At 38.1% G+C, this 144179-nt stretch overlaps 9 protein-coding genes, 1 long non-coding RNA gene and 1 pseudogene across 13 annotated transcripts in view; 4 read left to right on the top strand and 7 right to left on the bottom strand.

Moving 5' to 3' along the window:
* The window catches only part of LOC122658007 (BTB/POZ domain-containing protein At3g50780-like), a 4786-nt gene extending 291 nt beyond the window's left edge, over window positions 1–4495 (top strand). Inside the window, exons 1-2 of the mRNA XM_043852842.1 lie at window positions 1–447; window positions 3541–4495. The exon at window positions 1–447 is cut by the window's left edge and continues 291 nt beyond it. Coding sequence (XP_043708777.1) covers window positions 1–447; window positions 3541–4473 — 1380 coding nt within the window. The 3' untranslated portion in view covers window positions 4474–4495. The remainder of the gene's footprint in view (window positions 448–3540) is intronic.
* Window positions 4496–23080: 18585 nt separating this feature from the next.
* Window positions 23081–29357, top strand: LOC122659976 (BEL1-like homeodomain protein 4). Its single transcript, XM_043855142.1, has 4 exons — window positions 23081–24508; window positions 25541–25926; window positions 26773–26833; window positions 28582–29357. Exons 1-4 carry the CDS (start codon window positions 23105–23107, stop codon window positions 29323–29325), a joined length of 2595 nt encoding a protein of 864 aa, XP_043711077.1. The 5' UTR covers window positions 23081–23104; the 3' UTR covers window positions 29326–29357.
* A 15703-nt stretch (window positions 29358–45060) lies between these two features.
* On the top strand, window positions 45061–61809 carry LOC122659840 (protein DA1-related 1-like). Of its 3 annotated transcripts, XM_043854981.1 has the most exons (13): window positions 45061–45242; window positions 45520–45676; window positions 46684–46835; window positions 47171–47261; window positions 50217–50352; window positions 57863–57983; window positions 58133–58216; window positions 59152–59271; window positions 59369–59581; window positions 59743–59805; window positions 59914–60032; window positions 61180–61238; window positions 61352–61809. In XM_043854981.1, the coding sequence occupies exons 3-13, from the start codon at window positions 46725–46727 to the stop codon at window positions 61681–61683; spliced, it is 1449 nt and encodes a 482-aa protein (XP_043710916.1). In that variant the 5' UTR covers window positions 45061–45242; window positions 45520–45676; window positions 46684–46724; the 3' UTR covers window positions 61684–61809. The 3 variants fall into 3 exon arrangements, with proteins under 3 accessions (XP_043710916.1, XP_043710917.1, XP_043710918.1); XM_043854982.1 differs by lacking the exon at window positions 45520–45676; XM_043854983.1 differs by lacking the exon at window positions 45061–45242 and having other exon boundaries at window positions 45410–45705; window positions 46701–46835.
* On the bottom strand, window positions 50760–71473 carry LOC122659841. Its single transcript, XR_006332563.1, has 3 exons — window positions 71460–71473; window positions 64568–64578; window positions 50760–50918 (listed from the first exon to the last, which is right to left on the bottom strand). It is a non-coding gene; the product is annotated as an uncharacterized LOC122659841 (long non-coding RNA).
* A 4462-nt stretch (window positions 71474–75935) lies between these two features.
* On the bottom strand, window positions 75936–76566 carry LOC122659727 (probable calcium-binding protein CML41). The gene has a single exon (XM_043854839.1). The coding sequence runs from the start codon at window positions 76564–76566 to the stop codon at window positions 75943–75945; it is 624 nt and encodes a 207-aa protein (XP_043710774.1). The 3' UTR covers window positions 75936–75942.
* Window positions 76567–87448: 10882 nt separating this feature from the next.
* Window positions 87449–101126, top strand: LOC122659726 (4-hydroxy-3-methylbut-2-enyl diphosphate reductase, chloroplastic-like). Its single transcript, XM_043854838.1, has 10 exons — window positions 87449–87749; window positions 88159–88355; window positions 98043–98222; window positions 98336–98467; window positions 98581–98655; window positions 98742–98847; window positions 98931–99025; window positions 99958–100143; window positions 100261–100347; window positions 100986–101126. The coding sequence occupies exons 1-10, from the start codon at window positions 87482–87484 to the stop codon at window positions 101049–101051; spliced, it is 1392 nt and encodes a 463-aa protein (XP_043710773.1). The 5' UTR covers window positions 87449–87481; the 3' UTR covers window positions 101052–101126.
* A 743-nt stretch (window positions 101127–101869) lies between these two features.
* Window positions 101870–103794, bottom strand: LOC122660562 (annotated as a pseudogene).
* A 3126-nt stretch (window positions 103795–106920) lies between these two features.
* Window positions 106921–111623, bottom strand: LOC122658614 (protein DETOXIFICATION 33-like). The gene is made up of 8 exons (XM_043853638.1): window positions 111327–111623; window positions 108982–109523; window positions 108829–108915; window positions 108631–108687; window positions 108268–108506; window positions 108015–108133; window positions 107840–107926; window positions 106921–107044 (listed from the first exon to the last, which is right to left on the bottom strand). Exons 1-8 carry the CDS (start codon window positions 111582–111584, stop codon window positions 106982–106984), a joined length of 1452 nt encoding a protein of 483 aa, XP_043709573.1. The 5' UTR covers window positions 111585–111623; the 3' UTR covers window positions 106921–106981.
* A 3444-nt stretch (window positions 111624–115067) lies between these two features.
* Window positions 115068–120270, bottom strand: LOC122658613 (cytochrome c biogenesis protein CCS1, chloroplastic). Its single transcript, XM_043853637.1, has 8 exons — window positions 119812–120270; window positions 118256–118475; window positions 118054–118165; window positions 116383–116655; window positions 115983–116248; window positions 115700–115856; window positions 115354–115437; window positions 115068–115236 (listed from the first exon to the last, which is right to left on the bottom strand). The coding sequence occupies exons 1-8, from the start codon at window positions 120230–120232 to the stop codon at window positions 115081–115083; spliced, it is 1689 nt and encodes a 562-aa protein (XP_043709572.1). The 5' UTR covers window positions 120233–120270; the 3' UTR covers window positions 115068–115080.
* Window positions 120271–124787: 4517 nt separating this feature from the next.
* On the bottom strand, window positions 124788–129787 carry LOC122658510 (2-alkenal reductase (NADP(+)-dependent)). The gene is made up of 5 exons (XM_043853505.1): window positions 129529–129787; window positions 128228–128405; window positions 126795–126961; window positions 126523–126605; window positions 124788–125334 (listed from the first exon to the last, which is right to left on the bottom strand). The coding sequence occupies exons 1-5, from the start codon at window positions 129748–129750 to the stop codon at window positions 124956–124958; spliced, it is 1029 nt and encodes a 342-aa protein (XP_043709440.1). The 5' UTR covers window positions 129751–129787; the 3' UTR covers window positions 124788–124955.
* Window positions 129788–130145: 358 nt separating this feature from the next.
* LOC122658509 (probable galacturonosyltransferase-like 1) lies at window positions 130146–135722 on the bottom strand. 2 transcript variants are annotated; one of them, XM_043853504.1, is made up of 3 exons: window positions 134579–135722; window positions 130699–130702; window positions 130146–130157 (listed from the first exon to the last, which is right to left on the bottom strand). In XM_043853504.1, the coding sequence occupies exon 1, from the start codon at window positions 135688–135690 to the stop codon at window positions 134632–134634; it is 1059 nt and encodes a 352-aa protein (XP_043709439.1). In that variant the 5' UTR covers window positions 135691–135722; the 3' UTR covers window positions 130146–130157; window positions 130699–130702; window positions 134579–134631. The 2 variants fall into 2 exon arrangements, with proteins under 2 accessions (XP_043709439.1, XP_043709438.1); XM_043853503.1 differs by lacking the exons at window positions 130146–130157; window positions 130699–130702 and adding an exon at window positions 131014–131024 and having other exon boundaries at window positions 134566–135722.
* Between the last annotated feature and the right edge of the window lie 8457 nt (window positions 135723–144179).

The raw sequence follows: 144179 nt of genomic DNA, 5'->3' as shown, positions 1-144179 counted from the left end.
AACCAAACATCCATGACTGAGAGAAACCTGGCTTCCAACCCATCAAGAATGAGATTTGTTTCTGATGATCAAAGATCTTTAATCCTTGATAATTCTGGTCTTAATCCATCTGTGGTTACTGAGAGAACACCAAAACCCAATGTTGAGAATTTGCAGCGGAAGCTGGCTATTGAGTTTGGAGAACCTGGAACCAGTGATCTGAAGGTGGTTTTATCTGGTAAACCGGGTTTTTCCGTGAAGATGAGTGTTCATAAGTATGTGTTAATTGAAAATAGCAGCTTCTTTGCTGAAAAGCTCTCTGAACAACAGTCTCCTTTGTGCCGTCTTGAAATTGATGATTGTGAAGATGTGGAGAGTTATGTGGAAGTCGTGGGATTGATGTATTGCAAAGAAATGAAGCAAAGGTTGATCAAACAAAGTGTTTCACGGGTGCTCCGTATTCTCAAGGTATTCTAAGAAAGTGATTGCAGTAAATCTCTTTCATTTATCTTTGAATATTATGTGTTTGATTGCCACTAATGACCTGTAATTTTTTTTGGACTATAATTAAGTTTATTTTTGTGTATTAATTTGGTAGGAGTACTTTCCTCTTCTGAAAAAAAGAGAGTCAGTTTTCTTCTTTACTGTTGTTTCATTGATCTGAATTATTTTTCTTTTTCTCTTTCCCAGAAATTCTTGTTACTTCAATTTCATGAAATTCCTTTGAAATAAATGGTAGAAATACTGGAAGTTGAAATATACTATAACCTCTGTGAATCTATAACAGAAATCTCTTACCTAGTACTCATGTGGCAATAATTTATGATATTTTTTCCATTGACTCTGCATCCCAACTCCTTTTAAGATGGTACAGTACCATATGTTAATACCAAGTACTGAGGATTCCACCCTTTTTTCTTTTTCCTTGTTAACATGGTTGCCTTGAGTCTTAATGCTGAATGGTCAAAGGGGCCATATTGTCAGAGCACAATCCTTGTATGCTAATAAGAGAGATACTGAGTATTTTTTTTTTAAAATTATGGCGGTATTAGGGAAAAGTGTTTTTTTTTTTTTTAAATTAACATGGCTGCCCTGCATTCCTAATGCAGAATGGTAAAAGGAGTCCTCCATGAATGGGTACAGTTCTCTTAGAATTTCTGTATGCTAGTTGTATGGCAATAGTTTATCACTGTACAATTTTCATTTACTCTACACCTAAGAAGTTGGAAATATTTTTATGCCTTTTGGGCTGTCCTAATTTATAATCGAAACGTTTTCATAAAAGATAACATTTGTTGGTGGTTTCAAGACATTTCTTAAGTAGTCCAAAGCTAATACAGGACTTAGAAAGGGGAAGAATATTAATTTGTTCTAGATCATCAAAACACTGTATCTCAATTTCAGTACTTAATCATGAAATATTCTTATTTGAAACTCCATGTTGACCCTATCTTTTAGGCAGAAGCATGCCCAAAAGTTGTGGTTGAATAAATTGTCGAATCATTTACTTTGAGATAGAGTGATTTTAACAGGGATGGTTGATAATACTGGATTGTGGGTTCTTAATTTCTTGTTTATTTTGTGGAATGATGAAAATGGTAAGAAAGGACCCTAAATGTTATGTCCATAAGTATTACATTCTCGGATGGCTAAGAAGTGAAAACTCCACAGAGGAAACATCAATGGAAAACTCACTGGAAACAACCACCTTAGAAAGCTCTACAAGTCTCAACAATTTGCTCTTTTTTTTTTCCCCAAGAAATCATGCATATCAATCAGGTGATCATGAATTGGATATTGAATGTTATAAAATCCCATATAAGTAGAAGATCATTGATTATGAAATGCATTAAGGTTGCATTTGTTTTTCTGTAAATATTTTACTAGATTTGTTGAAAACGATTATAAAATTGTATGAGTAGTAGAAAAGGGGAAAACATATTACTAAAATGCAGCACTCAAGGTTGGAAAACAACTTCCATTTCAAAATTCAGGATGTTGTTTTCCCAAAACAATATGCTATCTTGATTATTGTTACTCTTGGCACTCATGGAAGACCCTAGTGCCCATCATATGGCTGGATTCTTTCCCTCACTCAATTATGTCCAAATATGCTCCTTGGTCATGTCCAACAAAAAATGCCAAATGGCAGAAAAATATAATATAAAATTTTTATGAATAATAATTTTTTTAGAAAAATATTTTACGGTGAAGCAAACAGAGCTGAAGTTAGTGAAATGGAAAAAGAAGCAATATGTAAATAAGCTACTATCATAAATGGTGGGTTAAGCGGTACATACGAATTAACTGAGCCAGCATTTTGTTATATATAGCATAGAAGAGCTGAATACTATTCTAAGAAAATATTATATCTATGGATGCGTTGCACCTCACAGATTTCTAGGATACCGTGAGTGAAACCTTGAGGTACCAACTTATGTAAACTATTTCTAAAACATAGAAGGTGAGGCATTCATTTGAATTTTGGTTTTATTAAAAATATATCCCCAACTTCACATTGTTCCTCTTCTGCTTGATGTGAGCTGAGAAACTGTTGTTTCAATACATAGAAGTGGGTATAGAATTATAGATTAAAGGAGCTTGTGATGATACATTGATACCAAACTAGTGGATTATTCATTTTGAGGCTACATTGTTTCATTTGTCATTATAAGTGCAGACATATTTTAACTATTGCAAGATTATATTTATCTATAGAGTTTTTGAAGTCAATCAATTTGTCTGAAGATGACACTTACGTCATATGGAATGGAACTTCATGCACTGAAATTAGGATGAATGCTGCAATTGTGAAATATTGCGTTCAACAATAAAAATGAACAATTGGATTTTGCATGAGCACTCCTTGGATTGATTTCCTGGATCCAAAATCTGCCTATAATTTCTTAATATACTGATTATTAGGAAATTGATATTGACAACTCATATTGTAAAACTACTGTCGATGTTTTTGTCTAATCCTAAACCTGCTTGCAGTGGCTGGTAGGACTGCATATCTGACAATGACGTCCATGCAACACCTTTCAATGTGATCCTTAAGCCGGTTCTGTATAACAAACTAGCAGCAGGGTTTTCTTTGTCTTCATTTCTTAAATCGACTGATCGATTCTAGTTGATTTATCCCATCCAGTGGTTGATGGTTTCCCATTTATTCCTGAATTAGGGTGCTTGATCTTCAACCAATTTATATCTGATACAGGTCACTATTTGGGAGTTGATTGTCACACTTGGCATCATTTTCAAATTATTATGTTTATGCCATTGAAAAAGGTTTGCCTGTGCAAGATCTTATGGGGTTATCATTGTTTAGGTTTATATCTTAAGAACTCACTTAGAAAGCCAAATGTGATGCCAGCATTGCTTCCGAGGCCCTCTCTTTTTTCCGCTGAATCCTGCTGAAGGATTATTCTGTTTGAGGGCTTCTCTGTACTATCACACAATATTTCTTCTGTGTAATGTTCGAGTTGGGCACCTGAAATACATGAAATATATCTGTAGATATACTTGACATAATATTATTTTAATGAAAATGTTTTGCAGGTTTCTGAATTGATTGGGTACAACTCATGCATGCAGTCATGTTTGGAATACCTAGAAGCAGTCCCTTGGGTTGGGGAAGAAGAAGAGAAGGTGGTCTCATCGGTCCTACGCCTCCAGGGTGAAAGTGTAGGAGTTGCACCAGTATTGAAGCGGGTGACTTCTGATGTCCCTAACCCTCCCACTGACACACTTCTCCATATAATGGAACTAGTCCTCAAGAGCAATGAGGAGAGAGGCCGCCGTGAGATGAAAACCTTGGTACTTGGGCTCCTGAGGGAGAATAACAAACTTTCTGTCAATGGCTCACATGATATCTGCAATGAAAATGCATACAACTTGTGCAGAAACTGTTTCGATGCACTGTTGCTTTTGTTCAGGCAAGCTGCAGAACCAGGATTTAATGATAATTCTATGGATAGCAAAGGTCCATTGGCAAAGCAGATAACTCTAGAAGCTGATAACCTCCTATGGTTGCTTGAGATTCTATCTGAGAGACGAGCAGCAGATGAGCTTGTGCTGATGTGGGCAAGCCAGCAAGAGTTGGCGACACTTCACTCAAGGCTGCCAACAGTGTCTCGCCACCTTGTTAGCTGCATAACAGCAAGGTTATTCGTTGGAATAGGAAAAGGGGAGATACTTCCATCAAAGGATACACGACTACTATTATTACAAACATGGTTACAGCCATTGATTGATGACTACAGGTGGTTGCAGTATGGTTGCAAATCATTTGATCGAAAGGTGGTGGAGGAAGGAATCAGTCGGACTATACTGACACTGCCACTGGAAGATCAGCAGAGCATTTTACTTGCATGGTTGGGTAATTTCTTGAAGGTAGGTGATAATTGCCCAAATCTCCATAAAGCCTTTGAAATCTGGTGGAGGAGAACTTTTACTAGGCCTTATGTGGAACTGCAGGGAAATCAACTCTAGTCAGAAAGCTTCATGACTTCCATGAAGAGTGTGATTTCTATAAAGTAAAACCCAAAAAATTAATTCAAGATGGTTCCTATTGTGGAATCCATGACAGGAATGGAGCATGGGGTTGCTTGTTTCATGTAAACTGGCTTTGTGTTGGAGCAGAGTAAGATCCATGGCATCAATGTTTTTATGTAAGTGTCTAAAACTTTCATTAATATGAATTTCAAGGAGAATGGCATTCATTCTTGCATTGTGTATCTCATTTTGCACTAAATGAAGAGGATTTTGTACAAATTATCAACTAAATTCTTATTTTATATACACGCTTCCCTTTTTTTTATTTGACTATAGAAACTAAAAACAAAAAATAAAAATAAAAATGCATAACCAGAAGAATTGTGTGAAGTAAGTGAATTTATCTAGTTGAGGCATTCTTGATTGAGAAAAAATTATTTCCTTTAGATAGAAAGAGACTTCTTCCTATACAAGTAGTGAAGAATCATAAAGAACTATGATTGGTTGGTAACCCCAACGGAAAGCATGGGAGAAAGATAGATAAGAAGAGAAGCTTAGGGCCCGCATGATTACACTTCTGCTTCTCTATTTTTTTGGTTCTTGGGAACAAAACAAGAATAGAAATGTATTTGTTACCACCAGTTCATTTTTTTTGTTTCTCGCAATGAACCAAGACCAAAAAGTCGTTGAGAAATAGATAAAAAAGAAGTTCCAATTTGAAGCTTCTCTGTCCCAGAAATAACAGGGAAGCGGGAGGGGGGTACTCTTTAATGAGTACCTGGTTAATTTGATGGGCAAAGCAATAATTTCAAGTTCAAAATAAAATACCACATCCAATGCAACTCCAACCACCACTTCTGTTGCCACCACCAACACCTCCACTACCACCACCGCCACCACCTCTATCGCCGGTTTGCCACCACCTCCACCCCACAACCACCGTCACCACTACCTCCACCAAATTTTTGGGTATTCAGTGGCAATTTAAAAAATTTATAGAAGTTACAGAAACATCGTGCATAACAAACGAGTTTTTGTTTCTTTTTTGGCCCCAAAAATAAAAATTATTATATGTTCTCAAACATATTTTTTTGTCAAGAAATTTGACTCAGCAACAGAAATACGAAAAGTCATTTCTGGAATAGAAACATGGCCCAGAAACAAGTGTTATGATACATGCCTTAGATACCTATGTTTTAAGTGGGATTCCCCCGAATTGTTATCCCCTCCAATTCGCTGCATCCTCCAATTCCTCACATGGGGGCAGAAATGACCACCTTACCCCCTGCCAGAAAACATTGCCCAAGGTGGGGTCCACTCCCCCCTATTAGAGGAATTGGAGGTGATAATTATTCGATTCTTCCACCTGTTTTGAGCCTATTTACATTTTGGGAAATTATCTCCTCTAGTTCCTTGCCCAGCCCAATTCCCCTAATGCCTAATAAAGAGGGGGGGGAGGGGGTGGATCCCATCCGGGCAGAGTATTCAGGCAGGGATAGGGTGGTCATTGCACCCTCCCTTTATTAGAGGTACTGGGGGGAACTGAGCCGGACAGGAAACTAGAGGGGACAAAGATCCTTATATTTCTTCTGTGCATATTGACACTCGAGAAATAAAGCTTTGAAAAATAAGGTCAATAATATTTAGAACAATTACACAATTGGAAATACAAAAGGAAAAACAGATTCAATATATGATGGAGCCGCATGAGGTGAAACAAGAAAACGATACATGGCCCATCCATGAATTGAATTCAAGGTATTGGGTTTTTCAATTGTTTCAACACATTTCAGTCGGAATTCCCAAAATGGGTTGACCAAAAAGCAAGTTTCACGCTAAGGGTGCAAGTTTGGCTCGGCGAGCCCAAGCCCAAGCCCAGTCTGAACCCCACAAGGATTGGGCTGGGCTTTTCAACCCCTGGGTGGTCCGGGTTAGGGCCAGGTCAGGCCTAAGTTGAGACCACGAATTGAGCTTGATCCGGCCTGATTCTCTATATATAAATTTTTAATGTACCATCATGGGAATAATTATAGATAATACTATTATTATACATTTGCTTAAAAAACAGAACTAGCCCGACCATTGTCAATAAGGGTTTCCATTGAAATGACATAAATAAGGGTTGCCATTGTCAATTAGGTCCAACCTGGTCCAGCTCGGTTCAATCATCATGGCCAGGCTGGGTTTGGGCTGGGCTTTTAGAAAGCCCAGCCCAGCCTGACTCGATTGCACCCCTAATTTAAGCCATGATAGAAATTTTGGTTGTAATTTTCCAAAACTCAAACGATTTCATGCACAGCTCTGCATGTGCACAACCTGGATTAAATACAGTTAGATTGACATAAATGGCAATACAAAATGACATAAAAGCCCTTGTACTTTTTACTCAATGGAGTTGATGGGAGAATCTCCTGTGTACCAATACCTTCCCCTTTCCTAAATGAGAGGTTTCTCTGAGCGCACAATTGAAAAGCGATTACATGGTTTCATACATACGGATAGGGAAGTTATTTTTAAGAGATAAAGTTCTCTACACCGAGGGTGCATGCAGGGTGTGTCCAGACATATGGGGGTGGGCGAAATGACCGGCCCACCCCCTTGAATGATCCAAACCACTCTCCTGTCTCACCCCATGTGTCTGAACGCAGCCTGCATCCAAATGCGCTCCCAGACAGAGAACACACGGATTTCACACCCCCTATTTTTAATGAGAGAGGGAGGGTAAATGAAGCCAAAAATGTGAGACAGTAGTAGAAACAAGTTGGGAGGACATGGATGATGGATCCAGTTTCCGAAAATGAAAGCCCCATCCACAGTTCTGAACTGTCTGCCGCTTGCATTCAAAAACCCTCTTCGGTCCCAATAACAATGCCAATGCCAAGGCTGCAAAACAAGAGAGAGAGAGAGAGAGAGAGAGAGAGAGAGAGAGAGAGGGGGGTCTTGATCGAATCCTGATTAAAAAAAGGACTCAAAGGCCAGACCCTACCACAGGCTGGCACCTCCCACTCTGGTTTCTCAGGGATTCTTGGTCCGATTGGGGATGGACCACAACTACTCTCACATGGCCATGTCCACCCTTTGCCGGCCAGGCTAGCTACTTGTACATTGATGATGATGATGATGATGATCACCAAAATTAAAGACGCAAAGAGAAACAGTACTCGATCTACTACTGGACCACGTCTCCCTCTCTCTTCTTTCTCCATATAGATATCCTCTTCTCCTCTCTTCTCCCCTGCAATTGCACAAAAGTGATTTGCTTTAATAATTTCATATTTCATGTCGTTTTCCAATCCATCCACAGCCACAGGTGAACTTCTCTCAAAAGGGATATATATTATCTCTCCTTCCCTCCTCACTCTTCAGTCATCAACTGATCTTTCACCATCTTCACTCGGCCCCACTACTCCATAATTCTTCCCTTCTTCTTCTTCTTCTTCATCTTTTTTTTTTTTTTTGGGGTTAGGAAATTTCTAAAAATCTTGACAGAGGTATGGAAGAAAGAAAGGGTGAAAAGGAGTGAAACATGAGAGAACTTGTCAGAAATTGAAAGAAAAAAGGGGAAAGTTTAATAACCGAGGAGGAAACCATACCATAAGAATGTTGGTCCTTTTGAAGGGTACCTTCTGCGGAGGGAAATAGGAAAGCGACCTATTACCTATTTTGACCCTCATCCCTTGGAAGTAGTAATTGGGACTTCGACATATATACTTTGAGAGGGATGTGGGGTTCGAATGTTTGCTTCTCAAATATTCTCAATTTACTCTCTCTCTCTCTCTCTCATAGGGCAATGTACCCCAACCCCAACAGTGAAAGCCTTCTATGGATCCCTACGTAGTAAGCCCTTTCAACTTTTCAGTTCTCTTATAGCTAAGGTAACCTCCTTATACCTTTAAGGGAGAATATATAATTAAACAGATGGAATATGTATGTTATGGAAATTGTTAATGCAAACACCAAGAAACACAAAGAAACATTACAGAGCAAGGATGATAAAAAGATTTAACGTGGTTCACACATCATTATGATGTGCTACATCCACAGATGAAGCTGAAGATAATTGATTCACTATGTAAAGGAAATAAAATACAACGCAAATCTCTCAAAAACATCCAAATGGCACAACAAAAACTCTCACCAGAAAATCCTAACTAAAAAAACCCTCATATCTCACTTGTTTCACTTGCTTACACAAGACGACAAAACATATAAATTCTCCTCTAATTCGGTTTAATCCATTAGGTCGGACTCCGGGCTTGTTGGGTCTATCGGCCCAAGCCCTCTGCTACCATCAAAGACCTAAAAAAAAAACATCATTCTGATCACCACAAAAAATGTCGAAGCGGATCAATCTTTGAAATGGATACAATAATTCAAGAGACACACACATAATAAAAATTATCATTTGCTTTATGCTCAAACGGTTGTACAATTTTTTATGTATTTGATTAGTTTTTTTTGTGAATATTTATTTAACCCAAAGGAGGGGGGGGGGGGGGGAAGAATTACAGATAGTCACAACATCAAACCAGCACCTAGGGCGCAAAAGAGGGGGTGGCTCAAGACAAACCAATCCTAACAAAAATATGAAAATACATGGAGAGCATCCACTCCCACTCTCTATTGAAATACCAAATTTGCCTAGCAGAAGGTGGCTAAAATATGTTCATAGATAGATTTTGAGAAGGGGCAGCTAAAGAATAGATGATTATTATCATCGTCAGCACTTCAACAAAGACAATAGTTTGGAATTGAGATTGATTGGTGCGCCTAAGAAAAAATTGGATTGGAAGAGTAGAATTAATAGCCCTCCAAACATACCCTTCCCTTGTATAAGATTAAAACACAGAACCATGGGATGCCGGGTTCTAATCAAATCCCAAGCGGAGGCCGAACTGAATCTACTTAAAGAACATGCAATTCACCTAGTGAGATTTCCACTACCATGAGACCTCCTAGGAACAAGGGGAAGGTCCACCCATATCTCAACAAGGGCTGAAGAGGTAGGGGGTCCAGGATCCCATATCGTTTCCCTAAGAAAAGACGAAACTTTGGCTAACCTATCAAACCCAATGTCCTAACGAATACGGTCTCCATAATCGGAGATAAGAACACCCATATGGTGCCAGGAATCAAGCCAAAGCAACATGTCTTACCAATCCTTTTTCTGTTTTTCTTCTTCTAAACAATTTTTAGCCATCTTGTTCTTACTGATTATCATCTAAAAATGGGTATTTTTTTAGTTGCCTTCATTTTAATGTGTTTAATGCACCTAACTAGCTAGTACATCAATTTGATACTAATGTTGGCAAGTCCTTGAGGGTAGGAGGGTTGAGGTCAGAGGGGGGCTTCTTCTTACGCTACCTAATATTTGTTATTGATAAAGAAAGTGATGAAGTCATCTAAAACAAAGACCTCCTTTTCTTAAGGGCTCAACCACACGTAACTCTCATCCAAAAAGGAAAAAAAAAATATTTAAAAACATATTAAGAGAGAGAGAGAGAGAATTTGATTGGACTTTGAAGGTTGCAATGGTCCAAACAGATTTGATAGAGAAGTGGAACAAGATAGATTATAATTAAGGGTTGCTTTCTAGTTTATATTTGTTTATATTTTAAACCAATTTATAAAATACAATCATATAAATTATCTCTAACACGCGCCTTAGCCTCCCTCTCAAAATTAAAATAAAGAAATAGAAATCCATCTATTTAATATAAGTAGAATTACTTGGTCATTGAAAAAAAATTTTGTTTACTCATATTACATGGTCCCATAAATAAGAATAATTAAGTTTTAATTAGACACATTTGTTTAGTTAGACACGCAATTGGTTTTCTCCTTTCAAAATAGACTCAAAAATACACTCAATCTTGAGTCTATTCTTGTGACTTGTTTGTATACCTTTGAAATTGACAAAATAGACCATTTAGTCTATTTAGTTTTCTTCATATAATATATATATAAACCCTAAACATGGATGACTCTTTCAATTTTGATGACCAAGGAAAGATGAAATTGGTTGGTAGTGAGGAGGGTGGTCACCAAGTTAAGAAGCAACTAAAATATCAGTCTTAGTTAATTGGTTAGTCTCAATTTAAGTGGATAGCTAGCTAGATACCTTGGCTTGCTTGTAGAAAAGGAAAAAGTATATAGATAGATAACTTATATTAATTATTCAAAACTTATTTAAGGAAGAAAATAAAATGGTTGGTTAGGATTTACCATCATTAGGTGAGAGGTACATTTTTTTTTATGTTTTTTAAATTCATTTACATTCAAACAAGCAATTGAGATATGATTACAAATTTGATTATCCATTTCCATAGATAGATTAGTGTCACCCTCCTTATATTAATTCAATGGCCACGTATCTAAATTTTTATTTTTATTTTTTTAAAAATTGTATGTTTACAAAACCCACAAGAAAAGTAGTGTTTAAATAGCTAGTTAAGTGTCATTTGACTTGGGTTGGAAGCTCTCCAATGCTTACTTAAGACCTAATGTGAGTGATCATACCAACCGTGATTATTAGTTAGAGTAAAATTAAACCAACCCTGTTAATGTGAAAGTGAACAACCCTAATTAAAATGGTCCTAGTTCAGTTATTCTAGACCAATTGAGATTAGGTGACTCTCTAAACTTAAGCCTTCAAAAATTAAAATGAATTAGAGATAACGCAAAAGTGATTGAGTGACATAATAATTGATTAACTTCACCATGCATTGACTAACTTCTTTGTATTAATCCCATCTTTGTTTTGTAGCTTCTCATCATAAAATTAAGGAAAAGGGAAAGATTTGTAGTTTGGTTTTGACACGCATCTTATCACTCACTATTCCTTTGTTTGTATTTGAGGAAAGCTACAAGATCCCAACAAATAATAATTGTAGTGGATTGGAACTACGTCAGGAGCTAGGGAAGATATCCACATTTTGTTTGAGGAATGACTATCTATCAATCTAAGGCCTCAATCAAGACTCAATATGTGAGAAAGTCTGGGAAGGAATTCCCATTTCAATGTCGTGGGATCTTTTTTCCTTGTAAATAGAGAATCTTTTAAAATAAAAAACTAAATTTTTTTTTTTTAGGGAGAATGTTTCCTACTCGGGGTGTACGTAGCCTTTGCTAGCACTCCCCTCTTTCTTTTTCTCTCCTCCTCCAATGAAATGACTTCTCTACCTCCTTATTGATTGAATTAAAAGAGGGGGGGGGGGGGGGCGGGATCGTTAGGTATTGCCTGCCTGTGTTCCGCTATCGGTAGGAAAAACCTTCCCGCTTTTCTAATGAAAAAAAATTGATTGATAGAAGAAGCTAGGGTAATGGTAAATTTAAGTGGGGTCAAGCTTTCTTTCTTTAACTTTGCAGGACGGCGAAACACAATGTTCAGTCCTAGAGTCGAGGCTAGTCATGCCGTTATTAGGTATTGCTGTCCGCATCAACCCTTTTTATCACCACACATCCATCATATATATAGTATTGGATTTTCTTATTGACACCCCCTAGAGTATCAAATAATTTGTAACTTTTTTATATTAATATACAAAACTTAAATACTATCATTTCACATATGTATTTGAAAAATGTGCAAGATAATGATAACTTTTGATAATGACATAATCATAAGTCACTTTTAAATTGTTTTTGAAAACCCTTTAATACTCCTAACTTGAAGAACTATTGGGGATAAGAAAAAGGGGGCAATATCAGTTGACCGCTAGAAGAAAAAAAAATTGTGAAGCCCAAGTCTTGGGCATAGTTAGTTAAAATAGAAATGAAAAATTGTTAAATATGACATGTTAACAGTTCAGAATTTTAAGGTAATGGTAAAAAATAGGATCAAATATTTTTGAGAATGACAAAAAATTGTAAACGAATGGTATGAATTTTAAATGTTTAGATTTGAAAAAAAAATATATGGGAGTAAAAAAGTGATAATGTACACACTTCAATTGTGAGACTAATTCTTGTCATATTAGTTAAATATTAATATTTGATGAGTAAATCATAAGCTTTTATGATATTAAATTATTTTTTCCAGAATTAAAATTTATTTATTTTTTAAAATTTTAAATGTTGTCAAAACATTATTTTTTAAAATTTTTTTAGTATGTCTTTGGGATCGGTCAAAAAAATTAGACGATAAATTGTTTTTTGTTTAAAACTCATTTTAAATATAGTTCAAAAATCAAGTTTTGACTTAACTGGAGTCGAGTAAAAAAAACATAAAACTTAATCAGAAGTTATGAAGACTCGCCTAGATTTAAGAAATGACTAAACCAAGTTCGAATCAGTGAGTTTTTAATGACTCAATGTTGTTGCCATAGTCATGTGAAACTTTGAGTGTTTTTGTTTTTTTTACTGGGCCATATACTATTCACCATAAGTTTGGTCTATATGAACGAAACCTAGAATTTTTATTTGTTATCTTCAATACTACCATGTTTTTCCTCGAGAGGGGTGAATGTTCACGTGCATGAACAACTCACAGTCGTTCAGATGGAACATTTCCACAGAATAGATTCCATCTGAACGGCTGTGAGTTGTTCACGTACGTGAACATTCCCTGCACTTGTTTTTCCTCTCACCTGTGAAGCAACCATATCCTCAGTTTCTTCTTCACTCAAAGAAAGAGAAGAAGGAAGCTATTTAAAAAAAAAGTACTCATCTTGACCAAGTTTAACTAGGAAAATTATCTCCTCCAGTTCCTTGCCTAGCCCAGTTCCCCAATTCCTCTAATAGGGGGTGGTGGACCTCACCTGGGCAAAGTGTTTGGGCAGGGGTAGGATGGTCATTCTAGTCCCCCTTGTTAGAGGAACTGGGGAACTGGGCCAGGCAGAAAGCTGGAGGAGATAAAGATCCCGTTTAACTAACCCAACTCATCCAATTCTTAAAAAAGTAAGTCAAGTAATAAAACTTAGTATTTCAATTATGGTTTCAACAACTAATTTTGGGTGATTATATGGCTTTATCGAGATTTCTTCTTCATTATTATGGAGAAAGAATATCACCCGGTCGCGTCAGACACGTCACCCTGTGCCCTAAGATAAAGATACACAAAATGACCGCCACACCCCTGATCATTTCCGGTGTTCCAAAGAGTTGTCGTGATCATTTCCTTGTGTCAGAGCGCAGGGGCTTGTTCTCTTTTCCTTGTTATTATTATTATTATTATTTTGGAGGATAAATAATTTCTTCTTTCATCATTAATATTATTAGAATCACCACTCACTTATACAGAAAGCCGGCTCTTTGGCTTTTACCCGGCCTTATAGCTGGAAAGTGTGGTCCATAAATACTTCTCCAACTATGAATGATTGGTCCATAAAAATTAAAATATATATATATATATGAATGATATGGGTTTGTGAGTTTGTCTCTGCAACTGTTATTATGTGTTTGGAGAATTTAGATTAGGAGTGAAAAGTTTGAGAGTTTCACAAAGGAAGTAATAATAATATACTAAACAACAAATATGTTTTGCAGTAAGAATTATTGAAGAAGAAGAAGAACATCATCACTTTTTCTTTTCATTCCATATCCCATCCTTCCCCATACATGCCCAGTGTTTCCCACCATTTGCACCAAGTTTAAGGAACTGTCAAACTCATCTATATATGTTTCCTTCCTTCTTTATATAATAACTTTTTATTGTTTCTATTTCTTCTTCTTCTTCTTCTTCTCTCTGTCTCTCTCTCTCTCTCTCTCTCTCTCAAAACGTACCATTACCACTCCCTTTCAATTAAAACCCATGTAGCTAGCTAGTGTGAGAATGTGAGACTGCATGTGAAGTGTGAAGGCGACACACCCACCCACCCAGCTACCCATATATCCCTCCCTCCCTCCCTCCCTCCCACACTCGCAGTCCCTCCCCAACTTTAAGACTTTAACTGTTCAGATATCAAGAATTAATTATGGTGGTGACTGGTGAGTCCAAAACCCAAAAGCCCTTTTCAAATATAGGACCAAAGGATGGTGTCACGTCATGGTCCCCCCCAACCATCATAACACTTGACGCCAACCATAGCTTGGATTGATTCTTTCTCTGCTCTGCTCTCCTCTTCTTTCCTTGTAAATTGTCAAAAACTAACTAGCTACCATTTGGTATTGCTGTATGATTGATTCTCTTACCCGTCTCTCTCTCTCTCTCTCATATTTACAAAATATTGAAAACAGAGTAATCATTGGAAGCCAAGGGTGGTGGTACTGTTCTTACCAGCTTTTGGTATTTATTTGTTGGTTTTTTTGGTCCCCTTATATATGTAAGGCGCTCGAGCAGGGGTAAGACGAACATTGCAAGTGGTGCTCTGTCTAGAAAGCACAGACCACTATAAGCAGCGCACCATATATTGAAGATCACGATCCTTATAAATGGAGGCTTTCCCTTCTAATCCCTGACAATATAAACTTAGCTCAACAAATCAATTCTATTATTAATACTTAATTTTGCCATGGAAAGCTGTAACAAATGAATTTTTCTGATGATAAGTCCCGAGCCATGACTTGTAACTCGTACGGAGAAAGGACATCGATAGGATATTGTCTTATTTGAAAGCTAAAGGTTAATTAAGAAGGTAGTGCTGCTTGGTGCATATGCTTAATTAGTTGTGGATAATAGAATATTAGCTAGAAGAAGACTTTGGGGATTTAATGAGGTTTTTGGGAGAATAAATTTATTTTTTTTTTGGGATGTGCTTCCTGAAACCATGCTCTAATTAAGAACTTTCTTTTAAATTTTTTTTCATAAGATTTCTCTTTTTAATATTCCTAAAGAGAAAAAATAAAATAAAAATAGAAAGGAAAAGAAGAGCTCAACTAACTCCGTTAGGATCAAAATGATGTTTCGTTTTCAGTTTTGGACAGAATGGGAGCAGTGGGCGAATGGTCCCCGTAGACAATAGATAGTGGTCACCTCTCCACAACTCCTTCATTAAATCATCCAAAAGCCAAACTCCAATTCTCCAAATGGAAAATAAAAGAATATTCTTTGTATAACCACACCAAGTTTTTTTCCAAAAAATATCCAAAAAAAAAAAAAAACAAGTATTGAAAATGTTCTCTGCACACCTGGGATGCACCCAAACACATGGGGGTGAACAAAATGACCGTCCCACCCTGCTCCATGTGTCTGGGCACATCTTGTGCCCCCGTATGCTGCGGTATATATGGAGTTTATATAAAACAATGGTTTTCACCAAAAATATATATACAACAATGAATAATTATGATTGAAAGATATATGAATTTTTGTATTAATATTTTGGCAAAGTTTCCTTCATTAGTGCGTAAAGAAGAATCCCAGCCCTCTCACCATTGTTGATGTGACCATGAGATGAGACTATTGGATCATCAATACAATCTAACCATCAATTGACGAAATCGAAACTATCTATCCATGTGGTCATTTGATGGTACCAATGCTGAAGGAATTCAGTGAAAGGAAATTTGAAGAAAAAAAAGTTCATATTAACACCATTTGTTTGTTGCTGACATCGACCTAGGATGAGAATGACACTTCTTTTCAACTCTGAAACCTCCACTCCATTAGCATTATAATTTAGCGTAATATTTCCTCTGTCAGTCGGTCAAAGGGTCCAACGCTGACCACTTCCAATTAATCTCACACCGTTCATGGGATATGGGGACCATCCCATAATGGTTCCGATCATCCCAAGTGGTGTGATCCTAAACGGTAGTATTTAAATTATTCTTAATTATACAAAAGGACAATGCCATAAAAACATAACCTGAAAAACCTTAATGGTGAAAACTTTCATTATATTTCTCTCCTCCCAACACCCACAATGGACCTTGTTATTAACATGGAACTAAATCATTGTCATAAACTATAATCAAATGCATACTAATGTTAGAGTATCATGACCTGTGATTTTTTCCAAAAGGTTTAAAAATACTTTTCAAATAATAATTAATTTATATAATAATAAAATTTTTTTTTTTGTAAACTCTTTACAAAACAAATATCGGGTCCCGGATTTGAAGCAACCACAATCAAACAACTCATTTACTTAAATGTTCTCCTTAAATGGGCAGTAGAAACCCTATTGAGTGTCACCTCCATTCACATTTATTCATTGCACGCCAAACACCGATATATATATCCAGTCCTGTTGATGACATCAAGTGGAAGACAATATTCTTAATTTAATTTGGAAACTTTTTCACATGTATAATTGTGAAGGGCGGTTCCTATTTAATTAGGGCCAACACGCCTACCATATAGCAAATTAGTTGGTTCTAATATTTTGTCCACATTATCATTTATCATTTTTTTTTCTATTAAAAACTCATTTATTAGTTTGAAAAGTTTTAATCGAATCTAATTTGTCCACATGGATATAAGAAATTCTTAAAATTACTTGAGAAAAAAAGGAGAAAGAATCTTGTTCGGAAGTGTGGCCTACACCAGCACTCCCATGAGTACTCTATCTCTCTCTTCCTCATGTGAAAAGACATTCATGTCCTTGTTTGGTGGATGAGAGAGATAGACATAGAAAATAGTAGCGTAGATCGCGCTCCCAGAAAGAGAACCCATTCCCCTAAAAAAAATCATTTTTGACAATTTTGGGGAACCTTCAATTTAATTATTAATATTCAAAACCTCAACCTTATAGATGGTATACCATATAGTTTCAGATGCAACCCCAAATTGAACTCGATCAAGAGAAAATGAACTTGAAGGCAAGTCTCCCTTGACAACTAGGAAATGATCCCCCTTCCCCCTCCTCCACTAATAGTGGGATCTGGCTCTGCTCCAGCCGTGGCGGGAGCTGGAGGGTCTAGCCCAGCCAAACAAGGGTGACCAAACCCCCCCCCTGTTTTTGGGTGTTTTTGCTGGACTGGATCCTCCAGCTTCCGCCACGAGGAGAGCCAAACTACTAATTGTGTTAAAGTAATTAAGAACTCCCCCCCTCCCTACCCCGGCGTACTAGTGTTCAAGTAAGATTTAAATGAAGGAAGGAGAAGGTAGAGTCATATAAAAGAAAACAAAAAAAATTCTGACTGGTATGGTTAGGACCCAATCAAAATCATGAATATCATCAAAATGAACCCATGTTAGTTCTAAGGGGAAAAGAAAGAGAGCAAAGACATAACAATGAAGGACTTTAATTTTAGGAGAAAAGTTTTCTCTGGAGAAGTGTACTGTCCATGGTCAGACATAGAGGAGGGCAAAATGACTACCCTACCCCCATGACTGAGGTTGGGTGAGTAGTAGGTGAGTAAAGAGTCTCTTTGCACGCCTCGTTCATGTACGAGGGTTGTTCAAATGGAAGTTGATCAGTATTTATATGAGACATAAGTATTATAAATGCTATGGCAAATTGAGAATGATATATTTTACTTACTTAATTTTGTAACAAACCGTGGTTGGTTTGTCATGTGGGAGTAACATCAATCATCATGTACCGTTCCTTTTAGTGAAGAGAGCATTCTCTAAATTTGTATCTGGCAAAACCAATCTCCCCCTACAATTCACTAAATTGGGAAAGGAAGGAGAAAAGTGAAAACATGATAGGTTTTCAAGAGTACTTTGGCTAGCTATAACTAGCCAAGTCCCTTGCTAGGTTGGCATTTTCCACCTTCAAACTTTTGTTAATAGAGATGTGAATGGATGATCGAAAATTCGAAAAAAAGAAGAAGATTATAATTCATTCTATAATCAAATATTAAATACAAATTTATTTGATATTGATATACCTACTCCAAAAAATAAACTCTAATTATAACTTAAGATTAAATTAATAGGGCAAACTATATTTGATTGATCGACCACTGCTCATATGCCAGGATTTAGTTTGAACAAAGTTTGCCAAGTGACAAATTCTTTGAAAGCTGCCCAATGCACCTGACTGAGCATCTGACGGAGCACCACACCATCTGAGAGTGGATTTTTATCCTCTCAAGTGTTGTGCAACGTCCGATGCACAGTCAGGGGCAGGTGCACTGGAATTGATAAGATAAATATCTGAATTTGACAATTGACCTATTCAAACCATCAAATAAAAAAAAATAAAAGCCATGTAAAAAGAGAGCTTGTGTATATATATCCAATGGTCTAAACTACCAAATAATTTTTGTCATATGGTTGTATTAGGTTGGCCACTAAGGTAAGTTTATCTACATTGGAAATGGAAAATTTTCCGATTTAATAATTGGAAAAGAGAACGCTACTTGGACGCGTGTGATACGCTGCCCCAGCCTCAAGACACAGTGGCATGTAAAATGACCATTGCATTCCCGGAAAATTTTGCCTTTCCATGGGACGCATCGGTCATTTTGCATGCTACTGTGTCTGTGCATAGGGATAGCGCACCACACACGCCCAGGTAGTATTCTTTCTCCCTTAATAATTATAATTAAGATGTTCTATATCCTTTATTTTTATTTGGGGAAAATAATGTCTCCAGACTATGTAGCATACGCTAGCTGCTCTTTGTGTCTATCTCTTTCATCCCTCCTATGAAATGAGATATTTGCCCCTACTATGGGAGTAGAGAGATAGACATAGGGATAGGTGCTAGTGTATGCTATGCAACCGGACAGGGAAGTCATCAATCCATTTTTATTTATATTTCTATAAGATAACAATAATTATACATAGTCTTATGTATGAAATCTATTAGAGATTGTTAAATAATTATTCAAATGTATCGCACAAATGAAATATCGAATATTAATGTACTTTCTCCAAACCATCTCCATGTCCTTCCTATTTATCATAAAATAAGTTATTATTTTATAATGCAAAGATTGGGCACGCCGTCTACTCCAGGTACACAGGAGGTCTTAACCAATGAGCGGGGTGAGATGGGATGGGGCGGATGGTCTTTCCAATAGGGGAAGGGGGGGGGGGGGGAAGAGAGACACAGGGCAGGCACCCCGATGGTGTGTCCACCCTTTTCCCATTTTATATTTTTATTTTCAATTCAAATATTAATTATTCTTGTCGTCACTCTCCTCAATAGACATATACCAATCAAAATAATAATAAATAAATAAATAACAAAATTATTATATCAAATTACCGTGATCATCACTTAATAGAAGACAATAATTGAGAGTTTTAGTTCAACCTTGTAGATCATTTGTCTCTCAAGTTGCAGCATAATCTATAAGAATGAAGTTGAATAGGAGACAAAAATTAACTTGATCAATTAAATATTTTACAATTTGATGCTTTCATTAGGTAACCAGGTTGAATGACTTGTTCTTCCAAACTTAAATTTAATCATTCTTATAATACTTCAAGCATTAGAAAGTCATCCTTTCAGCATTTCAAATAATCGTCCTTACTTATATTCTACCCAAAAAAAAAAAACCTACTAAAATTACTAGTAAAAGAATATAAATTAAAAGAAATTCCTAAAAGACCCTAAGATCACTCATATAGAGGACCAACACATTGGATTAGGAAATCAAGGCAATGAAAAAGGGGGGGGGGGGGGGGCAGGAGATTCGAGAATGGATCATCTGTTACCTCTCACAAATATATGCACCTGCATGTACGTGTAGAGGAACTGGACTCAAGGGATACCATGTTACAAGGGGGGTGTTAGCCTTTATAGTCTATTAACTATACCGAAATTTGGCAAAATGCATAATTACAAATCAATCTCTATAGCTATTTAATGTGTCCCCTCCCAATTTAGAAAAATGCATAACCACAAATCTCTCTTTGTAGCTATTTAATGTGTCCCCCCCCCCCCCACCTCCCCCCATGTGGTTCCACTCTAAGATCATCGAGGATAGTTGATGCACACCAAACATTGTATTAGTTTAGAAAAAATTATATGATCAATCCATCAATCAGTGTAATAAGTTAGCCAAATTAAAGAAGATGAAACTTTGGATATTCATTTTTTTTAATAGAACACAATATTTGATTATTTTTAATAATAGAAATTAGTTTAACGAATGAATATCATACTAGAAGTTAACTAAAATATATAATTTTGATCAAAATCATCGACATTAGATAAATCTTCTATAACAAAGCTTTATAATAAAGGGAAATTTGTCCACCTCTTATTTATGAGTGGTTGATAATACCCTCATTGTTCCTTGTAAATCTATAATCACCATTTAAGGATAATTCAATCCCTTAATAAATATCAAATTATTTTGATTCCATTAAAAAACCATAATTACCACATAGTTCAATATTATTTCTACTTATTCGGTTGTGTGTGAGTGTGACTGTGACTGGGGCAATAAAAGTAAAGAAGCAGCTTGATACGTGCGTAGCCGATTTTGGCACGTGAAGGGCAGATGAGATATTAGAGAGAGAAATGATGAGATGGGTTGTGTTTTTGTGGTCCTAAGCTCAATGGAGGCGTGTGAGGTTCACGAATCACGTGACATCTTCCAAAAGCCCCCCCCCCCCCCCCCGATGTCCTCCTTCTTTAAGAAGGTTGGCCTGTCATTTATCAAAATCTTGTTTGCAGTTGGGGAATTTTTATTTTTCACCTTCCTCCCTCTCTCCCACAATGTGACAACCCAACTATTTTATATAAACACTAGAGAGAGAGAGACGTACAAAAAAGGACATATATTTTTTTTATTCAACATTAATACAATATTTTTTTTTTTAAAAACATTTTTATTTTTTAATAATTTAAAAAATATATTGAGAAGATAGATGTAGCAATATTTGATATTAGATTGACAGAGGATTTCATTTTTATAGAAATGAAACCTTATTAGTGATGAAGAAAATAAAAACGAAATATTAAAAAAAAAAAAAAAGCCACACTCAGAAGGTAAGATATACGGTAAAGTGTCTACATCTATAATGAGAAGATAGCAGCTTTTACTAACTATAGAGAAAAGGATTAGAAGCTCTTCGTCATGCTTTCTCTATATTTACAAAGAATTCTCTGTAACCCTAATACCTCACATTCGTAATGATTTAAAGAGAAATCAAAGAGAAAAATTTTCTTAAGGGTTGGCACCTCCGAACCCTCGCATGGACCCCTACAGACTTTTAACGACACTTCGAATGCAGGTCACAACACAAACTAAAGAGTATATGACATCTACCCTCAACACTCATGTCATTTAGTGGATTGAATTTCAAAAAATAATCACACAAAAAAAAAATTTTAATTAGGAAGAAAAAAAAAAGAAATTTGAAAACTTTTGTAGGGAAATTAGGGTCATAGGGTCATGGGGGTACAAACATGGCTATCTTGCCAAATACTAAAGTGGTTTTATGTGCCTTTCATAACTCACACGTGCTTAACTTTTGTAGACATCACCTTCTGGCACGTACCAATTTTCTTTTATAGGTAGGCCTCTCATGTTTTCTTTCTTTATTAATTGGTTTGTTTCATCTCCTTCGCTTTCGATCATAAAATTAATATCTTTGCCTAACTAGCTCTAGCCAAACGGTTAAGATTAAGAAAGCAAATTAATACATCTCTCTCTATAAACGACAGAAAGAATATAAAAAACCTTCTTAGTTTGAGAATGGTAAATTAGCTTAGTTTGTCATGAATACATCTTCTAGGGCATTATGGTCACACAAAAGTTTAAAGTGTGATGGTGGTTTGAATGACATTGCATTGATCTTATCTTTTACCCTATATATGATAAAACTTACTTTAATAGATCTCTAGAAGGGTATATATACAAATTAATGGATTCTATTTAATTTTGGTCAATTAATCATAATTGACTTAATTTTAAATAGTATTCCATTGTTTAGTTTATAGAGTAAACTTTCTTTTGGAATTTGATTCTCCTCTAACCGTGGTGGGAACCGAAAGAGGATCCAGCCCAGCCAAAACAGAGATGTTTGGATCATTTCACAGGCAGCCTCATCTCACACTATGAAATGACCAACAGCCCTCCATTTGGCTGGGCTGGATTCTCCAGCTCCTTCATTTTCTTTTCTTTTTCCAAAAACGAAGATGGTTCATTTGAATCGGAATGGAACCTACCTACAAGGTTATTTTGGTCATTTGAATCACATCCATTTTATTTTTTTTTTGAAAAAAAAAAGCTCTTTATTAAAAACTCTCTCTTTTTAATAATCCTTTATATATTTTCCCTCAAACTCGAGACGCTCTGTGTCTCTAATTTGTAATATACAATCTACCCTCCAAATAATTTACAAAGCAGCAAGGAGAGAAAAGGAGAGAAAGAGAAAGGAGAGAGAGAGAGAGAAAACCAGAGAAGGATTAGAAGAATTGAAGAAGCTTTCAATCAGACAGAAGGAAAACGATGTCTGAGAACTTGGCAACCTTTCGGTCCCTGCAACTCTAACAGGTAAACACCAAAACAAATCTCACTTACACAAAAAAATTTTAAAAAAAAAGGAATTCCTATCAGTCAGTTTGAAAGACCCATTTCAATTCTCTAATTTTCTCTGCAAATTCTCCTTCTTGCCTTCATTTTCCAATCCTTGAGCCTTAAATCAAGAGGGGGAGGGGCTTCTCTTTTGTTTTGCTTCTGTCCTTATCTCTCTATATTTATCTAACAGTACTCTTCTTCTAACCAATTTTTGTGGGAAACATGAGCAGCGGCAGCAGCAGACACAGAAAACGTGGTGGGAGTTGGCTAAGACAAAGAAAGAGATGATGCTGCAGAAGAAGATAGTTGTGATATGGAAGTAGCAACAGCACCACCACCTTTTCTGACTCACTCCAAGAATAACGAGTTGGCCTCTGGCAGTGAAACTTGTGTGAATTCTATGTCCCAAGGTTTCCACCAAGGGATCTTCAGCTTCTCTAATGGATTTGACAGATCAACAACAACATCACCACATCACCACCACCAACCACAACACATCGCACAACAGAGCCGGAGGGATAAACTAAGGGTGCAAGGATTCGACCCATCACCACCACCACCACCACCACCACCGCCTCCATTGGTTGTTATCGAAGAGGAAGTACCTGGTGAGCTTCCAGGTTACGGGATGTTGTCAGAGATGTTCAATTTCCCAGCTGCAGGGACAACTACTCCCGCCGACCTGTTGGATAATCATCAGATCCCATCCAGTTACCGTCTGTCACGGCCATCACCGGCGGCTAATGAGTGGTACGGCGGAAATAGAGCACAAGGTATGGTGGTAGGTGGTGGATTGGGTCATTTGGGAGATGAGAAGCATCATCACCAGACTAATAGTAATGACCACCACCGTCATCATCAGATTACAGTTCCAGCAGGTATAAATGCGGATTCAGCTGCTGCCATGCAGCTTTTCCTCATGAATCCACAGCCTGCAAGGTCACCTTCTCCTCCTCCTCCTCCCCCACCTCAACCCACTTCTTCTTCTTCTTCTCACATGCAAACCTTCCAATCCGCCGGTGATGCAGCAGCAGCTGCTGCTTACGGTGATAGCTCAATTCATCACTCGCACTTCACATGGGCTGGAGGAGATAATAATAGTAGTAAAATTGGAGGAGTTCTAGACAGCCAAGGGCTTTCGTTGTCTCTGTCGTCGTCGTTGCAGCAATTGGAATCGGCGAAAGCTGAGGAATTAAGTATGGGTGATGGTGGGGTGTTGTATTATGGTTTAGGAAACGGGGGTGGTTCTACGGCGGCGGCATCGTATCCATCGATGAAGAATTTGAGGAATCATCATCCTCACAATCAGCATCATCAGGAAGCGTTGCATCTACAAGGGAGTTTGGGGATATTGGGTCAGAACCAGAACCAGAACCACCACCACCACCATCATGGGCAGGTCCATATTGCTGGATTTGGGGGGTCATCTTCTTTAGGGGTGGTTAATGTTTTGAGGATTTCTAAGTATGCAAAGCCTGCTCGTGAGTTGCTTGAAGAGTTTTGCAGTGTTGGAAGGGGACAGTTCAAGAATAATAAGAAGCATTCTTCTACTTCTAACCCTAACCCTAACCCTAACCCTAACCCTAACCCTAATCAAGGAGCTGCTGCTGCTGCTGCGTCATCTCTTTCTTCTTCAAAGGACATTCCTCCTTTATCTTCTTCTGATAGAATTGATTACCAGCGGAGGAAAGTCAAGCTATTATCCATGATTGATGAGGCATGTAACCTTCATTCCCTCTCTCTCTCTCTCTCTCTCTCTCTCACACACACACACACACACAATACATAGCCGGAGTAGATGGGGATTCCGGCGTGTCAACGAAATTCTATTTTTTAGTGATGGAAGATTGGGCCGGCGGGAAATAATAATAATAGTATTCCTTAATTAAAAAAAGGTTTGTAGTTTAATAATTAAAGAACTAAATTGATTGATGGGTTGGGGTTGTGTTTGCGTGCTTTGAACCTTCGTTGTTAAATAAAATAAGGGATTACAAACACTAATTGGACGGGAGAAAGAAAAGATAGCCCTTTTGAGATTTGATTGGCAAGATCGATCATCCAACAATCTCAATTCCCTCCAAAACTTCTGTCACAGACCGAAATCCTTGTTCTTAATTATGTTCTTCAATTTCTTTCTTCTATTTTTTAAACTTGTTATTGGGAAAAGGGATTCCTTCTTTTTTTTTTTTTTGGTTCTTCTTTTCTATGTAGCAGTCTTTGATTCTTGCATTCATGAACTCTGATTTTATTGTTTATTTTTTTTTTATTGAAAATAAATCAGAAAAAAACAAAAATCCTCTCTACCCATTGATTTCCTGGTTATGGAAATTCTGAGTTAGGGATCCAGCCTTCTTTTTGTGAGATTAATTAATATCAACAACCATGATCTTTTATTATTAATTTCACTGATAACGATAAGCTTGCCTTCTTGGATCAAATCAAATTATTATATTTTAAAAAAAAAAAAGATGAAAGTCATAAAAGCTTCTTCACTTAAAAAAATTGGGGAAGAGTTGGCTCGTGATTATGACTGTTCTCCTTCCATTTCTGTCATTTTTCTTTTTCTAAAAATCAATTATTTTTTTCCAAAGATTTGGGCAAATTGGATACTTGTGGGTTTTTTATTTTTACAAATTTCTGGCTAATATAATTAAGCGTCTATTATGGTGGGCTCTTTTTCTTCTCCTTCTTGGTACGTAAAGTGTATGATGAATTGTATTAATGAGACAAAATGACATCTGGGTTGCAGGTTGACAGGAGATACAACCATTACTGCGAGCAAATGCAAATGGTAGTGAACTCGTTCGACTCGGTGATGGGTTTTGGGGCAGCAACTCCTTACACAGCTCTAGCTCAAAAGGCGATGTCACGACATTTCAGATGCCTTAAGGACGCCATAGCAGCACAATTGAAGCATACATGTGAGCTTCTGGGTGAGAAAGATGGCACAACAGCTTCAGGAGTGACTAAAGGGGAGACTCCAAGGCTTCGGTTGCTTGAAGAAAGTCTCAGGCAACAAAGAGCCTTTCACCAGATGGGAATAATGGAGCAAGAAGCTTGGAGACCTCAGAGAGGCTTGCCTGAACGTTCCGTCAACATTCTTAGGGCTTGGCTTTTCGAGCATTTCCTTCACCCGTAAGTACTTACAAATCCTCTTTCTTCTATCTTTCCCTGTCTCATTTGATGCTACCACTTGAGGGCCGGGGGATTGCTTGCTAATATGGGTCAGCGTTCTCTTAAGGGGCATGGGTCCTACACGCTCGTTGGCATCATGGGTGGGATTTCCACCTTTCAATGGGTTGCTGCGGTAATACTCATTTCACCCTCCTCTTTGATTGAGCATGGGCGGTTAATGATGTCAAAATCAATTAAGAGCCCAAGCTCAAGGGTGGAAAGGCCCTTCCAAGATCATAATCCAAACTGCCGCATACTATCTGACCGATGTGGAACTAAACTCCCCTCCCACTTCTGGCCATGAAACGCATTCACTGTTTCTTCGAATTTAGCTCGTCTCCAGGGAGCCCAGCATGGCTAGGCTACTGCCAGCCGTTGACACAGCTCAACTGCTGGATACCCCCTGGCAGCACCCTGAGCACTGGGCTCCCTAGAGTCGATCTTGATCCTACTTCTTCAGGGATATACTGTCCTACAAAAAAAACTTTTTCCCATACAATATCATAGGAAACCCTAATTATCATATAATTACAATTTTAGCCCATGCATGTAATGGAACTGAAAGGGAGATGATGATGGATGTATCATGGTTGTGTGTGGGTGCAGCCCTTTTTTCTTTCTTTGCTTCTGCATCTATTGTTTGTCTCTTTAGATTTTCACGCCTTAATTAATTTGCAGGGAAAGAAATTTGTTCAATCCCATCAACTGGTACATAAAAGCTTGTGTTCTCTTTATGTGAATCGGGTAATGATCAGTAAGTAACTCTTGTCGTTTTCTAATCTTCTGTTTTTTTAACTTTTGTTTCAGGTACCCGAGCGATACTGACAAGCATTTGTTGGCACGACAGACTGGTTTATCGAGAAATCAGGTCCTTTCTATACTCCCACAGTCCCATTCCCACCCCCATTAAATATTAACAAAAAGGAAAAGTAATTAAAAAAAAAGGGAAATTAAAATTAAAGTTCATCTGTTCTTCATTCATTCAAGAACCCAAGTGGAAGAGGAATAGTAAAACCCTAGGAAGTTAGCGACCATCGGTTGTTTCAGTGAGATCGATTTGCATGGTTTAGGGTTTCGTTTGTGTCGTTTCCATTCCATTCTGTTGAAAAGCTTAGCCGTTTTCCTTTTCTCTTTTCATGATAACATCCGAAACTGTGAAAGCAGAATACTACTACGGGGTCAGTGAGTGAGTGAGTGAGTGAGTGAGAGAGAGACAGAGACCTAAACAAGTACACCAGAAATGGTGACATTAGATATTTGCAGCCTTTTTTTCTTTCCAACGCAAACATCACTGGTTTTTTTACAGGACAATGAGAAATTAAGAACCCTAAAAAAACAATAGTCAATGCATTCATACATTACAGACTGTAGTACATTTGTCCTCAGATACACTCCATAACCCTTTAATTTATTTTTGTTTCTACGCCTTCATTAATGGATACCAAGAAAAAAAAAAAAGTAGAAGAAAAAGAAAGCATCTATATGAAAAGTTTTCTTTTTCAAAATTAGATGCAGTAATTTTGAAAGCGGTAAGAATGAGCCTTATGATTTTACCTTAGACAAAAAGTTTCGTGTATGGTGCATGACCATGTGTGTAACTATTGGATGTGTACCTAGCTAATAAAGATAAGTTTTTTTTTTTTTCCTAAGTACACCGACCGTGCATGGTGCATAGCTATGCTTTAAACATACATCAATTATAGTGCTGGACATAGAAAGACAAGGGGGCTTTTAATTCTAAAAAGGGGAAGAGAGAGGATGACACATGCTAGCCTTGGCACCTTCTTGTTGTGTTCAACCTTTTTCCTATTATTTACTATCATTATCTGGAAAATTATCTCCTACAATTCGTTGTCCAGCCCAGTTCCCCAATAGGGGGGGAGGGGGTGTACCCACCCAGGGAGAGGGTTAAGGGTAGCATGGTCATTACACTCCCCATTAGAGGCTCTGGGGAACAGGCTGGGAAGGGAATTTCAAGGGATAAAGATCCACCATTAGCATCACACAAACACTCTCTCTCTCTCTTCCTCCCCCCCCCCCCCGCCGGTTGGATCTGGTTCTTGTACACCAAATCTCACACAGATGGAATCCAAGAGAGTGAGTAAATTTCATTTCTATGGGATCTGGTGTACCAGAATGAATTTGAACCTCTCTCTCTCTCTCTCTCTCTCTCTCTCTCTCTCTCTCTCTCTCTCTCTCTCTCTCTCTCTCTCTCTCTCTCGTAAATTATTTAAGGAAAAGAGAACGCTACCTGGTCATGCGGCGGACGGCCATAGCACCCAAATACTACAGGACTACATAAAGTGAATGCCGCATCCTCAAGAATTTTCACCTTTCCATGGGGTGTAGTGGTCATTTCACATGGCCTAGTGCCTAGCACAAGGGCCGTGCAACCATGTAGCATTCTTTCTCCCATTATCTAAAAAAAAAACCAAAAGCATTTCCTACGGTGATCAATAGAGAGAGAGAGAGAGAGAGAGTTAATGTGGATATAATTGAACGCAGTTCTTTTATAGCACCAACTCTCTCTTTTACTTTGTGCAATCTCATCTCATACCACATGGTCTCTTCTCTATTTTCTTAACCGTTAAGGTGTTTTAATTGCAAAAATTTCAGGTTTCGAACTGGTTCATTAATGCGAGGGTTCGGTTGTGGAAACCCATGGTAGAAGAGATGTATCAGAAAGAGGCCAACGAAGAAGAAGAAGGAGAAGAAGAGAGAGATGGAAATGGAGAGGGAGAAGGAGAGAGAAGCCAACAAGGCCAAAGCAGCATCTCTGCACAAACACCACCGACACCCACAACCATAATAACAGCAGCAGCAACAGTGACAGCGACAGAATCAGCATCAGCGTCATCAGCTACCACAGCAGTCGCAGCAGCAGCAGCTGCAGCTTCAGTGCCACTACTACCTCCAGCAACTACTACTACGATTACATCGTCATCATCATCGAAATTTACTTCTTCAAGGTCCGAAATCAATGCCCACCACAACAGCCTCTCATTCAATGCAATCAATAATAGACAATGCTTCTCGGTAAACAAAGCCAATCAGTCCTCCGCCACCACCACCACCACCACCACCACCACCACCAGAGCCACCGCTGCCCATAACGACATGCCTCAGCGTTGTCCGGCGACTCACGTATTCGATGACACGTGTCGACAAAATGTTCATGGCGGAATCTTAGCTGCTGCTGACTATGGTGGGTCCACCGCGGTTGGTACAAATCTTGGGCCCACACTTCTAAGATTTGGCACCACCACCACCGGCGATGTGTCGCTCACGCTTGGCCTTCGACACGCTGGTAACTTGCCGGAGCAGAGTCCGTTCGCCGTTAGAGATTTTGGGGGTTGTTGAAAATTGGTTTAAACTTCATTATTTCATTACCCGTATCCGTACCCGTACCCGTAAACCCTTCCCAAAAAAAAAAGGTGAAACAGTTGAGGGAAAGAAAAATAAAGGAAAAATCTCTCCATCTTACCCTTTTGTCGTTTTTCTTTCTCAGGTCGATCTCTCACAGCCTTTAATTTTCGGATCACCTTTTGGTTCCTTCTTATTATGATGTTAAGTACATATAAAATATATATATAAATGAAGGAGAAGTAAAGCTAACTGCTGTTAGAGATCTATTTAATTGGTATAGTGGAGAATGTATGAAAAACTAAGGTTTTTGTACCTTGATAGCATTCTAACTTGTGAAGAAAACTTCATAATTCATATTTAGATATCTAGATGCACACTTGAAGCTCTAGTGCTTATGTTCAAAATCTCAAATTTTCAAAACCCATCTATTTTTTTATTGAATTGTAAAACAATCTCTTCGCGAAGTTGGGGTAAAGTTGCATATATATATATATATATATATATTTATATTATGACCTTCCCCAAATTTCAAAGTGACAACAGCCTTGTGCACTGAGTATGCCCTTGTGATACAACCTACCTACCTAATACAACAACAACACCCCTCCTACTCTTTAACCTTGAGTTCGGGAAAAAACAAAAAAAAAAAACACAACTACACAAGCAAAGGATTCATAATATGAGGATTATACATAAGAATTAGAAATTATGCAAAATCTTTTCTCATCTCCCCCTATTTTTTTATAGACTATAAAAGACACTAAAGACCAATTTTTATATTTCGTTCCTAATAATTTTTGTTATTTATTAAGTTAAATATACTAAAACTTTAGAAAAGAAAAGAAAATGTACGTGAAAGCATCTTGTATTGTCCATTTTTCACCAAAACAAAAAATTATAAAAACACAAAGTGTGTATAGTATTTCTATAGGATCAGTCTCTATCATTTTAGTGGTGTGAGATCTAATTCTAGCAAGCCCATATGGATTGCGCGAATAAATCTGATATTCATTGAATGAAAAAGAATGAGAAAATTTAAATCCATTGGTAAATTAGAGTTTCATTAAGCTAGTATATTCTTTTGATATAACTTTGTGATTGGAAAATAGAAGGTATATATATGTATGATGACGATAGTGAAAGATGGGTTATCTCCCTTGGGTTGGTATTATCTTGTTTTTTTATTTTCTCTTACAACTTACAAGAGAATCAACCTAGCTACATGGGTTGCTTAAAGTCTAAAATGAAATGGATATGGCAATCAGCATCATTTACCTAATTTTGTTCCTTATTTTCAGATAGAAGAAAATAAATGATAACCACCAATAAATGGACAGATATCCTACTAGAGTGGCTTGGTTTAAACGATTTTGCAGTGGTCCCCTTGGAAGAATTGATTCTATTAGAACATAATTTTCAGATTAGGTGTGTAATCCCAAATCGTATGAAATTAATTCAATGACAGCTTTTGATAATGATATATTGATAAGTCACTTTCAAATTATTTTTGAAAACCCTTAAAATGTGTCAAGTTCTAAATACACTTATATATACTAGTGTCATTTAAACAGACACCCCCATTTGAGAATAAGCTATATATAGGTGGAATTGTCGGGATTCATGTAGAACTCACCCTTAAAAACTAGCCATTAATTAAAGATCGAGATATAAGTTTTCACATGCCTTCTCACATCTGATGTAGGATTGGTTGTTTTTGCATGGAACACATGCATGTGAGAACGGAGATGATCTTTCTCGAGAGATTTTCTTAATCCTCGAGAGAAGCACACTAGAGTTGCCATGTCTGGCTTTGATAACACTTACTGGGATTCAATTAAGTACACTCACTCGTAAAAACCAGCCATTAAAGAAAAGATGTCCAAATCCTTATAACCCTTCACATCGAACTATAAATTCCACACGAATTGAATAACCTGTAGGAGTTCAATGTAGAGTCAAAAAAGCTCCATTCAAACTAATTATTTTGACTGTCTGGTTTTATGTAATTGATAAGTTAAACAAAAGGGGAAGAACTAGAACGAAGAGTGCAATAGCAATAAATGCGAGAATATTTACTTTCATAATGGAATCTCATTGTTTTTTCTTAAACTTCGCAATAACTTGGGAATTGACCTCCAAATTAACCTCATTTAAGTGCATATGTTTGTTTACCCTTCAAAACAATTAAATGAGTGATAAAGCAACTTTTTCTTTTTCTTTTTTTTTTTTTGGTTTAGGAAACACGTACCATCCTATTTAATGTGTTTTATTAACTGCTTCGATCTATTGGAGGTTGTGTTTGGGCATACATAAACCCTAACCTCAAATCATCCGAAGTGGTTCAAGTAGATCAGGACTAGCCTTGGTGTGGGGTTAGCTGTTACTTAAGAGTACAGAGTAGTCTTAACCCATCGATCCTTAATTGTAGGTTAACTTTGTCCAGCTCTCAACAAGCCCTGCAAAAACTAACAATGCAGATGTTAGAGAAGAAAACAAATTAGGAACAAAGAGTAATCTACTTCTACTTCTTCTGCTGTGTTTTCACACTTTAGTAATAGTAGTAAAGGGAGGGAAGGGGGATCTTCTCTTCTCATTTGAACCATCAATAACACCTATATATAAATAAAGAAATAAATAAAGAGCGGGAAGAGAGGTACCGGTGGAGGACCCACCTAATTATTGTTGTTGTTGTCTGGTTGAAAGCTACTCGTCAGCCAGGTATTCTGTAAAGATGGGGCCCAACAACAAAAAACTACAGTACGTACATGTGGAGCCCTCCAAGGTGAAGAGGAATGGATGGGACAACTCATGATTCTCGCTCACCACAGTTCACCCTAGAGAACCTTTATTCACAATTCAGACCGACCTGAACCAATCGAATCCCAATAACTCATTGGACCTTGGCCCACTTTCACTACTCTCTCTCTCTCTCTCTCAGATCATGCAAAGTAGTAAAGAGTGTGCATGCACTGCTGTGCAGGTCTTGGTAGTTATGGTCATCGATCTGATTGGATCAGCTTTTATTTATTTTTTTTTTTTTGTTTTTATAATAAGAGATTCGCTAACGAGAACTGACCAAATTGGGATTCTACAATTTATAACGGTCAATTCACAGCTTTCCATCGTACAGGACCAATTGCTAGACAGTGCCTTTTTAATGGGCTTGTTAACCAACCCATATCGATGGAATAGCCCATCGAATTCATTACTTTTTTTGAAGTTAGGTTATATATATATATGGAGGTCCAGCCCACCTTTGCAACCCTAAATAAAATCCTATGTGTATGAATGGGTCTGAAGGTTCGCAATGAGCAGTGTCTCTTGCTAACCCATTAATCGTATTCCATATTCATCTACTGGATCATGGATATATCCATCTGACCCTCCCTCCCTTTATGAAATCTAAGCCAAGAGTAAACCATATATGATGATATGGGTATTGACTATTGACAGAGTAAACCAGAGAGAGCTTTTACTATTATTTTGATGATGAAACTACAAAACCCTAACTCCAAAAAGTACAAAATTAATAATCTAGTATAAACAACTCCCAAAAAAATTGGTTATTGGAGAAGAATCAATAGTACTTGTTGAATTAAGCTGAGATTGGAATTTGATCTTCACCTTCTTCTTCACCCACTTTGATAACTTTTTTCCCCTCTCTGGATTGCTTTCTTCTTTGTCTTGTTTGCAGAAAGGGTAACCTCTGAGGTATGCCTGCCTACAAGCAAAGTGTTTGTGACAAATTTTCGTATTCATGCTTACAAGTTTCAAGAATACTAAATCTGCCTCTGGCGATGGATATAGCTTCTTGAAACTTATTACTGTGATAGGGATTCGAGCATCCAAATAAGCTTCAACATAAAACGATCCCATTCTTCTTCTTCTTCTTTTTCTTCTTCTTCTCCTCCTCCTCTATCGATCTGTCGTGCACAATTGCATTCACAGTTTATTTTATGTTCAAGGAAGCCCAATTAAGCATGTGTTTTTATATTGTTAAATAAAAGACTCTCTGTTGAGTAGAATTGGAACTTGTCTAGGAAATCTGTAGTTAAGTAGCGTTGGAAATGGACTCTGAATGAATAAATTCAACCTGAATTTGCCCAATTTATATCCATCTTTGGTCCTTCATTCTGACGCCAAAATAACTCGGTGTTGGCCCTTGCGAGATGGGCCTAGGCTCAAGCCCAAGCCCAATTGAGGTGAGATTGCTTCATTGCCACATCGAACCCCTGGGTCCCTATAATATTTTTTTTCGAGGGAAACGTCCCTTTTGACGAATTTTTATCCTGTCCAGTTCCCTGGCCGGTACGGTTGTCCAGTTCCTCTCATAGGGAGATGGAGATGACGACTTAACCTCACTCAGGTAGTGTGTTTGGGCAAGGGATTAGATCGTCATTTCTGACCCCTTATGAGAGAAACCGAACAACTATACCGGACAAGGAACCAAAGAGGAAAATGATAGATGTCAAAATGTATGACCAGAGATCACAAGTATTAATGAAGAGAGAAGAGGGAGAATGTGTGACAGTGTGTACATATAAGGTGTCATGTATACATCATTTTCCCTTTTTTTTAATCACATATTTGCCTATAACTTTCTAGTTAGGCTAGTTATGATGGCACCACCTCAGTTCTTTTTCCATGTATATAATTTTTTGGGCCAAATGTTCTCTGTGCCAGGGGGTAGGTTGCGCTCAAACACATGGGGGTGGCTGAAATGACCACCCTACCCCCTTGACTACCCAACCCATGTGTCTGGGCGCAGGCTGTACTATGACACAGAAAACATCACCCCTAATTTTTTACTTTGCAAACTCCAAAACTTCACATGTTGAGTTGCCAAGGGTTGGACACGTTGTTACCTCTAGCTAAGCTAGCACAATGTGTGTCCAATGGAGAAGGTGGGATGGAAGGATAAGGGGGTCACTTCCATAGGGGTGTGGAGAGAGACAGATAAAGACTAGGCACAGCACCAACATGCCTAACCTTGACCTTTTAAAAAATTTCTTTTATTTTCTTTAGGTAAACACCTTAAAATTGAAGACTACGTAAAGGTGCAGAAATATACTTACGGCATGGTGTTGAAAATGTATGTGAAATTTTGACACGTAGCCAAACGAAGATGATTTTTTTAATTTCCAACAGCAACCTTTCCACGTGACACAATTAGTTGTGTAGAGTGTAGGCCAGACAATCTAATTCATTTTATTTAATTCTTACTTCATATGGGCTGCCTGAACCCATCCATTAAATGGGCTGGGCTGGTTTATTCCTAAGTGGGTCAAACACGGGAAGCAACCTCGAAGTACCCTAGCTTAACTTGCCAAAAGTTTAAAGGTTTCAAGCTCTTTTAAGTTTTAACCCCAAACTGTGAAAAACTATTCACTGCCGGGTTCTTTCCCAAACATTTTTACCCTATATAATTATAGGAGCAAGAGATTACTGATCGTGCAGCCTCAGCACCAACGCAAGGGTGAATGAGAGTGCATACAAGGGCATCAACATAGATGTAATTTTTTATTTCAAAGGGGTGAGACGAAAATTCCGCGTGCTCCTATAAGCACAGAGGCTACACGACCAGAGAGTGTTTTTTTCCCCAAAATTATATCTATTTATTAGAATTTAAGAATGAGGGTGAAAGATTAATTTAGCCTTCCTTTCTTCTTCCTCCAACTACAAGATTGTGATTCTTCCCCTCAAACTCATGGTTCAAATAACCGAGATTGCATCAATAGAATCGACCAATTTGAATCGGAATCGACTGTCCCCAATTTCGATCCAATCGAACCGAATATATAAAGCTTGAAAACACAAGACTTACTCTGCCTGTGAACTTCCTGCATTGATTTTTCAGATGATTCCATCCCCCAATTCGGATTGGAATCGACCATTACTAATGATCAAGATTGCTTTTTTATTCTCTCTCCTTCCTACAGCTCTAATCCTCTTCGTCATCTCTACAACTCTTACGAGCGACTCCAAAGATTCTTGTTCAACTAGACACTGATTATTCAAGAAATTTTCGTACTAGAGATTCAACTAGCCATAGGTAGTTTAAACTTCAAGTTACATAGTTTTCATAGTTTTAAGATTTAAGATTTATGTTTTCAAGTTTAAGTTTCACATTCTTTTGCATTTTAATTGAGTTTTTTGACATCTTCATAGTGTTTTGCAGCATTCTCATGGTATTTTCAACAATTTTTAAGCTTATTAGTGAACACTCCAAAGTTCATTAGAGTGGGTGAACCTTATCAACCCGCTTTAAAATTTCATGTCAAATTTGGGTAGAATCAGAGTTTGTCAAGTGATAAAATAAACCCTCGTTTTTGTTGGGTTGGATCCTCCAGCTCCTGCCACAGTTGGAGGAGAGCCAGTAGTCATCAAAATATTAATCCCTATTATGAGAAGGGGATAAGACTGTGCATAGGATACACGGTTGTGCATGGAAACTTTTGCCTAATTTATATACAAAACCATTCAAGTATTTTATGACCTAACCATGATATTTTTGATCATTTTTCTAGAGACAAGATTTTCGCTTTTCATGGGTATCTACCCAGAGGGTAGAGATGTCATTTCACATTGTTCTGTGAGAAATCGTAGAAATCACCACCAAGTAAAGATCTTTTTCTCTTTTTTTATTGGGGAAAGGTTTCGCACACGACCGTGTAAACCGTGTACGAAACTTTTTCCCTTACTTTTTTGAGTAAATTACTCCCCTCCCTTGATTATGCTCTAATGACAAACCCTCCCGGGTTTTGAGTAATGACTCTCCCTCCCGCATTCCCAAGATTCTATCAACCGACCCATTCGTAAAAGGGCTTAAGTGATAGAAAAGACTATATTACCCTTTGTTATCTAAAACCCTATTCTAACTTCTCTCCTTGCTCTATCGTCTCCCACCTATGGAACGAGAAAGTGAAGATGGAGAGTGCATCTTCCACCTTGAACACCATTGCCGCAACAACTGCAATCGCTTGACGTGCATCTTCCATCTCCGCTTGGACCTGCAACCAACTCCCATCTCGGTTATTCTCTCACAGCTTGGACCAAAAAGATGAGTGGAAAGTGGAAATTTATTGGTGAAAATGGCACTCCACAACATCCACCTGCTCAAATACAGATAAAAGATACGTTTATGACTATTTTGAGTGCGTCTCTTTCTCACCATCACTATCAAAAACGTTTCTTTTAGAAGCCCAGACCCAAAAAATCAACAAATTAATGCCAGACGATTAGAGATTCCATTCCATGCATGTACTGGAGGTAAGAAATTTATAGTAAACTCTTCATTTTTTAGGAGAATTAATTTAAAGCCATGGCCACCATTTCTATTGTTTGAGTACAGTAAATGGATCAAAACCCGATTCAGATAACCTCTTAGATTCGTCGTTTATTGAAGATTCAGAAAAAACACTTGAGAAGTTAGTTGGGAGCCAAATTGGCGGATTTCCTTTAAATCAGATTTCTGACTTTTTATTTGCATCTTTGATTGGTCTCTATCCAACTTTAGGAGATCTGGTTTGAAGTTCTAAACTGCTCTCATATCTATTTGCCCCATTTGTGATGAATTTTTCAAGAACCTCTTACTTCTCCACACACAGTTTTGATTCTATGAATGATCACAAGTGGGTTTTTTGGGGAAGAAGATTTTATCATTTCTGTCCAAACAGAGTAGCAAACGATAACTATGATGCTCAGGACTCCGAGTAGTTCAATTCCTCTGTTCTTTGGAGTTATCCTAATAGGAAATCCATAATCTTTTCACAAACTCAGAATGAAGATTGATATGATCCAGCTTCTCTGATTAATGAATAATAACTCATCGTTCTCTCTCTTTCAAATAAAACAAAACTGTATTAAGAAAGCGATTCGTCATTCTGGCTCATACCTGTTAGCCATTAGCCAACCACTCGTTTCTGTGCACATGGCACATGGCACAGGGCACAGTGTCTCCACAATCTTCTGTGGGACACACTTTAATTGCACCTCTACTGTTGCTGAAATGAAAGACAAGGGAAGCTCATTGTGCTAAATCTCTTCAATCTGAAGAAAGTGCAGACTGTATCCCTGATAGGTTACAAGAAGTTTTGATGAATTAAATTTTCTTAAGGTCGTATGGTTTACCATTAATAGTTTACAGTTCAATTGGGGATTAGAACTTATGGATATAATTGCAGAAAATAATTCACCTTCTTTAAAAATGAATTTTGTGTTTATTGTCTGAGAACAATTCAATTTTAATGGTGGCAAAGCATCCTCAATTGTTTATTTCAACTGGCAACTGTTGTTGTTCTTACCATAGTTAAACTCCCCTTGAATTTCCATTTGTTTGTATTTTTTTCTTCAGAGAAATTTTCAAACCTTTATCCTTTTACACATGGTCAATTCCAATCGGGTTCAAACTTAACCCACCTATAGTGGGTGATTGCACCAGAGCTGCCAACTTTGTTTGAACTTCTTCTTCTTATGGACTGGATATGATGATGAAACACCTTACCTTCAACAACTTGGTTGTAGAAGAATAGCGCCGGAGTGTTCGATCAAACGAAGAAGAAGCTCTCTGGTTCTCACGGAGTGTTTGAACGAAAGAAATAAGATTCGTAATCTCTCGATATCGCTGGAGTGGTCGAACGAAATGAAGAATATCTTCGCTGGTTCTGCGGAGTATTCGAACGAGAGGGAAACTTTCTTGGAATGTTCGAACGAAATGGAGAAGAAGAAGAGATTTTGTCTATTTTTATTAAGGGGTATTATTGGTATATCAGAATAATAAGGGCATTTTGGGGTTTAAATGAAAATATTTTGGGTGATGTCATCACTTAACAGCCCTTTTTAACGGAATGGGTACGGTTGTTAGAATCTTGGGAATGCAAGGGAGGGGAGAGTCATTACTCAAAACCCAGGGGAGGGGTTTGTCATTCAGGCATAATCGAGGGGAGGGGGGAGTAATTTACTCTTTTTTTTATTTTTATGAAAACCCCTCCCTTTACTTTTAGCTTTTCCCCAAAATTTCTTTTCATTCACAATTCTCTCTCTCTCCTCTATTCATCTCTCTCGTCTCTATTCACCTCCTCTCTGCAACTACGTGCGGGAGCGACGAGGGCCTACTGGAAGACCAAAATCGAACCACCATTCCCTCGTCTCTATTCATCTCTCTCATCTCTACCTACCCCTGACTTTCTCGGTGAAAACCACTGCATCATCGGACCGCTCTCTCCCCTCTCTGTTCATCTCTCTCATGTTGTGTTGAACTGTTGGTTGTTGTTGGTGAGGCGAAGGACGGACATGCTGGGTGGGCGGTCGGCAAAGGTGGCACCGTTCTCAATGAGGGCTTGATGGGCAAGGGAATGGTTCGTGATGAAGATCGATGGTTGTGAGCCGATGTGGAGGGTGATGATGGGGCCATACTTGTGGCGGAGGTTGGAGAGGATTTGCTCAATTTGTGAGAATCCACCCTGAAGCCAGAGGAAACTACCGATTAAGGGTCCCTTGAGAGACCCTGGTGGAAGAGAGAGATTTGTTTGCTTGGATTTGTTTTGAGAAACAAGATCGAGTAATAGTTTGAGGGCTGCACATAGGCAGATTGAGAGGATAAGGAAAAAAAGCCAGAACTCCCTTAATGGGGATCTTGGACTCTGGAGTAATCAAAAGAAGTGGCGTTTTAAGGTGCGGCAGAGGGAGAAAATTGTGAATGAAAATCTTTCTGGTCCTCTTCCCGAACCAGAGTTACCCAACTCGACTTGTGGCGCTTTACAGGTTTTGGATTTGAGTGACAACCAGTTTTCAGGAGAATTTCCAGAATTTGTAACTGGGTTTCATGGTCTCAAAGAGCTCGATCTCGCTGATAACTCCTTTTCGGGTTCGATTCCGCAGAGTCTAGCTGGACTGAACCTTGAAAGATTGAATCTTTCTTATAACAACTTCAGTGGGGTTTTGCTGACACTAGGGGAGTCCAAGTTTGATGCCCAGATTTTTGAAGGAAACAATCCTGGACTATGTGGGTCTCCTCTGGGGAGTTGTAGGGAAAGCTCTGGTATTAGCTCTGGTGGCATTGCGGCCCTTGTAATCGGCCTAATGACTGCTGCTGTAGTGTTAGCTTTATTGCTAATTGGGTATGTGCAGGGTAAGAGGAGGAAGAACAAGAGAGTAAATGAAGATGACTTGAAGGAAGGACAAGAAGAGGAGACTGGTGATAATGGTGATGGAAAGCTTCTTCTATTTCAGAGTGGAGAGCATTCTTCTATTTCAAGTGGTTTATTTCACTCTTTGATTTACTTTATTATTCAACTAATCAACTCTATCTTTTGCAGTGCTGCGATCCATATTCCTCTGTTCCTCTTCTTCTTCGTCTCCGGTAGCTGACGGTGGAGAAGAGGTGAATAGAGACGAGAGAGATGAATAGAGGAGAGAAAGAAAATTGTGAATGAAAAATAATTTTGGGGAAAAGCAAAGAGTAAAGGGGGGGGGGTTTCATTAAAAAAAAAAAAAAGTAAAAAAGGGGAAAAATTTCATACACGATTTACACGACCGTATACAAAACTTTTGCCCTTCCTCTTTTTTATTCACAATGTTTGCTCTTTTCTTAACCCCAAAAAGAAACAAAATATTTGCTCTTGTGGTAAAATCACAATTGGGAAAGGAGTAGTTAACACCGAAAAGCCAAAATGCTTTCATATTAATAGGACAAAGGGCAGAGACCCTACACAAGTGACAAAACAAAGGGGAGATTATCCCTAAGTACCTCACCGACAAGGCCTCACCATTAAACACTTACCACCAGTCGTTAGTCACTAATCCAACTCACCTCACTCAAGGGAAGGAATTAGACGATAGAGACCCACGGGCCACCGCACCGAAGGCCAGCCGTTTCTCCAAAGTCTAAAAACAGATTAAGGCATAAGGGATCGTTTGTTTAACAGGGACGATGAAGTGGGGAATGTTGTGAGATTGAGTCCTACAATGTAGTGAATTGAAAAATGAAGGTAGAATTTTTACTTTTCTCATGAACAGTAACTAAAGATTGAGAGATGAGATTTTGAAGTATCACATCAATACTTTTTCACCCCAATTCTCCCACCTCACCTAGATCCCCCTCAAACAAACAGCCCCTAAGGGATTCTGCATTTTTAATCAACCTTTTGTTGCTCTCTCGACTGTTTGTAAGGTGCTTTTGAGTTTTAACTTTTAATTGTAAAAATAAGTGTAAATAATGCAAACCCGGACCTCCACAAAAGAGCAAACAAGGAGTTAATCTAGAATCCAAGGGAAAGGAGGTTCTTGGCTATGGGTAAAGATGTCAAAAGCATGGTAATTTTGGAATGTACCAATTATACCCAAAATGATATTAATAAAGATAAAGAATCACCGACGGGGATTTTTCATAGCAGTCATCGAAAAGAATTTGATTTTCTATCCACCATACCCGCACGATTAAGTCCGAAACTGAACCAACTGTCAATCTCGATCCAACTTGATTAACCTGATACATTTGTCCAATTAATTGACCTAATGGACGAAAAACCAATTAAGGATTGATAAATCGATTGCTCAATTATTAATCGGTCCCAGTATTGGTTTTAAGCACCGATTACATAATCAGTCAGATTCAGTCCTACACCTCAAAGGCGCAAGACGGATTAAGGCCTAACCAGTTTGACATCCTTGTGGAAAGACACAGAAATTAACAAACAAAAACATAGTTAATAGAAATGTTAAAACAAACGCTACGAAACGAAACACAAATAGAAACAAAACAAAGCAAACAAATATGACGTAGAGATTTAATGTGGTTTACACACCAATGTGATGTGTTACGTCCATGACCGAAGCTAAAGATGATTCACCATATAATGAAGAAAAAAAATTACTGAAGATTTCTCAAGAACACCCAAAAGAATGGCAACAACTCTCCCCCACAAACAGGTAAAAGAGGAATGATGTCAATATACAATGTTCTTCTCTTGGTCCTCTACTCAGTCTAGAAGCTAGAAAGGCATAACCTCCACCTCAATCCCCAGAAAAGAAAAGAAAATGTATGACCCTCTGAAATTGACTCTCCCTTTAATTTAATCCATTTTGTAATTAATTTTGTCTTATGGAATTATTGAAGACACAGCCGCCTAGTTCAGATGCCTAACTTAAAACCAAACTTGTTCTGCCACTTTTAACGTCAAAACAAGCTCCGCCTGATTAAAAACGACCACTTCAAATTTTCTCTCTCCACACAAGTTCTTTTTTTTGTTTTCTTCCCTCTTTTAAACTTCAATCCAAAGTGTCCAAACCCTAGCCATCTTTATTGACTTTTGTTTTTTTTTTTGTTATTCCACTAATTGCTCAATTAGGTCGGTTGTCAAAATCTCATCTTATATCCATACTCACATCAGCAGCCTATCCACCACCACTCAATACACCAAATAGAAATTAGTCATCCACCATGAGGCCTAATTCCTCCTTATGATGTTAACAAAAGTTCTAACAGAGCATATATGTGAGCCTGGAAATTGGAAAGAAAGGATGTTAATGGGGACAAAAGAGGAAGAAAATAATTTTCATACTTTGATAAAAAATGAAAAATAAAATTTATTTTCCATGAAGTTTTTGGTTACTTTTGTCTTTAAATGTTCTTCAGAGAGTCCCAATACGCCCTCCGCTGGACTCGAGTTGTAGCAGTGAGATGGGTTGCGTTGGCAGTTGGGTGGGGGGCGAAGTTGATAGAATCTTTTTAATTCAAGGGAGGAGATAGTTATTATTCAATACCCAGGAGTGGTGTTAGGCATTCAGACATAATCAAGGAGAGGGGGGGGAGTAATTTACTCTTAAATCAATATTAATACAGGTAAACTATATGAAAGGGGGTTGATTGAAAATTTGGAATGCTGAACCACCCAAAACCTCTATACTGCAATAAATTTTTTTGGTAGGTGTTGACTTCATGAACACTCATTGTTGATATTGTTCTCTTAATTTTGTTTCCACTTGGTATCACTTATAGGTGTACCCCAACATTAATAAATGTATGGACTAAATTTTCCTTCACTTCTATCTCGATGTGTGTAGACACTTCATTTTATCACGCTGGAAGTATGTTGGCGATCCAATTTATGACTTAAGAGACTTCATGAATCTCAGAATTGTTTGGAATCATAAATTTGAGAAATTGTCAAAATACCCTTAGAGCGTTAGCCAGTTTAAAATTGATAAAATGCCTTATAAATCATTTGATTAGAATATGTAAATTGAAAATATGATTGTTAAGTATTTTTTTTAAATGAATTTTTAAGGAATTTATTAGAGTTGAGTCCAATATGTAGACTCGGTCCAAACCAGAACCAAGTCATAAAAAGGCGTGCCAAAAAAAAAAAGATTTTTGACACCAAAACGAGGTGTACCAATGTTTAAGGCCCCGTATCGATGTCACAATAAGCCTGTTCTTCGACGTGCTCATGATGTTGATGATCCTAATTTAGACATTGAATAGAGATTTTTTAACATCAAATTTGGAAATCTTTAGACAAGTAGGATTCTCTATTTCGAAATTTCCGCTACCTCAAACATGATAAGTTGAGCTCTATTCAGCTCATAATTTAACTACACTTTTTAAGAGCCATCCCAATTGTGATTAGAACTCAAGAAATCATGGTGGAACATGATTTGGACTCGCATTTGAAACGGCGGTTTTGAATAAAATTTGATTCCTTACAAAACTAAGAGGCTAAGGAAGCTTCCCAAAGCTATAATGGCCTTATTAGTTTTAAACATGGTTAATTTAACCGCCTTAGTTTGATTAGGTTTAATGAAGAATTTCTTTTCTTCATTAATGTTTCACAATTTAGGATAGGTTTTCATGCCTTTCCTTTATTGCCTCATCTCTTATACTACTTTTATGATCTCTTAAATTTGATATTCTTAAGGTCAAGTATTTTCCCAACATTTCTCTTTTTGGTGTTGTTAACAAGAATATGAATGCATGGTTCATTAATTTTGGAATGCACTAATACAAATTCATCCAACCCTAAAACTGGTGGTCTTTTGAAGGCCTGGGTTTGCAAGGATTCATCTTTTTGCCATTTGGAGTGAATCAAGAGTACCTACCTACTCTTAAAAATTTATCTGTTCTCCTATAGCCATAATTAATCTCATCTATGGATGGACTGATGATATATTTGTTTCAAAGCTCCCTGAATCAATACCTGTCTATAGTGGATGATGTGCTTAACTTTGTTATGTTGCATTGGGTTTCCCATTCACCGAGGGGCGGGAGAAAGTGGGTATGGCTATTGGAAGGGTATTTTGGAACATACCAAAACTCTAGGAGGGGTTTGTGAACCCTAGGATGGTGGGTGAACCGTCCTCTATTTATGGAGGAAACCTTTGTCCTAAAAACAATATCCATCATTATCTTCCCTTGGTACTTTTACTCATACACGAATTGGAGTCCAATTGATTCTATAAAAATTAATATTGCTAAGTAGTTTTCTATCTGGGAGTGTGGCCTACATGAGCACTCCCATGTGTCTATCTCTCTCCTCCTCAAAACAAGGGGGCATAGGTGTCTTTTCATATGGAGAGGAGAGAGTAGACTCATGGGAGTGCTGGCGTAGGCCACACTCCTAACAGAATGCTGCCTGACAACACCCCTTATGTTCTCTCACATGAGGCAGTGAAATGACCACCCTGCCCTCCCTTGGATGCTAATGCACACACTCCCATTGGCTCCCAAGTTGGCACAGGCTACACAGCCTACAACAAACCCCTTTCCATTATAAAATAAAAAGAGGCAAGAGATCTCTATTTGGTCGCATGGTCTCAACACAAGTGTTTAGGCCAATGGGTGAGCACGAGTGGGTATCTACCCAGGGCACAAAGGCGTCATCTCACTATTCGTATGAGAGGGCTTAGGAAACACCACCAAGTAGAGAGCTTTTTCCCTAAAAGTTAATTAAAATCCTTGGGAGTGGAGTTGGGCTTTGTGTATTCTCAAGTCATTCGATCTCTCACATGGGGAATCCGGATCAGCTACCCACATGGGAGTGCTGGCCTCCCGGACAGAAAACTACTTCCCAATTGAAATTAACATGGTCGGAGAAATCTTTGTGTGTTCTCAGAGTCATTTGATTGATCAGTGTGAATAAGAATTGAGATAGTTGGAGAAAGAAGTATTTTGGTGGCTCACATCACGAAGATCACTGCAATACTGGATGAAATCGATGGCTAAGCAATCAATGCACAGATGCCTTTGGGTTGCGGCCAAGAACAATGTAACGATTGCCATTTGCCCAGGAGGGCTGGAGGAGTGAAAAACAAAAAAATGGAGCTCCATTGACTTCGTATGACTTTTTTACAGTTAACGTGATGGTTTTTATTACCTGCTTGAAGCTGGCTGGATGCAGACACGAGAAATGTTAAAAAAAGAAAAAAAAAAAGGAAAAATTCTGGAAAACCACCCATGTCAATGGGTTATGGTAAGATTGATTGATATTTGGATGGAATTTTATTTTTATTTTTCTGTGTTTAATTTTTCTGGTGGGTGGGTTGGGAATCTTACTCAACAGTTGTTGACTTGTTTGATTTTTTCCACTTTTTTCTCCCGTGTTTGTTTTGCAAGGTAGATGTCCTTTCGGGTTGCTCAGAAGATCAGATTTCCTTCTTATTCAGAAATTTTTTTTCTTCTTTCTTTTCATGTCTGTTCGCCTCCACCCTCCACAAACTACACTACGAAGTGGGAGTACAGAATCCATAAAATGGGTCATTAAGGGTCAATGTTTCTCTCTTTACACTTTTACTAGGTCGAGTTTTGGGTTCTTGTGGAGAAAGGTGAAGGACCCACATGCAAAACAACCTCCAAAATGATAGAAAATGCGGAGTACCCAAATGGTTTTGATGCCATTTGTTTTGGGTTTTTCAAGGTACGTAACCAGGAAACAGAAGCTGCAAGTGCTGTTTCTTTTTTTTTTTTTCGCCCTGATCCCTTTTGACCTGTATTTGCGTAAAATTCAAGTACTCTTTCATCTCTTTTTCTATTGATTTTTATTTCTTGGCATGTTCTTTGGAGACATGTATGTGAGGAAGGAGGGATCTAGTTATTGTTCTTGCTTTTTCCCTCATCTTCTGAGCTTTCGTTCTTTTTCTTTTTGGCTCCCTTTCTCTGATAGATTCTTCTGAACGCTCTTTGCTCTGTGATAGATTATTCCCTGGATTAAAAGCAACGAATGGAGTGGTAAGGAATATCTTTTGTGACGGTAAATGTTCATGGTGGCAACCCTTTTAAGTATATCGGGACCTTCATTTGATCTGGGTATCCTCTGCTTCTTCCAGTTTTGAGATTCTCCATCTGTTTAAGGTGAGCTACTGACCAACAAGTTCAATTATGTCCTTTTTTATTGAGAATATTTATATTCCAGTTCATTGATGTATGGACATGTTGAGCTGGAAGAATCTTTTCCCTCCTGCGTTTTTTCCCTTTTATCCTTGTATCAGTATGAGTTTGGTAGAATTTAAATACCATGATCAACGTTTTAGCGGAATTCAATGGAGTTGGACGTCTTGGATGGTTCTGTATGTCTGGTGGGTGTCCTGTTGTGCTGTTTCTAATTTTGTTTTGATTCTCTAAATAATGGGTAGCAGTCCATCTGTTTGGATTGGATTGAGATATCTTTTCTATTTGAATCAGAGTTTGGTTTAATTATGTGGAGCTATTCCTCACATCCTGAACAGTAGATATTACTACTGTTTCTGTACGAGTAGATTGGCTGGATTTTAATTTTTGTGAGCTTTCCTTCTTCCCTTGGCTTTATAATTAATTGTGGGGGGGGGGGGGGGTTCTCAATCTACATGCTTAGGAGAAAGGAACAAATCACATAACATTTAGCAATAGCGTCAAATAGTCTTAGGAAGTTTGCTGTTTGTGATACACTAATTAAGGCATACTAGTATTGTGTTTCCGGTTATATGGCATAATAATGGCATGTGATGAATGGTATATTGACCATGTACACAGTTGGGAATTAGCCAATTAGGTGCCCTAATGAAGGTCTGTCAGGAAGACTCTGACCTCTGAAGCCTGTTGGAAGAAAAGAATCTTTGAACTTGTTCTGGAGGTAAACATTTTTCATGCTTCTGCACTTTTCATATGGGGAATTTTTGTTCAGCGATTAATTGCTTATTTCTGAAGTCTTTTTCTTTTTGCATTTGACATTCCTTTTCTCTTTCTTCCAAATGCTGATAAATGATGAATTATGAGTAGCTTTAGAGTTGTTATCATAAATTATAGATCCTTCTTTGTGTTTCATATACATTTCCTTTATGTACTTGATATAATCCTTCCTTGAAAGGATAATTGCTGTGCAGGAAATATTTTGTCGGAGCATGAGCCAAAAGCATCTCGCATTATGGGTTGGCTAAACAAAATTTTCAAAGGCTCCAGCCATAAAATCTCAGAAGGACAATATCTTGGCAGATATGGAGATGACGGGGTTTGGAAGGAACCTTCTAGTTCAGTGGTAATTGCAGTTGTTGCTGCTTGTTGAGATTCTCTTCGCTGTCTTTGAGTTGGTTTGATGTTGTTGCACATATAGCTGAAAAGCATTACATTTTTTTTTTTTAATCATTTTCCAAGTTAGTTGATGAAGAAAATGGGATGGCTTTGAGGCTGAGATATATGGATTTCTGTTATTGATTCCCCACCCCCAGCTTTTTGGTGCCCATTTTCTCCCATTATCATTGGTCAGATGCTAGAATGTGAAGTTCAAGTCTTTATTTGTTATTTCAGTTTTCCAGTATTGTCTTCTGCTAAAATTTTACTACTTCTTTACTTGTTTCTGGGGACTTGATGTAGGATGCATTTTCGGATTATGAGAATGAAGACATGGATCATGCCATTGCACTTTCCCTTTCAGAAGAGGAGCAAAAGGGAAAAAATGTGATTGGTGAGTAATGTCTCTTTCAGTTGTTGCTGATCGTTTTTTCCAAATTTTTTAATGCTCTTTGCATTCGCATTTAATACATTGCCTGATTGTATATTCATAAAAGAACAGTCTTGGTTTGGATGGTTCGACCATCTTTGTCAAACCATTGAGTTTTGACCCAGATGGATTGATGCAATCTTTCATGTTTGGCAAAGGTAAACTGGGTTGTTATATCAACCCGACTAGAATAGTTCCCGGATGATGTTTGAACAGGTTTTAAAGCCTCTTCCACCCCCACTCCATTATAGGGTTCTAAACCTGCTAAATGTGTCATATATGATTCAACACTGGAAGTACATTGATGCTAAATATCTACCAGATCTGCAAATATGTGGCTGATTCTTGCTTTTTGAAACATATGTTGATAGTGAAGGTCTTATCATTTCTCAACAATTTAGCATGTTCCTTTGCTCATAGGCTCCACAGTGTTTTTGATGTTTTTAGTAGCACCTTTATTAATCAGTGTTGTCAAACCCATGAGTGACATCCAAAATCCTGTGCATGCTCAATGTAATGATTGATTGGGTTAAAGCTATATCTATGCCTAAGACAATTCTTGATCCCACATGGATGGGAAAAAAAAAAACACTTAATTGGAATGAGGAAGCCAAATCAATGCAAATTTACACTTTATGCATCATACACAGTAGATATTGGTTACAATTGTATGGCCGAATACCATTATACGAATTACATAACAAAATAATGAGCGAGATAGCTGAAAACATTTAACTAATTAACATATTTGAACTTGTCTTTTCTAGCTACATAGTAGTAATCTTGTCTTGAAAGGTCTCTGTTCAGTGAAGTTTTTACACGCTGGAGTAAAGAAATAGGATTTTTAGTTTCAGGTTGAACTTTCTCTCTGATAAAATTATGATCGACTTTGTATTCAAAACTCCAGGTTTTGCCGTGGCAGTATGTTTATGAAATTTCAAGTTAGTCTAAACAACAGTATTAAGTACTGCCCCCCCACCCACACACACAAAAAAAGAAATAAAGAAGGGAAAATTTCAGTCTCCTCTATAATCTACCTATATTTATTAATGCTACCCTATGAAATACTTTTTCTGACTTGTACCTAGAATCCTAAACTTGCACAACACTTTCTCCCCTGCCTTGTTTTGAATTCCAACATTTCCCTCTCTCAATAACATCAATCTCTTTCTTCTACGGTTAATGCAGTTCTTATAACCCCCCCCTCCCCTCCGAAAAAGTTCTGTTCTTAAGATAGTTACATGGGTAATTGGTTTCATTCACACATTGTGAATGGCAGGAGCACATGGTTCCTTATTTGTTGCTTGATTTATTATTTCTTTAAAGAGAATGGTGTTGACATTCATTACACGTACTTTATTTATTGACTTTTTAAATCATAGAGGGTTCAGATCTTTCCATCATTGTGTTGCCCAACCAACTAGAACATCAATAGGCTACATGTATGGAGGGAGGGGGGGGGGGGAGAGAGAGAGAGAGAAACCAGCAGATAACTGCTGAAAGCATCTAAGTAGTAAGCCCACCCCAAGATGAGTGCTCTCCTATTCTGACTTCCCCAGAGCCTCCGGTAGCACAGCCGAGACAGCGACGGGTTCTCTGTCCCTGCAGGGATGGAGCTACAGAAGTTTTGAGAATCCATACCAGGAAGGGTAATGGTGGAATTCAAAATAATGCAGGGGAGAAACTGTTATGTAAGTTTAGGAATCTGGGTATAGTTATGCAAACGAATTTCACAAGGAGTATCAGTAAATATAGATAAGACAACAGGGGAGATATTAAAGGGTGTACCCAGTGCACCAGGCTCCCGTCACTGCGGGGTCTGGGGAGGGTCATAACGTACGCAGCCTTTCCACTGCTTTCACAAAGAAGCTGTTTCTAGACTCGAACCCGTGACCACTTGGTCACAATGGAGCAACCTTACCGTTACAACAGGGGCGATATTGAAACTAAGAACTTTCTTTCTGATAAAATGATGGTTGATCTTGATTAGCCATAGAGTGTTTCCGGAGATAGACTACAGGCACCCTGTTTCTGGAAATGTGGTTCTGTAGCTTTCTTTTATTTTTTAACTACTCAGTCCAATACAGTGGACCAAAACCAAGCTGAGAAAGCCAAAGTTGATTGCCCTATGATTTTGTATTGATATTCCATGGTGAAACTATTGAATGGATTAGGATTATCCTTTCAATACAGCCAGATAGGGATATGAGACCAAATCAGGTGTACAAAATATAAATTAACAGAGGAAAATCTAGACAAGTTTGAGCTGCTTTTATGTGATTTTGCTGGTTTCTTGTATCCTTTAACAGTTTGAGATTTGTGTTCAACATAAATATTATGTTTCTGATTAAAAATATTTGGTCACAACTATCTGCTTGCTGTTGGTAGTACTGAAAAGCCAATGACAGCTTTCCCCCTCCCCTTCCTGCAGAGCTTCTACAGGCTAAATGTGAAATATGGGGTTTTGTCCTTTGTAATCAAATCTTTTGATTGTTTTCCCTACAAGACATGTAGGATGTCAGTTAATCTAACTCAGGATGCCTATGTTCTCCCCCATTCAAAGTTCTGCTCAGGCTTTTGAACCTGGAGTCTGGCTCTGGGCAGTATTTTAGACCAGGACTAGTCTAGCTAGGCATTTGGATTGGTTAATCTGTCACTCATATGTGGGTCTGTGTGGCTTCCAATATTTAGGGAGCTTTGTTTTGATCATTAGGGGGGGGGGGGGGGGGGGAGCAGTGGATGGGTTTTTTGGTTTAAAGACAAGGTGGTGATATTGACCTGTGACTTGGTGGATGAAGGGATTGTGCCTTCTCAACTGTATTTTTGGTTGATAACTATGTTGTGTGCCATTATGATCCTCGTTTTTTATTTTTTTGAGTAATAAACTTCTTGCACGGTCTGTTTTGCTTATTTTCTTAGATAGTGGATCTCATTTGGAGGAAGACGAACAGCTGGCTAGAGCACTGCAAGAAAGTTTGAACGTGGAATCTCCTCCACGTTATGAAAATGGAAATATGTTTCAGCCTATACCCTTCCCCTTTTCAACAGGGTTCAGGTATGTTGTTCTTAGATCAACTTGCCCTAATTTCTGTAATCCGCACCTGCTTCTTTGGGTTTTCTTAGTAATTATATATTTACATCCATGCTACAATTTGAAATTTGTTGTTTGAAGTCATGTAAGTTGATTGTTTGTGTTTCCATAATATATGAATCTGGGTTCATGTCAATATATATTGCCGCTTGCATGTATGAACTAGGGATATAGGTTTGGATTTGGGGTTTTCCCTCACACTTTTACCTGATAAACATGCATCTAATATAACATTCCGAGGAAGTTCATAGCAGAAAGAATTAGTTGAGACACAAGTGGTCTATGTCAAACACTATGCAGAGTTATAATAAGCTCTGATGTTCAGTCCACATCAGGTGTATGGTGTGTAATCATTTTTTCTCCTTTGCAGTTGACAGGCTTGAAGGTGCATGAACAAGATTGTTTCACAGACCCATCTTTCAGAATGTGATGTTTGAAACACATTCTGTGATGTCCTGTAGAAAGACTCTGTTCCTGAGATCTGACGATGGACCATGTAGCATACTCTTAGGGTCAACATGATGAAAAAACTTTCATACCCTATCTTCAATATATCTTGCATCTTTGTGATTCAAGGTCTCCTGAATAATGGAAAATTTGCCATCTCTTTGAAGAAGCAAAACCATCTATGTGATCATTCTTGATTTTAATTTCCTTTTCCTGTGAAAATATAACAACTTTGGTTGTTCACATTCTCCAATTATTTACAAATCAATTCTTCTAGTAATAAGACTAATTTTTTATCTAAATGGGAAAATTTCAATTGAAGTCCCACTCTGTTGAGAATCAATAACCCTATCATAGATTGTTGTGGTCAAACCTCACTCTTTCTAGAATAGTCATTGTTCTAGAAGATTTAGCGCCAAATTCACTGTCTTCTTTCTTCTTTTCGATCCCTTGTTTATTTTTTTCATAGATTTAAGGTAAATTTAGTTCAATGTACACTCATTCATTTATTTGAAGCATTCCCACGTACTTGAGTGGGGTGGTCATTGCACCCAACTTTATTTTATTTTGTTAGATTTAAAAGCTAATCCTTTGACTTGAAAAATGGTTTGGAAAACTAATATCTGGTGTTTAGCTCAACAGAAGTTTGTTGTTGCAATTTTTTATTTTTATTTAAATAATAGGTAAACCAATATTTTTAAGAAAGGTGGTTATTTCAGTAAACTAAGACAAAAAATTGTTTATTGAATTTGTAACATAGAGACATAATGAACATTATGAGAAGTGATTTATCATAATGAAATATAGTCAGTAACTCATTTTAATATTTGTCAATTGTGACAAAAAAAACAAGGCAGTTGATGGTTTATGGACCTTTTGGCTGTTTTCAATAATTATAACCCCCAGCTTCCAAGTCATGTAGCCAAATTTTTAGGCCTTAGAGGCCTAAAAATTTATAAGTGACAGTGATGCAGAATTATCACCAAACTGGGCTTCTTTTATTAGGAATAAGTCTAGGGTTGGGATATATATATGTTGGGCCTTTGAACCCAAGGGTTTTCTATGTAATAGGCCACTTTAATGAGCTTAAACTAGGGGTATATAGGTTGCATACGGGATTAGCCCAATACTTAGTTTATTTTTATGTTTTTTAATTGAACCGGTTCAAATTGGTTGCATCCAATTAGTTAAATTTAAGTGATCATGTGACTTGGTTAAGTGGTCATGTGACAACTTAAGTAGTTATGTGATGTAAGTTGGGCTGGATTAGGACTCTATAAGTCCAGCCATGTTTTGAGTCTATTTCCTTTAGTATTCGAGTTTCCTAGTCAGTTTAAGTTACCTAATAGGTTAGGGATAGGGTTAGGCCTTTCCTTTTTTAGTGTCTAAGTCTATTTTTGAGTCTTCTATATAAGTTTGTAAGGGAGGCCAGCATTGAATACGAATTTTGATTAATAAAAACTCAGCTTTATGCTTGTTGCCTTTGTTGCTGCTGTTGCTCCTTGTGAGTGTGCATCCTTGTGGATCTCAAGTTGGAAAGGGATCGGTGGACTCCGGTTGACTCCTTACGCCGTGACGGCTGGGAGGATCTCTCACTGAAGGTGGTTCCATCCTTCTTTGTTCAAGCTGTTGCCGGTGGATTTCTGCTGTGAGTTTGAATTTTTAAATTCTGTTTTCATTCCTTTTCCTTCCCCCCAATCGATCCCCCTTCATAAACTCTAATCTGACATTGTCTCTGTGAAACCCTAGAACCTGTCCAGCCTTCATCCTACATTTGTTTTTCACCAAAATCAGATCACAGCCTCCCCATACCAATCCCTTCACTCGACCAGACCTGCAGCCCATTCTGATCAGTCCAAGCCCTAGTTTTCAGCCTAGATTCTAAACCCTAAAACCCAAACCCTAACCCTAAAAATTCTGGAAATTGAATTTTGTTTCAAAACTTGTTAAAATCTGTTTTAATAGCTTCCCCTAAGCCTGCCTAAAATCAGATATACATTACCCCATTCCCCCATTCCCCCATACCTAACCCTAGAATTTAACCTGAAAACCCTAATTCTGCCCAATCAAACCAGCAGCCTTGTTTTAGATCCTATTGCTTGGCCTCTAGTGGGATTTTTCTCCTATCTAGAGCTACATTAGACAGCTTATGTGATGGTACCCAAAGAAAGCTCCATGTATACCATATGTCACATCTACTGGAGTGGGTAAGTTTCAGTTCAGAGCATATTACACTACGTGGTAAAATAAAGCTTCAAAAGATGGTTGAGAAGTCTATAGTAATTAAAAGGGGGAGAAGTTATGTAAAAATTAAATTTGACATGTGGCTATCAATAGAGAAAGTAAAATGGTATGGGTTAAAGATGGCCAGAGTTCTTTTCTAGACATTCTTTGCTCACATTGCATATATGTTTCTGACAACTACATTTTCCCAATACAATTATATTTATGAATAATTACTCATAGTCCCTAACCAAAATATAACCTTACAAACTACCCCCTACGATAGACAATTTTTTAACAATCCCCTCAAGATGGAGCATAAATGTCATCCATGCCCAGGTTGGAACTACCTTCAAAAAAGGCAAGTTGAAACAAAGCCTTGGTGAACATATCACCAAGCTGGTGTCCAAAACTAACAAACAGAGTAGATATCAATTTACTCATCACAACATTCCCGCTCAAATTGGTAGCCTTATTATCATAATACGTGTCAATAGGCTTATTAGTTGGAAAACCAAGCTCTTGAAGAAGAGACTATAACTACATCAACTCAGTTGCAGTATGCACCATACCTCTATACTCAGCTTCAACATTAAACCTCACCATTGCAGTCTGTTTCTTACTCCTCCAAGTGATAAGGTTACCACCAACCAACATACAATTGCCAATAGTGGACCTCCTATCTCCTTTAGCACCAGCTCAGTCAGCATCAGAATAACCAACATGATCAACATGTCCATGAGGTTTGTAAATGAGACCCTTTCTTGGAGCACCCTCAAGATATCTCAAAATGCGACATGCAGCCTCCCAATGAACTTGCTTACGTGTTTCCATGAATTGGCTTATAACACCCACCACAAATGAAATGTCTGGCCTAGTCAAAGTAAAGTAAATAAGCTTAACAACCAACCTTCTATATTGATGCTTGTTTGCAAACTCCTAATCATTACAAGCCCCAAGTTTCTAATGTGGATCCATGGGAGTATCAACAGGCTTAGTAATGTAGTCCTATATAGACAAAGCCTAATAGGAACCAGGTGAAATCAGAATTCTGTAACTGTTTACAGATGTGGGCTGTTTAGGGTAAAACAAGGGTTAGGTCTAAGAATTCAGGTATGGTTTATATATGGTTTTAGTATGCAGGTGTAGGGGATTATTATGGTGTAAAGAAAGTAGGGTTTGGATAGGTTTGGAAGTTCTGCAGTTTTAGGGTTAGGGTTAGGGTTTTAGGTTCAGATTTTAGGCTAATTCTAGGGTTTAGGAAAGGGCTTTGGGGCTGGGTTTCTGATCGAGTGTAGCTGGCAGTGGGGGGGTGGTTCGATCAGGCTTTGGTGGTGTTTTGATGGTTAATTAGGGCTAGACAGAATTTAGAATGGTTTTTAGGGTTTTGGATTTTATGGGAGATGAGGGGGATTAGGGATTGAGTAGTCTGATTGGGCTGAAAGTTGGATCGCGTGTAGGGAGGAGTGTGGTGGATGTATGCTGAAAGTTTGGGACAGATCTGATGGTGGGATGATGGTTGCTTAGAAACTAAGCTATGATTCAAAGGTGGAAGTTGCAGGTTTAATGGAGGCCTAGGTTTGATGGATGGAGAGGGAATTGGAGTAGGTTTAATGGAGGGAATGCTGAACAGTATAGGTAGGCTAGGGTTAGAGGATGAAGAAGAGAAGGGTATGTGCAGGAAACTAAAATTACCTACTGGTTTGAAGAACCAGCAATGGCAACAGCTGAAACAGTGAAAGAACCTCCCAATCTTCTCGATGCAAGGAGTCAACTGGAGATCCACCAGTCCCTACACCTTGATGTTACTCACAAGGCAACCTTGATATTACTCACAAGGCACTCACACGATGGAGCAGGCAGCAGCAGCATTCTTGGCAGCAAGCAACGAAAATTTTAAAACTTTAATTGGTGGGGGAGCCTCTCCCACGATCTTTATTAAATAATAGGCCAAAGGCCTTATTCCTAAAGCTATTACAACTCTATTTCCCCATCCAAAATCGTGGAGAGGTGTAGATAAGTAACTTAAAACAATTTTAAAGGTATTAAAAGACCTAATTGACCCTAATGACTTAAAAACACTTAAAACAACTAAGTTCTTCATCAGCTAATAGGATATAAGATCCTACCAGCCAATCAGAATTAATCACTTAAACTAAACCAATTGAACCAATTGGATGCAACCAATTTAAAACCGTTTCAATAAAAAACATAAAATAAAAACTAAGTATAGAACTGAAATAAACTAAACTAAGGCTCCTACTAAAACCCTAGGCTTAGGGTGGCTTCTTCAATTCGAGGAGGCTAGGATCTGCATCACTTAGATGCTAACATACAAGTCTTAGACAAAAGATCAAGCTTATATTTTCTTTGAGAAAGACTAATATCCTTGTTACTTCAAAATATCTGAGAGCATCCAAATCCTTCATCTAAAAATGTTGATGCAAATAGTCTTTGACATCCTCAATGTTAGACAAATCATTACTAGAGATGATAATATCATCAACATAAACCACTAAAACCATCACCCTGGAATCCTAGAGATGAATAAATACCTAGTGATCAAAATAGCACTGTGTAAAGCTACAACCATTAACAATTTTGATCATAGTTGTCAAGGCATCACCTAGGTGTCCAGGTTCCTTTGGTTGCCTTGGACGCTTTGCGTCTAGGCCTCCTCCAATGCCTCGGATCGCCTAGACGCCTTGACATCTATGATTTTGATGACTTGACATCTATGATTTTGATGAATTTATCAAACCAAGCTCTAGGCATTTGCTTCAAACCATAATCACCTGTGAACCCTGCACATTTTCTGTTCATCCTCCCCTTGAGCAACATACCCAGGATGTTGCTCCATATAGACCTCCTTAAGTAAATCACCATACAGATAGGCATTCTTGATGTCAAGCTGATATAATGGCCAGGCAAGATTAATAGCCAAAGAGACAATTACATGAACAAAGTTCAGATGGGCAACAGGAGAAAAAATTTCAGAATAGTCAATGCATATGTTTGAGTGTATCCCTTAGCCACACCAAGCGAGCTTTAAGCCGCTCTACAGTTTCTTCAGGGTTATACTTAATGGTATACATAATACATCCAACAACATTTCACTAAATCCTTTCCTGGAGGGAGATCAACCAGAGTCCACGTTTTGCAACTAAGCTGATCCATGCATATTGATATGTATGTTCCATTAGAAAATCAAGCTTTTTTATTTTTATCAATTATTTTCTATCTGCCAGCTCTTATCTCTTTTTTAAGGAGTCCAAAAAATCAAGATATGAAAAAGCCAAATATTTTAGTTTACTTCCACCCAAGATGAGCTATCGCCTCTTGATAGGTTTTAGGAACAGAGTAGCCAAATAAAAACAAGGCAATGTTATGAAGAGAAGATAGGTGATGTTAAATAGAAACAAATTGATCAATGGGATAAGCAACCAAAGACCTTTGAGTGCAAGAATGTGCACCTTTCCGAAGGGCAAGTGGCAAGTCATCAGTAGTAGACAAAGGGGACATGATCTGCAGTAAAGAGTTTGACTGTTCAGAGGGCGGTAGAGAAGGAACAACAGCAATTGGTGGAGATGGCTTAGATCGACACTGGTAATGCAGTGGTGCTGTTTGGGACAGAGATGGTGGAACAGAGAGAGCAATTAATGCAGAAATTGGAGGTGAACTGACAAAATCAGTCTCTAAGACACGGCCCTCAGCAATCGAGTACGGAGTATTTTCAAAAAGGTGACATCAGCACTGATAAACTGTTGATGAGTAGCAGGATCATAACATTGATCCCTTTTTGAGTGCGAGAATATCCAAGAAAGACACACTTTACAGCTTGAGGAGGCAGTTTATCAATACTGGGTCATAAATTATGGACAAAACACATACAACAAAAAATGTGGGCTGGCAAAGAAAACAATGGAGAGTTAGAAAAAATAACAGATATAGGGGTTTGATTTTCAAGTACCGATGAGGGCATGCGATTAATCAAGAAACAAGCAGTTAAAACGGTATGCCCCAGAAAAATCTTTGGAACATGCATATGAATTAGTAAAGAGAGAGCAACCTCTAGCAAATGCAACCACACCGTTTTGCTGGTACCATACTCAGAACGAAAAAGATGAAATCTCAGGTTGAGTATATTAAAGAGCATTATCCGAACAAAAGATTCTAAAATAAGCACCAAACTGAGTTTTTATTTCATTTTTTGAAATTATTTTAAAACAGACAAGATTTGTGAACGATCTTTTAATTGATATAACCAAGTCAACCGTGAATGATTATCCACAAAAATAAAATATAAAAATATAATAAACAAGACCAACTCTTGACACAACACAGACCCCAAATATCAGATTGGATCAAAGAAAATAATGACGAATTTTTAGAACCATCACAGGAAGTAAGGGAGCTGCGATGATGCTTGCCGAGCCCACAAGCCTCACACTCAATGTGAGTAATAGACTTTCAACTAGGAACAATCTGTTGAAGGTTGGAGAGCGACGTGTCATAACCGATAATGCTAATGAAAAGGAGAGGCACCACTAAAAGTAGGTAAGGCTGCATTCAATATGACCTTCCCTAGACCCTGCAGTGGCAGGAGCCTCATGCACACTGGGTACGCCCTCTTTTGTAGTTGACTAAGGCAATCAAGGGCCCAAGGCCACTCATAATTTTTTTTTATCAGTTGGCAACTGTTGGCTAAATTCTAGTTCTGTTATTTAAAGTAAATTTCTCTCATATCCCTGTGCACACATGTTCCATCTGAAACTGATCTGGTTGATTAAACTAATTTGCATAGGATTTGTGCTGGTTGCAACACAGAGATTGGCCATGGACGGTATTTGAGCTGCATGGGTGCAGTTTGGCACCCAGAATGCTTCCGTTGTCATGCTTGCAATCTACCCATTTCGGATTATGAGGTGTGTTAACTATTTCAGATATCCTTCCTGGTTAGATCACAACTGAAAAACATGATTCTTTATGGTTTAGATTGTTGTACCAATAAAATAGTAGTATCTTTTGATTATAATAGTCTGGCTAATTTATTCTTATTTTCTTCATTCTGTAGTTCTCAATGTCTGATAATCACCCTTATCACAAATCCTGCTACAAGGAGCACTACCATCCAAAATGTGATGTTTGTAAGCACTTTGTAAGTATCTTGAGTTTCCTGTTACAGAATTGTAGTATCATGAGTTTCCAGGTGACCCCCCCCCCCCCAACCCAACAAAAAGAAATCATTTGCAATGTCCATCACTCAATGATGTGAACAAGAACATGTTATTAGTTGCTACTAGTGACTCAAAATTTGAAGGTGTTAATTGGGTATTGGGACCTTCCTGAAGCTGAAGTTGCTTATGCCTTATGGTCTCATTTATCTTAGTAAATATTTAAAGATGAAACTATTGTACAAAAAAGTTGAAACAAGGAAAGAGGATTTTACCATCAAAGTAATAATAAAAAATTGCAATTTAGTTTATTTTATTTTATTTACATTCTTATAATCAAATGAAACTTAATTGTCCACACGTACAAAGGTAACATGAATTGTGATTGAGAGTCTAACAAGAAGCTACCGGGCATATATGTCAACAGAGATTCTGTTTGAAATCAGAAAATGATAGGACGATCCATCATAAGATGAAAGTTTATCCTCCAAAACATTAAATGGTGACATATATCCCAGCCCCAGGGAAAACAGAATATCCCCTTGTGTTGAAATTGCTATTGGTAATACACTTTGATATCTAAATATACAGAAATGTTCCTAAAAAATTATTTAGACAATTTTTTAGATGATATGACTGATGTTTTTCAAACAGTTTAGAGTTCGTTAACGCCAATCCAGGTACTAAATGATACATTGGAGTCGGCGATCAAACCGGTTTTAGGCATTAAGATATGAGCTATGAAGTAGGAACTGATAGAACCAAATTCATTTCTGTACAATCATCCAATATTACAAGTTATTAGTTGATAAAGTATTAATTATAATGGGAAGGGAACTACTGTATTGACAGTGGTTTGTTCTTTCAAATATTTCATACTGACTCTCAGCCTGTGGCTGTTTTGGATCATTTTGTACAGATTCCTACAAATCCTATGGGTCTTATTGAATATAGGGCACATCCTTTCTGGAAACAAAAGTATTGCCCCTCACATGAGTATGATGGGACTCCACGTTGCTGTAGTTGTGAAAGGATGGAGGTTGGTTTGAAGTACTATCTTTGTAAGATGCCTACTTCAAGAAATTACATGTCCATGTGTTTGAAACATCAACAGAAAAACATTCCTTCATTTGCAGCCAAGAGACACAAGATATGTCACCCTAGATGATGGTCGGAAGCTCTGCCTGGAGTGCCTGGATTCATCTATCATGGATACTAGTGAATGCCAACCCCTCTACATTGACATACAAGAGTTTTACGAAGGATTGAATATGAAAGTAGAGCAGCAAGTTCCATTACTGCTGGTTGAGAGGCAGGCACTAAATGAGGCCATGGAGGGAGAAAAGAACGTACGTACATGTGAATTCCTCCTATCAAGATTCTGTTACAGAGCAAGCAATAGGTTGTTTTGTAAAATAAAAAAGCGTGTTGTCCTATTTTGTGTTTAACCACTAAATCCCTTAAAATTTCTTTTCCTTTTCTTTTTACCTTCTTTCTTTGTTGTGCACAGGGCCATCATCATTTTCCCGAAACTAGAGGGCTCTGCCTGTCAGAGGAACAAACTGTCAGCACTGTGAGGACAATCCTCTGTTGTTATTCTTGAAAATTGGGTTTGGTGTGCTCTTTTAGATCTGTTTCATGGGTTGATAACACAGTCTTCTGTTTATCCCTTATATACCAGATTTCGAGGAGGCCAAGATTTGGGGTAGGAAACCGCATCATTGACATGATAACAGAGCCATATAGACTGACCCGCCGATGCGAAGTGACGGCAATTCTTATTTTGTATGGCCTTCCAAGGTATTGTTTCAGCTTTCTATTATTTTCACCATGTGTATGATTTCCTAGGTTGTGTTTTGGCTCAGCATCTATTGCAGAGCAGCTTCTAATTAGCTGCTTTGGGGATGCTATTCGATGAAAGGGCATTTGGCTATTATTATAGCTTAAGAACATAATAAAAGTTCTATGGTTTTGTAAGGCTATTTTTGGGTGGCTTCCCCACCCCCCCTCTTCCCTTTCTTTTGGTCTTTCTGAAAATTAGAAAGACCAAAAGAAAGTGGAGAGGTATGGTGGGGAATGTTGGGCACTTAAGAAGCATCATATAGATAAACTCAGTGTAGCAGAGATGAGGATGTTGAGATGGATGAGTGGCAAAACTAGGAAGGATAAAATAAGGAATGATCATATTAGAGATGATTTGGGAGTAGCTCCGATACATGATAAGCTATGAGAAAGTCGTTTGAGGTGGCATGGCCATGTTTAACAGAGGCCTTTGGATGCTCTAGTACGGAGGAGTGATTTGATTCAGATTGAAGGAACTAAAAGAACTAGGGGCAGACCTAAAATGACCTTAGGAGAAATGGTGAGAAAAGACATGCATAGCTTAGGCCTTGTATGAAGTATGACCTCGAATAGAGTTGATTGGAGAGTAAGGATCCATGTGGCCAACCCCATTTACTTGGGATAAGGCTGAGTTGTTGTTGGTGGTCTTTCTGTTTATGAATTTATCATGTCACTAAATGCTTTGAAAACAGAAGATTTTTTAAACATCCCACTAACTAAAAACAGCCAAAAAAAAAAAACTTAAAACATTTATTGAAGCATTAAACAGGGTTCTGTCACTTAAAAAGAATCATTAAAAGAATTTTAGTTTGGCCATGCTTTTGATTTGCTGATGGCTATAGAAGTTAAACTGAAATTAATTAGAAAATGGTACTGCTAGACTCCAAGGTTTCAAGTATGCATACATTTGTTGTAAGCAGTAAGCACATGCAGCTAACCAACTTTCTTTTCTCTCTCTCTACTCTTTTTTCTTGGGGGGGGGGGGGTGGAGTTTATCTGAAGCAATGCTAAAATACACTTTATAGTATTGGTCTCTGAATCTGTTTTATCTGCTTATTTTGGTTAACTTTTTTTTACGTATGACCAAGAATCTGTTTGCATACAGATTGCTGACTGGGTCAATCCTGGCTCATGAGATGATGCATGCATGGCTAAGGCTCAATGGTGCTCCCCTGTCTCACAACTATTGTCACCTCAAAGTCAAAGTTAGTTCTCCCTTTGGATTCTAGTGGGCTTTGTTAATCGCTAAAATTTGGGTAATGGTTGTTGTTTCACAGGTTACCGTACTCTTAGTCCAGATGTGGAAGAGGGTATCTGCCAGGTACTAGCTCACATGTGGCTAGACTCAGAGGTCATTTCAGGTTCTGGTAGTAATGTGGCTTCAACATCCTCATCTTCATCCTCATCATCATCTTCTGCCTCTATGTCGTCAAAGAAAGGCACACGGTCTCAGTTCGAGAGGAGGCTTGGGGAGTTTTTTAAAAACCAAATTGAATCAGATGCCTCATCGGCATATGGGGATGGATTCAGAGCCGGTAATAAGGCAGTGTTCAATTACGGCCTGCGGAGGACCCTTGACCATATACAGCTGACAGGTAGTTTTCCATAGTAAAGTGTTGATTTGTGATATGGCCATTCTTTTCCCTTCCTTTTGATGGGGAAGAAGCTTGCCCCTATCATATTAGAACTTAGAGATGATGCATGTCAGAATAGAACATATCTCGTTAGATTAGAAATTATTGCCAAATATTTCAAATAAATTCAATATTATACCACTGTACTTTCTTTCCTTTCCTTTCCTTTCCTTGTTACACTCTCTACTCCCAAATCCATAATTAACCATTAGAAACTGATAATTGCTAGTCTTTAGAAATATGTTCGTTGTTGCTGTCTCTTCATTGAGTTCTGGTGATAGCACATCCCTCCCAATGGCAAGCAGAGAAAATCTATTTTTAGTCCATAACAGATGTTGATCTATCTTGCTAAGTCATATATTTTCCCTCATATGGAGGACACTACCCTATCATGAGGGGTTGGATGCTTTTCCTCAATCTTGAGTCCAGTGTTTGTCATTTGCAATAAAAAGAAAGGACAAAATGTGGCAAAGAAATATGAAATAAAGTTATTAATTACAGAGGTGAATTAGAATCAAATAGAGCCTGACAGTATGTTATGAGAAGTGCTATAATTTGAAGGATCCGTTAGCCAACTTGTGGGGTGGTGAAACTGCCCTCTTCCCATTATCAGGCCTCTGGTGCTTACCTTCTTCCCTTTCGTTCTGGTAAACTATCTATCCTGTCAATGAAAGTTCAAACTCTCCTTGGGATTTACCTATCTTTAAAAAAAAAGTTCAAATGGAACTCTTCTGAGCTTACCCGATTCATATCCCATGGACAGACTCTTTGAAATTTCGACTTTGGGGTGATTTTGAACTCGCGGAAACAGAAATATTTTTCCAATTTGACTAGTCCTACTCAAGGAACGAGAAATATTTTGCAAGTTTTGCTTGAAGTTTCAAACATAAAATGGATATATACAAGCGGAAGATTCAATTAACCCTTTCTAAGTGGTGTTTCCTCTACTCATCTAGCTCTCATTAGTGCCACTAATGTGCATTTGGTGTCACTTCTCTGGAATGATTCCAAGGGGTTTTGAATTCTTTTGACCAATTCATGGAAAAAAAATTATGTTTTTCTGAATGAATGTAAAAAAATAATAATAAAAAAAATCCAGGGGAATAAATCGATTCTTGAGATTGTTGGAACTTTCACAAATTTGGAACATCTTTTTAGATGAGCCCTAAACCCCTAAGAATCACTCACATTTGTTGCTATCATTTTGACAGCCATTTATCCATAGATATTTGTTCTTACAGAATATCAGAACCATTGCTATAGAGGATAGGTTCCCCCCTCCCCTCCCCTTCTCTCTTTCCCTCCCTTGAAATTAATTTGCCTCCAATATCAATAAAGAAGGGAGAATAAAATACTACCAACTACTACATGAACAATATTGGTAGTGCCAGGTAGCTTAGTTGGTAAGGTCACTTGCTAGTTGTTGCAGTGACCTGGGGTGGAATCCTGCCTTCACCTTGGGGTGGGGGTGTTATGCGATAGGACGACCGGGAGAAAGAGATTGTAGATCAGCTCAGCCATTGCTTCTTTAGGTGTAGATCAGCTAGTTCAGTTGTTGCTTGTTTGTTGTGCTACTGTGTCAAAAGGTATACTTAGTGCACAACGGTGCAAGCAACATTGCTTCTTTGGTCATGGATCAACTAGTGCTCGATCACCCATTGCCTTAATGTGTTGATCATAGAGTGGTTGAACACCCTTAAGAGTTCCGGTTTTTTATTTGCTGGGTACGCTTTTACGGCTGTTCCATGTCCCATCCAGTATTGTTCACATGGCCTACGGTCATGGTTTGGGTGGGGGGGTTTGAGGCCTATTCATGCCATGGGTTGTGTCTAATGGTGTTATTGTAAATAAAGTGAATAGTATTTAGTATGACTTTGGGGGAGGGGGAATCAGGAGTCTCAGGTCTCGGATAAAAACTTAAGGGTAAAGTACACGTACCCCCCTATAATGCACCCAATGATACTCGTACCCCTCTAAGGTTTTGAAAAATCTACATACCACCCCTGCAAATTTCACGTACCACCCCTATTTTATCCCCCTAATTTCAGATAAATCCAAACCGTTAAGTTTAGCCGTTAAGTGCTAAAAACTTAACCATTTTATCCTTTCTTCTATGTTTATAAATTTGAAAAGACCTAATTGCCCTGACCTATTTGTTCATAATATGAAAAGATTTTTTTACCCTAACCTAATTTGATAAGACTCTTTTATCTCCACTATTTGTTTTTATGAACCTAATCCAATCTAATTATCAAAATGCCCTTGCTAAGGCATAATTACCAAAATACCCTCATCTTCCCCAAAATCCATCTTCCATTTCTGAAACTTCTCTCAAACTTCTATCAAATCATCAAAAGGGATCTGTTCAAGTCCGGTAATGGAGAACGGAGATCAAGTCATCAAAAGGGGGCAAGGAAAACCATCACACCTGCAAACGAAGCAAGCAAACAAGAATAGTGCGTCAAACCACACGTTCCACCTCTTCATTCACCTAATAATAATTAATTAAGGCCACAGATTGATAAAGATTATGTTAAGAACACTTAGAGAGGAGAGGGATTCTTCCAGAGTCCAAGTTTTTAAACCAAAACTGTAATTAGTCATAATAAAACATGATTTGATGGAGAGGGTTTCTTCTTCATCATACCACTCTTCGAACCAATGGCTCCAAGGTTGAAATAAATTTCTGGAACGATTTCAGCATCCCAACTTCTCCAATTACACTGTTAAGAGATTAGAAGAAAGAAAAAAACGAAGTAATAAATCCTTCGTTTTAAGTCATTCCAAAAAAAATTAAGATTCCAAAAACAGATTGCACCAAGGATTTGTTTAGATTGCCAACAATTAAATTAATTAAACACAGTATGAGTCTATCATTTGTAGGAGAAATGAGTAAATAGTACAAGATAATGCATGAAATCAGTAGGAAACAACAAAAATCAACTTCCCTTAAAACTAAAATCTGGAAAAGTTGGGGAAGATATATTTTAAGAAAAACAAAAGTAGATATAAGGAGAAAAGAGAAGGGGATCAAATAGACTTTTCCGATAAAGTTCGATCGATACGAACGCTGCGAAAGAAGGTGTAGTTCTAATCTTTTGGGATCTGGCTCGTTGGGTTCACGACGGGACTCATCAAGAAGCCTCTTAGCCGCCATTCTTTCTTACTGCGGCTACTGAGGGGGACCGTATAAGAGTTAATTAGGCGGACAAGGACGATGACGACGATGACGATGACGACGGCGACGACGGACATGGATTTTGGGAAAGATGAGATTTGGGGAAGACGAGGGTATTTTGGTAATTATGCCCTAACAAGGGCATTTTAATAATTAGGTTGAGTTAGGTTCTTAAGAACAAATAGTAAAGGTAAAAGGGTCCTATCAAATGAAATGAAGACAAAATTTTTTTTTTCATATTATGAACAAATAGGTCAAGGCAATTAGGTCTTTTTCAAATTTATAAACATAGAAAAAAAAAAAGGGTAAAATGATCAAGTTTTTAACACTTAATGGTTAAACTTAACGGTTTGGACTTATCTGAAATTAGAGGGGTAAAGTAGAAGTGGTACGTGGAATTTGCAGGGGTGGTATGTAGATTTTTCAAAACCTTAGGGGGATACGAGTAATATTGGGTGCATTTTAGGAGGATGCGTGTCCTTTACCCAAAACTTAAAACCCTGTATAAGTAGTGATAGGCATTCGATCAAGGAGTGTAGCCCTTGGATGTCTACTTCCTTAAAATTTAGGTTTAAAAATTTCATTTTCCTTCCCTTTAAATTCCCTTGCAACCAAATGGAGCATGAAGGCTGCATCATTCCTTTCCTTCCATATATATGTATATATATATATAAATCATGCCCTGACACTGCAACCGCAAGGAAGGCAACCCACTGTCCAATTTGTCCTCCTCTGCCTCAAAGTTGAAAAACTCTGTTGGAAGGCTTGACAAGAGATATGCTACCAACAGCGATGTCTGTGTAGGTGATCTCCTCTTTGTGCGGTTCAGGATCAACAAAAATCTAAAATAGCAAGACCTAGCTAGAAACATATTGAAGCACCATAATCTCTCTAAATTCCAGCACCAATTTAAACAGTTGAGTAAATTGTCATGTAAGAATAATCAAGAAATAACACTAGGCAATGTAAAGCAAGTTGGATATCTTATATTTGTGAGTTCGGTTTCTCTACACGTACCAACATGTGAGAACCAATCACCTATCCTATTTTCCCCATTTATAAAGGGAAGAGGGATTTTATAGAAACAAAATTAAAATGTGATTGACTCTCACATGTAAGTTTACCAGGCAGATGATCCATTCTCATTGTTCAGAAGAATTTGATTTGAAAAGGGAGTTAGTTCTAATTAACCTTGAGCACTTTCACCTATTTTTTCTTATTTCCTTGCTTTTTCCCTTTGAAACCCTCATCCCAAACCATTTCCTAAATAAAGGCCTAGAACCATTTCCAATGTAAAGCAAGTTGGATATAAATGCACTTTGGTCTTGTTTTTTGCTTTCTTCCTTTTTTAGGTCTAGTCATTAAAGGGATGATTGATCATTATCATCGCTAGTCTTCTCTTTTCATAATACTTTTCCAAATATCTCTCTTTTATTTGATCTCTTGCCCTAATTGTAAATAAAATAAGAGAAAATAATGTACAGATTATAGTTGGAAAATTGGGTTTTGATTGGGACGAGTCGTTTGAGTAGAGTCAAAATTTTAAAAAACTTGGTCAAGAGTAGTGTAGAATAGGTCAAGGTAAAAAATCGAAAGACTGGATCATTAATCGTCCGAGTCAAATAAGACATGGTATTTTTAACTGAGTCATACAAACTCAACTGAATATGATCATTTTTTAAAAAAGAAAAATTATCAACGCCACTCCCTGATGTTTACCTATATTTTAAAACATACTCACTAACTATAATAATATCAACCGTCACCCATTTTTGAACAGTGCTAACCTTTGAAATTCCTTTGACCAAAATATCTTTTACACTAAAACATAAAAAAGCCTAGATTAGTCCAATGACCGAAATACTTTCATTAACATTATTTTTTTATTTGTTATTCATAAAAGTGGGATTAACATTATTTTTTTATTTGTTATTCATAGAAGTGGGATCCATTTACTGTTCTTTGTCTACCTTCTTTCTTCTTCCACATAAGTTTTCCCCTGCCGTTGCAATCCCCTTTCTTCCCGACCCCTGCTCTTCTCCAAAATCCTTTCTTTGCGCAACCAGCGCCCACCCCTCTCCTCCATACCCGCCCCTCTTCTTTACCATAACCTCCCCAAACTCCAACTCCACCTCCACCTCCACCTCCATCATGCCCTCCCGCCCCTTTCTTCCCCAGCGGCCACCTCCCACCCCTGTTCTTCGTCTACCTTCTTTCTTTTCCACATAAGTTAGTTCCATTTACTGTTCTTCATTTATCTTCTTTCTTTCCACATAAGTTAGACCAGATTTGAAGTTAAGCTTCGAAATAAATTGCGGCTGATGATGTGCGTGTGTGTGATCTATGTTTGGATGTTGAAGATCCGTTGGTCTATGTTTTGGATGTTGAAGAAATAATAAGACATTAACAGTTGAAATAAAGTGTTGGAATATGTACTCCATAATATCGTGGGGGTATTCTGGTACTTTTGGGATAGTTTTTATGTTATTAAGTATAAGTCGGCTATGTGGGTTTTAGTCCCACATCGCCTATTTTAGTCTCTTGTAACTTTCCCCTCTATTATAAATAAAGGGGCTTACCTATCAATTAATACAAGCAATTATTCTCTCATTCTCTCTTTTCTAGCCCACGATTCTGCCAACATGGTATCAAAGCTGGTCTGATTTAGGTTAGAAGGAAAAAAAAACCCTATTTCTCCCTTCTTCTCCTCCAATCGATCTCTCTCTTCTTCTCCCTTTTCTCGATTTTCTCCTCCTACTGGTTTTCTTCTTCTTACCCATGTAAGGGGGCAGCACTAATGAGGAAAATAAAATATCCAATGATTTAGTTGCTGCCCTCCTTCATTCTATTCGAATTTTTCCATTAAAATTCTGCTGGATCCTTCATCTGCGATTTGGAGTTCCCCTTCTTTGAGATCAGATCTCTATGAAAACTAATCCTCTAATTTTTTTAACACCCTATGCAGCCTTTTTCCTGCCCTATTCTGCCCTATTCCAAAACCTAACTTCCATTTTTTCTTTATCTCCATCTTTTTGTATTTTTTTCCAGCCACAATCCCCAAATCGATTTCACCTTGTCAGGGTTTTTCAAAACCTCGACTCCAATCGATTTTGGGGTTTCCCTTGTCAGATGCAGCCAATTTTTCAGGGATAATTCCCAACTAATCCAAGCCCTAATCAACCTCAGTTTGAACACAATCTGATGACTGGATCTGTCCCTACAACAAAATCTTCTCATCCTGCCTTGTATAGTTCCCTGTTAAAACCCTAACTCAAATCGACATTAGGGATACAGGTTTGAGCTCTTGCTACCTTTTTTAGGGATGATTACTCCACCTACAGAGACCACTCGACCTCAGTATTTGCCTCTTTCCAAGTGTTTGAAGAACCCTAACCCCAATCGATTCTTCTTTTTAGGATTTTTTTTCAAAACCCTGACCCATATCGTTTTAGGATTAGGGTTAATTGCTGCTATTGGAGTTTTTTGGAGGTGTTTCTACCATCAAGAAGGACATTCTACTTCAACTATTCCTTGCTTGAAGAAGGTGTACTGCACATGATAATTGCTGCCCTATTTTTCTGTAATTTTTTGGTGTTTCTCCCACGTGAAGATCAAGTCTCAATTACCAAGGAGATTGGTTATTCGAACTGGAGATCCATTCTAGCAGTGGTGGTCAGCATCTATTACCAGAAGACATCACCTTTGACAAGTCATCATCACTTTGTTGAAGCCCCTTTCCCTACAATCGGTCTTCCCTTTCAGGGTTTTTTACAAAACCCTGGCTATAATCGATCTAAGGGTTAGGGCAGTCCACTCTTGTTGATATTTTTAGGAGAGTTTTATAAACATCAAATGAGTATTCAGCCCATATTTCAGCATAATTCATCAGGTTTTTTTGCAAAAATTACAGTTCATTCTGTTGGCTTGGTTTATTCAATTATCAACCTATTTCTCGTACTTATTCCTATATGGCTGGCTGCTTCAACTACCTATGGATTTGTCTGGTTATTTATCTTATATTTGCTGGTTATTTTGGGCTTCACTACCTACCTGGCTGGTGTTCTTGATTGGCTTCTGTAAGCATGACTGGTTGATGTGTTACTATTGCCTTCATGTGAAATACTGTTGCCCTATGTTTGTGACTGAGTTTCCTATTATTGGAGATCGAATTTCTTTCGTTATGGAAGACTCGAATCTGCTACCCTGGAGATCAGCTTATTTGGGACTACAACAGTATGTTCCACGGTTATTGGCTGCACCTACGAACCTATTCAGTTATGTGGAGCTTTTTTGATTCATATCCGGCTCAGTTTGGAGCTTAAATCCTAGCATTGTTATTAATTCAGATTTGATCCAATTTTTTGTTGAAGCGTCTTCAATGCATTACTGTCCAAATATCTTCGTTAGTACTGTTTAGCATGTGGGACTTTATACATTGGAATTTTTGCACACTTGTTCTTCCTTGTTTGAAGATTGCTCAAGCCTTGAAGAATTGAGCATTTCCTTACTTCAAATCAGATCTGTATACTTCTCAGATTTGAATATTAGAGTTAGGAGTTTCTCCCCTGCTGGGGTTTCCATCAAAAGTACCTGTTTGATCAATAGAAGATGGTTGGAACTTTATATGTTGCATAATTTACTCCTATTTCATTATCCCACCGTTGTTTTTCCTTCACCACCTCCCAAAACATACCTTTGGCATTCCCCATAACCACCTTGAAAGTTAATGGTCTTCTCTTCTTTACCATTTCTTCTTTTTTCCATTACATTTGGCAGCCATTGAAATATTCTGGAATGTTGTGTTTTACCCTTTCTCTTACATCATCTCTTTTATGTCCACGTGCACTACATGTGAGGGGGGAATTAGATACAGTATACCTGCAGCCATTGCAGAGAGCAAAACATGCAGGGACACTTGGTGCAAAACATAGAAGGTCAGAGGTTTCACCATTGCCAATGGGTATCTACTTTGTTATTGGGTTAAAATTTGTCATAAGGGGGAGGTTGGCCTTAAAGTTTTTCTCATTTTGTTCAAGTTGGGCATTAGTACCTTGTATGCACCAACTTGAGGGGGAGTGTTAGCATATTAGCATTATTGCATTATTATGGAGTTTTTTTTCTTTAGTTCAAGCTGGATCTTTTTTCTTTAATTATTTGTATAATCCAGCTTGAGGGGAGTGTTGGAATATGTACTCCAGAATACCGTGGGGGTATTCTGGTCCTTTTGGGATAGTTTTTATGTTATTAAGTGTAAGTTGGCTATGTGGTTTTAGTCCCACAGCCTATTTTAGTCTCTTGTAACTTTCCCCTCTATTATAAATAGAGGGTCTTACCTATCAATTAATACAAGCACTTATTCTCTCATTCTCTCTTTTCTAACCCACGATTCTGCCAACATAAAGTATTCCAGATTTAATATGGGACTCGACTGATTGATGGATAACAACAATAACAGCTCATAAAAGCAACCAAAAAGAAAAAGAACCAGGACCGTAGGTGCTGAAATAGATCGAACTAGTAACTACAGAAGAGTAGGTTAGTAGATTTAGAGAAGATGGAAGCAAATAGAATCATCACCAAGCATACATTAACAGAAACATATTAAGAGCTTAAAGAACAGAACTCAGGGTGAGCAAAATTTCAGTTCTAAATCCAGCAATACAGAGCAATAGAGCAATATGTATGAAACCCCTTTGACAGAAAAGCTAGAACTGAAATACTAGTTTATAAAAGAACATAGGAATAAAGAGGAGTAGTAGAAAACAAATCTGAAACTAAGAAGAATCGTAGGAGCGGGGAGAAGGGGAATAGCAGAAAACAGATCTGAAAAAAGAAGAGTAGAGGGAGAGAGACTAGCTGTGTTGCAGTGGATGTTCTCCAAGGTTGTGAGGAAGAAGGGTTTGTGGGTGTTTTAATTGAAAGGGTAGATTAGATACTTCGCCCAATAAGAAGGGCAGAATTGTTATTTAAAAAATATTAAATGGCTGACATCACCACTGAACAGCTCTTAACTAACGGTAGGGAGTCTGTGTGGAATTAGTTTGGTAAAGAAGGGGGTGGCGCTGATATTATGGTAGTTAGGGGGTGTGCCTTAAAATATAGGCAAATGTCAAGGGGTGGCGCTGATAATTTCCCTTAAAAAAACCATAAAGCCAATTCACTTAGAAACTAAGTTGAGCAAAATGGTAAATCCATATTCTAAAACAAAAAGAAACCCTCAACTCCTCGACTCCCTTCTCCTGTTCAATGGTATGAACACAAAATGCAATGATTTGTGATTCTTAGATTTTATTTCCTGGTTTTCCCATATTTTCTGATTTTTTAAATAAATATATACATATTTATTGTATTAAAAAATTAAAAAATGTGACTCGTCTTGACTGGGTTTGATAAGGTCGAATCACCAGGTTTTTCTGAAAGACGAGTCAAGTCAGAAAACCTGGTTTTCCAACTGTTTACAGACTCCCTAAGTACACGTGCTCTCATACACTCTCTCCCCTCTCGGCATTCTATATAGTATACACAAATCGCAAACCACTTAATTGTTCTATGGAATATTGATAAGCACAAGACATTTCATAACTGGACTAACCTTCACCGCCAAATAAACCAAGGAAGCTTAAGAACAATTGCATATAACATCGAATTTTTATCACCTGCGGTTCCCTTGCCCGGTACCGTTCCCTAGTGCCTCTAATAAAAGGGGGGTGGACCCCACTCGGGTAGTGTGTTCGATCAAGGGATGGAATGATAATTTCAGCCCCCTATGAGAGGAACCGTACAACCGTATCAGTCAGCGAACCTCAGGGGATAAAGGTCCTATAACATCAACTAGAGTTTTTTTTTTGGGGGCGGGGGGGGGGGTGGGGGTGGGGGAAGGGGGGGGTAAACATCAACTAGAGATTTTCAGCCAACTAAGGACAAGACACCCGGATCTTTATCCACTTCAGATTCTTGCCCGACCCAGTTCCCCAATGCCCCTAACAAGGAGATGCAATGACCATTCCACCCTTGTCCGAACACTCTGCCCGAGTGTTGTCCACCCCCTTATTAGAGGCACTGGGGAATTGGGCCGGGCAGGGAACTGGAGGAGATAATTTTCCCAAGACACCCTGGGTTGCCCCAACCAGCTGCTCTTTCCATACCTCCCGATATAGTATCAGACGATTTGCCCTCAAAGCTACCAATATCATCTCATATTTTGACCATTTTACTCTTTGGTCGGACTGTATCACCAATTTTCTGTCATCCAAGTATCAATATCGGTGCCAACTGATACCGATACGGATCGTGGATCCGTAACAATTCCTAAAACCCTGCTGGTAGGCATAATTAATCCAAGCAGTTAGCAGGCCAACTCTAATTAATTAGGTTCTACTTTTGAGTATGTTTGGTAGACTGGGCCCTTCAATAACTGTCTCTTTTTCTTTCTTTCAAAGACTTTTAACCGGTCTACCACTAACCAATTTAAAAGAGTATATTTTCATTATGATCTTAACTGATCAAAGGAATTCTTCTTAACCATCTAATTAATTATCTTACTTAAATTAATTAAGCTTACCAACCTATGGTAGCTCAATTATTTATAAGATTGGCCACCCACAAATACGTACAGTCATGAATATAGACCGTACGTGAAATTGATGGAACCACAAATAATGAACGTCTCTCGCTCTTTCCTTCAGATTGCAAGATCACATGTTGATGGTAATTGTCACCTTTCTCATTGTTGATGGTAACCATGTTGAATGAAAACCAAAAAAAAAATGGCATATGCAATGCACGAGGTTCCCATCATTTCGTGGCCCACATGGCTCCTATTCCTAGACATAAAAGCATACGAAAGTATTGTACTGTCCCATGAAAGGCATAAATCTCGTCTAGGATGATGCTTGTGCATACGTTTCCATTGGCCGACACGTACATGTAGGCTTTAGAGGCCCAGGTAGTGATTTCTTTCCTATAGAGTCGAAATTAAAATCTTAAACCTCGAGTCTTCATTCAACAATAATTAGAGTATTCATACTAACACAAAGAGAGGTTTAGGTTACCTAATAGTCCACAATCGTGGACTCTTCAAAGGAATATAATTAAAACTTAATTAAATTGACGATCCAGCAGGTGTAGGGAAGTTAGACAGAAACCTCCATAAAATTTTTACTGAACGCCCTGTTTGTTTTGGTGCAAAAAATTTTACGCGGTAAATTTTACATGTTGAAAAAAATTTAATGTTTGTTTCCATAAAAAAAAAAAACAAAAAGGGTTTTTTATAATTACCACCCCAAAATCTTTACTATCTATTATTATCCCCCCCCAAAAAAAACTTTCAAACAACTGTTACCCCCCTTTGATGCATACTAACCACTAACTGACCCCCACCATTACATTTCGGTAACAGTGGGGTTTAGTCGTGACAGTGTGCCGTTGTCACGAATTTTCTAAGACCAAAATGCCCTTTTGGGGTGGTAATTGTAAAAAAAAAAAAAAAAACCCATTACCGTCCTTCTCCTCATCCTTCTCCTTCTTCTTCTTCCTCCTCTGCAACCCCAAACCTGATTATATTGCTTTATTTTTTGAAGTACATTTGCGGATTTAGGAACACGATTTCTTCTCCAACCCATAGTCCATATAGCCTTTTGTTCTGCTTCTTGTGACCTGTTGCTAAAAGCCGAAAACTGATTTTTCTTTTTGAACGTTTTATTTGTTTATTTGAGAGATTTGAAAATTAAGCCGCAATTAATTGTTGCTTTGCAGGGGTTTCGGATGGCAAGAAGCAGAAGGGATTTGACGCTCAAAGATGAAACTAATTGAAACCACTTCCCTGTGCTTTTCTCACTTCCTCCCCTTCTCTTTTTCTTTCTTGCCATTAGAGGTATGTGTTAGGGCTGTAAAAATCGGAAATTTGGGAATTAGGGCTTTGGACTTGTGTTTGTTATGTATTTTCGTCTTGCAAATATATACATACAGTGAAGGGAAGGGATCAAATGGGAAGGAATCAAATCGGAAATTTGTGTGGGGATTTATGGGAAATGAGTGTGGTCCAGATTGTCTTCACTCCTTGGGCTTTGATTTGGCATTTTGTCCTCTTCTCAGACAATGTTTATCTGAAAGCTTCTCATATGACTTTAGTTTTTAGCCGTCATTACAAGGATAGAGAGAGAGAGAGAGAAGCAAATGTGGATGCAAGGTGGAGAGACTTCGCGGCGTGGTTTCATTCCATCCAAGGTTTTTGATTTTGGTTTGATGGCAGCCACATTTTGGGGTTGCAGAGGAGGAAGAAGAAGAAGGAGAAGGAGGAGGAGGAGGAGGAGGGACGGTGATGGGTTTTTTTTTTTTTTTTTACAATTACCACCCCAAAAGGGCATTTTGGTCCTAGAAAATTCGTGACAATGGCACACTGTAACGACTAACTCCCACCGTTACGGAAATGTAGCGGTGGGGGTCAATTAGTGGTTAGTATGCATCAAAGGGGAGTAACAGTTGTTTGAAAGTTTTTGGGGGGGATAATAGTAAATAGTAAAGATTTTGGGGTGGTCATTGTAAAAAAAACCAAACATCAAACACTTTTTAACATTTAAAATTTTACATCTAAATTTTTTTGAAGTGAAAATTTTACGTTGAAACAAACGGAGCCTCGAGGAACAGTAGTAGAAACTTCCCTCCTCAGCCTGAGTTTCAAACATAGATTGGTATGCATGGATTGGTGTTTTGTGCAGCAATGTACCACATTTGGACGTGGAGGCCGGAATAGGAGAAGATGGACAACCAATTCAAGAACTATCCAACAGTTGTGGGACTCCATTTCTTTTGAGGTTTAGAACAAAATTGGCTTCTCAAGCTAGAGTTTGTTTGGATACTCCATAAAGTTGATTGACTTAGGGTTTCATGATTGTATTTATTTTTCTCTTAACTAGTATTTGGTGCATTAGTAGCTAAATTAATTTACATAATGGAGAGGGTTCTCTACTTGAGAGCAGAGCATATCCTTGTACAAGTACCGTCCAAGGCCACTCACATGAATCCACTCCTCCTGTGGGTCCTAAAGTGGATTCCATGTGCCCTTGGAGAGCTTTGGACGGTACTTGTACAAGGATATGACTCTCTCTCTCTCTCTCTATGCCTTGCGGTGTTGGCATAGGAGCCAATCACAGCACGCAGGAGGTTAGGAGCATCAAGAGGAGCGGGATTTTTATTTTACATGAAAAGGGGGGAGGGGGGGCAGGGATCTTTATCCTCTCAATTAAACTGCCCGTACTTGACGTCAAGTACATCTAATAGAGGAGGCAGAAATGACTATCCTACCCCCTCCCCGAACACACTGCCCGAGGTGGGGTCCACCTCCCTCTATTAGATGTACTTGACGTCAAGTACAGGCAGTGTAATTGAGAGGATAAAAATTGGGGGGGTCCTTTAGGGATTTTTATTCGCTCTAGTACTGGATGCCCACTGTGCAAACATGTCCGCTGCTGCGCCGCACAATGGCACAACAGCTAACAAAAATCCATCCTTTAGCCTCCTTGTATGCGTGGATGCAGCGCCACAAATTTTTCTCCTCTCAGGTTCCTTGACAGGTCAGGTTCCCAGGTTCCTCTCATAGGATGTGCGGAAATGACGACCTCATCCCACCCAGGCAGTGTGTTCGGATAGGGGGTCCCCCTATTGGAGGAACCTGCGAACCTGACCGGGCAGGGAACCTGAGAGGAGCACGATCCGCCACAGGCAAGATTCTTTTTCCTTTTACGTAGTTAACAAGACGTTACCATGCATCCACCAAAAAGTAACAATTTATGGTGTAATATTATTATACTTCGAAGACAACACATGCCAACCTTGTTCGTTCATTACTACATGAAATCCACCCTTTTTTTGTTTTTTTGTGTTTTTTTTTTTGGTAATTAAGAACATGAAAGATGAAACCGACCTGTTTCACGGAACTACTGCCTAACTCCACTGGCAAGTTACCACCTCCTTAGAAGACATGAACAAAAGAAACAAACAAACACATAAACACAAGAATGGATATAATTAAAGATTGATAGATTGTAATGATGAACAATTAAGCCATCATCTGGTTAAATTCATGGAAATCAAGCACCCCATTGCCGTCGAGGTCGAATTTCTGAATCATAGCTTTGCACTCCTCATAAGATCTTTCGTCCCCAAGGCGACTGAACATCCTCTGCAAGCCCTTGGGAGTAATGCAACCAGATCCCTTCTCCACTTCAAACATCTCAAAGGCTCTTCTCAGATCTTCATCTTCCTCTTTTCCACTTTGATCATCACGTTCCATCAACTTCACAAAATCTTCAAAATCCATCAAATTGTCTGCGTCTGTGTCGAGATCATTAATCACACCTTGAGCTTGTTCTTGGGACATGTATTCCCCTATCGACGCAAAATAGGATCTGAGTTCGTAGCTCGAGATTTTCCCATCACCATCACTGTCGAAGTAACGAAATACTTGTCGGAGTTGGTCCTTTCTTGATCGATCTTTGGGTGTCGACATTAATGGAGGAATATTACTACCACTACTCCCTTGTGGGGAGGATGAGTTGTTCTTGGGACTTGAAGAAACATTGGATTTGGAAGGACGAAGGCGAGGGAGGCTAATTAGCTTGAAGCTCTTGTTGGAGAACCATTTAGATGGTGATGATGCCTTGGAAACGGTAACAGTTGACATGAATGTGTGTGTGTGTGTGTGTGTGTGAGAGAGAGAGAGAGAGAGAGGTGGTGGGGTGGGAAGGCCAAAGGGTGTTTGTAATTTTAACTTTTGTTGCTTTGCAAGGAAACGAAAGAACATGTAAAAGAATATATATAGACGACAGTGAAACCATGTGGAATGGATAGAGATGTGAGACCGTGAGGATGGTAAGAGACTTTTACGTTATTGGGAAACAACAATAAGTATTGGAAAGAGTTGCAAAGAAGTTGCGTAGGAGAAAGACGGGCTGACTAATGACGTAAGAGTTGCGTTTTGCGGCAGAATTCCGCGTGAGAGGAAACTGCATGGCACCTTCGTTTTCTTCTTCTTTCTTCTTTTTTTGGTTTTTGGAAAGAGCGGCACACCATCTGGTCCCGCGGCGTGTACCATCCCTGCCCCCCCCCCCCCCCACAAGGGCATGCGAAATGAGAATTTTTATCCTCTCAATTACACTGCCCGTATTTGACCGTCAAGTACATTTAATAGAGGGAGGTGGATCCCACCTGGGGCAGTGTATTCGGCCAGAGGATAGGATAGTCATTTCTGCCTCCTCTGTTAGATGTATTTGAGTCAAGTTCGGACAGTGTAATTGAGAGGATAAAGATCCGCGAAATGATCATTGTACTTCTAATCATTTCCATCTATATGGGGGGTGTGGTAGTAATTAAGCTGGGGCTCCATCTATATGGGGGGTGTGGTGGTAATTACGCATGCCCAACTCGTTGCAGGATCAGGTTGCGTTCTTTCTCCCTTTTTGTTTTTTATAAAAAAACCACATTTATTCAAATGGTGGAATTGGGTCAAATTGTCATACATGTCAAAATCAAAAGCTCCCTTTTGGAAATCCGAAAATCCTCTCTTCCCTGTTGGAGAGAAGAGCTCCTCTTCAATTTACTCCTTGCCTCCCCATGCGTGCGAATCCTGCAACTTCGACGTACTCCTTTCTCTCTCCTTCTCTCCTACTCTACTTCCTCCCAGTGTATCGTGTTTGGCTAATATTCTGTTCGGAATAGGATATCCTCTCCCCTGCTAGCTTACTATGTATGTCAATTCACAATTCAAATAACTATTGTGCGCCTATCTTTTTTTTTTTTTCTTTCTTTCTTCTGAATCCAATTCAGGAAGAAAAAAAAATTCTATTCATCAAAAGGAAATTCTTGCAATTGTTACATTATTTCAAAGAAATTTATAGGTAGAATTGACTGCAAAACTGCTAAATTTGTTCTTGAAGAGGATGTTAAAAATTTGACTTTTGTTGTTGGCAGCAGGAGGGGTAGGAGAATACTTTCAAAAGGGGAAAGAGAGAGATAGACATTGTACACACTAGCTAACAGTACACTGGCGATGTACCCAGCCTTTTCCTAATCATTTTTTGGTCATAAACGAGATTTTATTAAAAGAAATTGGCAACAAAAACTCTAGCTGGTTGGATGATTTACAAGGATAGGAGGTGGGTTAGATCACCAAAAGCGAAACAAATCAAACCTAGAAGCCCCCATAGCAAGGTGACAAGCTCCTTTAACACAGTTTCGGGAAACATGCAAAAAGGACACAACATAAAAACTATTACAAAGAACTAAAATATCATCAATTACTAACTGCTATGCCCCCAGTACTACTAGGAGTGCTGTGCACGTCGTGCGGCGTAGCACCGCCCATGTGTGCATGGTGGGACCCACTGTGCACCCATAGGCGATGCTACACCACACGATGCGCACAGCACCCCCAGTAGTACTGGGGGCGATAATTTTCCAGAGTCCAGGTCCTCTGTGGAAACTTTCTCCGAATCTTGGATCTCTTTTTGCTCAGACCTGAGGCACCTGTCTCAAAAAAAAATATTGCATATCAATATAGAATATTTAAGGGGCAGACCCACAAGAGGATGCTTCGCAACACTTCCGAAAAGTTAAAATCTTTGGCATCCGAACTTGTATTTTCTTGGCAATCTTCACACTAGAATTTGTTAGGAATCGAGTCTCCACAGTTTTGCTGATCCGGAGGTGTTTCACATGCGTAGAAGTGCTATTTTATGGATAAATAGTTTGTTATGTAATGACAATAAGGGTGTCAATTGGTCCTGTTCTGGGTCAAAACCTTGACAAGGAGAGTGGGCCTTTACCATATAACAAAGAGAGTCACACGGTCTCGTAGAGACTATTTTTTTTTATTTTTTTTTTAGAAATTGGGAGCTTTACATATATAGTTGATAGAAGGGGGGGGGGATCGAACCGGGGAGGGGATAAGATACTAGCCAAGAGACTCGAACTCGAGACCTCTTGGTGGGCATGGGCATGAAGCGCACCACGGCTCACCAACTGAGCTAAGCAGTTGTTGGTTCGTAGCAACTGTTCGTATCACGAAATAAGGACCCATTGTGGATGATTTTGAATTTTTGATAGAGGTGAGGTAGCGCGCGCTTGCCATGAAAGGTATATGTAGAAGCTTTCTATTGGTTCGGTTCCTTAATGATTTCGATCCTAAGGGTTCAGGACCAGAATCGGATTAATAAGGTAATCGATTCCAAACTGAGGATCTAGGACCATTAGCTAATTGGGTTATATATGTGTTGGATCTTTGATCTAATGTGTTTTCATTGTACTAGACCACTTTAATGTGCCTATAATATGGGTAGAGTCTAGGCATACGAGATTAGTTTAAGTAAGAATCTATATGGCACTTTTGTTTAAAAAAAGTGGTTCTGAGTCAGAAACAACTGTTCTGTTTCTGAATTTTTGGAGTAATTTTATACCAACAATTGTTGTATGGTAAACTTGGGAAAAAAACTATTTCTGTTGTTATAGAAAAACAGAAACATGTACGGAATGTATGTTCACAAAGTATATCTTCTGGTGGCAGTGGTGGTGGTGGTGAAGGTGGTGGATGTGGCGGTGGAGGCGCTTGGTGGAGGTGGTGCTGGTATTATGGTGGCAATGGCGGTGCTGATGTTTGTTTCATGCGCATTTATGTCCCCGCTTTCTGTTTTCTTGTACAACTTTTTTATGTTTCTCAAATTTGTGCCACAACTTTTTTTTATCGGTCCAATTTAAAAAAAAAAAAAAAATAAAAAAAAAGGATCTGGCGACACATACAGGTTTTGTTCCAATTTTCTTAAAAAAAAACCCAAAGGGACTGAGCGACACATACAAGTTTTATTCCATTTCGATTAAAAAAAACACCATAAACAATATTTTGTTAATGTTACCATACAAAGCCTAAGAGTTTGTATTTCCTGATCAGTTTATGTTACCTTGAAACCTAATACGCTAATCTGAACACCTGTTGCATGGCTAGGCTAATTAAGAATAAGAAGTTTTAGCCGTCTTATTTGGTATAATCTTTATGTGAAAAAAAACTTTGTCCGGGAGTGTGGTCTACACCAGCACTCCCATGAGTCTATCACTCTCCTCCCTGCATGAAAAGATACTTTTGCTCCCTTGTTTTGAGGAGGAGAGAGATAGACACATGGAAGTATTGGCACAGGCCACACTCCTGGGCAGAAACCTATTTTCCAATCTCTATTTTCCTTTTCAATTTCTATATTTGCAAAATAAAGTAAGGGAGAGAGTACCCTACACTGCCCGAGTGCTACTCCAGGCAAATTAGGGAACCCTATTTGGAATTTGATAATAGGGGAAGGGGCATTTATGACATATCACCCCCTCACCTGAATAGAGCGATATGTGAGAGAGTGTGCGATTTCATTTTAAGCTGGCGTTGTGCACAACTTTTTCCCATAAAGTAATAACTAGATTTGGAGTTCGGTAAAGTGTTATACAATCATGTTGTGCACAATTTTAATTCCACATCGCTTCCCTTTATTTCCATTGGGATGGAGCCTTTCTTCCTACAGGTGACAATCTCTCGGCCTCGACATAGGATACAAGGGCCTCGTCCCAGACATGGGCCTGGGTCCCGCCCAGACTGTGGGCCTCAGCATATATGGGTACTAGCCAGGCTGAGCTTTAACTTTCCAATCCTATGTGATTATGTATAATTATATATTTTCCATGTAATGCAAGTGTAGTGTAGATTTTAATGTTCTTGTTTATTATATACAGTCTTGGGTTTATACACATATGTCTTAGTTTTCTTCCACTATAACGTCAATGATACATTACATATAGCATACAAAAAGGGTCGTACCCAATACACAAGGCTCATGTGTTTCGCAGGGTTTGGGAGAGGTAGATGGTAGGCAGCCTTACCCCCTTAATGGAGAGGCTGATTCCCAGGCCTCGAACCTGCGCCACTGCGTTGGCAATAATGATACATTACATAGCATATATCCAGAAAAAAAATATATATATATATATATATGCAATGTTGCCTACATATGATGTGGGAGAGGGTTCCCCAAGACAAAAGTGTATAGGGAATCTTCCATGTTATACCAATGACGGCATAGAGAATGGTATCATCTACACGGGACCCACATAGTTAAGGTAGAAATGAGAAAATAACAATAAAAATCCATGTGAGAGGGCTATAGTATGTGGAAAAATTCGTACATAGGAGATTCTACTATCGATCCCATAAAACAAGGGGCAAGGGTATTAATGCTATTTTGATTGGGCATTTATGTCAATCTAACAGCATTTAATGCCGATTATGCACATGCACATGCACGGCCATGCATGAAAACTTTTACTTATGATATAACATGCTAAAGCCGGAGTTTATATTTGAAGCCTACGGCCTGGACCTAAATCAACCGGGCCTTCAATAGGCTCAGACTAGGCTGGGCTTTCAATAAAACTCTCAAGCCCATGCCCACCCAAAAATGGACTCCTTAAGTTATGGCAAAACTTCAGAATGTGTCAAAAGAGAGGTCTCAAAAGTTTTTTTCAACATTTGAATGGATAAATTACAGGAGGTGGGCCATAAATGGACCACTCATAATTTTCAAATGTCTATTCAAGTAATATTTTATTGTATACCAAATCAGACCTTCATCTGGGATATCTAATTATAAAACCAAAGTAAAGTTCTACATCTAAGTGTGTGTGTTGTGTACATCCGCCATTCCGCAGTCTTAAAAGTCAGATAATCTTTGGGAAAATTACATGATTAGTTACTTTTGGGTTTTCATTTACAAAACTGTCCACCCTATGTTTGAGTTAACAAAAATAGACAAAAACAAGTTTAGTTTTACAAAACTAGATAAAACAGTGACTCTCCTTCCTTCCTCGGCAGATCTCCTCTGAAATAATCTCTTTTTTTTTCCTCTGTTACTTGGGATAGCAGAGAATGGCGGTGGCTAGGACAAAGGTAGGATTGCAGGGAACGAAGGATGCCTGGGCGAGAAGGCAATGACAGGGGTAAAAATGTCTAAAAAAGTAAATGTGGGAGGGAGAGACACTATTTTGTCCAGTTTTGTAAACCTTAACTTGTTTTTGTCTATTTTTGTTAACTCAAACATAGGGTGGACAGTCTTGTAAATGAAAACCCAAAAGTAGCTAATCATGCAATTTTCCCTTAATCTTTTGGGTCTAGCATGTAGTTTGTGCATTTATCGATATCAAAGAAAGCTGCGTTGTGTGCACTGAGTGTGTTTAGTCCCACACCAGGTGTGTATTTTTTATATCTGTCATTTCGTGGTCCTAAAAGTTGTTTAACCTTTTGGGTATGATAAGTGGTTTGTGTGTTTACCAGTATAAAAAAAATAAAATAATAAAGTTCTATCATGACTGCATAGGAAACCTTCTCTACCTTATGAATATTTATACATCTTGCATACCTTGGAAATTAGATGATAGATTTAGAATCTCCTTTAACAATTACTTTTTAGAGATGGATCATGGAAAGAATCAAATTTTTATGGAGGGCTAAAGTTTTGATTTCCTCATCATGCATTTTTCTATAAAATCTGGTATACATGTAGAAAAGAAATGCTAATCTATCTTTGTGTAAATGCAAATTTATGTTTGTATGATTTTAAAAGGAAATATTCAAATAGAAATTAGGCGCTCAACCAATATGTTGATATTTATGTTAAGGGAAATGGAACGCTAACCGGTTTTATGCTTGGGCGTGTATCCATGTCCGGACATAGCTTGGCACGAAAAGACCTGTGTTGCCCCAAGTATAGGCATACAACACCAGTTATCGTTCTTTCTCCTTTTATGTTAAACGTCCCTTATAAATATCAACATTAACACAAATTAATTCAATAAATATTTTATTCTATGCATGCCTTTCATTCCAGTCAAAATAGTTGACAATTCAATCTTTCTTAAGCATCATCGGTCTTCAATAATGTGTTCTTTGAATAATAATTATGGCGTGTTAATTAAACCAACTAAATATTTTATTGAAAAGAAGTTGAATCAGCTGAATAAGGACAAAATAATGCTCTATCAACTAATTTATTATATGGCCTATTGCTTCATTTATTTTGGACTGAGTTTCACTTCACTCACGGTCAAGGGTGAATCCCTTGATCGTTATTGCGCAACAATGGGGGATATTTTTGATCATTTTTAAATTAGCAACAGATATTTATGGCTATTGTTGATTATATGGTTCTTTGATCATGTGGTCAAGGAAAACTTTCTCCTTTAATTTTTATTGGCAAAAATATCTCTTAGGAACGATGCATGTGACTTTTTATCCATGGGCCTTGGCTTTTTTGCCAATGACCGGTTGACACCCCTACTAGATATCCAAAAAAATGAATTTTTTTTCTTTCTTAACAACGTTTAAGAAAAAATCTCCTTAATGGGCATACTTAGTTTTGTTATGTGGAAGATTGATGTGGTAAATTTGATTTTGGATATTTAAGGTATGGTCTGAATTGACCATGTGTCAAATTTCAACTTCAAATATAATCATGTGTACTTTCTTAGTAGTCTTAGATTTATTTAATTCTATGTATTATCACTTGATAAACTCAAAATAATATGAAATTTGATATGCGAGCAAGAACCTTGGGTCTACCGGTAAAAAGATTTCTCTACTCTTTTACTAGATAATGTGATAAGGAAACTTGTGTTAGCCAAAAAATAAAAATAAAAATAATAATAAATAAGGACACTTTTGTCACTTATATTAATTGGATGAGAGCAAAATAATGGTCAATGGGCTAAATGACAAAGTAGATTTACTTCTTTTCTTTTTGTTTAGTAAATTATATCTATCAATGTAGATGGTTAGTTCTTATAAAAAAAATTTGTAGATGGTTAGGTGATGGTTTACTTGAAACTGACAAAATAAAATTTTACAATATTGCTTAATAGTATGATGGTAGAAGATATCTTGTTTTACACCCATAAAATTTATAGAGGATTGAGGTTTCTTTGTATGCGTAGACCAATAATCTTACTAGATTTGCACACATGTACTACCTACCATATGATAACTTAGGGAGTCTAAAGGACATTCACACCCTTTGGTCGATTGGACACATGTCAAGTTTTCACTGTTTCAGTCCAATTAAACAGACTTTGTCAAATGACAAAATAAAGTATTTATAAATTTCAAAGATCATAGAGAATGTATGATTGGACTTGAGGCTAAAATTTAACATGTGACCAGTCAAGACATTTCATAAATATCTTTGTCAAAATTACCGCATCATCCTTGTAGATGGGACAACTACGTTCATGAACCTTTCACCTTTTATACAAGGTAGGATCTTCTCACTAATATTGGTCATCGGTTTCTCTTTTTCTTTTCTTTTCTTTTAGATATTGTATTATTCTTAATACACCAAGTGATAAACCCAAAATTATCCCTGACCACTCAGGAATCGCCACGTGTTCTAGTCCAGAGAGGAGGACCAACTCAGGACCAGAACCAAATCGGCGAACCAAGGAAAGATTCGACCCAAACCGGACTCGGGCGCGGACCGCCGACCTCAAGCGTGGATCACCGACCTCGGGCACGGACCGCGGACCCGGGGCGCGGACCACCGACCTCAAGAGCGAACCGAAGGCCCTGGGCGTAGACCAAAGGCCCGGGCACGGACTCGGACCCCCTGGGGCGCATCATCCCCGGACACAGTCTCCCTCAAACACGACGACCACCACCACCATCAACAAGTCAGATCACATCACCAAGGGCCCATTGCCCACCAAGGTCTGTTGACCACCAATGCGCAATGCCACCAAGGCCCGTTGGCCACCAAGGTTCGTAGACCACCAAGCTATCAGTCATGTAGTCTGAACGGACTCATATACTAGAAACCTCATCTACCAAGATAGGTCTATCCATCAAGGATACCAAGTCTAACATAACGTTACGTCTCACGGAAGGCAACTACCAAAGTCTATCATGACACCACGTCTCACAGGAAGACAACCAATCAAGGATGAGCCTTGCTACTCAGGGACTATATCAATTACGAGGACTACTCACCATCAACTGGGACTCTCCACACCGTCACACTCTACTATAAAAGGGAAGGTACTCTATCCCCATCAACTCATCTTGAATACTATTATTCATCTATTTGCTCAGGAGACCTGACTTTGGCATCGACGAGTCCTAGGCCAGAACCACACCGGTTCTCCTTTGTCATCCCCTGATTCTTTTGCATGTTACAGCACTCGAAAAGACCCTTGAACGATTTTTTGACTCAACACCAAGTAAAAGCTTGTATTTCTCTTTGTGTTCCCAAGCCTCTTCATTTTCCTCTTCCTCTCCACCATTTTGCTTCTCTATCATTTTTAAAAATTTAAATATGGAACTTACTAGCTTTTCCATTGTTACTATATTTTTTTTCTTTCTCAAATAGGTTTTGACAAGGCAACAAATGAAATGATATTTGGACTGAAATTATATTAAATGGAAAAAAGAACTCTACCTGGTTGTGTGTCCAATGTGGCTTATGCGCCTAGACACTGTACCGCCTTGACCACATGAAAAGTACCACCCTGCCCCCATGGAATGATAGAAATCCCATCCAAGTCGATGCTTATGCACGGTCACCTGGCCCATTGGCCAGTGTGCGTGTGCAGGCTCTAGAGGCTCAGGCAGCGTTCTCTCGCCCATATTAAATTTATGTTAATTTTTTCCTATTTGCGATACAAATATAATTTCTTGATTGAGATAAATATTACTTTGACGCTTAACTTTCGTGTGGTCTTGTGTCTGGGAGCACGATGCACGCATGGATTGTTCCCTTAAAATTTAATTAATAAACTAAAAAAGGTTTTTAGTGAAGTTTGTTATCATTACTAACAATGATTTAGAAAGTTTATCATTTTATTTTTATTTATTATTGGGCAAGAGATCATTGTCTGGTCCTCTAGCAGCAATGGGCCTTTATGCACCACTAGCTACCAAGTGCGCTAGGCACTTGATCATGTAAGAGATAATTGTTGATCCATTGAGTTAGCAACATTGTGGATGTGGTTGGCTTTCTGCCTTTGCATTATTCCTATACTAGTAATGTCTTTAAGTTGATAGATTCAGTTTACCAAAAAAAAATTGATAGATTCCATTAATAAAAACAGCCAAATAGTTTGGATCGAGATCCTCCCCGCCGCAGTTGTGCGCCGGACGGTGTCCAGTGCATATCGTGCGGCTGGGGGCTTCGATCAACACCATTGCACACATCTCGGTGCAATGGCGTGTAGATCGAGGCCTCCCCAGTCGAACGATGTGCACTAGACATTGTCCCACGCGGGAGAGGATCTCAATCCAAATAGTTTTCTTGTTCTTGAAATATTTCATTGATGCAATCAATATAATTTCAATTCATTGATAAAAAAATCTATTTGTTGACTATTTCATGAAATCAATCCGCAATTGAAATAAAAATCATATCAAATAGATTTTTGGTGAGAATTAAAGGGCATTGATTTGGTCAAGGCTTCCATAAGTAGCTTTGAAAGAAAGAAAGAAATAAAAAAATAAAAAGCGTTTGATCTGGTAGGGTGAGTGCTATGTGGTCTCCTCATGTAGATTAGGTGGAGGAGGTATTAAGATCATTTCTGTTGATTTATATTTTAAAGGACGATGTTCTCTGCCTAGAAACGCAAGTTGCCCAGACACATGGAGTAGGACGGGGCAATCATTTTGCCCATCCCATGTGTTTGGGCGTACATTTTTCCATATTTAAATTCAATCAGAATTGAAAGGAATGCCCTATTGGCCTACATGGGTATGTGTACAATAGTTTGAGCTAATTCCTTTCCATGACTTCTTGAGTTATGTAATTTACAATCATGAGCTTTCATGTTTTTTTCAAAAAATGATTTTCTTTAACAAAGAAATAAGAAAGGAAAAAAAAGAAAAAGGTTAGAATCAATCTAAATCCTAAAATCCAATTTGAATCAACTGATTTAAATTGGTTGGAATCGATTTCAATCTGATTCCAATCATACCATGTTTTTCACGATTATAAGCTGAAAATTGATGTCTAGTTGAGAAACACGTGGAAACAACAAAACGTGGGTTTCCCTATTTCCCATTTTACGTTATTATTAGTGGTAGCCCTGGTAGGTAGATAATTAATCCCCATTGGAAAAGGACATTTTGGCTTTTTAATTTTTTTAATTGCTGAGTTGGCTATTAATGACTGGACAGAGATACAATTTAATTCTTATTCTTCCCATCTATTATTTATTAATGATTACCCCACCCCGGTCCCCGCTAGAAGTTTTGAACGGTTCAAGGAAGAAAGAAAATTAAAGAGAAACAAAAAAAAAAACCCCAAAATCACGGAATGGATTTGACAAGCAACAGAAATTTGGGACTGGTCTTATTAATATCTTGGCCTGGAATGGATTCCGGTGACTCTGCTCACAGCTTCACTGGCTATTTCCATATATTTATAGAGAGAGAGAGATGAGTTCCTAGTTCCATTTGTATGATTTTCCATTCTCAGACAATTCCCGCCGAGTATCTGCAGCTTCCGATAGAAGATAGTCTCCTCGCATCGGATCATTCAATGGCGGTTTCTCTGCAATTCTGCCGTTTTTCAACCCGTACGAACATCTCCTTTCCGGAGAACCGATCCGGTGTTCTTAGTGGTTTCAAATCTCGGAAACCTTACACCGTCCGCTGCAGCGACGGTTCTTCGGTCCCGACGGTGGCCGCGGACTCGGAATTTGATGCGAAGGTGTTCCGTAAGAACCTTACGAGGAGCAAGAACTACAATCGCAAAGGCTTTGGCCACAAAGAAGAAACCCTTGAGCTCATGAATCGCGAGTATACCAGTATGTTCTTTACCCGAGTGCTTTCATTACTCTTCTCTCGTTCCTTTTGCTACTCCTACTGCCCCTTCTGAATTCGTTGTGGAACTGCTAACTGCGCTTTCATGTTCATATTCCTCTCTCTCTAGTTATTTTCTTGTTTGTTTCTTTGTGCTCAAAATGAACCAGTAGTTGGACTGAGTTTGAACGGGATTATTGGTTTCTTTGCCTTCTTCCCTTCCTTTTGGATAGATAGGAATAAGGAACGTAATCATGCGCTACATGAAGTCTATCCATAGTTTTTTCATCGAGAAAAAAGTTGCCGTACCTGTAGGGAAAATAAAAATTATTTTCCCTGTTTTCTTCGCTTTCCATGTTTGATTTTGATAGCAACTGTGGCTTCTAAGTAGCCGTCCATGTTGGGAAATTTCAGGTGATGTGATAAAGAAGCTAAAGGAGAATGGCTGTGAATATACATGGGGTAATGTCACCGTCAAACTCGCTGAAGCATATGGGTTTTGCTGGGGTGTCGAAAGGGCTGTCCAGATTGCTTATGAAGCTAGGAAACAATTCCCCGATGAGAAAATCTGGATAACCAATGAGATTATTCACAATCCAACTGTTAATAAGGTACGTTGAACTCAGTTTCCCAACTCTGTTCATGATCTGTGACTACTTGGAATTTTACTTCACCTTTTGTTGGATATGCTCTTATTTTTATGTATTTATACAGTATACATAGAATTTCTGAGGAGTAGGGATGCTACCAGCTTGTCAATACACAGATCCGATCTGGGATCGGTCCCAAAAACCTTAGAATCGGCCATCAGAACCGAAAACTGGGCATTTATAGGGTTTCTTGGCATGAGTTGGCATCGGTCATGGCTGATTTTGATCCGAATCGGCCGATTCACTGATCTGATTCCCAATTTTTTAAGCTGTGGATGCTAAACGTTCCTATCTCATGTATCTACTGATATTATGTGAAAACACTTGGGAAATTTATGCAGACCAAGGTCAAATGTGGGCCTTTTGAGGAGGACAACATTAGAACTGGGATACGGTAAATATGGCACAGTCAGGATGCTATCAGATTGCTTTACAGTGGAAACCCACTCTAGATTATAGAGTGGGCAGCACTGACTGCTGTATATAGGATAAATTAAAATTAAATCTTTTCATGTAAGGGACTGTCTAAATGACACCTCTATTGGTGTATTTAGAACTTGTAACCTTCTTTTGATTGCCCTTTGTTTTATTCTCAAAAGTTTTTTAGGTAAGGGGTAAACAAAAATTTCAAATTAATTTGAAATTGATTTGTCACTATATCATTATCAAAAGTTGTCATTGTCTTCTACATTTTTCGAGTACAAAAGGGAAATGGCAAGATTTACCCTCATTGAAACATATATTATTTGAAAGGATAGAAAAGTAAGATTGCAAATTATTTGACCCCTTTAGGGGTGTCAATAAGAAAATCCCTTTCTTAAAATATGTTTAGGTTGTGCATTTTTTCCTTCTTCTGTATATAAACATGGAAAGTCTAGCACAAAAAAAATTATATATATAGGGAATTTCTTATTGACACCCCTCAAGCTGTTAACAAAGTTGTAACCTTACTTTTTTGCCCTTTTAGTATGATACACAAAATTTTCCCAATAAGGACAATAGTGTCATTTCACATGTATACTCGAAAAAATGTGCAAGACAATGACACCTTTTGATAATGACATAATGATATGTTACTTTCAAATTATTTTTGAAAACCCTTTTATATCCCTATCTTAAAAAACTTTTAGGAAGAAGATAAGACAAAGGACAATTAAAAGAAGGTGCCAAGTTCTAACTACACCTGTAGAGGTGCCATTCAAACACAACTATATATATATATATAAACATGGAAAATAGAAGTGGTTAACGTTACAGTTTAGGCAGTATTCCAATTTGTTTCTCTCCATACGGGTGATTTGAGACTAAATTTCTGTAGCGCGTGTGGGAATTTCACTCCTACACCAAATCCATTTGGAAAAAATAAACTTAAAAATTGTGTTTTTATGTGTGCCTCAACAAAGCTATCTTGGTTTTTGAAAGTGCAGTTACCAAATAACCTTCCATATGTTTTTTCTTGCTTGTGATTGTTGTGGTCATAATCCCTGCACAAGTACTGTTTACAATCTGGGTCTCTATGAAGGATAAGGATAGGAGTTTGTCAGAGCCTGGCAACTTCAAGATGTCGTCTAGGAAACAAGACAGCAGAAGGGTCAAGATGAAACCAACTTTGGCTTGGAACAATTGGAAGCTTCTACAGTATGAAGTGGCATCTTCTAAACATAGTTTTAGGCCATAAATGCCTCCTGATACTTTGTTTCAAATGATATGCTGATACAGATGAACCCATGACTACTGGGGATACATGCTATGTATGTATGTAAATATGATTCCATCTGGTATACTTCCTGCCTTCCTAGTCTACCCACCAGGCCATCTCGCAGGGTTTGCCTGTGGTTGTAGGGATATCGAAGGGTAGATATGCTTGGGAAATTTGAGATGAAACAGACTTACAGAGTGGTTCGTAAGGTAGGAGACAATGCAACCATTTGAGGTGTTAAAGCCAATTCAAAGGGTTGAATTTCTTTGATAATTGATTAATGGTGGAGAGTGATTCTATAGAAATATTTATTACTGGGTCTTTTGATGATCATAAAGGCAGTGGAGAAATCAAGAAGGATGGATAGGGCGACAGAACCATAGAAGTTTGATTTCCTTCCACTAGTGAAACAATGTTTTTTTGATGAATGGTTTACATTGTTCCTTAGAAAACAGTCAGATTTTTCAAGAAACACTATGTCAAAGGAATAGGGAGGATAGATGACATGAGGAAGTGTGGGTGTTCTTTTACTATGGACAAGCTTCTCCCTCTCTCTCATCCCCATTTGGGCTCTACAAGGCTTTCAACTTTTGGAGGCAATTGAGGCAGGGGGAAGCTTTTTGCAAGGATTAAAGCATCTACCACATTTGGGAGGCGCTCCAAAGAGGCTTAAACTTGAAGCTTCCATCTTCATGCTCCATTTGTTTTACCAATTCTGCTGTAAATAGTAGGAAAGTGATCCCAAACCCCTAAGAAGAGTTTTTCTGTAAAAAAGTGAAAATTTGTATCTCCCAAATATACTGATTGGTTGGTACTAGGCCTGATGGTATAAAGGGGCAAACTAGGTTTTAGGAATTGTATGTTGAGTTTTGGTGAATATTCAAGCAATAGGTTTTCATAAGGTTTCAAAAAAAATGGGTTAGAAAATTAGGATTTTCAAAAACTTGAATGAACACAGAGGTTCTGAATATGTTTCATACACTTTCTTACATACAAGCTCTCATGGGATTTTTACACACACTCAGCCTCTGATACCTTTTACAAACAAAGGACCTTTTTTACAAAGAGAAGCAAGAGATGAACAAAGGGAAGCAACAAGAATGAAAACATGGACTTTAAACTTAAGAACAAAAGACTTAAAGACTTATAAAAGGAAAGAAAGGCTTACATAAGGCTTATAAGACTAAAGTCTTTAAAGGGCGTACCCAGTGCACGAGGCTCCCGCCACTGAGGGGTCTGGGGAGGGTCATAATGTACGCAGCCTTACCCCTGCTTTCACAGAGAGGCTGTTTCCAGACTTGAATCCGTGACCACTTGGTCACAATGGAGCAACCTTACCGTTGCATCAAGGCCCACAAAAGAGAAGGAAGGAGTGGAAGAAGACTTGGAGGACTTAAGAAAAGAGAAGAGAAGACTAAACTCCTAAGACTTAATAGCCAAAACCCATTGCCCATGTTTTTTTTTTTTTTTTTTTTTTTGGGGGGGGGGGGGGGGGTGGGGGTGGTTCCCCTTTATTTATAACCCAAAAAGTTAAAAGTGCACAATATATGATTTGTCCATGAATAGCAAAAGTGAACAGTACTCATGAGTAGTATTGCTACTGTAAAGTATCTTCAATAGTGTTGGTTCTCCATATGTCTAATGCATATCAACCGGTAACTATCGACACCTTTCTGGAATCTTTACGAGACAATGCACTTGTCGTTTTGTGATGATTGGATTCCGCGTGTGTGCTGGATAAGGATACAGTCGGTTAGGCAATCCATTGATGACAAATATAATATCAGATATCCCTCATATTGTCAATAGTTTGGATGTAAATAGTGTCTTCACTTGCTAATGATACAGTTGTGCTAACAACATACTTCTGCACCATTGGCGGTCACTAGTAGGTCTTCTAGAAGATTAAGTGTGGAACGGTCTATTACCTTATGAAGAAACTGTTCCGCACTTTGATCTGTCTCAGATCGTTCATATGGAATGTTAAGATTTGTAACAAATAGTCTCCTACCATTTGTTACCATAATTTGGGGCCTTCAGATGGAATTTTTCTTGCTACCTTGCTTAGGAACAAAAAGACTATCAGCAAAGCAAGGTTCTGTTGAGATCTCGGCGAGATCTTGTAATTTTTCCCATCTTGACTCGGTGGTAGGTTTAGGTTGCCATATGGCCAAGATAGGACCTGAAACTTGACATCCACCCTATTTTAGGCCTTCTAAACATAATGGAAACATAAGTTTTTACAAATTCAAACCCAAAAGGGTACTTTGACTTTGGACCTTAGTTTGGTAATCTACAGCATACCGCATACGTGAGATCTACCTTAGGCTATTCCACACAATATTTAAAATCAAAAAAATAATTCCGCCTATGTCAATCCGTAGATCAGTGGACATTGTATCATATATAATAATTACATAGTCAACAAACAAATATTGATCATGTTTTTATGGAAAAAATTGTTTTTGAGAAGTAATTTTTCTAAAAGTGTTTTTGAGATGCAATGCAACTCCCTCTCTTGTTGTTGAAGCTTCAATGTTGAATCTACAAGCTTTAATCTTTAGTTGGATGTAAGATTTGCCTTAAAAAAGCACCAATTATGTGTTTTCCCTTCACAACAGACTGAGAGAGGCGAGACAGAGCGAGATTTCGAGTTTGGGGTTGAAATCTCGCCGAGAGGGTGTATTTATGTCACTTAAAGTTGGTCTGGTTCGACTGAGATAACTCATGAGATCTCGGCGAGATATCAAGATCTCAACCGATAATTATAGTATTTTTGTATCGCCTCTGGTCTCGTCTCGAGTCCTGGCGAAACCGAGATATTATTGAGATCTCGACGAGATCTTGTACCATTCAACAAAATAATTTGGCACAAAGATTTGTTCAATGAACTTTAAAGCACTTGGAATTGGCTATCTGTCAAATTCCTATTCTTTAGTGATCTTAAGATGCCAAATTTGATAAGGTTGATAGATATTTCTCTGTTCCTCCAACCAACTGAACTGGCTATCCAGAAGGTTATGGAATAATTTCATACTTTTAACGCATGAATGGTCATTGTCTTGATCATCATAGGAAAATCTTGACTTTGGTAAATTACTTGGCTAGTAATTCCCCACTCAATCTCTTGAATATTCCATTCTCTGTGACCTAAAAATATGGTTAATTTTTGTATACCTTGGATAAGATTTATATCCTTGGTATTTGATGCCAACATCTGCGTAACTACATCATACTGATCTTCAACCTTCTTCTGAATTTTAGAAATTTCTTTAGGGAGTAATGTCTTTGCTTTCTCAAAGTCACATATTCTATTTTTTTCAAATCTGGGATATTCAAAGCTGTCTGCTGCTAGTAAGTCCGATAATTGTAAAAATAAAGAAATTTTCTCATAAGTTAAGTCTTCGTCCCAATACATTTGTTTGATGAGATTGAAATTGAGATCTTTTAAGAACTTAAGATGTGCTGTGTGCTCAGCCATCTTATCTGCTAATTTTCCCACATGCCTTCGGAAGTTGCTTCTCTTGGCTAGGAGGTGTGATTTCCAAGCACCATTTAATTCTTCATATATATCACTGGGAATTCCAAAATCTATGATATCAGCTTCTGCCTGAAACTGACACTGTTCTGACGAAGCTGGGGTTGGTCTAGCCGTTGATCTATGCCTGTACAGGTCGACTTACCTGGGTTTGGTCTTACCCATTCAGCGTACGATTCCAGTCTGCTAGGGCCTGGTCTAGCATTTGCAGCATAGGCAGAGGAGTTTGGTCTAATTCCATGCGTCTTTTGGCCTCGATCCATCTTCCTTGTTAAGGAAATGATTTTGATTCTGCAGATAATTATAAGTTAATCCACTGGGCTGCTGGTCTTCAAAGTAAAAATCTGCATTGAAATTGTTAGTTCTTAAAAAGATAAATCATTTAAAGCGCAGGAATGATTTAACTCATTTTTTAACCATTTCCTTGTAGTAAAAGTTGTCTTCCATAAAAATTCCACCAATCTATTCTAGTGTCTTTTGATACATCAATTTGACCTGTCTGCCAAGTATTATTGTACCAGTGTTTAAATACTATTCTATGCTCAATTACATTATTTAGATTTATAGTATATTCTATTTGTGGCAAGATAATTGTTTTTGGGCATCAAATACTAACGTCCAACTATAATGATTTATAACATCTTCATAGATTGAGATTATCTTTCCTAGTTTAAGAAATTTTTCTATTTTCCAATTTATAGGAGTTTCTAGTCACGAATAATCCTGTCATCAGACTTAAAAACTTGAGGATGTGTAGCAGTGTTTATTCTACATATCTGATTTGCTTAACAAAATCTAAAAGGTGTAACTGTGTAGGTCCCTCTGCTAGAGACGAATATATACGTATCCAGATCTTGGATCTTGTTAGACCTAATCACCTAAATGATTTATAGCATATCTTACTATGGTTAGAAAACATTTTGATTGATGGACTTGGTCCATCTCTTATTAATGCCCAATCGTACCTTTCTAGTACCTCTATAATAGGCAAATACATTGCTCGATTATAGATATTATTTCTTATATCTTCTGGTACTCCTGTTATCCTCTGAAGAGCAATGTTTCTAATACTTGAATAGTATCAGTCTTATTATGACATTTATAAGTATGTTGTTCTAGCAATGGTTTTTCTACTAAATTATTACCTAAAGTTAGTGCAATTGACTTAGACAAGTATGCACAGGTAAATAATTGTCTATGAAATTATTTCCAATGATAAAATCACCATGCATAGAAGGAAGACATAAGATTTTTGAAATAATGATTTTTCTTTCATTTAACCAAAGATCTATTGCTTTAGCGTTATATTGGATCAAAGTTTCATTGCCATCAATTCCTTTTCCTAGGATTGGACTTTTCATCTTCACCCACTTTCTGAAGATTAAGCATTCCATCTATAAGTTGTATCACCTGTATCTTTGAGTATACACAAGTTATAACCGATATAATTAAATTCTCCTTATATCTCTCTCTTTACTGTAACTAGGTAAAAATATTATTTCTCTCTAACTGAAAACAATATAATCGGCTTGACTTTATATCTTCAGTTTTACTAAACTTGTTCCTGTAATATAGGAACTTGTACAGTCTTTAATGCAATTGATTCTTGCTTAGTTTCTATTGCATTTGCTGTAATCTTTGTTCATCAAGACTTGGCCTAGGAAAATTACTTTCCCAATTGTTCTAATTAGATGATTCTCCTATTGTTCTTGAGAGAATTATTTTTACAAAAATAAAAATTATTCCTGAAGCCAAAATTTCAATCATCTTAGGTGTTGTTTCTTCTTTGTCTTCAGTGAAATCACTGATGAATCATTCTTTTGGAATTAAAATTTTCTGACTAAACAAATTGCATACAATGGCATGAGAACATGTAAGCAGTTCTTTCCATAGTTCGAGAACTCGCGAGATCTCGCCGAGTTTCTCGGTTTTTGGAAAAGCCGAGATGAGACTGCCTGCGAGTCTCAAAAGTGCAATATCTCGGTGAGATCTCGGATCTCGGTTTCGACCCATTATTTTAACCCACCTACCACTTAAATACCTTACCTAACTAGACAAAACTCGACATATCTCGGCGAGATCTCGGGTCCAGATCTCGGGTTGACCCAAAGTTGAGGCTTCGAGTTGGAAAAAAAAAAATGCAAAAAAAATGCACCAACTCAGCGAGATCCGAGATCTCGACTCGTCTCGGTTTTTCCAAGAGCCGAGTTGGTACCGAGACCCGAGTTTTAGTACCTTGGTTCTTTCAACATTATTGATGGGAGAAGAATCTTCATAACTCGTATACCAATCAATTATGAAAGACCAACAAAACAGATTGAAGAAGTCAATAGTGTGATAGAACATTGCACCTGACTTGATCAACTAGATGTTCTTAATGATCTTCTTCTAGAAACAGAATAATTATTGGAAGCCAAGCAGCAAGCCGATAGTGATAATGATAGACCTGTAAACAACATTGTCATCAAGAGATTCCCTGATCAACTGCATCCTTATCCAGCACATGTGGAATCCTACCGACAAACATCGTATCGTGAAGATTCCAGCAAGGTTTCGACGATAACCGTATGATTTGCATTAGAAAGATAAAGGATCAGCACTATTGTAGATATGTTTGTTGTAGTTTACGTTAGCATGATCAGCAAATTACTGTAGAAAGATAAAAGATTATTAAGAACTAGATGTTCTTAATGATCTTCTTCTAGAAACAGAAGAATTATTGGAAGCGGAGCAGCAAGCCGATAGTGATAATGATAGACCTATAAGCAACATTGTCATCAAGAGATTCCCTGATCGACTGCATCCTTATCCAGCACATGTAGAATCCTACCGACAAACATCATATCGTGAAGATTCCAGAAAGATTTCGACGATAACCGTATGATTTGCAATAGAAAGATAAAAGAGCAGCACTATTGTAGATATGTTTGTTGTAGCTTACGTTAGCATGATCAGCAAATTACTGTACCAATACTATTCACTTCTACTATTCATGTACCGTACACTTTTTCACTTTTTTGGGTTGTAAGTATAGGGAGAGAGCCCCCATATGGTCAATGGGTTTTGGGTAGTAAGTCTTAGGAGTCATTTTTTCTCTTCTCTTTTCTGAAATCCTCCATGTCTTCTTTCACTTCTTTCTCTTTTGCAAGTCCGTCTATGTTAAAGGCTTAAGTCTTGTAAGCCTTGTGTAAGTCTTTTCTCTCTCTATATATATATATAGAGAGAGAGAGATAGAGAGAGAGAGAGAGAGAGAGAGAGAGAGAGAGATACATTGTTCTTAAGTTTAAAGTCCATGTTGTCACTGTGAAAAACAACATCAACAACTCCCATACATATATGATATATCCTTTATTTTATGCAACCATCTCATAATATATGACCTTATCAATGATTTTAAATAGAAAAAGATGAAAAGAAACACCCCTCGTGGGGCTGTTAAGTTAACTCTCCTCAATTACTTCATCTCTGGTCTATTTTCATTCTTCAGGCTATGTTTGGAAGGCAAGAAAAGAAAAGAAGACCATAATAAGACAAAAGTAATGATGACAGTAATGATTAGTTTATGACTTTATGTGTCGTTCTCTCTTCATTTTCAAAATTTTCTTTTCTTTTCTTAGCCTTGGTTCTTGGATTTACCAAACAATAAAAATTGCTGACAAGCATTAGGCATCCATCAGCTAGTGGGGGAGGATTTGGAAAATATATGTTCTTTCTTCCCTTCCCTCACCCTCCGGTCCCCCCCCCCCCCCCCCCAAAACAAAAAAAAAAAAAAAACTCACGAGGAGCAAATATGCAATTGGAATTCAGGTTGCAGTATCATATTTGCTTCCTCAGAAATGTTCAATCATTGGTATAATTTTCTATAAGATAAGACAAGGTGCCAGAGAAATCTACAATTTAGTTTTTTAAGGGGCACTTGAGGTTCCCTTAATTGGACTCTTGACGATGAAAGAGCCTTTGCTTGAGATTGAAGTAGGGGAACGTTACACCATTTTCTGTTTAGTGGTTTTTTAGGTTCATCTATTTGATATAAGTTTAGTTTCAGAATTTATACACATTGAAATTTTGAGTGGACTAGACCAGAGTTATTGCTGTATGAGGCCTCCCTTTTTTCCCCCTTTCTTTTTAGTTGTCAACTAGTTTACTAAACAATGGTGTTTTCTTTTTCTTTTCTTTTTTTTTTTTTTGGGGGGGGTGTGAACTAATAGGTTGGTTTGCTTGCAGAATTTTTTCACAGATGTTTTGATCGATGCGATTTTAGAGTATTTCTATTTGAGGTCCTTGAAAATGGTGGACTGAAGACTTTATGAAACTGATCAGTCTGATCATATCACTTTGCTTTGGTTTATATACTTTCTTGAAATGACCTATTTGTCTTTTCATAACACTCACAAAGCATTTTTTGGTGCAGCGGTTAGAGGAAATGCAAGTTCAGGATATTCCGCTTGAAGATGGGAAGAAGCAGTTTGATGTTGTTGATAAGGGTGATGTTGTGATTTTGCCTGCTTTTGGAGCTGCAGTTGATGAAATGTTGGTTTTGAGTGAGAAAAATGTGCAAATAGTTGACACAACTTGCCCATGGGTCTCCAAGGTATTCTTTTGAAAAATTTGCCTGAGATTATGTAAATTACTTGGAATTTATGTAAATCCACTATGCTTTACATCGCTTCTTCTATATTTGCATGTTCAAATTTAATGTTTAAGGTCTGGAATACTGTTGAGAAGCATAAGAGGGGTGAGTACACTTCAATCATTCATGGTAAATATTCACATGAAGAAACTGTTGCGACTGCATCTTTTGCGGGGAAATACATTATCGTGAAGAACATGGCAGAGGTATAATCGTGCATTTTTAAATCATTCTTCCTGGTATCTTGGCTAATTTATTCAAATAGACGTTTATATTTGCCATTGGAATTTTAACTGTTTGGTAATATCTCTAAAACCAGGCAATGTATGTATGTGATTACATTCTTGGGGGTCAACTTGATGGTTCTACCTCAACCAAAGAGGAGTTTTTGGAGGTAGACGTAGAGCAGTTGCATACTCTGCCTGAGTTATCTTATATCTTGGAACTTGGGGTTTAAGCTAATTATTAGTATCTTTGCAGAAATTCAAATTTGCAGTTTCTGAGGAGTTTGATCCAGATACCGATCTTGTAAAAGTAGGCATTGCAAACCAAACTACGATGCTCAAAGGAGAAACAGAAGAAATAGGTGAGTGCACCTAGAGTATGGCATTCTTTAAAAGTAAAATTATTATTTGTGATATTTAGGTTTTGAATTATGTAATTTCCTAGGAAAATTGGTTGAGAAGATTATGATGCGGAAGTATGGAGTAGAAAATGTCAATGAGCACTTTATAAGCTTCAATACAATTTGTGATGCCACTCAGGTACTTGTCTCTTCCTAATGCTCTACTAGTTGCAGCCATGCAACAGCTTTATTGTGATGTAGTCAGATTTGGCAGAATCCGTTTCAATTTTGTAATGGCAATTTGAAAGGGCTTTATTTTGATATAGTCAGATTTTATAACTTAAAATGGTACGCCCAATCATGTCCGATTTCACATGTCATTTGGAAACAAGTACTAAGCGCCATGTCTTGTCTTGAAAGAAACCAACTGTAAGTTGATTTTTCTGAAAGGAGTACTAGGAGCTTCTTTTTTTTTTTTTTTGGAGGGGGGAGAGAGAGAGATGCTTCCAGATTATTTATGATTAAGTAGCATTACTGTTATTGACATTTTGACATCACATACGCATAAAATGATATATATGGCATCAAACTATGATAAGTGCAGGAAAAAGGGGCCAGCGCTAAGATATTTTTTATTTGCTACATTATGAGGATGTGTTTCTTAATTGATTGTGTGACATTTCTACCAGACCTTTGTCCTTTTTCCTTCCATTTTTTTTTTTTCAAAATTTTCCAAGCCTTCTTTTAATCTGCCATGAATTCTCTGGAGTATCATCCTGAGTTTATTGTAGCTTATTGGTGGGTAGCCAGCCTTATATGTCAAAGATTATGTCAGTCAGGGCCCCTTTTAGCTGGCTGACCTGATTGGAAGTTTGGACTTCCATGGTGATCCCACATAACCAGTTAAAGTAGTATCTTGTTTAGTTACAGTACGTAGATGGATTAGGAATCTTGGTTTGTGGAACAGTCAAAAGGACTAGTCGAGATGTGCCTTTTTGTATCGGAGTTCTTGTATTCTTGCCAAAGGCCACCATTCCAACTTAAAAAAGATGCCCCTCTCTCTCTCTCCAACCAAACTGCCTCTTCTGCAATGTTAGACTAAATTGTAAATATTTATTTAAATAATTCCAGGAGCGACAAGATGCAATGTATAAGTTAGTGGATGATGAACTTGATCTAATGCTAGTAGTTGGTGGATGGAACTCAAGCAACACCTCCCACCTACAAGAGATAGCAGAGGCCCGAGGAATTCCATCTTATTGGATTGACACTGAGCAGAGAATAGGACCAGGAAACAGAATAAGTTACAAATTGAATGTAAGTTCTTAGGGCAGGGAATGTTGACATTCTGAGTGCTCACTGTTATGAACTCTTTTACTTCTTGATGTTAAAGTTGTGTTTTCACTTTTTATTTTTTATTTTTTATTGTAACAGCATGGAGAGCTGGTTGAGAAAGAAAACTGGCTACCAGAGGGTTCCATTACAATTGGTGTCACATCAGGCGCTTCGACCCCAGACAAGGTAATTCTCTTATAAACATGGTATATCTGTTCTTTGGAGTATTTGACTTTTGAGCTTAGGATTTCCTGGACATGAATGGAGGCACCCTCTTTCCTCTACAGAAGTCAGTATTTCCGTCCCTTCATGGTCAAGCTGTTGTTTTTTTTTGAATAATAAAAAAAACTTAGCTTTTAGTTGAAAGGTTTAGGTCGGACTTCAGAGCAACAAATCTAGTTGTTACTAGATGATGTGCATGTGCTTCTATCCCTTCTAATAGAGTGTAAGTTACATGTGATTTAATAGGTAGCGGATGAATGGCTAGTGAATTAGGCAAAACTTAGGATCATTCCCAGAAGCATCTGGATGTTCCTGCTGTTGCTAGCAGTAGAACTCTCCACTGCTGGGAATCCCAGGATTTTTATTTATTTAATAATTTTTTTTTTGGGGGGGGGGGGGGGGGGGGGGTTCCTAAACAGCCATTCTGTGTAGTGTATTAGTGACAGATTGTGAACCCAACCTGTTGAGACAGTACCTCCCAAACAAACCACTGTATCTAGCTAGTGCCTTCCTGCCAAATGTAATTCCTATTTTGTTCTAGTTAAGTTTGGGTGCAACTTATGAACTGTATTTCTGAATCTTTGTGTGATTGCCTTGACCAGGCTGTTGAGGATGTTCTTATCAAGATCTTTGATATCAAACGAGAAGAAGCCTTGCAGTTGGTGTAATCTCTCAACTGTACAGAAACATCAAAGAACAGAACTCTGATCATTTGTTAGTGCCTAATTAATGTAAATCCCTAGTAGTTTTTTTTTTTTTTTTTTTTTGGGGGGGGGGGGGGGCATGTAGAATATATAGTGCTATATATATTGTTTAGTCTCAAAACAAAGAAATAATCTTCTATTTCGAGTTCAATTTTATTAAAAGTATCAATCAAAATAATAGAACAGAGACTGATGGCCAAGGGACCCCAGAATGCCCTTTTAATTTTTGTGTCAATGATTTGTGACTGTACAAACGTTTTGAGTGGATGAGTTGCAATAGCTGATAATGGTCTTAAAAAAGATGGTTTTCGTGCAACAAAGACCAAGAAGTTCTAGGCTTCTAATTTGATGGAAGATGAGAGTCCTGACTCCTGAGGATGCTTCACATGCCCTCTCATATTCACTCTCTCCTCCCAGATTATGTGTGCCTCCTACATATTGATGAAATCGATTCTGTCGTAGGACTCTCATGTCTTCACCTTGTGCCTTGAGGCACCCCTTTCCCCTACCCTCTTACTCGGCCACTGTCTTTGTAGTTGTAGTTGCAATTATCATTCTATAGAATTACAATTTGAATACAAAACATATGGCCTATTCATTGAATTTTTTTCTCTTATCATCGTCAATGCTTCAAAGCTTTTTTTTAATTTTTGGTAAACAATGCTTCAAAGCTTCACCGATATTGACATACTGATTATACCAAAAATTATCTAATGCCTTTTTTACTTTTTCTTTTTTATAATTTTAAAGAATACAATACATTGGATGGCTGAGTTCATATAATATACAACTTTTTCTTCTCCTTAATTTTTCATTCTCTTGGTGCTAGACTTGAGCATTCTACTTCCTGTTGATTTTCATCACTAACAGCTTGAACTCAAGTGATACAAATTTTACGTTCAACCTGCCACATGACCTAAAGGAAATTTCTTTGTACGGTTCCTGAAGAAAACCGGGAAGACAAACCCTGCATCATGCTTTCTGAATCTAAATTAACCTTTTGTCTACCAGCTGTTAGGTCATTCTCACGATCCCAAAGCTTCCATGGGTGCTTTCCCACTCACTCTTCTTTATCCGTTTGCTGCTTGATCTTTTTCTTGGAACGACTACTAGCTGCCTCTTCTTGGTGCTTCTGTACCAGTGACTTTGAGCGTTTTGATTGATTGTATTTATCCACCAAGTCTGCATCTGAATTTTTCTTTTTCTTCTCCTCTTCATTGGACGCAAGTGCAGCAGCCTTATTATAAGCCTCTTAAGTAATTCATTTTTGCTTGCTGAGCCCTGTCCATGGGAGTTTGGGTCCAAACACTGGTATCACCACGTCCTTCTTTAGTAGTCTTACTAAAAGATGTTGTTGAATGCATGGTCATACCTGGCTTCCTTTCAGGTGGCAATGTTGTCATCCACTCCTCTCTTTTCTGGGATAGTTTGGTTACTTCTAGAAGCTCATCATCACCGGACATCGATATACCTTGCAATCTTTGCCATTGTGCAGCCTCATGACGTGCTTTTTAACTCTACCTTGAATGCCTCCTGCTCCTCCTTCAGTCTGATTTTGTCATCAATCACTTTTCGCTTATCTGGATCTTGTAAATCTTTAAATGCCCTATTTAATTTGACGAATGCTTGTTGGGCTTGTGGATGCCAGCATTTGTCCGGGTGAACCAATAGCGATAACTTCCAATATCTTTTCTTCATGTTATCAGTCGACATATTGAAGTTCACTCCACGCACATCATATGGAGTATCATCCTCAGCTGCCATAATTCTCGTCACCTCTTCAAATCGTTCTGCCTCATTTGCTGATGCAGCTTCAGCAACCACAGCAAGAGGTGGGAGGACCTATAAACAAACCAGTGTCATCCTCCAACTCAGCGTCCCTGAGCACAGCCTCAGCTTCTGTTAATTTGGCTGCTGCAGCTAGTAACTCAGAAGATGGCATTTCAGGGCCAATCAAGCTTCTTCTAGGAGCAGGAGATTCATCGTTCACAACCAACTGGGGGGGACTGTGTGCCCATCGTCGATGCAGAATTAGAAAATTGCTGCTCTGTGGGTCTTAAATGTGAGGTAATTATGGACCCAACAACCTCCAATGTACGACGCTGAGTTGTTGGCAATAAGAAAAGTCCAGTACCATTTTCTTTCAGATTCAAGGAAACAAGTAACTTCTTCAGAAGCTTCACCAAAGATCTGTTTGACATACCACTTGTATCAACAGCTTGCCCATCATTAATCACTTGAAGAAGCTGTTTCAGGTCATCAGCAACATAAGGGAACTCCTTCAAAATGTACCGAAGAACAATTTCTGGGTCTTCCCGAGGCACTTCAGGTTCCGATTCATTTCCACCAGAGGATTTGGAATCATCATCGTCACTGTCGACTTCAGCCCTCTTTTTTGATCTTCGTTTCTCTTCTATCCTTCACTCCTTCTTCTTCTCTCTTCTTTCCCTTCTTCTCCGACGATGTCTGTCTTCTCTTTCACGTTTCTTCTCCTTGTCCGTTCTGCTTGTGCTGCTTCCCTTGTGGCGACGACTACTCGATCTTTTACTACGTGGGCTGCTATCACTGTCGGAGGAGATTGAAGGTGAGGATGAATCTTCTGTTGTTTCCTCCGAATGTTTCTTATGGATTTTCGAATCTCTTCCCATCTTACAAAACTTGACCAGAGGAAAACAAGGTAAAAAACCGTGAAATTCGCCGGGTGAGTGATATGAGAAAATTTAAATTTGCTGGAAGGAGTGAAAATTTATGGAAAAAGAAAGAAGCCTCCTCAGTTCTGCCTCTGCTCGAAACGTTTCAGTTGATCCAGATTTATCCAACCATGATCATATCTGTTACTGTTATTAATAAAAAAATATATATTTAAAAGGAAAATAGTCCTTATTGTCTCTCGACTTTCCCTGTGAAACAATCGGGAGGCATTCTTTTACCTTCTTGACTGGGCGTTACTGGAAAGAAATCTTCCTTTTTTTTAATTTTTAATAAAATCCTATTCCAATTACATATTAATTAAGGATGGTTTTTTTTTGTTTCTTCTTTCTAATCCATCAAGGCTAGAGAGTTCTTCTAGACTCTGCAAATATTTACCACGTAACAATGTAGTGAAGGTTAGCAAATAATTGGTCTCTCCTGTTTTTGGGGGGCACAAAGTTTTTCCTTTTATTGATATTGAACTCAGAGGAGAGATCAAAAGGGTGACAAAGGAGAGTTGGTTCTCCCAAGTAACTCTGATGCTAAGGTGGTAGGTCTATAACAATGAGGTTCCATCATAAGTGTCGTTTGATCACCTGTGGAAGGAGGATATTGAAGAGGGAGGGAGGGAGGGGGGGGGGGGGGGCGGGATCTACTTACTTTTGTATAAATACAATAGTACTGGGTTTCCTTATTGCTTTAGGAGTTATACTCATGTGTAAACTCTGCTTCTGAATAGCCGTCTCTCTTGGGCTATATATGTTACCAATGTAATTCCATCTTCTCTTTAGAAATACAAAATATAATTCAGTAAATTAGAAGGTGGATACTGAATTAACAAAAGTTTCTTCTTAAAATTGAACAACAATTTTCTTTTAATTTTCCCCCTTTCTTACCATGACAGCAAACTGAGTTGTCGTCGGAGTGAGCTACACTAATCTCTTATATCATGCTAACTTATCAAAAAAAACCCATTATACTATGCTATAATTAGGAATAAAGAGGACAATACCACCACTCCTAACCTCAGGTACTAAGACCTGAACCAAAAAGAAAGATTAGATACAATCTGAGACCTATACTGAACATTCATTAAAATAAATTATTGGGAAAATTGTGTCTCCCTCCCCTGTACTTTGCCCTAATTACACGTTCTTCCATTTGGTTTTCTCACTTTACATTTTGACCCCTTATGGTTGACGATGTTAGGGTGCTGTTAGTTAATGGTTTGAAAAGACAATATTACCCTTTACTAACAAATTAAAATTGCATTTCCAATTCTACCCTTTTCAACATCTTCAACCTCTTTCTTTCCTCCACCGCCGGCAGTAGCACCACCACCACCACCACTGCCGCTGCCTCCTCTTCCTCCTCCACCGCCAGCACCACCACCACCGTCACCGTCACCATGGATGATGATATACGAGGGTCTAACCACCTGCCAATGAAACTCAAATATGATATTAACCAATTAATGGCCAAACAGAAAGCTCATATTTAAGGATCCCAAAAGATGGTTTCATGAGAGCTTGCATAAGAAACCGGAAACACCTTCTATACATCAAGCTCATTCCATGGTTTCAGATTGATTTCTGAAATTATTAATTATCTGTCCAGCAGTTTTTTCGTCATACTTTGTGTGATTATTGCCCTCCAAGGACACCTACTTCGATCCAGTTTTGGGGCCCATTTGGGCTGTGGTCTTTTGGCAATAAGAAATCTCCATCTCAGTATGGTGGTACCCTGTTTTTTTTGGCCTATTTCTCTTAAGAACAAAAATACATTTCAGAAATTCACAGGTACATAGTTGAACCAATTGTATCAAGAGTCTTGATTCAAGGCCAGATGGGAAGAAATTCTAAGTTACTGAATTGCTACAGAAAACCATCTATAAAAACCCCTAACCTGAAACACTCATTACTAGCTTAAAACCCTACCTGAAACACCTCCTTGAAACCCCCATTATTGCACTGTCGATTTCTGAAACCCCATTACTAGCTTCAAACCCCACCTGAAACATCTCCTTGAAACCCCCATTATTGCGCTACTGATTCCTGAAACCCCAAAGGGTATCGGCAGCGCACTTCACTGAAACAACTCCTCTCTCTGAACCAATACTTGCCAATCCGCCTCCTTGAAACTCCGTGCTCGCATCCCACCTGACCTTGCGGGTCCATGGTGACCTGCAAATTCGGGAACTAAAAATAAAAAATAAAAAATAAAGCTGTTTCAGATGCGTTACGGGTGTTTGACTGATCAGAGCTTGAAGAAGACGAGAACTCCTCTCTTGTCAATGATGATTTTTGTTTAAAAAACAAAAGAAACCCCCTGTTTTAGTCTTTCACATGCGCAACAGAGGTCTTGGATGGGTTCTTTCATGGGTTATTTTTTGGCCAGCTCTGGCATTAAATGAACAACAGTAGAGTTGGGGGTGAGGCCGTGAGGGAGGGACAAGGATAAGTGGCAGGGGTGGGGAGTTGCAGAGGGCAGAGAGTGAGTACCTTCTGATCGTCGGCTATTTTAGGTTAGGAGGTTGCAAGAAAAGGGGTTGTAGGAGGAGGAGGAAGAAGGAGGGTAAACGGGTTACCTACGGTTAGGGTTTAGTGAAGCGGAGAGGAAGAGATGGAGGAACTCCATTTTTGTTCTCGCCGGAGTTTGCAGGAGAAGGGGTTGGAGCAGGATGAAGAAGAAAACAAGAAGAAGAAGGGTAAAAGGGTCTATTTATATGAACCCAGGTTAGTTTGGGGATTAAATCAAAAGGGTAAATGGGTCATCTCATAAGGATCCAAGGTTAGTTTAGGAATTTTGAAAAATTTTACTATGCCACATCAGCATTTCACAGAGAGACGCGAACAACAGGATTGTAATAGTAATTTTTTTCAAAATAGAGGGAAGGGGTATGTAAGGTGGGAAAACCAAGGGGAGGAACGTGTAACTAAATCAAAGTACAGGCGAGGGGGATGTAATTTTTCCTAAATTATTTGTTTCACTAAAAATATTAGAGCACTTAAATATTTCCCTCAGAATCATATTCTTTAGGGTTTGCCAAGTCCAACATGTTCAACTTGTCTGCTTGGTTTCTAACACCTGCATATGTTCTCATGTAACATTACTTTTTCCACCTTTGGCATTCTTCTTCTGTACTAGTTCTCCATGCATTCCTGTCAACTTTCTGGGATTTTATCCTCCCTTGATGACTCTTATCAGCTTTCTCGAGGTTCTGATGGGCCACCCCATGCTCGGACATGCTCCTTAACTTGCAAAGCCTGCATTAGGAAAATCCATTATTCTTATATCTCCATACATGGATATGTTAACCAACTAATCCTTTTTTTTTTTTTTTTGGGTTGATTCACACATGTTCATTCAAAAAGGATTAATGAATCAAGCTTTAATACATGGTAGTTGAGATTATAAATAATTAGAAGTCACATTACAACTGTTTATCCTATTTTAAAAACTTGATTTTACCTTACTTAAGTTTGGATATTTGTAAATTTTCTTCAAGTCACTTCTCAAAACTGGGATGAGGTGAGCATGGTGTTAGTTCGTACCCTTATATACCAATCATTTTCCTTTGATTTGATCTTTTCTCGTTAGAGTTTTAACGTGAATCTAGTTTAAGCTGGACTGGTTAAGCAGATAGCTTTAATTAGCTGTATCATTGGAGAAACCATCCTTCAGTGGGTTGCCTAACACCTTCTCCAGCCTTTTGATAAACAAAGAACAGAAATGTGGAAATAATTGAGGTTCAGTTCCATATTTACACACAAAGAAATATGGAATTATGGAACTCTAACAAGAAAACTTTGGATACTCCAGCTGTAAGGGACAGAAGTAACAGTTGTTTTCCTTCTTTTTTTTGTGCCCTAAAAATCTTCAGAAAAGCCTATCAACTGCTCAATTACAAATGAGCAAAATGTAGTTAATTGCCTCTTCAGGCCATTTGGTTCAGATATATGACAGATCATGTGTGTGAGTAGTAATCAGTTTTTATATATCTTAGCATGTCACTAACACCATTCCTAGTCAACATTGCCAATGAGCTAAGATGCACTTGCCTCTTTATCCCAGTTGGTTCGAAACATGATGAACAACAAAATAACTGTTTGAAGAAGACAGCCCGCTAACATCCCTAACCATATGCCCTGTATAAAATTCAGACACAAATGAGTTGCTGTCATTGTCGCATTTCTTTGATGATTTTAGTTATGATTATCACTGAATTGTTGTCACCTGAACCCCCAAATTGAACTTGTAACCCAGTAAAGCACCAACAGGAAGCCCAAAAATGTAGTAGCACCCAATGTTTATGAAGGCCATTAATGACTGCCAACCTGCACCTACTGCAACCCCTGCAAATTCAAAGAATTCCTCTGCTGAGACCATTCAACTGATGGAAACACTAAGAAAAGGAAAAGAAAATCTCTAAAGCATTAACTTTTGAGTCTTTGATAATAAGTTTAGTTCTGTGGTTTAAAAGATTTACCATGGAGAACAGGTTGGATACTGTTAAGGAGAATGGTTGCTGCTAGAGGGTATGCAAGCATGGAGGTCTCCCTTATGACCTCAGGGTTTTCTGTGAACAATTGGGGGAAGTTTCTCCTGGTGGCCAGAATGGTAGCTGTAAAAAGAATTCCAAATGATGCTGATGTTGTTACAGCTACAACTACTGAGAATTTTGCAGCTCTTGGGTGTTGTGCTCCAAGTTCGTTGGAGATTCGCACACTGTGATTCAGGATGCAAATAATGAAACCAGAATAACACACAAATCAATGAACAAGAGCCACCAATGATTACTTTGAGTGAGTTCTGTCTCACTTTCAGCTATCAGAAAGGAAAACATACTAACCTGACAGCAGCATTGAATCCCAGAGCAATCATCAATGTCCATTGTTGCAAGTTCATGCTGCCAGATGTACCAAATAAAGGAATCATAAATATGACACAGAATGTAAAACCTTACTAAGAAGCAACTTAATTGGAACTGGGTTTAAGAATACAATGTAAAGGAAATCATTTTATTGAAAATGAAGGATAACAAACAAACCAGATAGAAACAGCATCTACTGCAATTTCTGGATTTTTTAAGCTGCCAACCAGAAGGATAATTGCTGTGTAATACCAGAGCTCCAAGCTGCCATTAAAGCATTCTATGAGCAACAGCAAAATTCAATATGGTGGAATCTTAATTAGTACTAACCATAGCATTATAGCTGAAGCTAGCGACAGTTTCACAAAGGAAGCCAAGCGTTGGAATGCAGAGAAGGAAAAGCCAGTCCATGCATCTGGAAAGTACCCAGAAACCACATATACTATCTGAGCCAAAACAATCAACCACCATGAAATGTTTCCAGCTATGGCAGCCCCTGCCATTCCACGGCCAAGTTTTGTCACGAGAACCCAGTTCAGTAAGACATGAACTGCCAAAGCAACCATGGAAATAATGGTCATGGCCCACACTCGACCCTGAGATTGGAAGAACTTCTGTATAGGGAAGTTGAAGGCAAGAGCGAATAATTGAGGGATCACCCATATCGAGTATTTGCCTGCAAGCTCTGATATGTTGTTACTCTGATGAAGTAGCTTTAATATGGGTGATGCATAAACATAAAGAGGGGTCAGAACTAATGCTGAGACTCCAGTTATGATCCATGATCTTTGAAGATAAACGCCAAGCATGTTAATTTGTCCGGCACCAACAGCTTGACCGCAAAGTGTCTCTAGAGCACTTCCCATTCCTAGCTATTGCAACAGATCATTACATTGATGTTATTGAATGCCATAGAAATGTGTGTGTGTGGTGGGGGGCGGGGGGGGGGGGGGAATGAAGGGCATCAATTGACAATTAGGAATAGATGGATCATAGTCCTGGTAACTGATAGTATCCAAACCAATAATGTTTGCCATGTAGCAGTATTTAGGACCAAAGTTCATTGGATGCAACAAATTTATGAGCTCCTTTTTATTCCAATTTTGATTTTTTGAAGTAAGTTTTGGGAATAGTTTCTTTTTTTTTTCTGGTAAGAAGTTTTGGGAATAGTTTCACATCAACTAATTATGGATCTTGGATAAGTTCATATCTTGTCTGCCTATGATACTTTGATATATATGATATAGAGCTATTAGGTCCACTATGTTAATGAACAGTATGTTCATGAAAAATGGGTAAGACCTGCACTTTAATGACACTTTTAGACCGATAATTTTCCATCACCATTAAATGTTAGGTCTTAGCAACGATAAAATTTTACCGCCGCTAAAAATCAACAGTTCCAATTCAACAGTGGTATATTAGATCCGCTTCTAAATGGTGGCATTTTTTTTAACCACCATAAAATGTCCCTTTTGTTTGTTTACATATTCTGTGGGGTTTCAACAAAAACCGTTTATATATAGTGAATTTTAGCGGTGATAATTTTTTACTATACTAATAATTTGAAAAAATTTATTGATAGTTTAATAATTCCGTTACAAATAATTAATTTAAAAAGTATTAGGTTTTAGCAGGGGTTAATTTACTGACACTAAAATTCTCCCACGGTTTATAAATACTGTCATTCAATTATTTAATATAGAAAATATGGTGTGGCCTATTTTCGATCCGAAGCTTGTTGATCTTTGTAATCTTTAGTCATGAGCTTTCACGTTTTTCTTAATAAAGTTCTTTTTTTCAAAAACAAAAACATATATAGAAAATACAATTTTGTTTTGGAGGTTGACGCAAGGGTAAGGTTGTTCAATTGCGACCTAGTGGCCTCTCTACAAAGTAAGGTAAGGTTGTGTACATTATGACCCCTCCCCACCATCAAAACCCCGCAATGGCAGGAGCCTCGTGCACTGAGTACGCCTGATTTTTCTTGGGAGGGGGGATGAAATTAAGAATGTTAAGAGTAGTCTACCACTATGTTTGGTAAGAAAAGTCTCGGTTTGTTTCTTATCAGGAATATCATACATACAGAAAATCAGCATTATATGTTTTTTAACCATTTGATCTCTTGCTTTTTTGGGGGGTAGATTTTATTAGGTGCTTAGGTTTTTGTTGGTTTGATTTTTTCCACAACCCTAATCCCACACAATGACATTAGACATGAAAGGTGAACAAAGATCATGAATTCTTGATCAACCAACCATTCAACTCCATGGGTCCCAAGTCCCAACCACCCCACAACTTTATTTGATCCCTGTTTCCACTTGGAGTAGTTAACATACCAAAAGACTAGGAGAAGGAACAATATACTTGGATTATTAGATGCAGTTCTCTGAACTTTTTGTTTTTTTTTTTTTTTTTTGGGTAAGAATGCAGTTCTCTGATCACTAATAACTTGGTATTAACTGATCCATTAACTAGTCAAGAAAGAAATAGAGGGAGGGAGATATGGAACTAGTGTACTGTATATATAAAACCCAAATGACTTAGGAATTCAGAAAGAAACTAATGTTGGTAAGTGAGACAAGATGTGGATGGCCATTACAGTAAGCACAAGAAAAGAAAAGCATATTAAAATTGTGCAGAGAGGATTACTGAAATAATTATTGGCCACTTACCATGACCCCATATACAAAGCCTTCAATGACATTCTGAACAACAGAGACAGCAGCAAGCTCGACTTGCCCGAGATGGCCGACGAACGCAACCGTAACAAATCCAATAGAGAATTGAGTAACTGCAGTAAGAATTGCAGGCCCTGCTATGTGCCACATCTTCTTTGACTCATCCCAGCTTTTCTCTGCCACCTTTGATCTCTTTCTGATCCTCATAATCTCTAAAACCTTTTTCTCAAACCCAATCCCTTCAGTCTCCATTGGAGAAAGTCTTAAATCGAATAACAGAGAAGAATCAAAATCAGTTCTATCTCTACTTTTCTTTGGTTTATATACTGAACTCTCAACAACTTTACATGACATTGGATTCTTGCCACTAGGATTGATTTGATAATCTGGGTTATCTACTTCTATCTCTATCTTTCTATATATTAGATAGAACAGGTGTGCTGCTGCCACCACGGTTTTTTTTTTTTTTTTTCTAACAAAGACTGGAATTCAAATGCTTGCATTTCATTGATTACTTAAAACTCGAAGTTTTTTCTTTAATAGATCTAAATGGGTATCTCTTTAACAATTAGAAGTAAACCTTTATTAAGCAAATAAACCGCAGGCCTAGCAACCCTGATAGGTATGTATCTCTTGGATTTTTTTTTTTCTTCTGGAAACATTAATCTCTGTCATCTCATATCTCTTCCCTCAAAGCTATCTCTTTGCCACTCATCAGGAAACTCAATTCTTCATTTCTTCCTCTCCCATGTTTCTCTCTTTCCCTAATTAAATTCTTCTCCTACACCAAGGAAACCATCAGTGAAGAGAGTCTTTCTCCAACTTTCAATATGACCAAAAGCTTGTTTTATAGTTTCACTTATATCCAAAGGATGTTTAGATGTTTTCTCCCACCACTTGATAATTGGTGATAAGGGATATATGCGCACTGGCCATTACCTGAGAAGATGAACAAAAAATAACCAAGCACCTATCAACCAACATATATAGAAGGGAAAGTAGAAAAAGTGTTAGTAGATTGATGTTTGGTGACTGCCTATTTTGACTCAATTGCTTATTTCAGGTAGTTCTATTAATGCCTAAAGATTTTCTGGCTGGAGGATCTGACTCTCCTCCAGCTGTGACGGGAGCCGAAGGATTCAGCCCAGAAAAAACAGGGGTGTTTGGGTCATATCATACGTGGCCCAAACACCCCTGTTTTTGCTAGGCTGGATCCTCCAGCTCCCGCCATGGTTGGAGGAGAGCCAAATACGGTCCTGTCATGATAATATCTATGGATGACCCACCTAGTTGTGCCATGTGGATGGGTAATGTGGCATTTCTAACGATTAGATATCTAAAGAAAGGTCTAGATTGGCCACTCCCCAAATTTTCATACTAAAATTTAATCATATATCCTCCAACTTATTGGCATGCATCTTCTAGGTAGTTTAAGCATTATCTGTTATGTTTGTCTCGAATTCGTGGACCCGTTTCGAAGAATGACCCGCTCCGACATTTTTGGTGGCGACCCGAATGAAACTTTTTCTGAGATCTGTGAAGCCCTCCGCTACCATCACAGATCTCGTTGGGGTGTGGGGGCGAAGGTCCCGCAGTATTGTTCGACCCGACCCGATGGATCGACCCGGATCCGATGGAGGAGTTTTTATGTTCTTTACCCGCTTTATTATAAAGATAGTGAGATTTGGGGTTTTTTCGTTTTCGGGTTTCAGGGAGAGAGTAGCAACGCCGTTTTGGGTGTTCTTGAGGGATCTTCATTGTAACTTTCTCTGATTTACATAGTGAATCAGCTTCACCTTCACCCGTAGATGTAATACACCATACTGGCGTGTGAACCACCTTAAATCTTTGTCATCTTTTCATGTTTTGGTTGTTGTTTTACTCTAACATTATCACATACCCTCTAATCTTGGATTTTTGAAAGCTTATCAAGGTGAAACTCATGTGAGAGCAAGAGACCTTTGTGTCTACCTGTACAAAATTTCATCCCTCATCAAATCTACCATGTGGTATAAATAGGCATGGATACCTTATAGATAAGCCATCCATAAAACTTGTAGTGGAGGATGGAACTCCTTGCCTTCTTTTTGTCATATTATCTTGATAAAAATTGGAAAGCATTAGTTTCTTCAACCCAATCGATACTATTAAAAAGTAGAAGGAGAGGGATCCACATGCGGCCTTCTTATATTGATATCATAGACGTTAAGAGGGGAGAGGTGTTTCTGTGGGTATCAATTCGTATACAAGGGATCAACGTCATTAAATGAGAAAGAATAAAGAATTTAAAAGTAGCTATGTTCATTAAATAAGAGAAGAGAAAAAGTCTGTGAGTACGTGTGTACACCCATTGCATGCCTACCTTTTTCCCAAAAGTAAATTTAAACATCTCATCTTGTATTTTCTCATCATTTGACATGTTTCTTTTGTTGGACATGACTGAAATACACTTTTGAAATAATTGATTGAGGGGGAAAATCCAATCAATATAATAGGGGTGGAATCCTCCGTAGGTACCAAGAGTCTCATTGATCATGATACCATCACTATTTTGGTTAAATAACATCCTGAATTTTAAAATGGATCTAGTTTTTCATTTTTTTTTTCTTCTATTTCATATGAATAAAATAATATTTTTTCAAATCCTCATACAAATCTGTATTGTTTTTAATAAATTTCATAAAACATTTTAGGTAAAGAACACTACCTGGTCGCATGTGGTGCGTGACCGCTACGCCTGGACATAGGGCCACTTGAAATGACCACTGTGCTACTAGAGATTCTGCCTTTCCATGGGGGGCACATTAGTCATTTCACACAACCCTGTGTCTGGGTGCAGTGGCTGCTGCACACGACCAGGTAGCATTCTTTCTCCCAATATTTATGTCAAAATAAACAGTCATGAGAGTTCAGATCACCTGTGACCTGCACAACTGGAACATTCTGTAACTATTCAGCCGTTCACAATCTGAAGCTGGACACTAAAAGTATGCTGACAATTTTGCCTGAGAGAGAGAGAGAGAGAGAGGAGGAAGAGAAGAAAAGAATAGGAAAAAAATAACTATACAAGCAAGCACTCGAGGCCTGGACTCGAGAGACATTTAAATTGTAATTGCCTTGTTAGTTGGTATACAGGTACTCACTCCTATATATAAGTTAGACTAAATTCAAGTCATCAAGTTAAAGTTTTTCTCAGAAGGATAATTGTTCAAAAAAATGCATGTAGCTTATCAAATGTCATATAAATTAGCCCAACTTAGTCACATAGTGTTTCCTAATTACTGAATTCAATCAAATCTATCAAATATGAGCAATAAGACTGAAAATCCTGGCAAAATCCAATCAAGTGAAGGATATCTTATTCAACTAATCGAAACATTCGTCATGAAATCTGAAGATTCAATCTTCCGTCAGACATGCCATGATACAATAGGGGAGAATTAACATATCAGTGTAGACCAAAAAAAATTGAAAGTTCTTCATGCAAGCTCCAAATATCAATTCTTGGTAGTAGCATGTTACACATATGATGAGAAGGCCAAAGAGACATACAGAACATAATGATGTGCATACAGCTATGATTTTGTTTTGTGGATGAAGGATTCTACAATATAGAGTAACTGAGAAGATGAATTGGCACTCATTCATGGGCTGGAATTGTACATTGATTTGAAGTGATGCGGGGTGGTCAGCTCCCATGTTCAAAAAGTGTCCACTTGTTATGCCCTTCTATTCTCTGCCCAGAAAACTAGGGAGTAATGCTTTCAGATTGTTTAGGAAGAGACGATTCTACAATTTCTGGAACCATATCAAGCAAGCGATTCATCTCTTCTGGAAATTCAACCTTTGCTCTATTTGTCTTTCCTCCAATAACCACCATTGTTCCATCTTGCAAGGCCCAAATCTTAAGGGGAAAAAAGGGGGTGGGGGAATGTGACATAAAAATATGGTCAGAAGCTTGATAGATCATCTAAGTTAATATCTACAACAAGAACCCATTATCCGAACACAAGTATTTCACCTGTGAATGAGACAAGAAACTGATGCAAGTCGTAAGCATCAAAGCGCCAAACCCAGCATAAACAATCGGCACTCCTGGGTCAGTCTGACAAGAGGATGGGCATAACTGACTAGACGTTAAACTTCAAATAGTTTACACAACTAAAACAATAGTAAATCTGAGCAAGGGTTTAAAGATGAGTATTGCAGGACAAATAGCACAAAACTGTATGTTTGTAATCAATCCAGATTGTCCTGGATCATTCCAGTCCAATAATGATACAGATTGGGTAATATGAATTATCCATACCAATCTTTTAAACCATGAATCTGAAAGAAAGAACTAAAATAATAAATAAAGACATCACCTTCAAATTCAGGCCACTACTCCCAATGGCATCTACAATTTCAATTTTTATACCATTTATATCAATTGGTAGCTTTGAGCCAGGGCGCCTTACTCCAACAAATTTCCCCTCTTGATCATATAGAAATATTGACTGAAGATCCCGAGCTATCATTGATCTGGAATTTTTTTGGGGCAGGGGGATTATGGAGGGAGACACAAAACAAAAAAGTGAAAATACAAGGTTATGCTTTCCTATTACAACTTGGCAAAAGTAACAAAGATATCAGAATAATGGAGCGTACATTCCCTGCACATTAGGAGAATCTGCACCACCAACTGGTAGGAAGGTCCCAAAAAGCTTCTTGTCCCCATTCAGTTTCAGAGGTGCCACAGCCAAATTGAAAGGTCCTTCACCATCCTTAAGTACTTGGAGTGCTGAAAACCCCCAATCAGTCTGGTACATAGTGATCCCTCCATACCTTAATGGGTCATTCACACTAATTGTTTTCCTCAACACCTCCTTCCCATCAAGGTCAAATAGTGAAAGATCAGTATAAAACTGTGACACCTGAACATAAACAAGATGCCATGTCTTTAGCAGATGATAGGAAAAAACTAATACAAGAGATGCCATCATTGCAATAAGAAGGACTTCAAAGCTCAAGGATGAAGTTCTACAGGAAACTAAGAGATATCACTGACCTCCCCGCTTTCATAATAGTCCATGTAAAATCTGTTGACATGGACCTCAGTATTGAAAGTTTGTGCAGGAGTAGAGAGGAACCCTGTTGGGTTCATTACATCTCCCAGAATGAAGTTAAGTCCCTGTGGAACAGTGACTGAGCCTCGGAAGCTTCCTGCAGCACTGAGTGTCCCTCCAGACATTATTAGTAGCATGGCTAAATGTACTCCAATTGGGGCAAAACGACCTGCCAATCCCTTGAAGGCATATAAAGATGGTCCTTTCAAGAATACCTACAGCAATCAAACTAGAAGATAAATTAGCCAGAGACATTTACATGACTAAATAAATTGATTAGACCAAACTCCACACTGTAAACTTATCCCAGGCTAATTTGGATCATGAATACAGAGATGCCCGATACTGGTAAGTTTTAAACTGGACTGGCTCGCTGTGTCAGCCCAGACAGAACCATAACCGGCTTATTATTTGTCTGGTCCAGGCATAGGACCACATTGGTAAGAAACCAAAATCAAACCAGGCGGTTTACTGGAAACCGTCCATTGGTTTCTAGCTTAAAAAATGTTATACATAGTTGCACCCATGAGGAATTGAACCCAAGACTTCACTTTTATGCTGTGAAACACCAAGCATTAAGTAAATCGATTTTTTCAATTTATTGCTTACAATTTTTTACTATTTCCAAAGTTCTAATTTTTTTTGTCAAACCCCGGTTTGACCAGTCAAAACTGCCTAATCGTACCCTTTTCAGTTTGATACCTGGTCCAGCTGTAAAAATTTGACCCCACCCATTTGATCATGCAGTTGCATCAGAGTAATCAGATACATTAAGTATGTCCCAATTATTGGAATATTTTTATACAGAATTAAGGCCAAACAGATTTTACAAACAGTTAACCCAAACATTTCCAAAGGAGAAAACAGCTAAGTGCACCATTCCGTCAATTTACTAAAATTTGTTTACTTAATTTTCACTATACTTGAATTTGCATTATTTTTTCCCATTTTAGTCATTTTATAAACTTCAATCAACATTTCATCACCCAAAATCGCATAATACATATTAATACTCTCTTGTTCTTTTAACTGGTCAGTTTCTATATACATTAGAGAAGCTTGATCTCTAACCATAATTCCATATTATATGTCAAATAATGATCTACATATAAATGGATCAACGTATCTTTGTCACTGTAGTGTGCCACAAATGCGAATTAGAAAGGTTTCCCTATTACCCAAATGTGCTAGTTAGACATGCATATGCATTTGAATACTAATTTAGGAGTAGCTCCGATATATATTAAGTTGCGAGAAAGTCACTTAAGTTGGCATGGAAATTTGCAACAGAGGCCTTTGAATGCTCCAATACAGAGGGGTGATTTGATTCAAATTGGAGTTATAAGAGTCAGGGGTAGGCCAAATACGACTCTAGGAGAAGTGGTGAGGAAAGACATGCAATCATGCATAGCTTAGGCCTAATGACAAGAATGACTTTGAATAGAGCTGATTGGAGAAAAAGGATCCATGCAGCCTACCCCCATTTAGTAGGGGATAAGGCTGAGTTGAGTTGAGACAAGAAAATTCGCAAATGTATCCAGTAACACAAATACAACTCTCAGGACTACCCAAACCCCCCCCCCCCCAACAAAAACACACACGCACAAACATACCTCATATCCAGCACCCATTAAAATTACTCCCAAATCGTGCACAGATGCTCGGGGCAGAGTATCTGCAAATTCCTGTTTGAGGATAGCCTCAGCGGAATGCATGAAAGACCATCTGCAGATACCGATTTATTCTTGTTAACTAAAAGCTTCTCCAAGTCAATCCCAGCTGAAGACATGATGAGATATGCAGAGGGAACCGAACCTTCGTGCAACCTTAACCAAGGGGATCTGAGTTGTGTAAGTGCAGGCCATAAGCGATGCAGCAAGCAAAATAAGCATTCCGAGGAAAACAGGAGATGAGAACATGTGGTCGAACCCAAGGCTGAGAACCCATCTCCAAGTGAAAATTCCGAAGACAGGATTTTCTTCGGGGTACTTCTGGACGTAATAATCTGGGGCCTCACCTTGATCAATGACAGTTCCTGCAGAACAAAAACAGAGATAAGTCCAGTCACTTAAGGCAGTAAAACCCAGGCCAAATGCATCAGAGGCTCACTCTACGAACAGGAAAAGGAATGGTTAACACAAGATAAGAGCCTTGACTTATACAGACTGAAAATGTTGTCATAAAGATAGTGTCGATAGACTCAAATCTGGAAATAAGATTTTCAAACTATTGAAGAAGCGACAAGATGTAGTCACCCCAGGGAAGGATTACATTTTCATCTTCAAAGTTTAAACACACTACACATATCTTTAAGCAAACCAAGGTCCAAGTTTTTTCCATTTCCTAATGACTTGAGTGCATTTACAACAAGAAGGGAGCCTACAAGTGTTGGGAATATTTTCACATCAAGAAATAAAAGAGAAATTCTAATGGACTCATTTTGTTCTTTAGAGCTTTTAAAAATGAGCCTATGACAGAATGTTAAAAGTGTGGGCACAGGTACTAACAGAGATAACATTGTAGAGTTAAACTTATTTCCAATAAAGGACTTTGGGATTCAAGAAATGATGAACCTTGAAGTAATGAACTTCTCCTTTAAAATTACACAAAAAGGTATCCATTTCCATTGGTTTCCAAATTCCCCATATGTTTTCTTTGATACACTAATGAACACTCAGAGAAACTTCAAGGTATGATGCAATATGGGATAAGGCAAGGTTTTCTTCAAAACTTGAACAAGTACCACAATTCATCACCAGATTGCACCTGAACCCCTTCAACACAAGAAATGAAAGCTCTATGGATGATAAAATATTCAAACCATAATTCTCGGAATAAGACATCCATTTTCAAGCAGGTTGGGGTTCTTAACTACAGAATAGAAAGAAAAAGAGAGGCGAACAAATCCACTTGTTTCCTTTTTATTCAATTTTCCATTCTCCACTATTCATTTTGTTGGTCTTTTACAACTAGAAGGGACTGATTTAAGCACAGTACCAACGGAAAACAGCTTTGCTGTTCTGCTCGACTTCACAAATAGTTATTATGCTAACATCTATTAAACCCAAATGAAGAAATCTGAAAACCAACGCTGATAGGGTCATAGCTTAATAATCTAACATTGCCCATATTCTGATGTGAATTTGTGCTTCTAAGTCATGCATAAAACCCAATCCAGTGCAACCATCATACTCTTTTCATCTCTTGAAGTATAAATATTTTTAGGAAGACTGGAAAATCTAAATTCTTCTTCCGAACTCATCAAAATAAATTTCTTCTTCTCTCAGAAAGACATAAACAGAAAGCTGGAATGAGAAGCAAAACAAAAGAAGAACAACAATGAACAGATACCACTAAGGAAAGGAGAATACCAAGAGCCATAAGAGCCGCAATTATGAACATTTCTCCAATTGCCAAAGGCAGATTAGAGAGAACAGTTAATAACCTTCTTGGCACACTTCTAAAGAACCCCATCATTGGAATTGTGCCCGAATTCCGGGACTTTGCCGGAATTTTCCCATTTCCAGAGACGTCTTCTGACAGAGTAGGTGCACCCTCTGAGAGGATGATTTTTTTGGGGATGGGTTTGTTCTTGCCATCTCTCGAAATTTTAAGCTTGCACCCGATTCTGAGGGAAAGGTTTCTTCTACTGCTGCACGGAGTGTGAAGATGGGTATTGAAGGAGAAGCGCCAACATTTGAAGGTCGATCGAAGAAGATGAGAGTTGATGGTAAGGACCCCTGGTATTACTTGTTTCGGGATTTTGGTGTAGTTGAGACTCAGAGTCTCCATAGCTAAGCATTTCTAAAGACCCCATGGATGTCTCCAGTTATATATTAATGGCGAGGAGTGGAAGATGGCGGAGAAAGGATAAGAAAACAAGAGATATATTTTGCTTCTCGCATTCAGCTCCCGCTGTGACCGGCTGGACCAGCGACCTTAGCAACAAGGGCCGGTCGATTTCGGTTTAAATTTTTTTTTTTGGGGGGTGGGGGGGGCGGCGGTGGGGAGATTAGGATCGTCTTCAGGGAGTAGGGAACGCCCAGGGCGCTGCCAGTTGTTGGGTTGTGCCGCACAAATCCCTAGGCATATATCAAGATGTGTACAGTACAGTTCAACTGTTGGATGCCCCCTGCCGGCATCTTGGGCACACGTCTCCCTAGAGACTAGCTAAATTTGAAAGTGGGAGGTGGGAGGTGGGAGGTGGGAGGGGGGATTGGGGGGGGTGGGGGAGTGTCTTTTACCCAAGACATCTCTTATGATCTCAAAGAGATTTGCTACCACGCATGGTGATCATTTCATTGCCCTATTTATTTGGATTATGATGTTGTGATGTTGTGGTTTTGTTGTATTACAATCCTTTCTTGACCTAGCATAAAATGTTAGGCACTTAAGAAGCAGTATGTAGTTAATAAGGGTCGATGCCCTATAGTTTGTGTCGATGGTGTATGTCACTTCCCTTTTTTTCTATATTTTTAATATGGGTGATGTTCTCTATGCCGTAGTGCAGGCTGCACCCAGGCACATGGGGATGGGCGCAATGATCATCCTGCCCCCTGAGTAGCAGACCCATGTACCTGGTGCAACCTGCACTGCGGCACAGAGAACATTCTCCCTCCATGTAGCCGACCCTATTAAGTTGAGATAAAGGCTGAGTTTTATTAGTAATAGTTGTTGTTAAAAGGATACACGAAATGCTATTACCTCATACAGTCATTCTTTTTTTGAAGTAGCTTGTTTTATTGCAAAAGCAGAAAAGAGAGCTACAACTACATAAGAAGTTTTTTATTTTACATAGGGACAAGAAATCCTCCATTTCTCTAGCTCCATCAGTGAAACGATTCTAATATCCAAAGAAATTCAAAATTTCCTTCTCAAGAAAATAATAATAAGAGTTGAGATCTTAAATAATATAAAAAAGGTAAGAGATCGCTGCTTGGTTGTGTAGCCCCTACACTAGCATGGGGGCCAATGAGAATGCAAGCAAAAGTATTAATACAGATGGGTTTTTAGATTTCAAAAGCGTTTGGGTGGTAATTTTGTACACTCATGTGTCCGAGTGCTGGAACCACGCAACTACATAACGTTCTTTTTCCTTAAAAAAACAAATATTCTAACACACTCACATTTGGAAGTATATTAGCACAGTTGATGTATTTTGCCATACGGAAGAGTAATGTGACAATTCTAACAGTTATATACTTAAGAAATATCAATTGGCTACATATCAAAATTTTTAAGATGATTCAATATATTCTCTCATGTTTAGGTATGCCCTCCAATGCATAGCCATGCACCCCCATAGTAATTAATCTCTAATTTTTAACATCATTTTTTGTCATTTAGGAAACTCAGATTGGATTGAAACTTGACATGTGAGGAGAGGATCTTATGATCCACTAGTGGTTCTTGTATATAAATTCGAACCTACTTGAGCTACCATGTGGTAATTATTAGAGGGATGTAATTCTACTTTTGGGTAAGAATGAGCCAAGCTTTGCTTCCTTTAAATAAAAGTTAATTTCATGCTATATTTGGGTATTTTTGTCATTAAAAAAAAACCAAAACGAAAAAATAACTCTGTACTTTTATGGTAAAGAGAACACCATCTGGTCATGCAACGCACACCTCCCCTGCGCTCAAACATAGGGGCGCACAAATTGACCGCTACATCCCTGGTCATTTCCATCTTTCCAGGTGTGCGGTAGTCATTACGCACACCCCTTTGTCTAGGCGTAGGGGTGGCGTGCACTATGCGACTAGGTGACATCCTTTCTCCCTACTTTTATATTAGGGAAAAAGGACTCTGTCCGGGAGCGTGGCTCTTGCGTCCAAACACAAGATGTTGTGAAATAACTGCCCCGACACCCATGAAAAGCAAAAATTTCACCCCTATTGATGCTTCTATTGTGGTCCCATCATCTCCCATGTTGGCGCAGGGGCCATGCTCCTAGACAGAAAACTCTCCCCCTTATATAATATCAGCCAAAGTTTATTGTAGTTGGTCCACCCATGGGAGTTTTCATTTATTGCACTTAATGTGCCACATAGAAGGATAATTTGGCAAATCCAACCATTGAATAGAAATGGCATGGTCGACCATCGTCACATGTTAATTTTCACATTAATGCTCAACCATTTACCTCCATATTGGCATCTCTTCCTTGTAGTTTTAGCATTTCACTTGATTTTCAAAATATAATGAATCTTTAAAGCTTTATAACGCCATATGGTCAACTTTGACTGAGGTCAAATTTGATAGATAACATTGGATCTACTGGTACAGCCATAATTGCCTAATTGGATCTACAATGTGGTGAATTTTGGGTCTGACCACCTAAGGTAAGACATACCATTAGAATGACTCCTATAACAGTATGATATAAATTAGGAAAATTAAATGATACAAACAATAAATTTTTTACATTATATAAATTACTTTCATATGTTATTATTAGGGCAAAGTATATCTAGTTAGTCCAAAAAAAATCTACCATGTGGCATGCCAGATGGAGCCCAAATTATGTGGATAAGTAAAACCTTAGGTCCCTTACTCATATGTCAAGTTTCAACACAATAGCAATTTACTAAGGAGGCAAAATAGAACTTTGAAAATTCAGACCTCTAAGAGATGGCATAGTAGTGGTTGAAATACCATAAGCATGTATGGAATGCATGCCAATACAAGTGGTATATGGTTTAATTTGAGTCTGATATTGACAAGTGGCCTATTTAAATTGTCCACCATCTATCCAATGGTTGGAATTGCCACATCATTTTGACATGTCATAAAATTCAGTGGCCACCAAAATAAACTTATCTACATTGGATTGTGAAGTAGTGATTTTTGCTTATTATTACTATTTTATTTTGCTTATGACTAATTTTACATCACTTGATGTCTAACCGAAGCCAGGTGTAACAGAAATAAAGGAAAGGGAAATGAAATTAAATCAAAACTAAAGTGGAAACTTATGAAATATTTAAGTACGGATTTTCTATTGTCACTCCTCTCAAGGTGTTAAATAATTTGTAGTATGACATTTTTTTTTCTAACGAGTAATAATGTTATTTCATATGCATACTTGAAAAATGTGCATGATAATGACACCTTTCAATTTATTTTTGAAATCTTTCATATCCCTATCTTGTGATTTTAAGAATATGACCAAAGGTAAATAATAGACAGTGTCAAGTTCTAATTACACCTATAGAGGTGTCATTTAGATATTCCCATTAAGTAACATGACTTTGTAACTAACTCCAAAACATCCCAAGACGAATTATTAAAATTGTAGGACCAACTTTCACACACAATCAAAACTTAAGGCCATTGGATAAGCACACGAGAATAGAGCATTCCTATACAAAAGGCTGAAGTGTTGATTGTGTTTATACATGACCATATATGAAACATTTCGCCTTTAAATTTACTATATTTTGCAACAAACAGTTGGATTTAAGAAGGAAAAAGGATTCTATTTGAGAAATTTCATTAGGTATACTTGTTGTTTGTTATGATCTCATTTATTCCACATCGGTTATATGAAAAACTTGATGTGGGTTGATAAGTTCTTGGGTTCCCTTACCTTGTATGCTAGTTTATGGGGTTGAGTTCTTCCAAGCTCGTATTAGTGGTATCAAAGCTAGCACCACGTCTCTCAGATGCAATCGTGCAGCTCGGGTGGTGACGTCAGTATGACTGTGTTCGACCGAGACTAGTAGCTAGTGCAAAATCAACCCGCATGGGCGCCGGGCCTGCGAAGCGTAGTGAAATGTTACGATCCCATTTATCCCACATCGATTATATGAAAAACTTGATGTGAGTTGATAAATTCTTGGATTCCCTCACCTTGTAAGCCGGTTTATGGGGTTGAGTTCTTCCAAGCTCGTATCATTGTTACATCATGTAATCATAGTAGAAACAATAGTGGTATGCTTCTCTCATAAGCATGGAAATAATTTTTTCTTCCATGCTTCTATCTTGAGGATTGTGACTTGCATTCTGCAAGATCCACCTAAATATTATTAGGGTTGTATAAGTTTTACTAGGTCAGTTTTAAGCTCATTACATGTAAGGGGTAAATTTATAATTGTGTGAGAGTTACGATTTCTTAAGTCTTACTATTTCTTCTGTATTTTATGATTTATAGAAAATTCTTTAATTCTCTCAAGTGGATGTAGGCATTTGTGTTGAACCACAGTAAATTACTTGTATTTGTGTGTGATTGTCATTGTTTCCTTTTTTTTTTCGCGTTTGCTCACTTGACTTAATAGTTAAAAGATCAAATGGCTCCCTACAGGAATGGTACTACTTATCCTCAAACGATAATGGTAAAAAGATGACTACAACATTTGAATATTAGATCATCTTTATTAACCAGAGCAACATCTGTTATTCAACATCCTGATCTCCCTATCCAAAATACCAAACCCCATAGAACAAGGAAACACAGATGAATTTGGAGCAAAGACTTTACCACAAATATAATAAAGAAGGTGACATGCATGATACTTATTCATGGGCAACATGAATGACCTGCTTACCAACATTTTTTCCAGAAAATAGACCAACGAAGGCAGCCGGAGCACTTTCCAGGCCTTCATTCATGTCTTCTATGTACACAATCTTCCCCTGCTTGTAGTCGCTAATAATTTGTTCCAAGAAGTTAGGGAATAAATGCAAGTAATCACTCTGTAAGAACCCCTTCATTGTTATGCGTTTTGTTATGAGCATATACACGTTGCAGATCCCCTTAGGCTCAGAGAGGCTCTGCTCAGATACCATCCCACAAATGGCAATGCGGCCATGAATCTTCATATTGAGAAGTGCGGCATCAAGCATGGTACCACCCACATTATCAAAGTAGATGTCAATGCCTTGTGGGAAGTACCTGTTAGTGAGAAATGAGACAATATCTATGTGAGTTAACGATCATAAGTTCATTTTGTGGCCAAAGCATTCAGGATAGAGACATTATTCATGTCTACAGTTACTGTCTGCAAGTTGTTTCATTGGTACAGTTTCTAGAAAACAAATATGAATCACTCAATAAATGACTCAGATGATTCAGTATTTACTGTCTAAAAGTCATAATAATAATTTATAGGCAAGAGATTGCTGCTTGGTTGTGTAGTCCCTGCACCAGCATGGGAGCCAATGAGAGTGCATGCAGGGGCATCAACATAAATAGAATTCTTGATTTCAGGAGGGGCAGGGCAGTAATTTCGCCCACTCCTGTGTGTGGGTGCAGGAGCCATGCGACCAAGCAGCGTTCTTTTTCCCATATTTTATCATAATAAGAGAGAACAAAGGCAGCTGATAACAGTACCAAGTATGTCACCTACTATTCAGAAACTCCAAAGAACAGCCACAGCCAATTCAAGAAAAGCATTTGAAGTACATAATGCTTGGGGTTGGACAATTATTTGAGAATCCAACATGAACAAAAGAATGTTTAACTTTATCTTTTAATTGTGTGAAATTCTGGACTAGATAGTTGAAAGACCTGCCAAATTGGTCAACAAGTTCCAAGACAACTATAGCTTTCTGGCATTGATAGATATAGTCCCCTCAGAAGAGAAATAAAATAACAATAAGAAAGGATTCTTATGCTGCGTATAGCACTCCATAATAAATTGCTCTTAATAACAGCAGACCCAGAAAGAGAAGGAACCGAAAAATAGCTAAACCACAATTTAAATTTCACAAAAGTTGGAGTTTAGAAGGGACAGAATAATCTAGTTAATATGTCTATTCATTACTGAAAGAAATCCCAACTCACTCAAGACAAGGGTCACCCTGATTCCAGAAGGCAGACTCAATGGAATATTCCGAGTAACAGAGACCAAATACTCATATTAGTCAAAATCTAATCAAGCATCTACTACAACTTGATCACACACCCACGCACCCCATCACACAAATACAGAGTTTTCTACAAGACTGAAACAAAGGTATCTAGGATTCCAGACTCTAGGTCCACATTCAAAGTTTCTAAATCTACTTTGTTTAGTCACATCCATGGTACACCAAAATCATGGAATAAGAAGAATCATTTTCCCAAAATCTTGTTACTAACCTTTTTAAAGCAGCATCAAAATCTGGCTCTTCTTTGTAATTGAAAGCTTCATCAAATCCTAGATTGTTTTTTAGAAGATCAACCTGAAGAGTGATTATGTTATTTTTGCTTGTCAGTGAACTGAAGAACAGTATTGAACATACTATGTGCATCATAGAATAAAATCTTCCAGTCAATTCAAATAAATTTATAAAATAATTTATTAGGGCAAAAGGAAAGGGGAAAATTCCAATTTTAAAGTCCAGCATAAAAAAAATTAAGACAGAAATTACCTTTTGCTTTGAGCCAGCACTTCCAACTACATAACACCCATATAGCTTGGCAAGTTGGCCAACAAGCTGACCAACTGCCCCAGAGGCTGCAGATACAAAGACATATTCTCCTTTTTTAGGTGAACAGACTTCATAGAATCCTGCATAAGCTGTGAAACCCGGCATACCTGTATGCCGAACTGCTAGTTAGATGGCTACCTCAGGAGAGCAGAACATAGGAAATAAGCAAAAAAAAAGAACAAGACTTACTTTAAAAGGTCAACTAAATTGGATAATTGCAAACCATTAGATAATTGTGCCCTCTGTCTGGGCCTTTTTCATATTCATCTCCATATATATTGAACTTTACATAAAAATCGCATATGCCCCAATATTAATTGCTATTTATAGCAACAGGAAACTAATAGATCATACCACCAACTCTGAAAAAGGAGTTCCTGGTAACATCTTAGTGTTGTTTTTGGACTATGACCCATACATAGTTTAATTGGTGCAGCCTGTTATCGGAGAGGAGGGGCACTGCTTGACTATATGATGGTGAGGTGCTCACCTCCCGATTAGTCAAAAGGAAAAGAAAGGGGGAATTTTGGGCATTGACTCAATATAGTCAATTTACCATACATCAAACCAAAGAAAAATCTTTCAACAGTCGTATACTCAACTTTACCACCCTGACAGCCAAATCAAGTTAAAAACTCAAAAATCAATATGCTTTTGAACTAACTTCAGAAAAGTTCTTCTGACAGTAACTTTGGAAGAACAAAGCTACAGAGTAACAAGCTGAAAATGCATTTTTAGTTTTGAAGGACTCACCAAGTTACATTTAAAATAAACATTATAGTTTAGCAATGTACTTGAGATTCTCTAAATGCCTCATTGCAAGCACATAATCCAAAAACGCTGCAAATCTTTTCTAATTCCTCAAGTGCTTAGAGTTATTAAAAATCACAAGTTCAACACATTAAAAACGGTTCACCAATTATACTACATCTATTCTAATGACATAACTTTTCCCACCATGAGAGATCAAATTAGAACATAATTTTAAGTGAAAAGGAACGCTAACTGGACGCTGGGCACAGTGTGTACCTGCTCCCAGACACAGCCCAGCGCGAAAAGACTGGCGCACCCCCTGGAAAGGCGGAAAGGACTAGGGGTGTGCCGGTCTTTTTGCTCTGGGTTGTGTCTGGGCGCAGGTACACGCTGAGGCACAGCACCAGTTAGTGTTCTTTCTCCCTAATTTTATTTTTTAGAACTAGAAGCATGGAAGGAAACAAGAATATTAATAGATAGCAAGTTAACATTAACTACATAAAAAGTAAAAGTATGAGAAGGCAAAAAGACACCAATATTGATATGCCGGGTCAATTTTATGATGCTAAAATGGAAACATTCCCTAGGTTTAAGTGAATGACCTAAAAACAGTACCATACCTAAAAGACCCACATAATACGACAAGGGGACATCAGCCTGCTGAATTTTCCTCAGTTGTTCAGTTCTCTGAATCAAACTGTACTCTTCCCAACCAGTTATTCCTGAAACCAAATCACCTGCTTTGAAATTTGGATTGTCCGAAGCTACTACTTTGGACACACCAAATCCTTCGATGACCTTCATCACAAATCAAAATACAAAATGACTAATTATTATAGAGGTACACTCATTGAGAAAGATATCCATGTTGCCATACTTCTCACTAATAAAAGGACACAACACCAAGGAAAATATCTTTAGAGGAGATGAGTTCTCCATTGCAAATGGGGTATCCACCAATCCATCAAATACATCCACCTTCATTTGTGAACACTATATCTTTATGCCAGTTTTAACCATGAAATGTTTTGTACATACCTGACACTTTATTTGTCACATATGTGATTGTTTTAATTTTAAGACTAAGATATCAAGTCCAACATAAGTAAGAAAATCTGAAACTCAATAGCAGATGCACCACAACTACTAACATCAAAACAATAACAACTAAACAAGGCAGCAGTACAAGATTCTAATACTTGAGCAGGAAAGAGGTCGGGAAGGTGTTTCTCAGTGGGATGTCCAAGTGAGTTGGCTTCATGGGAGCTAGGTGTTGCCGTGTTGGGCATTGGTTGTTGCTCCCTGTTTTTGTTGTTTGTCGGGCTGCTTTTTTTGCATTTCCTTTTGTCACATGTCTTGGTTTGGCCCTCTCTTGTGAGGGTGGTCATATTGCTTGAGGTTGAGCTTCTTGCATTTAGTTTTCTCACATGCATTGGTTTCTACAATCGAGCAATAATGAGATTTGGCGATGTGATAGCCCATAATCTGTCCATCAATATGGGAAATTAATCACTGCCAACCTGGTTTCTGGACTGCTCCATTTCAAGAGGAGCTGGACATCATTTCAAATATTTCCCCAACTGGGTCTGGGCTTCATTAATAAAGTTTGAATTTCTTGGTACCAAAAAATAATAATACAGAGATACACTGCACTCAGAACTTTAAACTTTCAGAAAACAGAACAGTTTCAAGCCATTTTTTAAGAAGAAATGTGAAGCAATCTCTTAACACTCACTCCATCGAAACCACCAGAGGAAACAAAGTAATCCATCCTCAAACATGAATTCGGAAAACCAACAAATTATACCTCAAAAAACAGAAGCATTTCAATACTTACTGCGAAGTTAATAATCATAAAACAGACAGAACAAAATATAAAACAGTCACAATTTATTCAGTAATCAGTACAGTGGAATCTTACCGATCCAGGAACAAATGGAGGGATGTAAGACTCGTAATACTCTCGCATTCTTCCTCTCATATAAGGATCACAGGAAAGATAGAAGTTTTTCACAAGAACTGCTCCAGATCCTTGTGGAACCTCTAGTTTCATCTTTCCTTCCTTCAGTCCCATGTCCGTCTCCTTGGGAACTCCCGTAATAAAATTGTTGAAGATGATTTGCTTGTTCCGTGCTTCTCCCATGGCCCTGCCTTTGAAATCCAACCTCCGAAGCTCGATTACTCTTCAGTTGCCGGCAGAGTGCACTGTCCAGGACTTGGGGCGTTGAATGGCTATTTAATGTAATGCTGGCGGGCGTGCTTACCTAACCATTTATCCTCTCCTGAGTCCTAACCATAGTTATAAGTTCGGATACGGTAATAATACGGGATGAATACATATGATAATTAATTGACTCATATGGTAATAATATGTTTTAAAAAATCCAACACAATAAAACAGTGTATGACAATGATATAGTATGTGTTTAATATGTGTTTTAATATGATTGCTCTGTCAAAGTATGAGAGCAAAAATACAGGTTTATCCTTTAATGGCAAAAAAATGAGAAATTTTTTTTAGAATATAGTGATCGATCGTATTCATTCTAAGTTAGATCTTTGGCAAGTCCCCCTTACTTTCCCAGCATTGGAGGTTTGTTTTTTTAATTAATTATGTGATTAGTTTCATTCCTACTTATTGGATGTCATGTTTCCAATTTCTTATTTCTATGTCTAATCAATTGGATTAGATTAGTGCTAAATTTTGGAAAGGGCTGAATGATGGTTGTAGAGGATGGTCTTTGGTTTCTTGGAAAAATCGTGTCAGCTTAAGTGTTTAAGAGGATTAGGGTTTAGAAATTGTTCGATCTATAATAAAGCTCTTGTTGTTAAGCTTGCTTGGAGATTGCTACCTCAACCTCATGAGTTATGGGTTCAGCTGCTTAAACCAAAGTACTTCCCTCATTCTTCTCTCTTTGCAAATGAAACTTTGCATAAAAAAAAATCATCAATTTGTGATGGTTGTTTTGATTTGACTACGAATATTGTTGGTTGGGCTTCTATTATTGTATTTTATTCATGTTTTTATACTTTTTTTCTATGAATCCTAGTTTTTCAAGGAAGTTGCTGGCACTAAAGACCACATAACGAGCCTTTTGCTCGTCTTGTTTTGACACGTGCGCCTTACTCAAATTGGGGTGGAATGACTTTTTCTTGGTTTAGAGTTGGGCTATGTAGCACCTTTAAGCATCTTACAATGTTTGCAACGAGCAGCAACAAAAAGGATTTCAGAGAGTAGAAGTATGGACAGATCTTGCTCGATGACTTACTCATGGGAACCAGTCCAGTTGACCATGAAGGGTTTAGACTTTGATTATCTATTTCTGAATTTTTCTCTAATATATGTGGATATAATATTTTCCCAATAATTTACTGCTTTAACATCGGTAGTTAAGAAAGCTAGAATAGAGAAAATATCTAAAATAGGAGATGATAATATTGATGACTTTATTTTTGTTTAATTTATTTGTTTTAGTTCCAACAAAAAAGAGAGTAAATTCTATAACCATATCATCATGGGTAGTATTGAATGTAAAAGAACATTATCCTTGTAGATATAATAATATTAGAGAGAGAGAGAGAGAGAGAGGGGGTGGGGGATTTCATTGAGTCGCCTACTTTGGTTGAGTGTTAACATTTTCCTTAATTAAAAGAAATACTAATTATGAATTACCATTATTTATCAATTAACTTTTGAATAAACAATGCTAATTAGGGAGTGCATGCTAAAAAAACCCAATTAAAAAGTGGGTTAAGGAAATCATTAATTTTACCAATATTTACCATTTTCAGTTGGTGTTCAAGTTTAGTGAATTTGTTGACTAATTATCTTTTGGGAAAAAGAACGCTACTTGGTTGCGGTGCAGCCTACGCATAGATACAACCCCTCGAAATGACTATCCCACCCCCTACAAAATGAAAAATCTCATTGGTCGATGCCCTTAGCCCTTGCACATCCCATCACCAGTGCAGGGGCCATGCAACCAGGCAACATTCTATTTTCCCTCATTTTTTTTAAGGGCATGAAACTTAGACATTCTAGATTACTCTAAGACCATTTTTTTTTTTTTTTTATATCCTATGACAACATTTGTTGTCGCTAAAATTTCGTGGACATGTTCTCCGCATCTTTGCCGAAAGAAAAACAAAAATTACTAGGTGACAGTCTAGAAAAGCCCACTAAACTACTATCGATGTCCTTTCTTCCTTCTCTTCTTCCTCCAAAAATTTAACAGATTTTTTCATTCTATGAATATTGAATTAATTTTTATTTTATATTAATATATTTAAACATATTTTGACTTTTGAAATTCTTTACAATGCAAAAAAATACACTCCTATCTAAAAAAAATGCATACCCAATGCACGAGGCTCCCACCACTGTGGGGTCTGGGAGGGTCATAATGTATTTCATTTTTGTATTGACATTGTTTATATTTAACTAATATATAGTGTATGAACCAATAATTTAGGAATCAATTAATTACCAAAAAAAAATTAATATTGTAAGAAAATGAAAATCACAAGACTATAAAAAAAATCATCAACTTTTTGTATAATATTTAAAAATCCAATAGACATTAAGTAATCTTTAGAATTACTAAATGGTCATCAACACACTTAGTTCCAAATGTGAGTTTAAGAGATTATCTTCCTTCTCTTTGAAGTCTTAAGTGATTATTTTGAGAATAGGGATATTTAATCAATTATTTATATTAATCATTCCAAAAATAAGAATAAATACAGCAAGAATGGAGTTTCAATTGATAAACTTTAGCATCTCATTTTGATATCTTAAATATCAGAGTGAAACAGTCAACAATTTGGTTGTTTCAATCTTCTCCCTCTCATGTAGAGGTCAACACACAATTCAGATCATCTACGGCGCAGCTGCCCATAGCAGCCTATGCGGCGCAGACTGGGCTGCGCATGCAATGACTGCCTTACCCCCGCTCGGGGCAAGGCGTTTGGGCAGGGATAAGGCAGTCTTTGCGTGTGACTCAGTTTGCGCCGCGCAGGCCACTACGGGCAGTGCGTCATAGAGGATCTGGATCGATCAACCATGGAAGAAAAACTCGATCGAAACCTGTTAAAACCACCGAGTTAACTCGGTTTCGCAGGTTTCCGAGATGAGTTGAAGGGGGATTTTATAAAATCCCTAGATTCGACCGGGTTTCGAAGGTTTCGACCATATTTCGGTGGTTTCGACATATATGTCTATCGAAACTAGAGGAAACTTGGCCCAAAACTAGGACAGACAGATATTATACCAAAAACTGCCATAAACCAGGATAGACACTTAGTTCTGTCTAATAACATGTAAGTAAATAGTTTTGTATTTGTATTTCATTTACTTAAGATATTATTCATAAATAAGCAAATACCTCCAATTTGAATCCAATAAAAATAGTTAAAAAATCAAGTTCCAAAAGAAAAAAAAATCAACCCCCCAATTCAAAAACAAAATTGGATTTTTTTACGGTAGATGCAATTTTCAACTTTCTAATACTGGGGTTTTTCTCAAATCTAAAAATTCCATAAATCTTAATATGGTAAAACGTTGCTAAAAACCAAAAGTGCGTTAAAATATTCATTTGTTTTGATGTCCAAAAAAATATTTTCATTCAGAGCGATTTTGACAGTATTCGCGCCCACCAAATTAAGTTTGACCGGTACATAACTTCTTCAATCCAAATTAGATTTAAGCAATTTTGGACTGTTGGAAAGCTATCAAAACAAAGCTTTCTAGCAAATCCAAGATTGTTTAAATCTCATTTATATTGATAGAGTTATATCCCGATCAAACCTTATTCAATACCATATCCAAGAACAATATATAGTATCCAACTTGGATAAAAACCACAAGTAATATTTTAGTGTTCTGTATGTGAAAGTAATGCATGAATTCGGTTTAAAATGTAACAAATTAGGCAGCACAACAAGAATCAAGGCAAAAATACAACTTCTGGATCTCGAAACCAAGGTTCGAGTTAGCTTGGAGAAAATCCCAAGTTTCGACGGAGATATGATCGAAATTGAGACGAACTCAGTTTCTGGCTGATCGAAACCTAGTCGAAACCCAAGTTTTAGAACCTTGCCGTCAACACACCAATGCCTATTTTCTTTCAAATTATATTATTTAGAACTAAACCCAATTGGCAAAGTCAATTTAAAATAATTCCCCAAAAATGATTGATTGGGATTTGTAAGCCTGGCTGCTTATCAACTAAGATATAAAGTAATCAAATATAATTAACTAATAGATTAATGAGGGATTCCTTGTCTTCTTCCCCAAAAAATATCATTAAGAACGTAGAGAGAGAAGAGAGACTTTCTTTGTAATCTTTTTTATTATATGACACCTGCAAATCATAATTTTAGACCATAGAGGCATAGATGGAACATTAAACCAATTGGATCTGGATGCAATTACCAGCAGAAAATGTAGTCACATCTGTCTCTAATCCTTGTTGGAAGTACAAATCCAACAACTGGTTCTGCATAAGATCTCTGAAGCACATGGGAGCTATTGCATTAGTGTAGCTTCAACATAAATGAATCAATTAAAATGCAAAATTCCATGTATTATTCTTCATTTTAATTATATGATTTTACAAAGTAAAATTTTTACAAGAAACAATTAGAAAGAAAACAAAAAATGTTTTGCTCCACCAAGAACAAGAAATATTTGCAGAACCCAGAATTCAGTGATAACTGATACTCCAGATGGGTTTTTTCTTCTCATTTTCGTTTAAGGGCTTTATTTTCCTTCTTTCGATATATGGGTGATGTAGGAATAATCCTCTCTTCTGTTGCAGAGATATACAAAGCTTCGATAATAATCTATTTGATGTCTGTATATAATAATCTACAATCAACACGATGTGGTGAAACAACTGATCCACCTGTTCATCTTTGAGAGAATTCCTGCTTCATAATCCTTCTTCGATCAGGGAACTCGATCTGACTCACTCTTTCTGAGTCTCTGTTTCTCTCGCAGGACGATAGGAGTGAGAAGAGTGAGTTATGAATCAAGAGAGAAAGGGGTTTGTAAGAGATCGTAAGGAGCCCACAAGGCATCTAAGGGGCAAGGTCGATTGGCATCGAGTCGAGCCCATGGCTTACCCTTTCCGCTCCAATGCAACAGACTCACCGGACCTGGATGTAGATCTCTACAAAGCCCCCTGAAATTGTCGCCACCGAGGCCGTGTTGGTTCCATCGGTGATCCACTGGAGCAATATTCCCGGCAAAGACAAGTAGGAAAGGAGGCAATGAACCCAATTCGTAAATCCTCATTCGCTTCTGGAGTTCCATCCATTCCTCAATCTTGGCGGTGTAGTCCCCAGTACGCCATCGCTTGAGATCGATAACCATGACTCCGGTGTTAAAATAGCAAGCCTTGCGACCGGCGAAGGTTAAGGAGAGAGCAGGGTTGGACCAGAAAGTTGGAGTGAAGTAAGCAGTGAAGTTAGCATTGCAGTACTCTGGCGCGGCGAGAACGGCTTGATCGCCTAGGGGAGTGGCAGCGAGATCACCGATATCGTCAACGAGGAGGAGGTCGGAGTCAAGGTAAACGACGCGGCGGACGCAGAGAGGAAGGAGATTAGCCAGGTAGTTACGAGCGTAGTTGAGTGGGCAGTCAAGTGCGGCACGAATGGAGGTGGAGATTAGGCCGGCAACGGCGGAATCATCGAAGCGGTACACTTGGAATCTCAGGTATGGGAAGGAGTTTGATATGGTACTGCGTAGGTGACCGTCGTCGGCGGAGGCAGAGGCCACGAAATGGAAAGCTACGTTCTGAGGGCAAGAAGAGTGTTGGAGAACTGATAGAATGGCAGCCATGGATCCTCTCAGGTAAGCTGCGTCAAGCGTCATTGCCACGTGGATGGTTAGATCGGAGCACACATTTGATCCTTCCCCGTCGTCTCTGCTCTGGGGGCATTCTGGGGAATTGTAGAACTCTGGGGCTTCTCTGAACTGGGGAGGAGGAGAACTTGCAGAAACGGTGAATGTGAATGAGAGGCTCAGAACAAGATTCACAAGACACAGGGTGTGATACCTATTCAGTGTTGATTTGGGCATGTTTCTGAACCTCTCTCTCTCCTTACGCGGTGAGTGAGTGACTGAGAGAGAGAGAGAGAGAAGAGAGAGAGAGAGAGAGAGAGAAAGAAGCAGATGCAGAAGAAGAAGAAGTTTGGTAAGTGAGGACAAGGGGAGGAGGGTTTTTAAAGAGAGAGAGAGAGAGAGTGGTGAAAACTGAAAGGGAAAAAGAAAGAAGGTTTGGTTCATCACCCTTATAGCATGTTTTAATGTACTTGGCTTTGAACCCACGTTCAGGGATGAAATGAAAGTCGGTGGTTTCACCATTAATTACAAATTATTATTATTTTTTTGGGTAAATTATAGATCACCCCCTGGTTTTCAATCAAAACTCAAGATCATCCTTTGATTTTTGCAAAAATTCAAATGTCCCTCTCTACAGTAACGGTGTTAGTCTGTTGTTAATTATTAGTGTAAAAAGACTATTTTATCCCTTATACTAAAACATTACAATTAAATTTATAATACTACCCTTCCTTCATCTTCAACATTGGTCAAGGGTAGTTTAAGAATTTAAATTTATTTAATTGGTTGATATCATCACTTAACAACATAAAACTAACATTAAGGACTAATTTATCATTTTGAGGTTTAAATCAGAAGGTGATTTGAATTTTTTCAAAAATCAAGGGGTGATCTATAATTTATCTTATTTTTTTTAATTTCTCTTTCTATGACCATCTCATCGTCATTAATCATCAATGGGCTCTGTGATTCGTGAAGAATAATTTATTTATAAAAGTTGAAATTGAATGATTTTGAACCATTTCTCTTTCTTTATTTCTTTCCATTTAGAGAGAAAACGCAAGTTTGAGAATGGGGTAGCAGCTGGCTTAGGTAGCAAGGGAAGGGAATAATAGAGAGCATTCATTAGAAGAGAAGCAATAGTTTCACCACTACCCAACAACAACTACCAAAGCCAACAACAACAACAACAGAGACTACTACTACTACTACCTCTATGGAGACTAGAGAGAGTGACATACCAACGTTGGAGGGACGTGGGAACCGTCATTTCTTCTCTAATTTACGCAAATGATGCCAAAATTACAAGAAAGAAAAGTTGGAATTAGAGTTTGATTTCCATAAATAGGACTTGACCTAGCTAGGAGAGTAAGAAGAGGGTCAGGTCAGTCAATGTTTCTATTCTGGATTGAAGGGAAATATGGAAATGGAATACAACTAACTCCCCATAACCAGAAGCTCAGAGACCTCATCAGAAGAGTCTCTGATCTGGTATGGTTCATGATTTCTGTAGAATTTATTACGGTCCAAACGTACCAGAAATGGCCCACCATTTTTGTATTTATGATTGATATTATATAGATTTTTTTGGTAGATATCCGTGGTACCTATTATCTGATACCAGTCAATTTTGGGTAATTAATGGTAGTCACTTCTTCTACCAACACCATCACTATCACCCCATTTTCAATCAATTCCCCACCTTCACTATATGGTTTTCCAAAAACCCAACCAAGAAAAATGGAAAACAGATTCATTCCGGTTCAACCCAGAAAAAACACCAAAACCTGAATGAAACAAGGGATTCTACCATAAGTAAACAACTACGTACGAAAGATCTAGGAGATGGTGGGCTACTTCAATTTGAGTTTTCAAGTTTCTGCCTGCCTGCCTTTCTGGTTTCAACTCACAGAAAAGGTAAGTAAATGCCAAAAATCTCCTGGCCCACATAGGCCCACCAAAACCTCTCACATGGGTCTAGATGTACATCATGGGCCAATCGACCATGGACTCTGTTATCCATTTTAAGTGATCTATGACCACATCCCACCATCCTATTTCAGGGGGGGCACTTTAGGTAATTTACAATAGTCATCAGAAGTCCTCATTTGTGAAAAAAGATTTGCCAATGTAATGTAAACTGTTGATGATGTTTGTGTTCTATAAAGGGAATCCTAAAGTAGAAAGAAGGAACGCTAAAGTTCAATATACAAAGGTTCCAATGTCACAGTTCTGGCTAGCTAGTCCCTATCCCTCTTGAATGTCTCCATGCGACCTACCTAACGCTTTCAATTTAGATCGTAGTTTTTTTAACATCTACGCTTCCATTGCAACTATATTTCTAACAATCAAACTCATCTATGGCTTCGATACCAATGAAGTATCATGAATCTAACCGCACCGAAGATACAATATTAATGTCCACTTTATAAGTAATTGAGATAAATTGAATTGTGTTTATATACTATATACTTCCCTATGATCAAATCATTCATAAATACATGTGAGGTAACATGCCAATTGCATATTATCCATCATTGAATGCTATATATATTTATGGAAAAGCACATTAATATTATTTGTATCATCATGTGCCCCAAAATTATTGTTAGGAACAGGAAAATAGATAAGAAGGAAGTGAAATAGGATCATGTGAGCCTTTAGTACAGACTACAGAATCATGAGAGTGTAAAGAATTAAAAGATGATAAGATCCGTAATATGCAAAGGCCCTTATCAATTCATGGCTACTGGGGTCACCATGTGACCTCCTACCCTTTGTCATTAACAAAAAAAGGGTCCCCCACGGTAAGACAGTGTCCAGAAAAGTAAGCCCAACGAACCAAGCACATGGTCTCCTTGTCTACACGTTGAGTCCCCCCCCCCCCCCAATCATTGATGATTGAGCATCAGATGGTTTTAAAAATATCGGACCAAATTGGTGGTCGAACCAAAAAAGGAACCATCCTCTTCTTCAGTCTAGCTCTTGTCCCCACTAAAGACTGGATTTGGATCTCTGCAGCTTGGGGTTGAGTGGCGATCGTATTGTGCTCAATTCACAAGCCGCCACGTGGATTTCATGTAGCAGTGAAGAGAAAAGAGGCTCGTCGATACGTCCTTCCATAGAAAACTTCTGTACGTTCTCCAATAGGTAAAATGACAGTGAGACAATAATGTATTTTTATGGGACTGTGAACTTGTAACCTTATTTTAATTTGATTGCCCTATTTGGATCCTAATTTTTCTTTTAAGTTAAGGGTAGAAAACGATTTTCAAAATACTCTAAAAATGAATTATTATTATTATGGTATTATTAAAAGTTATTCTTGTTGTACACATTTTTTCGAGCACACATGTAAAATGACATGATTTGCCTTTGTTGAGAAAAAAAACATGTCTTAGACTAAAAAAGCAAAAAAATAAGATTACAAATTATTTAACACCATAAGAGATATCAATACGAAAATCAGTTTCTTCGATTGTACTTGTCAATCTTCTTCTCTTGTCTGATCTTAGATTTGAACCATCAGTTTTACTGCATATCCCTACTGCAATGAAATCTATAATTTAAGCTTATAATTTGGCTGTAAGAAATGTATTTTGTCCGGATTCTATTTTCAAATCGTGAAGTGTAAGCCCTCCTGTTTGCATGTCAAATGGAATGAACACAACTTTCAACCATCTATTGTTGAGTCTTAGACACATATGTCATATTCTATTCGGGTCGTGATTTTAAGAATCGGGAATCGGATCGATGAAAAGCCGATTTGGATCAGATTCGGCTGACACCGGTCCCGACTTCCACCGTTCCTACTCGTCGCTTTTTTAATGGAAATCGGATCAGCTAATTCCTTATCATTTTCTTTATAAACCATCTTGAATCGGACCAATTCATGGGCCAATTCCCGAATCCTAAATTGATTCGAACCATAAAATAGTTTAGATTCTTAATTCCTAATCCGATTCCAATCCGATTCGAGTTGGAATCCTTTCTAACAGATTTCGAGTTTTAAAACCTTGACTCGGCCACCTCTTTTCATTTTTTTTTCTTTGCCAACTGTTGCGGCGAAATCCGAGCTGTTGTCCACCTGGCCGAGCTGACCTGTACAAGTAAACAACACCTGACAAGAGAGTGCCGGCCCGAGCCGGTTAGTACACTCCGATGCCTAAGTCAGACATCTACAACAGATAACTCTCAAAAGCTAAGAGCTTTAAAATGAGCCGAGAGAATCCCCTTTACCTAGGTTAGGTGTGTCTATTTATAGCTTTGATTTACTAGATCGATGTGTGTACTATCTGTTTATGGAAGAAAATCTCGACTTCATGTAGTCCTAGGTGTCGCTTTCTGGGCTTTCTGGGCTTGACACCTGCTAAGTTAGTAGTCATGAAGGAAGCATGACCTTGACCTGACCAGAGTCCGTGGTTAGGTTAATTAACAGTCTTAGGGCTTTAGAGCTCTGAGACCGACTTGAATCGACTAGCCTGATCTAAGTCAACTCGAAGGCCGGTCCGTGCTTTTCTTCATAGTTTACTTTGATTGATCTAATCAGATCAATCATGGCCCGATCTTTCACATGTCACCCCTGGAGTGGTTGATTCGACCTATATAGCTCATCACCAACCAAACAACAAGAAAAGTTTTCTTTTCACTTATTTTTAAAATTTTTTTGGTTCTTCTATTCCTTGACAAACAAACAAAACCTAAACTTAAAATGGGCCTGAACTCTGAAGTCTGAACCGAATACAAGAAAGTACAAATCCCCAGTTGCTCATTACAGAAGCGCGTGTTGACTCCAAAACCAAAAGTCAAAGGTTTTCTCTCTCACCCTTCTGAGCTTCATCGTCGTCTTCTTCTTCTTCGTCCTACGTGCATGCACGACAGCTTTCTTTTTTGAACATAGCTCGTATGGCATGGTGGGAAACTGCACAGAATTTCAAAGCTTAAACCTAAAAATCTAACATAGATTCAATCTAAATATTCTGGAAACCCTACCGCCTGACACAACAAACTTGTGTCAAAGGCCGACTCAATTGCATACAAGTTTTATCTTCAATTACTAAATCTCTTACAACCATTGACTTGTGTTGTTTAATTGATCTCTAGAATTTACAAATCTCCAAACAAGGTATTATTAGCCTGTTAGGCTGTCTATTTCTATTTTCCGGTCAAAGAACTCATTGTGTTGTTTACTATTTGAAAGTTAGAGACTCTATTATTGTACGCATTAACCTAATTCTAAGTCTTTGTCAAGGTTGTCCTCTTAGCCCTTATTTCTTTATAATGTGTCTAGAAATCCTAACACACCATTTCATTGGTTGTGTTAAGTCTCTAAAGATTCTGTTGGTCTTCAAACTAATAGGGCTCTGCCTAGAGTCTCTCATCCTTTCTTTGCAAATGATTACATGATCTTTGCAAAAGATGAAACCTCTAATTATTGGAACATTATGACTATATCTATATATATATATATATATATTTATATATATATCCTTAATCAGTATTGTTTGGCTTCTGGGTAAGAGGATAATTTTTAATAAATCGTTTATCTTATTTAACCCTAATACGAACTCATATGTTAAAACCAAAATCTCTTCTCTTTTCGGGTTTAATGTTGTTATTGATCTTGAGAAATACATGGGTCTTCCTATACAGCCTTTGAACAGTCTAAGAATATTGCTTTCCAAAACATTAATTATTGAGTGTGTACAAGCCATACTATTAGGTTGAAACGAAAATCTTCTTTCTATGGTTGGTAAGGAGGTTCTTATTAAATCAGTACTCTCCTCAATATCAATTTTTGCAATGTCATTGTTTCACTTTCTCCTTAATTTATGTCACCAACTCAATAAGCTTTTTGCGCGTAGTTTTGGTGGAAAAATACCGCCAAATCCCCAATAAGGGCGAAATGGGATGGGTTTTAGAGATTTCAAATGTTTCAATCAGGTTTTGTTGGCTCGCTAGTGTTGCCAAATTTAGAAAAATAGTAATGCGTTCTGGGTCCGTGTCTTTAAAAGACGTTATTTCTCTAATACCAGTTTTTCGGAAGCCTCTGTCTGGGATCGTGATCCTCTGCTGCCGGGGCAGCCGACATGCACCCTCACACAGGCAGGAGCAAAATGACCGCCCCACCCACTGCCCGAGCACCCTGCCAGGGTGGGGTCCATGCCCTGCCTGTATGATGCCACATGCCGGCCACATGGCTGCCTGGCGGCAGAGGATCCAAATTGCTGTGTGTTTATTATAGATAAAGCTGCATAAAAATCCCTGGGCTGGAGTTGAATCAAAACAATCATCACAGATAAAACTCCATCTAGTTGGGCTTCTATTGTTGAATTTCCATCATCTTTTACGCCGTTACCTCCATAAAGCTCCCCCATCTGCAATAACCTGCCAATTCCTTCTGGATGCCCCTCTGCTAAATCTACAGTCCAACATCACATTTCACCATTCGAGTAGAAATAATTCTCCAACTGCAACAGAGACCAGCACTACAACTAGAGCAGACCGGTAGACTGTATTATCAACAGAAGATGAAAATGCCATTCAGGCCCTCACCACTTAAAGATGATCACCGTGTTCCGAAATAACAAGGCGAGGAAAGGATGGGAGGAAGTATTTGCTGCTGGGATTCTCCGGATTAGGAAGTTTATCTCTCAAAACTGATAATCAAGGGAGCCCCATACTACCTATCAAACTGACATTAACACTGCATATTGCATGATTTGCATTTTTCAGCTGCCTCCAATGGATGGATGGGCAGGGAAAACCTATCAAATGTAGGTCTTAAAGGACCATCACATGATCCAGATTCGGGCAGCCTCTTCCAGACCTTAGATTGATCTGTGAACCAAATCAAAATACTGAAACACAGACTTAGATCATCATGAGCTTTGTCAGTCAATCGTGTTAAGTAATACAAACATGTGGGCAACCAAAATATTTCCATCCGAAACAAAATTTGGGGCTGGAACTTATTGTCTAGAGACCATCAAAGAGAGCTATCTAAATTAAAAGTACATGACAAGAAAACCAGATAACACACCACTTAAGGTGCCTTCATACCCCTCCACGCAGACTAGATCTACAAGCTAACATGTTTCCAAAACCCCATTATTAAGTGCAAGCTTATATTCAGACTCTAGCCAACCCCTGAAGGAGGTCGGTATAGCTGACAATCATAGATTTTGCTCACGTAAACCCACACTGGCACAAAACTACCATGACCTTTACAGAGGTTGAGATTATTTTTTTTTTGGAGGGAGGGGGAGGGGGGGGGGGGGTGTGCCTTGGAGTGTGGTCTTAAATTCTAAGAGAAGATATTTGATTAGAAGTTTATGGAAGTTTCATATCTCGGTAGGTTCACGATATTATTTTTCTGTTCACAGCAATACATTCCATGAAACAATGACGGACCAAATTTTATACCCCATAAAATAGAAATGAAAATCAAGAAGCTCACTGATATAATCATGGTTGCCAAGGCGTCCCTTAGGCGCCTTGATCTTCTAGGCAGACACCTTGTGTCCAGGCCCCCTACAACGCATTGGGTTGCCTAGATGTCGTGGCAACTATGGATACTGTTGAGAGAACAACTAGTTGATTAATGCCTAAGTGATTAATCCTATCACTTAGCCCTTTATTTATAGTAATAGAATCAAAGAGTACAACTCCGAATCAAAGTAGGAATGCTAATAACAGAAATAGAAACAACTAGGAATGCACACTCCTAGTCAAACTAGGAGTGCTCCCCTTGTCTATTCTAATAGAGATCGACAAGGGGAAAAATACAGAAATAAAAGGCAAATTACAGAATAATAAAAACAGAAAATAAAGAGGGAGAAAGTGGGAGATAAAGTGGGAAAAAAAGGACCAGACAATTCCCCATTTTTAACAACTAGGTTATTTTGAAAAGAAAAGACATGCCCAAAATACAGATACGGGAATCAGAACGGGCTTCAAAATAATTTTATTCAGTTTTTACACAGTAAGTAACTTGTGAAAAGGAAGCAAATAACTAAATTCCAAAATCCAAATAAGTGACACCAGAAAAGGCTAACTCCATCAAGTATACAACTTCGGAAATCTCTCTTTTTCATGCTTCAACCAAGAGAATGAAGAAAATAAAAAGAAAAAACCAAAAGACTCCAAGCCTTCTACCAAGACATAATTAAAACAAGGTAACACTAGGTCTAGCAATCTATAGAAACACTGAAAAGAGAATGAGGAAACTACCCGTCGTTTTTCAAAACAAGGATATGATTCATTTTATGTGTTTCCCCCCTGAAGGCCCTCCTATCTAAAGTCATTTTCCTATTCAAAAGACATAACTATTGGAAAATAAGTAAGGAGCATTTGGTCAACAAACTAGGCCTCAATGAAAACAGCCCAAAATTACTCAACTCACCATACATTCCCACTTGCTGAAATTTGTCACAGATGGCATCATAGCATGAATTTGAGAACTGGACAAGACCAGGTGACAAACCATTTTGACAAGAACCACAAAAAAAGGGCATACCCAGTGCATGAGGCTCCCATCACTGCGGCGGGGGGGAGGGATGGTCTGGGAGGGTCATAATGTACACAGCCCTACCTCCATTTTGCAGAGAGGCTGTTCCCCGACTTGAGCCCGCGACCACTAGGTCACAATGGAGCAACCTAACAGTTTTGACAAGAATCACAAACTCTACCTAAAATCATTGGCTGCTTAAAACAACCAAACAGAA

This window comes from Telopea speciosissima, chromosome 4 (genome assembly GCF_018873765.1).
Source record: "Telopea speciosissima isolate NSW1024214 ecotype Mountain lineage chromosome 4, Tspe_v1, whole genome shotgun sequence".
Classification (NCBI taxonomy): domain Eukaryota; kingdom Viridiplantae; phylum Streptophyta; class Magnoliopsida; order Proteales; family Proteaceae; genus Telopea; species Telopea speciosissima.
The sequence above is the reverse complement of the archived record's forward strand: the minus strand, read 5'-3'. Positions and strand labels throughout refer to the sequence as shown.

What these genes read in the sequence shown, in the direction of transcription:
- LOC122659976 (XM_043855142.1), top strand. Translation starts at nt 23,105, where the DNA reads ATGGAAGTAGCAACAGCACCACCACCTTTTCTGACTCACTCCAAGAAT. An exon ending in TATTATCCATGATTGATGAG is followed by an intron (nt 24,509 to 25,540) that starts GCATGTAACCTT and finishes TCTGGGTTGCAG; the next exon opens with GTTGACAGGAGATACAACCA. An exon ending in CTGGTTTATCGAGAAATCAG is followed by an intron (nt 26,834 to 28,581) that starts GTCCTTTCTATA and finishes CAAAAATTTCAG; the next exon opens with GTTTCGAACTGGTTCATTAA.
- LOC122659727 (XM_043854839.1), bottom strand. Translation starts at nt 76,566, where the DNA reads ATGTCAACTGTTACCGTTTCCAAGGCATCATCACCATCTAAATGGTTC.
- LOC122659726 (XM_043854838.1), top strand. Translation starts at nt 87,482, where the DNA reads ATGGCGGTTTCTCTGCAATTCTGCCGTTTTTCAACCCGTACGAACATC. An exon ending in CATGAATCGCGAGTATACCA is followed by an intron (nt 87,750 to 88,158) that starts GTATGTTCTTTA and finishes GGGAAATTTCAG; the next exon opens with GTGATGTGATAAAGAAGCTA. An exon ending in ACAATCCAACTGTTAATAAG is followed by an intron (nt 88,356 to 98,042) that starts GTACGTTGAACT and finishes TTTTTGGTGCAG; the next exon opens with CGGTTAGAGGAAATGCAAGT.
- LOC122658614 (XM_043853638.1), bottom strand. Translation starts at nt 111,584, where the DNA reads ATGGAGACTGAAGGGATTGGGTTTGAGAAAAAGGTTTTAGAGATTATG. An exon ending in GTAGATGCTGTTTCTATCTG is followed by an intron (nt 108,688 to 108,828) that starts GTTTGTTTGTTA and finishes TACATCTGGCAG; the next exon opens with CATGAACTTGCAACAATGGA. An exon ending in GGATTCAATGCTGCTGTCAG is followed by an intron (nt 108,507 to 108,630) that starts GTTAGTATGTTT and finishes CCTGAATCACAG; the next exon opens with TGTGCGAATCTCCAACGAAC.
- LOC122658510 (XM_043853505.1), bottom strand. Translation starts at nt 129,750, where the DNA reads ATGGGAGAAGCACGGAACAAGCAAATCATCTTCAACAATTTTATTACG. An exon ending in CTCCATTTGTTCCTGGATCG is followed by an intron (nt 128,406 to 129,528) that starts GTAAGATTCCAC and finishes TTTGTGATGAAG; the next exon opens with GTCATCGAAGGATTTGGTGT. An exon ending in GTATTATGTGGGTCTTTTAG is followed by an intron (nt 126,962 to 128,227) that starts GTATGGTACTGT and finishes TTCGGCATACAG; the next exon opens with GTATGCCGGGTTTCACAGCT.
- LOC122659840 (XM_043854982.1), top strand. Translation starts at nt 46,725, where the DNA reads ATGGGTTGGCTAAACAAAATTTTCAAAGGCTCCAGCCATAAAATCTCA. An exon ending in GTGATGTTTGTAAGCACTTT is followed by an intron (nt 58,217 to 59,151) that starts GTAAGTATCTTG and finishes CATTTTGTACAG; the next exon opens with ATTCCTACAAATCCTATGGG. An exon ending in TGCATGGCTAAGGCTCAATG is followed by an intron (nt 61,239 to 61,351) that starts GTGCTCCCCTGT and finishes GTTGTTTCACAG; the next exon opens with GTTACCGTACTCTTAGTCCA.
- LOC122658613 (XM_043853637.1), bottom strand. Translation starts at nt 120,232, where the DNA reads ATGGAGACTCTGAGTCTCAACTACACCAAAATCCCGAAACAAGTAATA. An exon ending in TAATGGGTGCTGGATATGAG is followed by an intron (nt 116,656 to 118,053) that starts GTATGTTTGTGC and finishes TGATTGCTGTAG; the next exon opens with GTATTCTTGAAAGGACCATC. An exon ending in ACTATTATGAAAGCGGGGAG is followed by an intron (nt 116,249 to 116,382) that starts GTCAGTGATATC and finishes GTTTATGTTCAG; the next exon opens with GTGTCACAGTTTTATACTGA.
- LOC122658509 (XM_043853504.1), bottom strand. Translation starts at nt 135,690, where the DNA reads ATGCCCAAATCAACACTGAATAGGTATCACACCCTGTGTCTTGTGAAT.